The 118241-nt window shown below is 40.7% G+C and overlaps 2 protein-coding genes across 12 annotated transcripts; both read right to left on the reverse strand.

Annotated features, from left to right (window-relative positions):
- Positions 1–21984: 21984 nt before the first annotated feature.
- Positions 21985–28986, reverse strand: SOCS2 (suppressor of cytokine signaling 2). Its single transcript, XM_045872855.3, has 2 exons — positions 28848–28986; positions 21985–27122 (listed from the first exon to the last, which is right to left on the reverse strand). Exons 1-2 carry the CDS (start codon positions 28984–28986, stop codon positions 26665–26667), a joined length of 597 nt encoding a protein of 198 aa, XP_045728811.1. The 3' UTR covers positions 21985–26664.
- Positions 28987–28996: 10 nt separating this feature from the next.
- Positions 28997–111201, reverse strand: MRPL42 (mitochondrial ribosomal protein L42). Of its 11 annotated transcripts, none has more exons than XM_064590787.1 (8): positions 111134–111201; positions 109391–109554; positions 104092–104155; positions 101920–102004; positions 95609–95772; positions 53200–53282; positions 45274–45365; positions 39076–43098 (listed from the first exon to the last, which is right to left on the reverse strand). In XM_064590787.1, exons 2-8 carry the CDS (start codon positions 109458–109460, stop codon positions 42985–42987), a joined length of 672 nt encoding a protein of 223 aa, XP_064446857.1. In that variant the 5' UTR covers positions 109461–109554; positions 111134–111201; the 3' UTR covers positions 39076–42984. The 11 variants fall into 11 exon arrangements, 10 of the variants coding, with proteins under 10 accessions (XP_064446855.1, XP_064446856.1, XP_064446862.1 ...); XM_064590790.1 differs by having other exon boundaries at positions 43061–43098; positions 45285–45365; XM_064590785.1 differs by lacking the exons at positions 39076–43098; positions 45274–45365 and adding an exon at positions 28997–29205.
- Positions 111202–118241: the final 7040 nt, after the last annotated feature.

Raw genomic sequence — 118241 nt, forward strand, 5'->3', positions numbered from 1 at the left:
GATAGCATTTACCCTTCACACTCCCCCCCCCCCACTATTAGAGGACTTGCCGTGACAAAAAATCAACTTCTTTTTGAGAATCTGTGTGTTCAGAAGAATAGAACGAAAAGAACGTATTTAGAAACTGGTCCCTCTCACACAGGCGGAGCCCCTCTAAGGCCACGTTTGAGCCCAGCTGTTTCACCTGCCAGGCGAGAGCTGACAACGGGGGGTTGCTGACCTGACCTGGGCTGGGTCCTCTACGTTCTCTCACCCAGAATTGGGCCTTGAAGTACGGAGTCAGGGCCTGTTGGTTACTTCAGCCAAGGACAGAGAACATTGTGAGTTGTGAGACAGTCGTGCACAGAGAAGCAGATGGAGCTGACCCCAGAGAAGGAAAAGAGAAAAGAGAAGGTGCAGAAGCAGGGACAAGGAGCCGCGGGTCCCAGAGAGGAGGTGCCTGAGAGGACAGCTGCCTTGGGACCAAAGGCATTCTGGTCTCTCCCAAAGCCCCCAACAGTCGATCCTTGGAGTCCATGAGATAACCTTGTATCCTCAGAGCAAAATTCTTATCCTATTTCTGTTATCTCATGTATGGATGGATATATGTATACATATATGTAATATATACATACCTAATGTATATACATCATGTGTATGCAAATATGATTATTATTCACTTATTTTTGCTTAAGCTAGTTGGAAGTAGGTTTCTGTTACTTGCAAGCAAAAGAGGCTTGGCTCTTACAACTCCCAGAGCAGGCGTTCTGTGAGGCCACCACCCGCTATCCGACCTCGCCACATAATTAGTGGAGATTTTATACACGCGTCCACCCGGTGAGGACTGACCAGGAAACGGCCAGCACCACAGTGTTGGCCCTCTGAGAGCTGTCAAATCAGAAACAAGTAGACCGTCTCCACGTGGGTGTTCCCTGAACTTTCATTTGGTAACCAAACCAACACATTGTTTTCCATATGCCACTTACATAAGATCAGTTGATGTAAGTCAGAAACTTTCCCTGTGCAGCTACTCTGCGAATGCACGACAATCATCTCAGTAAACACAAGATCCTGAATGTGATTTTTCTATTAAACCGGTCAAGAAGGCACAGGGAGCTACATTTCGGGTTCCGCCCTTGGAGCTTGCTCAGACTCAGATGGTTTCATTGGCCATTTTAAGACTCTGCTCTCCACAGCTTCTGGGTGCCCTTTAAACTGTCAAGCAATTACCCCAAATAACAGTGTGCTGGAAAAATACTTAGGTTTCTCTGTAAAAAGAGAACATGACGAGAATAAGGTAACTTTGTAAATCCAATAGCTTTTTTTAAAAAAAAGTAATAAAACCATAAGAAAAATGGTATTTAATATCTCCCATAGAGATGGATATAATTTCTTGATTATTTCACTTGAATCCAATTATCAACTAAAGTTCTTTGAAGAACCTGGACCGGATCCCACCTAATAAACATGCCACCACAGATGCTGTTACGGAATGTGGGAAGGCAGCAAGAAGACGTGGTCAGAAACATCGATCATGGCGTCCTGCTGGCCTGACCCGGGTTCAGCACCAGGCCCTGCAGCTCAAGGGCTGTGTGACTTGGGGCAGATGGCCTAACTTTTCTGAATCTTGGTTTTCTCACCTGAAAACCAGGGATAGTAACAATGACTACTCTGTGCGAGGATGAAACAAGCTAGCACGTGTGGAGGAAACACTCCCTGCACGCAGCCGCTCCCTGTGAACGTTAGTGGCGGCCGCATCGTCGTTGTTGAGGTGCTTGTGACCACGGGATGGTCTGCGAAGCTGAAGGCTGTCGAGACTCAAAGGTCTGGATTTTGAGCTATTTTTGCAAGCAGTGAACTACTAAAAATAGGACGCAGTGTTTACTCTCATAGTTTCGGGGAACAGCTATGACTTGGTCTCTGACCAAGTAGATTCGGTGGCAGCGTAAGCAGACTGGTAACTGCCTCTCAGTTCAGACCACATCCTGACTGGTCTTCAGTCCAGGGACGTTTGGACAACCCAGAAAAGCAGGCCCAGCAAACTTCTATGGGCCAATCCCTGCGGAAGGCTTTCCAAGAGGAGCGGACCTGTTGCCCTTCCTGTTTCACGCAGGAAACTGCAAACATGGCAGAAGACCCAGGTGACAACCTGGTTGCCAGTTGGAGGAGTTCACTGACTTTCTGGGGTCCTTATCTTACCACCACCATCCCATGTAATGCCAGGGCCGTGACTTAGTGAATTAGAGAATCCAGGGCTCTGAGGTGGAAAAGAGCCTCTTCTTTTCCTAAGAGCTGAGCAGTGGAGGGGAGTTGTGCTACAACCCACCCTGTGGACGATCCTGACTATTATCCTAAGAGTTGAGGGCCATCCACACTCGAACTACTCCTGGTCCCAGGGACCCAGCCAAGATTAGGGATTCATCTCCAGAAATAACACCTCCCAAAGTCTCCTAAAGACTTACCATATGACCTTTGAATCTTAATTGGAAACTGGAGCCATTTCCTGGATTTGATGTTTCCGACTGTAGAAAATATGTTCTCATTCCAAGATGTTGTATAGCTCACATGACTTTAGACACACACACACACACACACACACACTGTCTGAACACACAGATTCACCATGAGTGTGTGTGTGTTCTACTAATACCTAAAATTGATACAATTTTCTTTTTCTCTTTTCTTCTTGACCCACATCTTGCAATCTGTGATATATGTAGCGTTTGTCTTAGTCTATAGTGGTTACCAGCAAGTGATGAATGACGTCTAAACTCATAAAGATTTTTTGTTATATTCTATTTGTGTTATCAAAATTTTGCTGAAAATTTCCTAATAAACTCAGTAGAGAAGAGAATAGGAGGCAAGAATAAAGAAAGATTGCTGTACAGTATATCAAGATATTATATAATGCAGAAAGAATGAGTACCCGTGCTTTATTTTCACCCACACATAAATACAAAAGCACTGAATGGAATCACAGAACCTACAGTTTGGAAGGGACTTAAGGAAATTATCTAAAATGCTAGCTAATTGAAAAACTAATAAGATAATTATTTACAGACAATATGACTGTCCCCCCCCCCAAAAAAAAAACTAAAAGAGTCTTCAGACAAACTACTAGAATCAAAAAGGTTGCTGGATACAAAGGAATGAATATTAAAAAATCAATAGCAGAAAAAATCAATAATAACACCATATCCCAACAGAAAACTAACAAAGGTATAATTAAGAAACAAAAACAAGATTCCATTAACAATAGCAACAAAAACTTGGGGAACTTATAAACATATCTAACAAAGGAAATACAAGGTCATTACGGAGTAAAGCTTGATTGATGCACATAAAAGACTTAAATAAATGAAAGGATACACTATGTTCATGTATGGGATGGGAAGACTCAAAGATGGCAATTCTCTCCAAAGTAGTCTGCAAATTCACTGCAATTACATTAAAATCCATATGTTTTTCCCCTATGGCATTTGACAAGTTGATCCACAAATTAATATCAGAATAAAGAACCTAAGATGCCCAAGATAACTTAGAAGAGCAAAGAAAAACAGCTCAACACACTAGACAGCAAGGCTTATTATAAAGCTACAGTTATTTCAAAAGAATGGCATTGGTGCAGAGACAGGCAAATAGAACAACAAAACAGAATAGAGAGCCCACAAAGAGACTCACACTTATGGGAAAACCTGATATCTGACAGAGATAACATTACAAATCAGTGGGGAAAGAATGAGACTATTCAATAGACGGTGCTAGATCAGTTCAATTCCCATTCGGAAAAAATTTTTTTTAGAAATCCATATTTCCCCTGATTTACAAACTTAATCTGCATGTCAACCCAGTGATTAAAATAGAAAGCTAGGGGCGCCTAGGTGGCTCAGTCGTTAAGCGTCTGCCTTCGGCTCAGGTCATGATCCCAGAGTCCTGGGATCGAGCCCCGCATCGGGCTCCCTGCTCTGCGGGAAGCCTGCTTCTCCCTCTCCCACTCCCCCTGCTTGTGTTCCCTCTCTCGCTGTGTCTCTCTGTCAAATAAATAAAATCTTAAAAAAAAAAAAATAATAATAAAATAAAATAGAAAGCTAAACTTTAATATTTTTATGGCCTCAGGGTGGGAAAACATAAAACATAAAGAACAATTTTGGTAAATCTGACTGTGGAAAATTTTAAATGTAAACCATCATTTTAAAAAGTAAACAGAAGGGTGCCTGGGGTGGCTCAGTTGGGTAATTTTGGCTCAGATCATGATCTCAGGGTTGTAAGATTGCGCCCCATGTTGGGCTCTGCACTCAGCATAGAGTGTGCTTGAGATTCTCTCTCTCCCTCTCCCTCTGCCCCTCCCCCCACCGTGCACGCTCTCTCTCAAATAAATAAAATTGTTTAAAAAAATTAAAAATTAAACAGATGAGCTAATGATTGGAAGAAAATATTTTAATGCATAAAACCCAAGAGGGGCGCCTGAGTGGTTCTGTTGGTTGGGCAGCTGACTCTTAATTTCAGCTCAGGTCATAATTTCAGGGTTGTGGGATCGAGCCCCAGGCCAGGCTCCATGCTTAGCGGGGAGTCTGCTTCTCTCTCCCTCCCTCTCCCTCTGCTCCTCACCCCGCTCTCACACTCTCTCTCTCAAATAAATAAATCTTTAAAAACAAAAACAAAACAAAAAACGCAAGAAAGGTGTTTTCAATGCATAAAATCGAACAAGGGATTATTATCCAAAATATATAAAGAACTCCTATACATCAATAAGAAGAACACCAAACAGCCCACTGGGAAAGTAGGCATAGAATAGGAAGAAGGAATTCCCAGAAAAGAAACAAAGGGCCAAAAAACATAGTAGCTAGTGATCAGGAAACGCACATTATGACAACAATGGTCCTCCATTTCCTATCCCATCAGATTGGCAATTGTTAAAAGCACAATACCAAATGTTGAGGATGTGGGGAAGTGGAAATTCTCGTACACAGGTAGTGACTATAAACTGATATAACCTCTTTGGAGAACGATTTTGTACAAAGTTGATAATGGGCATACCCACAGAGCCCAGCAATTCTATCGCCATTTGTGTATCCCAGAGAAAGTCTGATATCCTATCCATAAGAACCCATACGTGGATGGCAGAACTGTGTATAGGAGAAACAGATATACCTTTAATGTCTATTAACAAGAGAATAAACAGAGAAAATTTGGTATATTCATAGAATGGGATATACATAGCAGTTAAAATGAATTAACTTTATATAAAAGGATCAATGTAAGTAAATCTTGAAACACAATGTTGAATCCCAAAGGCAAATCGCAGAAGGATAAGGTGATACCAAGCCTTTTCAACTTATTAGAAGGCATCACCATCCTTCCAACTTATCTCTTCCCTGAAAAACTGCAACAGCCCAATTGCTTCCCATTTGTGTCCCTTCTTAAGTCATCTTCCACATGGCAACTAGGGCATATCCCTGCTTATACCTTTCAGTGGCTTCTCACAGCAGCCTTAATAAAATCCAAATTCCTTATCAAGGTCTCCTTGGCCTTTCCTAATCCCTTCCAGCCCCTCCCTACCTCCTGCCCTCCAATCCCCCACCTCCCCTCCTTCCATGCTCCCTGGTGTTCACATCACCCCAGCCTCTGTGCGAGTCTCGCTCTTCCATGTATATATGGAACTCACTCCTATGTGAGGGCATCAGCACTTGCTTGCTGTTCCTTCTGTTTGACTTACTGTTTCCTATCATTTAGGTTTTGAATTTAAATGCAGTATCTTCAGCAAGGCCTTTCCTCAATGCCCTACCAGCCCCTTCATTCCCCTAACCCCTGCTGATCTGAACCACAATATCCTATTTCATCATTTTCATACATTTACAGATACCTACAATTATTTCATTTATTCATAGTTATATATTTAGGACAGGGTTTTACCTTATTCACCGTCGTATTCCCAGAGGCTAGAACAGTGCCTAGCACATAGCAGGCGCTTGATAAATATTTGTTGATTTGTTTATATAAATGTTTAAAACACACAAAACTATGCTATATGCTGTTATGGGCACCTAGTTATATAGAAAAAGAGAAAAGCATGGACAATAACTGAGGTAGAGTTTATTTCTGGGAAGGGTAGGAGGTCAATAGGATTGGAGAGTGGGACAAAGAAGCTTTAAAATCAATCTGAGTTTGTTTTTTGAAGTTGTGAAAGAAATACAGTAACATTTGTCAAATCTGAATAATGTTAAATTTGAGTAGTGGTTATGTAAGTATCATGCTTTTCTAATCAAGATATTTCATAGTGAAAACACAATTACGTGCTTCAAAGAGATTCGAAATGACAAAATTACAGAGAACAAACTGTAGTTGTCAGGATTTAGGAAGGCGGTGTGGGGGTGGTGCCCATAAATGGGAGCTCTTGGTGGTAACCGAAAAGTTCTCTGTCCTGTTCCTGGTGGTACTTACAACCGACAGGTAATGAAATGGCACAGAATCATATAGACACTTCATAACAACATCAGTTTTGTGGTCTTTGTGTGCTAGTTACATAGGATGTAATCACTGGGGGGAACCGAGTGAAGGGTATGCAGGTCCTCTCTGTCCTTCTCTGTACAATCTTCACAACTTCCTGTGAATCTATAGTTCTCCTTTTAAAAGATTTTATTTAGTTATTTGACAGAGAGAGACAGCACAAGCAGGGGGAGCGGCAGGCAGAGGGAGAGGGAGAAGCAGCCTCCCTACTGAGCGAGGAGCCAGACGTGGGGCTCGATCCCAGGACCCTGGGATCATGACCTGAGCCGAAGGCAGACGCTTGACCGACTGAGCCACCCAGGTGCCCCCATAGTTATTTTCTATAAAAAGAGAACTATGCAGCCCACCTCACATAATATAATTCCTATTTGACAGATAAGACAAGTAAGGCCCTGAAAAAGAAGAGCCATTTTTGGTAGGTGGTGTATGGGACAGGGCAGGGAGGCCTACAGAACTTGCGGTTTTCTTTGAACAATCAAGTCATCAAATGCATGGGTCTAGATCCCTTGGTAGCCCTTCCTTAGGGCTCTGATCTAACACTGACTGCCCGGTGGGTGACTCAGGCTGCCTAGCATAGCTGCAGATCCCAGATATTAAAACTGGGTACGCTTGCCTCAAATCCCAACTCCACCACAGAGTGAAGGGATGGCCTTCTACTTCAAACTCTTTGAGCCTCAGTTTCCTCGTCTGCAAAATAGGGACAATGTGAATATATGCCACATACGGTGCTTAGATCAAATAACACATGCAAAGTGCTTGGCATAAAACTTGGCACATAGCATAGTAAGAGTGTAATTCAAAGTCAAGGAACACAGCCTATTAACTGTGAAATAAATCCAAATATGCTCACTATTTGTCCCAGGGCCCCTCCTTCGCATGATACTGTCCAACCATATAACCAGTTTTTGTGTTGGGTGAAGTGTGAAGGTTCTTCTTGAGAAATAGTGAACTGTGGCTAAGTGGGGGTCGGGGATGAAGGCGGCACTGAGGCAAATTACCTTCATTACCTATGCCCTCTCTTTGTTACTAGAAAGTAGTTGGGAGACCCAACCAGAAGAAAAGAATATAAAATAAAATGATTTATTTGGTCTGTGTAAACCCATTGACTACAGTAAGATACAATCACACATTCAATGCCAACAGAACATAGACTCTATTAGATTGACCAGACATAAAGCCCCAAACAGCCCTATGCTTCAAGTTCCCAAAGGCTAGATAGCGAGACTGTAGACTGGGGTTGTTTAAAATTAAAAAGAAAAATGAGGGCCCTTTTTTCCTTTTGGTCATGAACTAACTAAATGTAAAACTACTGAAAAGAGATGGAGTCTCTGAGAGGAGAAGCATCGGGCTCCGTTTTCAGTTGGCTGAAGAAAGGCATTCCAGCTCCAGAGGCGCGCGCGAGCATCACTCACTCACACACACACACACACGCACATGCACACACACACGCACGAAACTGGAGACTCAATTTATTCTCAAAAGGTACATTAAAGTTGACAACAAACCCACTTGAAATTCTGAACTCAAAACAACAAAGAATTGCCGAAAGAACTGGTCTTTCAGATGAATTTATAGTGACAGGGTCTGCGCCGTGGCTGCAGAAATACATAAATCAGCTGGCTAAAAAAGGGAATGATCTAAAATGCAACTCCTTTTTAGAGCTAAATCACAAAAATTAGTAAAAATATGTGAGGCTTTCCTAAAGTGACTTGGAATCAGTAAAATATGGGTCTATTATAGAAAGAAAAAAAATGGTGGAGCATATTTTATTTTCAGTCATGAGTGAGATTCCGAAAGCATAGCCACCCCCCTCACAAATTCTTTTAAATCAGTAATACTTATGACAAGAAGTGCTTGTTTCATTTTGACAAGATTTTAAGTACACTAGTAAATCTGAGTTTAATGCCCATCAAATATTTTGCAAAAGTAATGAAGTCAAGGTAACAAAAGAACTCTCAATAAATCTCTACTTTTAAAGTATTACTGACAAGAAGAATTGGTACTCTGTGTTTCTGGTTGGCTTATTCAATTTGACATAGTAGCAGAATGTAGTAAAAGTTGCTTAAAGTACTGGTTACATAACGGTGAGATTCTTTTTTAATTTTTATTTAAAACATAAAGATTAATGGCCCACAAGTACTAATTTTTCCCGTAACTCCCAGTGTTCGGGAGCTCATATTCCTCCACTAACTCTCTTACATAACATTCTTTCTAGCAATGGGAGCAAATATGAATTCATATTATCAGCCATCAGAGCAACAGAATTCTGTACAATGAATTAATTTCATATTAACTGCAAAATAAAAATAGAATTACATCTAAGGAAATAAGGCTAATAAAAGGAACCAGAAGAGTTCTTCTCATGGAGAAGAAAAATGGAAAAATCATAACCACTCCATTAGGAAATTGTTAATTAAAGGATAGATCCGGTAAAGAATACCTTCTAAAGTCTTAAAGGACTTAAAAAGTTACAAGAGTTGGACAGTAGAAATTATAATAGTTAAGAAACATCTTTGTTTCACTTCTAAGCTTTTTTTCAGAATATGTAAAGAGCTGTAAAAATGAAAGTACTGTAATACTGAAGGTCAATTTTAGTCAAAATGAGAAGAGATTCAGAGTTTAGCTAAAATTTCCTATCTCAATTTCCTATCTTAACAGTATCTTCATCTCTCCTTAAATTGAAATACATTATTAACTTGAATTCATTACCTTCAGAATTCATATTATAAAAATGTATGTATGTGAAAATGTTAACAAGCATCTGACCTTAGAAACCAATTTATTTTCCCCTTCTTATTTCAAAAACAATTTATTTCCAAATTTCCAAAGCAAATAATCTCCCAGGTGTTTCCTGCCAGTTGTAAAGAACATTCTATTTAGGGACAATATTGGAACGACACATTTCACCTCCTCTCTCTTCCTGCTGGCTTCCAATGTGTTGCTGGGAAATTAAGAGATTGAAATTAGAAGTTTTAATTAGGCAGGCTTTCTATGCCTGTTGGCTTATTTCCTTTATTTTAAGGCATAGTCTCTGTATGGTAGTGGAGTTGCTTACAGAGCCACAGGGGCTCAGACCTGAAATGGGAAAGTTATTTTAATTTAGTTCAGTTTGTTTGTTTTTCCTTTTTGCTGACACCTAGATCCTATTCTGATGTGACTGTGTCTTTGTTTAAGATGACTTTCAAGGGCAAGGGAGCAAGGTTTTAAAGGGGTCATTTTCCAAATAAGCAGATCGTTTGTGAAATAAAACACGTGTGTAAGTTCTGTGATTCCCAAAGAGTTGGCTATAATCGAAAAGGTATTTTGGGGTGCTACTATGATGACTTATACAGCAACTTAATAGCCACTCGGACGACAAGGGTTTTGAAATGTGACTTGTATCTTTTCATCTGTAATAGGTTTTAACTACAAAAACCTTAAATTAAAAATAAGAAATGAAGTGTTTCTGCATCGGTGGACCGCTCGAAGCATTTGAAGTCATAAGCAGATTAACTATCCCATGGGGGGTTAGAATCGAGATACAGAATCAAATCACTGTGGTCAGAACCACACACAAAATTATTTCCCTATCCAGAACCAGGAAAGCAATTAGCTGTCCGTAGGACTGGCCACCGCTCTGGTAGTAAGAGGGGCTGCAAGAGGGCAAGTGGTTGATAGGAAAAGAAACAAATACAAAAAGAGAAAGCAAAAAGAGAGAAAATTGAGATAAACAGAGAGTAGGGATGACAGGCTTCTTTCAGGAGGAACTTTGTACCATAGCTGTGCTTAATCAATGTCTTTTGAACAGAACTAATTGAAGATTATATTATTACACATTAAAAAAAAAAAAAAGGTTTTCTGATTCTGCCCTAAGATTTCTAAAGACAGGCTGTTGTTTTACCTGGAGCCTTGGTCGAAGCACGAAGCCATGTGCCTGCCTACTCCCTAGCTCCGGATGTCTCGGATCAGGCTGGGTCTGAGGTTCTCAAACTGGGTGCTGGGCCAGGCCTCTGGCTGGTTCTAAAGGCCCCAGGATAGGGCACTTAACATACCAGAGACATCATTTCTGGAATGGAAATTTAACTTCCAGGTCATTTAATTAGCAAATGAACAAACTCATTTGGTCTCAATACTAAATATGCTGTTTAAAAATTAACAGTATTTAAAGGAAAACCCTCAACTATGTTTACAACTTAGAGGACAGTAACTTATTCAAGCCTGAAATATTAATCAGTACAACCCTTTTGGAATATGATTTGGAAATATCATAAGATGTTAATGCGCATACGCTTTGACCCTAAAATTCTACTGCTAGAAATGCACTCAACATACATATTCCCATAAGCACACAGCAATGTTGACACAGAGGTTTTTTTCCTGCATCATTGTAATAGCAGAAAACTGGAAACAACCTAAATTTTGCCTTTTGGAAAGGGATCGATTCAATCAGCGACGGTGCATTCATAGGATAGAATATTGTAAATGTTGAAAAGAATGTGGTTGAGCTTTTTGTTCCATAAAGGTATCTAAGGCTATACAGATATGGAGAGATCCCAGATATTAAAGTAAAAATATTAAATTGCAGAGCAGAATGCATAGTATACTATTTGTGCTTTAAAAAAAAAAAAAAAACGATTTAAATATGTGCTTAGCTTGTGTTTTAAAATTCTGGAAGAACAAAAAAGAAACTTTTAACAATAGTGACCTCTGCAGAGGAGGTTGACAATTTTATTTTTCACTTCCTATGCTTCTGAACCGATTTGCTTTCTAATCGTGGTAATAATAGCCGCGTTGCTACTTTTAGAATAATTACAAACTAGCTAACCCTATAAGCTTATGTTAAACCCACATTAGCAAAATCAGAACGGATGCTCCCGTAGGAGACAATCCGAGGAAGCCACATTCTCGCGTGTATCAGGATAACTCAGGCTACGTGAACGGACGTTAACCCCTTAGATGCACAGCAAAATGTGAAACACAGCCGTTTCCTCTCAACTCCCCGCTCAGCTGGTGTATTTCCAATGCTAAACGCGTTGACATCGGGCCGGGGTCTAGCGCGCTCCTTTCTCCCGACGCTGCATCGCGGGGGGGGGGGGGGGGGCGCAGGATCCCGGGCGGCGCGGGACGCTGCCGGGCCAGAGCCACCACGGAGCTCGGCGCGCAAGCAGGGCTACACACAAAGCCCTTTTTCTGTTTGGCCCAGTGGCGCCGGGATCACGTCCCCGGCCACAGCCCGCGTGCACGCGTCGCAGGCATTGGAGTCACCTGAGCAGTGCCCTTCGAAAACTCTCAAGGGGACTGAAGGCAAACCATCACAAGTGAGCTTCCTCCTCACGCAGACAGACAGACAGACAGACACACGCAGGCTTTCTTCTCCTCGCTCTCATCCTTTTCTTGCTCCTCTAACTGGTTCCTAGAAATATCTCCAGGGCTGTTCCGTTTCTGGTCTTGTAGACAGAAATCAAAACCGGCTCGGGTCTAGTCTCTCGTAGCAAGTCTCGGTTTTTACCCCCGTTTATTAACCATGCAAGTTCTCTCTTCTGGCGCTGCATTGACCTGCTCAGTCAATGTCTTGGGAAAATTTGGGTTTGAAGGTCTGTAGCTTAAATACGTTCTTCCAAATATAAAATTTTCCTCCACTATAATGACATTTCAATAATGCATTAAAAACAACAACAACAAACCAGTCACTTTGCTCGCAGAGTATTCTGAGGCTTAACTGCAGGGCCAACAAGTAAAAACTTGCTATCCAGCCAGTCCGTGTTAACGGAGAAGCCAGTAAGTTTAAAGAAAAGTTAACTCGTTGTCTTCTCAGGTCATATCTCTCACTTCTTCACTAATAGTCTCTAACTTGCCCTTCGAATATTTATAATATAAATGAAGAAAAGGACTGTGATTTTCATGTACAAATTGGGAAGCTAACTTTTCTGAAAGTACTGTTTCTCCCAAACCCTGCTCTCCCTCCCTCCAAAAAACAGTAACAGGAAACAAATCTCAAGGTTAACCCCAAAGTAGTCTCTCTGGTTACTGGGTTGAGAAATATTATGTAGAAAATAAGGGAGAAATGTACCTTTTTCTAAAAATTTGGGGGCTAATCTAGTGTCAGTAGCTAAAACTGTATTTTATTGCATCAGTAACTCTAAAAGTCCAGATAGTTGCTTATTTTTGCCATAAATCCATATTAGCAACCTAGTACTTTGTCAACCTTCTCAGCTTTGGCCCTAATGGAAGGTGCTGTTAACAGCCCTCAAAACTAAAGTTCCTTTATTTCTTCTGCCACTTGAGAAAAAGTTCTGCCACAAAATTCTAATAACACTAAGTTCCTACAAATCAACTTGGAAACGTCTAAGTGTGTTTTTCCTAGAAAAAGTGCCAGACATCAGTTTTATCTGGCAACCATCAAAATACAGCAGACCACAGAACTATACATTCCTGGACCTCACAAGAAGCACGACAAGGAATTTCAGCCAGCCAACCAAGTGCTCAGCTGCAACTCTCTCTGCAATCTATGGGCAACAACCGAAATTAACCTCTGCTACCAAGCCAAGTAACAACACTCCCCCCCTACCCCCTCGGTCCCCCACAAAGGAACGGGTGGAAATTTCAAATCCACCTTTTCAATTTCTGGTTTGCGATTACATAGGATTATTCAACTCACCATCACACTAAACTCACTTTCACAGAAACAACCAGAAAGCCCAAGTAATGGAATTTTTATTTGCACATTCTGTGTTATTTTATATGAAGATAAATGACAGAAAACATGGGAATTTAGGTAAAACACCAATTTCCTACAATGTCACAGTTGGTAGAATGTGTGTAACTAGAGTATGCATAATTGATGCACACGCTGACCTCAAAAGAGGAAATGCCTTTGGAATCTATCAGTCATTTATTCAACACCTAAAATGAGAAACAGAGTGGGGATTACAAGGCACCTTCCTGTACAGAATTTGCCATCTAGCTAGGGGAGAGAACACTGCAAGAGTTCAAAACAGTGTAAGATCGGCAGGTGGAGAGGAGGCGGACCAAGGGATCCGTATTTTTCATTATGCCTTTCCATACTGCTTTATTTTTTTAAAACCTCACTACATGAATGACATTAATAAAGGTTTAAGAGCTGAACTTTAGCAATGGGAAGGAAGGGACAGATGTGAAAAGCAACAGGAAAAATTCTGCTCTAGCCAGAAACCTAATGGGGGAGTAGGAGATACATGCATATCTCTCACTCTGCCTTATGTCCCAGATCTATCAACAAGTTCCCCACTATCTCTAGAATCTCCCATAAATTCTTCCTCCTCACCCTCCTCCCTACCACACTGCTTCAGGCTGGACCACCTGCTCACAATCTCCTTCCTCAGGTACTTGAGTTCTGACCTTTTTGACCCGGTGGGCAGCCCAGCAAAGACTATGGACCCCTTCTCGGAAATACTCCTTTTAAATCATAAAATTAACTATGCAGATCACCAAAGATGAATTCTATTAAAATGCACATATCATTTTTTTTAAGTTGTGACATAATAATATATGTTCTTTATCACTTCATTAAACGATAAGATGTCCTGTGGGTCTAGATGGCTACAGAAATTTCAGTTTAGGGGTGCCTGGGTGGCTCAGTCGTTAAGTGTCTGCCTTCAGCTCGGGTCATGATTCCCAGGTCCTGGGATCGAGCCCCATGTCCAGCTCCCAGCTCAGCAGGGAGTCTGCTTCTCCCTCTCCCTCTCCCTCTCCCCCTGCTTGTGCTCTCTCTGTCTCTGTCTGTCTCTCTCTCAAATGAATAAATAAAATCTTAAAAAAAAAAAAAAAAAGAAATTTCAGTTTAGTGAAAAATGTAAAGGTTATTTTGAGACATCTGCAACAACTGTGATACGATATTTTTATGATATGTAATATGAAAATACCTGATTTCTATTGGTGACAAACTTATGTCTTCTGCTAATTCTACTGTGACCTGTTGCCTAGATTTATATTTGAAGGAAAAGCTTGATTTCAGTTAGACATTAGTGACAGAAACAATGTAATTTTTTTTTCCTATCCAAATTCTCAGATCCCAAGCATTCTATCCAGGGATCTCTTGCAAGCCCAGCAGCTGGATTAAGGAGCCCTGATCTGGGGTCACGCCCCTCCAGACCAGCATCCATATTGCCATCAAATCTGATGCTATCATTCTCCAGGTCAAAATCTTCCATAGCTTCCTCACTTCCTGGAGACAATGTGAACATTTCTGAAAGGCAAACCAAACCCTCGGTGCTCTGTTCTCTGCTCACCAACTTGGGCTTATCCCCCAACTCCTGGAATTTCCTCGCCCTGCTTCTGGCTCAGGCCAACTCAAGCTGTGAATGAATGCCAGGTCGAAAGCTGTCCCATTTCTGTTGCCTTCCCTGATGTCTTCAAGCAGACCCAGGCGTTTCTTCTCTGCTTCCACTGCCCATTGTACATACCTCACTATAGGGATTCTCTTACTGTACTCTAGTTGATGGCATGTGTCTTACCACCACCCAGACTCCCTTTGAGGCAGAGATTGTGTTTTTGAACTTTCTGCTGGATTGCCTCGTGCCTGTCACAAGCAGATGCTCAGTAAATATCTGATGAAGGACTGAGTGAATGAAGGACTAGATAAATGAGATAAACATAAAGAGGGAGAAGTCAAAGATGTTACAGTTTCTGATCTGGGTTAATGTAGGAAAAAAATGGAGAATGAACAAAAAATAGTGTTCATAACGTTTTAAATTAAGTACATGTACAGATTCTAATTTTTTCAAAGATATGAACTCATGAATGCAGTAGAGCATAATCATCCATGAAAACCAGCATTTATTCTAGTGTTCTTCCTATACATAAATATGCTACAGAAAAAGACCCAAACCAGAAATAGGTTGCATTCTAAAACAAAGTTTGCAAACCCATTGTTCGAAATTTAGAATACAGTTTCCCTCAGGAGCGAAATTAAAATTAGTAAGAAGGTGTTCTGTTTATCTCACCAAGTCCACTTGAGTTGTCGTATGCCTGACTGCCTCCATGTTCCAGGGAAAATTGGGAGCAAGTAATACTGTTCCATGCTATTACCATATAGCCAGTTAAACAGAACAGTAAGCAGAAGTGAATGGGAACATCATTTATCCTGAATATTGGCATTGGAGAAAAGACAGGTATAATTTTAGCAGAGAGAGGAAGCCCGGAGAGATATTTATGAAGATCAGAAGGAACTTCTGGTTATTTCAGAAGCTTTTGAGGTAAATAGCCCTAACTCTTGAATATGTATAATTTCACTTCAAGACTTAAGACTGTTTGGCTCACACAAAGGAAAGAGAGAAGCTATTTTGCAGTACTTGAAAAAAGTTTTGGAAGACAAAGGGGAAGGAAGAATGGAATTCAAGAGGCTATGTGTGTCCTATAAAGGTTATCCGAGGTCGAATTAGCCAAAATAGAAAAAAGAGAAGGAAGCTAGCTTTATGTGGCACGGTGTAAGTGGTGATTATTACTGCTGTTCACCAGTATTTCTGTTTTTCTCCCCCTTCCTCGGCCCAGGGCAGGGCCTGACTGCCTGGCCCCCTCATGTCTCGGTGGCATCGTTTTGCAGAGTCCTGGCCAATGAGTGGAGAGAAGTGACAGGGCAGCTAAATGCCAACGAGAGATCCTTGGATTTCTCCTTTCCCACTGGCTAGGCACCTTGGTCACGTTTTAGGAGGTGACTGCTTTGGCAGCCTGGGTTCTAAAATGACTTAGGAGAAGCCCCACCCCCACTTGTGACATCTGGCAGATACGTATGGGCAGAGAGATCTGGCCAAGTCCCCCAGCATGCCCAGTGTGGAAGCCAACCTTCCAAGGGAGGCATCCATGTGCGGGACCCAAAGCCCCAGACTCCAGGGCAAATGTGAGCCTGCAGACAGGGAAGGGGGTCAACCTCTGCACCCCTCCCCATCTTCTCCCAGTCTTGTCTCCTCCTTTCCCCCCCAGATAGAAGCTGTTGCTGTTTTTCTGCCACCAAGAGTGTGGGCAGTTTGTTTGGTAGCATAACCTAGTTTATTATGACCGACACCTTATTCATCTCGTTTACCTCCAGAGAAAAGAAAAAGATGACAGGGACAAGACAGTGTGTTATGGCTGCCCCGGATAGAGAGCTAAAGGAGAACAGAAGGGAGAAGAGGTGTAAATCAGATGGATCTTCCCCAGTGGGTGCTCAGGGCTTGGGCACATCTCATTTCACTTCCATAATGAAAGACCCAATAATGCCCTAGTTACCCATCGGGCAGACAGGGTTCTAGCCTTCTTGCTATTAACTACATGTGACTAGAAGGTACGTGGCCTCACATATGTCATCATGGTACATGCTAGCTGGGGCCCTCGGAGCTTAAGGGCATTTGTAAGCTTGAGAAAAAGGACACAAGAGTGAATAAAAGCTTGGATTTAGGAGTCATACTGGCTTGAGTTCAAACCTCAGCTCTCCCTCTTAAATCACTAAATCCCTCTGTGGAGATAAAAGCAGAATCTACTTCACAGGTTTGTTGGGCGCGCTAAATGAGGTCCTATTTGTAAAGTGTCAAGAGCCGCGCCTGGCATTACTAAACGTTCTAGCTTTTCCCAGTTCCCCGGAAGCCCAAGAGTTGGCTTGTTACTGAAGGGCCGGCCACCTCACGGGCATGCCCTGGGCGTAACCAATCCCATGGCCTACCAAGTGCAGGTTCAAGCTGGATCTCGTGGGAGCGCTCGATCATGGCTGAACTCCCCCCCGGAGTTCAGCCGGCGACAGCTGCACACCCCCATAAGCTCAAAGGTGTGCCCTGCTTTAAAACAGATCCAGGAAAGTCCAAATATGCAAGGTGGATAGACTGGGGCAGGATCAATCATGCTCCAAGATTCTTTTCATTTTACCAAAGAATCCAAGATTCCAATAGTCTTTTGCAGGTTTTTTTTCTTCTTTTTTTTTTCTTTTGAATGAACTGCTTGACAAAGAAAAGGAAAACAATAAAGCTCTGTGGTTTTCTTGTCCACTAAGGATCAATCAGAAATGAGAATAATCTATGTAGGTGGGAAAAATGACTCGTAAAAACACGGCTGGTGCCCACGATTTTCTAGGAGCCCATCTCTGACCTTGGTCAGGGAGCAAAGACAGCCCTCCAGGTCCCTCGAAAAAGAAAATGTATCCAAAGAATTGGTGTGAGAATAGATGACACACATCAGGGATTTCTGTTTCTCCATCACAACCAAGATCTAAAGCCCCAAACTCAGACTCTTCGATTCGCGGTCGCCTTTGAAGAGCCCCAGCCAGGTGAAAACACACAATTCTTCTAACTAACCAGGATGACAACGGAAGCAATGGCCTCCAGCTGTGCAAAAGTCCACAGTTAGAAGGAAGTTATTTTTTTCAAAATAAATGATAATATATTGGGGCATAGAGGTAAAATCTACACTATAATTTATGTTGAAACTGAGACTCCAGAAAAATGTGCAGCCTGCCTCTCCTGGGGCCCCTCCCATCCCAGTGGGCCCACATCTGCGCACATGGGGTACGTCACTGGAAGGGGTCAAAAAAGCAGGAAGGTGCCAAGCTTCTCCTTTCACAGATGAGATAACAGAGGCCCTAAGAGATTCAGTGCCTGGCCCCATGTCAAACGACCAGAAATGGACCCCAAGTTTTCCCAGTCCTGAAAGACGATGTCAGCTACCTGCATTTTGACCTCAGCCCATACTTTCTAACTGATTAAATTCTTTCCAGCTTATCTCTGAACTCAGGCAAAAGACCCTGCAGGCAAATCACCCCGTGATGAGAACCAAGACTACCCCCTCAGGCAATCAGGACTGCCCTGACGCCAGCAAGACTCCACGTGGTTGACCCCAAGACAATGACCAGCCTTTTACTGCTCACAGGCCTGTACCTACCGACCTTTCTCCCACTTCTCCTTACAGAAACCTTCGAGTGTTCTCAGCACTTGGGAGGCTGTCTTTGAGATGTTAGTCTGACATCCTCCCGCTGTGGGCCTCACTGAAGTAAATCCCTTCCTCATTTCACCACCCCCTCCTCTCCGTGCCTTTGGATTTTGTCAGTGGTGAGTGGCTGAACCTGGTGTGTTTGGGACCCCCTGAGCCAGGTGATCCCACACCCCTACACCCCAATTACAGTCATAGTCCAAGATTCTGCTCCTCACCACCACGTCCTCCTTTCCTGAGAATGGAATCGGCCAAGTCCCCCAGCATGGCCAGTGTGGAAGCCAACCTTCCAAGGGAGGCATCCATGTACAGGACCCAAAGCCCCAGACTCCAGGGCAAATGTGAGCCTGCAGACAGGGAAGGGGGTCAACCTCTGCACCCCTCCCCATCTTCTCCCAATCTTGTCTCCTCCTTTCCCTGTGCTTAGCAGCTCACACCGACCCAGTCTCCTTAACTCCACTCTTGCTTTGTCCAGGACATTTTCCAGAGGGGCTCCAGACGGATGATATAAATCACAAACCTAGTTTAGTTACTCCCGCCTTTAAGAAGTTTTTATCCACAGCCCTCCGGATAAATTCCAAGCTATTAAGATCTACAAGATCTACCCCAGCTCACCCCTACCCTCCTCTCCAACCTCTCAGAGAAACACCTTCCTCACTGAGGAAGTCTAAAGACTCCTTGCGACCACCCTTCCATGAGCCGACATAAGGCACCTTCCTTTGAGCTCTTCTCTAACCCCTCAAGGCAGGGTGATGGCACCTTGCCCACAGGTAACTATTACTGCCTTTAGCCCGGCATTTTACAATAAACCATTCAGAGAATTTAAGCTCCTATGCAACGTGGGATCCTGAGACACAGACCTTGGGCTTCAGAGCCCAACAAAACCTGGGTTCAAACCATGATTTCACCAGTTTCTAGTCAAGCTATTTTCTTTCTCCAAGCCTCAGTTTCATTTTAAATAAATGGGGAAATACCTACCTTACCAGTCTGTTGCAAGGATTAAACGGAATGATAATGCAAGCCATAGAACCCACGAGATTGTTCCCATGAGATTGTTTACTAAGTGTTCTTTCCTCTCCTCTCCATCTCTTCCCCTGGGCTATCAAAGCTCAGTCATGCAAGAACAGATTTTTACTCTTTTGTATTCCTCATGAATAATACAGTGGGCATGCAATAAATGTTGGCAGAATAAAGGGGAGAGGGAAGAAAGCAGGTTGAGAAGGGCAGGAGGGAAGAAAGGAGGAAGGAAATTAAATAATGAAATGAATCAACGAATGAATGAAGCCAGAAGCAAAAAAGAGACACTGATCTGTTAGAGCTAAAGAGGTATTTTATATATGAGTCATAGGACTTTGAGAATGTCCTGTTCTTCCCTACTCTCTCCTATCCCAACTCTGCAAGGATATCTGCAGACACTACTGTGTCACTAAGAAAAGATACTGAATCAAGAGACAGGCCGATCGACCACGAAGCAGTGTAGTTCAATATAGGATTGGCACATGTATTTTTTTTTTTTCAGATTTTTCTTTTTTTTTTTTTAATTTGACAGAGAGAACACAAGAGGAGTAGAAGGTAGAGGGAGAGGGAGAAGCAGGCTCCGCGCTGAACAGGGAGCCCGAGACGGGGCTCGATCCCAGGACCCCGGGATCATGACCTGAGCTGAAGGCAGACGCTTAACTGACTGAGCCACCCAGGCGCCCCACATATATATATTTTTTTAATGCATTCCTCCATTTGTTCATTCCTATTCTGCTCTGAACACTGGACTTGTTACAAAGAAGGATACAAATAAACTGATCTTACTCTAGTGAGGTCTCAGTTACAGAGGACATATAATACCTAGGTCAGTGGTGGTGTTAAACCAGTCATCCAGGGAGGAAAAAAAAGGCGAATTTGTTGTTTCTGCCGATTTCTGTGGCGTAACTATTCCCACTGTGGCTGATTTCAATCTGCCAATGATTTACTCATAATGATTGAGCTCACAAAATCCCTAAGTACAGTGGACCCCCCTTCTCCACGGGGGATGCATTCCAAGACCCCCAGTGGACGCCTGAAACACGGGTAATACCAAACCCCACGTATACTCTGTTTTTTCCTATACATACATATCTACAATAAAGTTTAACTATAAGTTAGGCACAGTAAGAGATGAACAACAGGGTAACATAGAACAATGACAACAGTATACCGTAAGAAAAGTTTATGTGAATGTGGTCCCTCTCTCTCTCAAAATACCTTACCGCACTCACCCTCCTTGTGATGAGATGGGAGATGATAAAATGCCTATGTGAGCAGAGGAGGCAAAGTGAACGAGGCAGGCATTGCGAGGTCGCGTTTGGCTACCGGGGACTTCTGACCCTACGTCAGGATGAGGATCATCTGCCTTGGGGACCGCGACGGGTCATGGGTAACGAACAGAGCCGACAGCGAAGCGCTGGATGAATGACCAGGCGCCACTCCATCTACCGTCCGGCTCTCAGGAGCCCTGGGCGAGCCACTGATCCTCCACCCCCGGACTTCCTTCACTCGGCCATCTTTTTAGCCACTCTGCTGTTTATTAAGAGCCTCGCTGCCTGACGGATGAGAATAAAATGAGATCAGAGAAGCAGCTGATTTTTCTGTCAGTGGTTCGAGCAAAGGAGACTGAATGGGGAGGAAGTTGAAACTATTAGCTAGAACGTGTTTATGGGCTTCTATTATCCCCATTCTCTCTGCCCCGTATTACTGCAGATAAGTGAAAGCAGATGCCCTCATCAGATGTGCAAAATACAAACACGCTTTCTGACCAAATACCGACCTGATGGCCACAACCTGGAAACAGAAAGAGGGAGAAAGCAGCTATGGTGGAAACCTCAGAAAGGCCAAATTCATCAAGATGGCGGAGGGGATGTTAAAATGGGACTTTCTCTGGGTAGGAACAACATGGAAAGTATTTTTTCTGAATGTTAAAGATCACAGCAGCTTTCTGGACCCAAATCTAAACAGGAAAAAGCATACCAAACTAACAAGGGAAAACCGTTTGGCAAAACAAATTTTTATCTTAATGTGGCTGGAAAGCGGGGAGATTTAGGAAAGTTTTCGGAAGTTCTGCGATGGAGTCTCACCCTCTCTGCCACAGGAAAGGGGCTCGCTGGGTGGTTATTTATGCTTCGACAGAAGAGGAAGGTGGCTGGCACCATCTCGTTCCCTCTCACTAGGACTCTGGCTTGCCTTCCCCTTCCCTGAGTTTCTAACGGAGGCAGCACCACATGAGTAATACTTGACACAATGTGCTCCCCATCTCTCCAGCAAGGCAGAGTTCCTCCACGTGAAGGATGTAGTTCAGAGTTCAGAGTTGTCTATACAAGCGCTTTTCTTTTTACGGCTCAGTACATGTTTGTTGATGTGAACCCCATTCCCGGTGACCACACTTGTCCATCCAGTCTGATCCAAAGCTCCTGAAGGCGTAGGAAGGACTATCTTGCTCTGCTCCATGATTTCAGCTTCCTTACTATCTCGGCATTTGGGATCCCGGGGCTCTTCGCCGCCTACGGTAGCGACAGCTGTTACTTTACTTTAGTAGTGAAGTGAAGGAACCCGAACTCAAGCCACAGAGAGGAAAAAGCAGAAAAATCAAAAATATGTGGTGAGAATCTGAGGACAAAAGAGGCCTACGCGGGAGGACAGAAACAAAATGATCACAGATTCATGCTTACAGAGGTGAGAAAGGAGGGGTGGAGGGCATTTCCCTTCCATTCAAATGGAGTGCAATTTAACAGTGAAGAAGGGGCGTCCGGTACTTTACATCAAACACACACACACACATACACATAAAAACATGCCCATAAGCAAAGTGTGGCATTTGGGGCCACCGCCTTGTTTCACAACCTGAAAGGAATCAAAGAGAGATTGGGGACAGATTTAATCTTTAGATATTTTAAATCACTGGGTTACCCAACTCAAGGAGAAGATAATTACTCTCTTTCACTGCAGTAAATAAGGCTGAGCAGGGCTGTGTCAGATGAGCTAAAAGGCCCATTTATGACACAACGGGGAGAAAGGCAGGCAGGAATTCACTGTGCCATTATGCCCAGGAACGGGCAAAACACAGAAGGGGCTCCACTGGTGAGGACGGGAGGGTGGGGGGTCACCCAGGCACCCATGGCTGGGTGTGAGTCCCCTCTGGCAGAGATAGAAAGGAGATCACAAAACACACATGGATGGCAGGTTTCAGATTTTAAAGCAGCAGATAGGTTAGAAACGTAGAGGAGTTAAAATTAATGCCACACTCTAATGTGGATTCAGGACATCATGAACCCCAGCAGAAACTCTCCCCAGGGTTGGGGTGGAAGGAGCCAAGAACTGGTATTATCCCACATAGCATTCCAAAGGCCCGCTCTAAATTTTCAGAGGCAAAAAAATGTGATGTTAAAAGCACTGTAGGGGGGCGCCTGGGTGGTGCAGTTGGTTAAGCGGCTGCCTTCAGCTCAGGTCATGATCTGGGGATCCTGGGATTGAGTCCTGCATCGGGCCCCCTGCTCAGCGGGGAGACTGCTTCTCCCTCTGCCTCCTCCCCCCTGCTCATGCTGTCTCTCTCTCAAATAAATAAAGTCTTAAAAAAAACCAACACTGTAGGGCTTGCAGGATAGCAAAGAGGAACACGGACCATTCACACACAGGGTAGAAGGGTGCAGCTTTTGCAAATACGAAACCCGAGGTTAGACTACCTGGGCTCAAACACCAACCCTGCCATGGAGTTGCTGAACCGGGTGTGTGTGTGAGCATGTACACACAAATCTCCTGGGTCTGAAAAACCTTCTTCAGGAAAGTGTCAAGAGCTAAAATACATGATCTGAAAAGTGATTTCAAGCTTTAAAATTCTAGGAAATAAAAAACTGGGAGAGGTGACAGGCCTCTTAGTAAATGAAAGGCCTAGAATGAATGACAACCCGTAGAAGCATTAGAACCGAGCCCCTGACCACAGAGACAAGACAGGCCTCAGCTCAGCTGTTTAAATGGAACCGGTCACTCAACCCCCACTACCCTGTGCCTAAACCGACAGCCGAGAAGGGCACGGCCTGGTCTCAGGACATTCCATCCCTCGGATTATTTGATGACGTCTCTGTCTCCTACCCTCCTACCAGGGTACAATTTTCTAAAAGCAGAAAAAATCCTTCCCAAGAAAATAAACACTCCAAACAACTGTCCCATTCTGTTACCTATTTGGATTACATAATTACTATGAAGTCAAGACTTTCTTACTGACATGCCAAAAAAGAACTCTCAGCTCATAAGCTAAACTGCCTTTTCTTCACTGTCCAAAGCTCTAAAAAAACCCCAAGTACCTAAAAAGCAGTCCCTAGAGCCCACTACGATGGAATAAAAAACTCCACTGCCACAAATCCGCTCAAAGTGGAAACTCACATCAAAATATTTTAAGTCCGTGGAGATATAGGTTAGTTCTGTGTACTCTATTCTTTTAACAGTAACAACCATAAGACAGACATACCCTCACTGATGTCCCAAAGTGCCCTCTGTAGGGAAAGAATACTGGTGATTTTTCCTAGCTCTGTTGAGGATAATTTAGTCAAGTGCACATCCTAACTTGGTGGTTCGACGATCTGTAAAATGGGGCTAGCAACAATCGGCAGCATTTACCAGCAACCAAGTAAGACAGTTAACCCTCTCCTGACTTACATCCACACCAGGAAAAAAACCCACCGGGCCAAGGTGACGCGAATCCCACAGAGTACATTAATGAAGGTACCCACACTTTTCCCATTGAGGCAGCAGTAAAAAGGCTGAGGCTTCCTTTTACAGCCTGTTCTAACTTGTTCGTCTGGATCAATGTAGAAATAGCAGCAATTTGCTCTTCATAATTCCTCTCCAGGAATAAAAAGGGCTAGGACGTTCCTGGAATGCCTCCTCAGGTGTACCTCCTGGGATCACTGAACTTTGCTCATTCGGTCGGGGTGAAGATTAAATGACATAATGCATGTAAAGTGCTGAGCGAGAACTTGACACGCAATAAACTCAGTAAGGAAACGATGTTTGTAAACAACAACAACAACACAGCAAAACAACCCCCACACCCGCGCCCTGAAAAAGACTGTCTCCTGATGCTTATCAACTTACTCGGAACAGGGAAGACCGACACATAAGGTGATGGTTCTAGCGCACATCCCAGAGATCTTCGCTATCCTCTGCTTTTCTCCTAACTAGCCACCTGCTAAATGCTAACGCAGACCTTGCCACAGTCCCGTGAGTACTCATACCCCACCTGTCTGTCCAACCCTCAGCAGTGACAAGTATCAGAGTCTGAATCAATGAGAACAGAAATGCAGAAGACCTTAAAGAAATTCCAAAGCCCCTGGCCCCGATCCTGTGGAGGTTTTGCCAGAAAAATCAGACACCCCACACTAAACAACTGTTGTCAGTGGGGAAAGGGGGCAAATTAAGCACAGAATCTGAAGACCCTAATGAAAAGGTCCCCATTATAGACCAGACCCCCAAAAGTATCGCTCTTCTTTAAATTTTAGGCTACAAATAAATTTCTTTCTAAGGCACACCTAGCAATCTTTTGTGTTTGGCTCTGCTGTTTGGACATGCATGCTTAGGTTTTCCTTCCAGGCACAAAACCATTTTTCAAGAGCTTCATGAAAATGTGAATATTTTCATGACATGGAGATAAGCAGATTTTACTATAATTTATAACTGAATTTTCTAATTCACTTTGGGGCACACACATGATCTCCAACGTTCGCTTTCCCAATGACACACCAGAGTACGTAACTATGCAAGGTATTTTTTAAGGCGGCAAAACAAATACTGTCTGGACTGTAAAATTTAAAGAGGTTCATCCGCAACAGTCATGAGACTGTGTGACAAAAAATAAATAGCCATAAAACTTTTAATTTTTATTTTGAATTATGCCTACTCAACCCATAGAAGACCAGGATGTGTCACAATCTTTGTAAGTTTCTAAACCATGTTTTTGGAAGCACCCAGGGCTTTAGTGTGATGCCTATTCAATGTGTAAAAGACCAGGCCACTGGACAACACTTGTCCTTTCGAAACCATGCTTTCCAAAACGCAAAGGGCTAACGCGGCCCATAACTTTAGAGAAGGGTAAGTCATGTTCTACCACTTGCCGAATATTTGGCTGATTTCACGTGATGTGAGTTTTTATGGCAACTATTACCATGAACGTGTCCGTTCTCTACAATTCCAAAGTAATAAGTGCAACTTGTAAAAGTTTTTTTTTTATTTAATACATTCTAATCGAAGAGTAACAGCAGTAAATAAACACTTTGAAAAAACAGGCAGGTATCCCCCTATATCTGGAAGAGAATTAAGTCAAAGTATTCTACATGGTAGAAGGGAGACAACTGCTGATGTCTGTGGTTAGACAATTCAAGGACAACTTGTTAATTTCTACAGCCATTTCCAAAAAGTCAATGGCAACAGGGTGGGACACAGCTACTTGAAAGGATCAAATGTCTGTATCTACATGGTTTTATTAACAGGGGTTGAGCTGCACCTGTAGAGTATGACATTCTTGTCTTTAGCCTTAAAGGAAAAGACAAAGTCTTTTCTGTGTGCACCAGTTTGAAATAGTTCTGAGATAAGGCTCCCTTAAAACGGATTACTACAGTACTCATTCACATGAGAGAGTTCATAGGTGTAGTAAAAAGTCAAATACAGGATTTCATGGTCACCTTTTTGGTTGATTTGGTTAATTGCATAAATGAAGGATAAATACTCACAAGCTTATCTGTTTAACAAAACTCCTAGGTACATCAAGAATGCAAAAAGAGAAAATGGCCTACAGGGGACTCTGACCACCAGGCATCTAAAATTGAAGCTAAGCCTGGTGTCAGTTGGTTTCCTTCCACTCCTTCTGTACTCCTGCATCCAGTTCTCTCCCTACTACCGGGGCGTGGACCTTTGACCTAATAAGGAAGAACCTCAGAAAGGCATTCAGACTACCTACTACTAAGGCATTCTGATAACACGTTCCTTCCAGCCTTTCCTTGGGACATTTTGTTTTTAACTTGAGAGGATTAACGGGTCTTGGTCAGCCTCAGGAAGGTAAGCATCACTCTCAGGTGAAAATATTTGGGGGAACTTTAAATACCTAGCTACCTCGGCACAGGTTTAAATTAGATTGACTTCAGCTGTTTTTAGAATCCCGAGTAGTTATCCAGAGCAGTCACTCAAGTTTTGGTTCTCTTTGACATAGCTGCATTCGGAGAGACTCTATATGAGGCATGGTTAGAAAAAGAGAAGCACTTATACCTGGAATTTATATTCTTCCAAGTAATCTTTTAGTCTCGTTGGTAAAGGCAGCCCCCAGATGGTCCCGGTACATTTGTTAATGGTGAGTCTACAGAGATGCTGCAGAGGTGGTGCTGATGTGTAGAGTGGTCTGGTCAGGTAAAGGTGAACGGTGCCGTTCCGGGGGGCTTCTGGCCCCGTCCGCTTATCCTTGCACATCTGAACATAGTAGTCGATCAGATGAACCACACTGTCAAATTGTTTAAGCTTGGACTTGACACATATGATAGAGTCCAATCTGAACTTCCCATCTTGGTATTCGATTCGCAGATTAGTTGGTCCAGCTGATGTCTTAACAGATATTGTTAGCAGGTAGTCTGAATGCGAGCTGTCTCTAATCAAGAAAGTTCCTTCTGGTGCCTCTTTTAATTTCTCTTTGGCTTCATTAACAGTCATACTTCCCCAGTACCAACCTGGGGTTTTTGGTCAAAAAGAAAAAGAAAAGAGGGTAAAATAGTTATTATAAGGAATTTTAAAAATAGGGCAAATACCTGGCAACAGTTTTTCTAGCTCTAAGTAGAAACGTGTGAGTGAATGTTTACCAGAGACTACCACAAATACTTTCGGTAGAAATTTAATGAAACTGTGGGCCCATTATACTTTATGAACCCAAACTGAGAGTCAGCTTTTGGCTTTAAAAAGTAGCTTTCTGTAGCTGTTCTTTAAATTATCCGAAGATTTTTCTCCTAATGAAACAAAAGAGTATTTGCAATATGACACACTGGCTGACAAAGCATGATGCGTCTAGCACTATTCAAGTGAAATCAAAGCAACTTAAGAGATAAATCAGAAGTTAGAACTAAAAGTCATGCCCTTACAAAAGTGGAGAGGCCAACTCCAGTAATTCCAACAGGGTAAAAACCAAAAGAACTTTTGGGAAGGTTGGTGTCCACCCTACTCCCCCCCCCCCCCAAATCTGTTCAGGGCTGCATCTGTTCAAAGCCCTTGGAAAGCACTGCTATTTACGTCTTCTCCAAGTGCAGACCCAGTCTAACAGCTTCTGTTTGTTGCTTTGATTACAACTACCTTATCAGTCATTGAGAAATGAGGGAAACCCCAACTGGTAATTAGCACTTCAAGCTTACAACCTGCAACTCTTTCGGATTTTGCCCTAATCCAAATCCGATCACAACCGTCGGTCTCCCCAGCATTCTCGATTTGATCGGCTTGCGTCATCCCAGGGTCCATCCTGTTTTCAGCAATGACTTCGAGACCTTTTGCATAAGAAGTCTGACAGTGTGCTCTCTTCCCCCCCACCACCACCCAAAAAAACAGCTCCGATACCTGCAATCTACCGGCCCGCCCCGCTGAGGGGAGAGCCTGTGGTTGGCACTCAAAGACCGGAACTGAGAGTGACTTTTCCCTCTCCCTAGTGCCACCAAAACTTCAACTTAGCCCCAAACGTAAGCTTTTAGGATTCCAGATTTTGAAAGCTTGCGTAGTTTGCCAGATTTTTTTTTTTTCCCAATCTGTTCTTTTTTCAGACGCCGAGAGACGACAGCGGGCCACGCAAAGCGCAAGATTGCCCTCGAAACCAGCAACACCCTGGGCGCGCAGCCCCTGAAGGCCGCGCTCTGCGGGGGCTCCGCCGGCCGCTTTCCGCCCGGCTCTGCGGCAGCCGCCTGCGCCCTAATCCGTCGGTCCTTGGAATTTGGCCGCCAAGATCCCGGGCTGCCGCGGCTGCTCCGCTCGGGAGCCGGATGCAGCTGGAGCCGCGGGCAGCGCAGCGCCCACTCGCCGCGCCGGTTCCCCGCGGAAAGGGAGGCGCCTGGCACTTTCTCCCGCCGGGGTTCAAGCCCGTGTACCAACTCCCGAGCGGCCGCGGCAAACAAAGGTTCCAGCGCCCTACGAGGCTATTTTCAAGAAGCCCTTCTCGCGCTCTGCCCTCCCCTAGGCCTCAGAGTCCCTCGAGAACCACTTTCCTTTCGCATTCCCAAGGACCCAGGGCCGCGCGGGCATCCTCTCCGCGGTCCCCCGCCCCGAGGCGGAACGGGAACCGAGGGGCCCTAGTTCCATCCCATTCTTTGCTCCCCACCGCGGCCCCGTTTCCTAGCCGCGCTCCCCGCCAGCAAAGCCTGCAACCGCGTCTTTGGGGAAGCTACCCCTGTCGCCCGCGTCGCGGCGGATCGGCTCCTTACCTGTTTGACTGAGCTCCCGTAGGGCCTTCGCCAAACGCGCCGCCTCCGGGGACGGCTCCTCCGCGGATCCCGCGGCCCCCCACTGGCTCTGCGTCCCTTCCGCGCCATTCCCGGAGGGCTCGAGGCACCGCAGGGTCATGGGAGAGAGGTCACCGCGGCAAAGACAGGTGGCCACCCGCGATGGGGTCAGAGCCGGGCACGCGTCCTTCTTGGAAGTCAGTGGGAACCCAAAAACGAGTCCCTGCGGGGTATCCGAAATGGTGGAGGGGGAGGGGATGGGGTGCTTCTGGTTCTTCCTCCCCAGGTTCCAGTGGACGAATGGCAAAGTCCCCTGCAGGCGCGGTCACCCACAGTTTGCCTGCAAAAAGAAAGTATGGGTTTGGGTCAGTCCAAGCTGGACCCCTGAGGCTGGGGTGTGGGTGGGGAGACAGAGACGTGGAAAATCCCGGGGACTCCTCCACGTCTATACTCCTGCACCATTTAATCCCAAGCATCCAGGGACTGCCCCGGCCCAGCTGTAGAGAAAGGATAGAGAGAGAGCAGGGCTCCAAGACGCAGGAGTTGCCGAGGGGGAGGGGGTGGGGAGGGACAGGATGAGGGTGGGGAACAGGGTGTCTTCCCGCCCAGGGCTACTGGCTGAAATCGCAGACTAGCAGAGCAGTCACCTGCGGGTAGGGTGGCAAATAGGCCCTAGTCAAGGACAAGCAGAAAAACTGTAAAGGAAAGAACAGGAGAGATCCCCAAATTGGCACTCCTGTATCTCACACTCTGCACAGCCCGGGGGCTCCGGGACGAAGCACCCTGAGTCGCCAGCCCGGGGCGCCAAGGTGCGGAAGCTGCCGCACCCTCCCCTCCGCCCGTTTCCCAGCGCCCGCGTGGGGCAGAGGTGGGGGGCGCCGCCGTGCGCAGTGGCAGCCGCCGCGGGCGCTGTCGAGGAATCGGCCCAAGCGCGCAGCCCTCGCGGGGGCTCGGACCTGAAACCCCGCCGGGGCAGAACAGGCGGCAGCTAGCGCCGCTGGACGTGTAAGACAACGATCGCGGAGCCCTTACCTCGGCCTCGGCCGCCGCCTCCACACCAGGCAGCCTCCCCAGTGGACATGGGGCGGGGGAACCGGGAGGGGCCCGGGAGAGGAGGGGTGTCTGCCCGAGTTTCCCCTGTTGACTTTTAATTTGGGAACGAGATGCCTTGGGGATGCGCTCTGCGGCAGCCAGAATTCTTGCGCAGAGGGCAAACAAAAGAGCCGGGGACCATCGCCTAGAACCCCCGGGCTCCGAAATCCCCCACCCTGGCCAGCTGCTGGCTTTTCCTCCGGCTGCGACCAAGGAGGTGGGAAGAAGAGAGGGAGGAGAAAGGAGCTAGGGCGGGAGGCAGGCGGGTGGGGAGGAGCGGCAGATCAGGTTATTAGGAGGATTATTAATTTGGATGGCAGTTTGCGGCGGGGGAGAAAACTCCGCGGAGACTTCCCGACGCCTAGAAGGAGCGGAAGAAAGCAGGCTGCAGCGCCCGGCCGCGGGACAGAGCCGCGGCTCCGACTCTGTCTCCGGCGGTTCTGAACTGCGGAAGCCAAGGCCGCCCCGCGCTCGCGGCCGCGCCCCGGTACCCTCCCCGGCGACCCCCCTGGAGAAGAGCCTTCGGGCTCCCCGGACCAGTACCTGCCGCCAGCGCCCGGCCGAGCTCCTCCGGCGCCCCGGCTGTGGGCGCACGGGATCCTGAGGCTGTGCGCACGGGTCCCCGGGGCGCACTGTCCGCAGCCCGCGCAGCGCCGGTAGCGGCGGGCGAGGAGGCTCATGCTTCAAGGGAAGCCCAAGGCCCGCGAGCCGCTGGGGCGGCGGCGAGACATGGCAAGAGTTAAACGTCTGTCCCCGGAGCCGGGTGTGCGCGCGACTCCCCAGCCCCGCGCGCCTCTCTCGCCCCCGCCTCCCTCCCCTGTCCGCGCTCCCCTTGCGCCCCGCCCGGCTGCGGCGGAGGCCGCTTTCCAGGAACTTTCCAGGAATCCACCTCACGTGACCGCGGCCCCCGCTTCTGCTTTAAAGAGGCTCCGGCGCGAATGCGCAGGCTTCAGGGGAGGCGGGCTGAGAGCGCTTGGTGCGGGGCTGGGCGGAGGGCCTGCCTGGGAATCCGCCCGCCTCCGACCCGGTCGCTCCGAGTGCTCGGAGGCGCGCAGGAGAGGCGCCCCTGCCACCGCCGTCCCCGCTGCGGCGGCTGGAGCCTGCCCCCCGCCGTGCCCGCCGTGCGCTGGGGTCTGAGGACTGAGACTTCCACGGCCAGCCGCGGGGCTCTGTCTCTCCCACCCTCTCCGCGCCTTCTCGACGCGACCCTCCCGGCTGCACATTTTGTGAGCGGGGTGTGGGAGGGACGGGGGGGGGGGCGATAACGGCCCCTCTCGCTTTACAGCACAGTAACGGAGTGGGAGAGGCCCCTTTCCAGGCGCCCGCGCTCCCGACCGAGAGCCGGAGATGAGGGCCGAGGGGAGCGGGCCGGAGGCGGTGCTCTCGCCCAGGTCCTAGAAGGCAGCCCACGGGTGCAGAGCGGCGCCTCCTTAAGCAGCGTTAGCGGCTCTCAGTCTCCTCCCCCAGGCGCTCCAGCTCGCAGTCTCCCGCACCGGCCCCACCGGGCTCCTCCTCTCCTCCTCCTGCTCCCCCACTCCGCTCCACCGTCTCCTTCCGGCTGACAGCCCGGCTCACCTGCACTGACTGCTGAGGGGAGCGCCCTTACCTGCGCGCCTCGGTGGTGCTGGGCGGTCGGCCTCGGTGCCTGCAGTCCCGAGAGCTTTTGTCTCGGCGATTTCCCGCAGGGCTGGCGCCCAGGGACTGGGAATTCGGAAAGATCCCGTCACTTCCCTGCGCGGAGACCCTCACCTCCTCCCACCCGGTTGGAGGCCACCTGGCCTTAGTTGGAACTCAGCTCCTTGCCTGCATGCCCGTCTCCAAAATGTGACCTACTTTAAATGTGACCTACTTTTTTTGAAAACCATTAACACTCATGGGAAAACCGGATCCAAATTTTCGATAACTATTTTTCTTTGAAATACTATTCTATTGCATCACTTGTCAAAAGCTTGAAAGGTCAATGGCCACTTGCAGTTGAAGCAGCGGCTAAGGGGAAGTTGGGCGCGGAAGGGGGAGGAGGCGTGGGGGCGGCGCGGCTCGCAAACCTTGCCTGGTGCCCCCCCTGCTGGCCCTAGGAGGAAACAAACCAGCTTCCTGCCTTCCGTGCCAGGAGTCAGGGAGGAATGGTTTTCTCAACAATTTTCCGGCTTTTGAGTAAATAACTCTGCAAATGATAGGCAGGTGAGCCAAGAAGTGAGGGGACATTTCCCAGCTAACAAAGGGCTTTGTCAATGATAGAGTCGTGTGCATGGAATCATGTTTTGTTTTTTAGAGTCTTCCATGTGGAGGGCAGAGCTAATTCAACCCTGGTTAAAACTCCCTATAAAGTAGCTGAATAATTTTGCCCAAGTCATTTAACTTGTCTCTGGACTCTCGGCCTTTTCTATAAAATTGAGGGACCGGACTCCAGTCCTGGCTCAGGGACTGGGATGAATGAACAAATCAAATTCCATGCAGAGTTTGTGTATAGTCTGAGGCCCAGAACCTTTAAGAACTGGTAATCATACTAGGGTTCACTATGTTCTAAATTATTCCATATGGCTTCTGTTCCTTTCTAGAGAATCCCAGATGAAGGGTGTACCCACTGTTCTGGGTAGTTTAAATAAAAAGATTTTAAACATTTTACAAAGATAAATTTCTGTTAGTCAGTTGAAATGAATCTGCCAGCAACCCTCCTTATAATGTGCTTTCCTGTTGCCTCCTAACATGTGCCATTTCCTCTTTCTCGCACACACGGTTCCCTCTTCCTGGGTTGCCCTTCCCCAGATTGGGTATGTGGCCAGCTCTCATCATTCGAGTCTGCGCTCAAAGTCATCTCCACAGACAGTCATTGTCCACAAAAATTACAATGAGCACAATGTCAGCTGTAGGGGCACCAAACTTTGTAGCAAAGTAAGATTCCGACTTGTTTCTGAAATGTTTCCCAGCGATACCCAGCATTTTGTTGGCCTTTTTAATCACCAAGAAACACATATGGGAGCCTCTTAGGAAAATATTTATGGGATCATGTTAAGTGAAAAAAGGTAGAATATGGAATTGTATCTATGCTATGATTACAACATAAAATTATGTATGCCTGTGGGCAAAAACAAGGAAATGTGGAGAAATGAAAGCAGCTGTTTTTAAGGTGGCAGGATATAGGTGAATTTTTAAATTTGACTTCCCTAATGCTTTTCCAGTATATTTTTTAAAAGATTTTATTTATTTATTTAGCAGGGGGTGTTGGAGAGAGAGAAGCAGGCTCCCCACTGAGCAGGGAGCCAGATGTGGGGCTTGATCCCAGGACCCCAGGATCATGACCTGAGCTGAAGGCAGACACAACCCACAGAGCCACCCAGGTGCCCCTTTTTCCAGTATTTTGGGTACAGTTACCATTTTCCAAAACTGCATGTGGATCAGTGTCTTCAGTGACTCGAAGGGAGTAGAGTGTAGTTTGTAGAGCTTATGACCCCAGTCCAGATGGATCTCTCTCCTGAACTCCCAGACCTGCCACTCAGCATTGCCTTTCAGATGTCTAATAGACATCCCCAGTTTAACATGTCCCAAACTGAGACCCGATAATTTCTTTTTTTTTTTTAAAGATTTTATTTATTTATTTGAGAGAGAGAGAATGAGATAGAGAGCACGAGAGGGAGGAGGGTCAGAGGGAGAAGCAGACTCCCTGCCGAGCAGGGAGCCCGATGCGGGACTCGATCCCGGGACTCCAGGATCATGACCTGAGCCGAAGGCAGTCGCTTAACCAACTGAGCCACCCAGGCGCCCCCCGATAATTTCTTAAAACAACCCCCTTTAAGACAAAAACAAAAGCGATTCCTCCATTTTCCCCCATCTCTGAAAAATGTCATTTCTAGTCTTCAGTGGCTCTGGTTAAAAGCCTTAAAGTCATCCTTGACTGCTCTTTTTCACACACCCCACATCCCACGTGTTGGCCAATCCTTTGACTCTGATTTCACAAAGAACTCAGAATTGAAGCCCTTGCCACATTTCCAGCACATACCAGTCCAAGCCTGGCTTACCAGTCTCGCCTGGCTGACTGCTGCAGCCTCTTGCTGCCACCCTTGTCCCTCTGATAGACTCTTCCTGACAGAGCAGTGGGAGGGATCCTGTTTCAAATGACAGATGTTGGCGAGGATGTGGAGAAAGGGGAACCCTCTTAACACTGTTGGTGGGAATGCAAGCTGGTGCAGCCACTCTGGAAAACAGTATGGAGGTTCCTCAAAAAGTTGAAAATAGATCTATCCTATGACCCAGCAATCGCACTACTGGGTATTTACCCCAAAGATACAAAGGTAGTGATCTGAAGGGGCACGTGCACCCCGATGTTTATAGCAGCAATGTCCACAATTGCCAAATGATGGAAAGAGCCCAGATGTCCATCGACAGATGAATGGATAAAGAACTTGTGGTATATATATACAATGGAATATTATGCAGCCATCAGAAAGATGAAATCTTGGGGCACCTGAGTGGCTCAGTCGGTTAAGCGTCTGCCTTCGGGTCAGGTCATGATCTCAGGGTCCTGGGAACGAGCCCCACATCGGGCTCCTACTCGGCGGGGAGCCTGCTTCTCCCTCTCCCTGCCTCTTTGCCTACTTGTGATCTCTCTGTCAAATAACTTTAAAAAAAAACGAAATCTTACCATTTGCAACGATGTGGATGGAAATAGAGGGTATTATGCTAAGCGAAATAAGTCAATTAGAGAAAGACAATTATCATATCTCACTGATATTAGGAATTTGAGAAACAAAGCAGAGGATCATAGGGGAAGGGAGGAAAAAATGAAATAAGACAAAACCAGAGAGGGAGACAAACCGTAAGAGACTCTTAATCTCAGGAAACAAACTAAGGGTTGCTGGAGTGGAGGGAGGTGGGAGGGATGGGGTGGCTGGTGATGGACATTGGGGAGGGTATGTGCTATGGTGAGTGCTGTGTATTGTGTAAGACTGATGAATCACAGACCTGTAGCCCTGAAACAATACATGTTAATTAAAAAAAAAAAAAAAAAAAGAGCCTCTTTAAACCAAGCAATGGCATGTCCCTCCTCTGCTACAATCCAAATGGCTGCATCACACCAGAGTGAATGACAAAATCCAAGTAGCCACTCACAACATCCTACAAGATCTGGTTCTATTTACCTCCCTGATCCCTCCTGCTCTGTTCCTTGATCGCTGCCTAAGACACATTGGACTTCTTGCTGTTTCCAAGACCGACTGTCCTTGCTCCTTCCTCAGAAACTTCTATGCTGTCTCCTTGACCCACCATGCTCTTCCTTTAGATATCTGCATGGTTTGCTCCCTCACTTCCTCAGACCTTTATTCAGTGCCACCTTCTTAGTGAGACCATGCCCGACCACCCTATTCAGAATCGACCCCCCACACACACATTTCTCTCTTCCCTGCTCCAGTTTTCTCCTTAATGCTGATCACTGTCTAACCTAGTTTATATTTTATTTCCTGTCTTTCTCCTTCATTAGAATGTAAGCTTCATGAGGACATATATTTGGATTTGCATTGTTCCCAGCTATGGCTCAGCACCTCGAATAGTCGCCGGCATGTAGCAGCCATTCCACGGGACTGCTGAAGGAGTGAACGGATGGGTGGGTGGTGCTTAAGCAGTAGGCTTTAAAGTTAAACTGCCCGGCAGGGTCCTCACTCTGCTACCATTTGCTACATGACTGAACTTTGGCAAATTAGTTAGCCTTTTACAGAGATAATACTGGAACTTATATCTCATCTCTCTATCTCTATAGCTCTCTAAATATCTATCTCATCTCTGTTCTGTTCAGTGGGGCAGGTGCCTGGCTGCAGTGGGGAACTGTCACTCTGCTTGAAGAGGGAAGGGAGAGTGATTTTCACAAAGCGGGAGAGTTTCTTCTGTTGCCCGCACTGAGGAATTGCCAAGGCCTGAAAATCTCTGTGTGCCAAAGTCAAACTGGATGTTCTTGATTTGCAAGACAGATGTTCTAGCACCAGAATTGACAAGTGCTCCACACTGAGCTTTTGCCTAGCTGCAGAGAGTTCTTTAGTTTTTGTTTTAGGGGTGGGGGAGATACAGGATGGTCTTTGGCTCTTATGTTGGAAGTGCCTGGGAGCAGAAGGTCCACTTTTAATTGGCCACCGTCTCTTCCTTTTAAACTTTGCCAGGTCACCATCACCACCACAACCACCATCACACATACCCCACCCGCAGGAATCCCCGTGATTCTGGAACCCACTCCTCTGGAGAACATGCGACCTAGGTTAATCAATAGAAGTATCTTATTCCCCTGGACAGGGGGTTTTTCCAAAATCACAGCCCAAGCAGATTATTTTTTTTAGGATTTGATGTAAGTGCTGCAAGAGGACTGATCCCTCCCCATCTGAGATGATGAGCAATAATGACCATGTAAGCCAACTTTCCTACCACATAGGAGTCCATCAAAGAAGAAGAGCAACAGAGAGGAAAGCAGGGCTCAGGTTTGAGTGAGAGGAAGAGGTTCCCAAGTACTTGACTCCAATATGCCTGAGGCTGCACTACCCTTGGACTTCTCAGATACCGGAGCCAACGAGTTAATTTTTTCCTACCTCGTTTGGTTTGGGTTTCTGTAACTTGTAATCAAAAATGCTCTTGTGGGGTGTGGTGAGTTGGATAGGGAGGAATCCAAGGGGAGGAATGGAATAGAGAATTGAGAAGATGAAGAACAGAGCTGTCTTCTGTATGATGAGCATCTCTTACTTCTCCTCTGGTGCTTCTCAATACCAATTCCCTTTTACAATGTCCTGCTTGCTCCATCTCCATAATGGAGGACACTCCCTGGTGTCCTGGCTGGCTTCAGTGCTCTGGGTCAGGGACTGCAGGAGGGAAAAGCCAGGCAGATGGCTTTCCTCTAGACTTCTAGGACCCGGGAACTTGGGATATGGCCATGCCCCTGGTCTTTGTATGCACAGAAGTTGAGGGGAATCGTATTCTACAACAGTAGTTGTTAATATAAAGTCACAAATCTTTCAGAAATTCTGGTAAAATCTATGGACCAGAGTTACAAACCACCTGCCTATGGGCCATATTTGATCCTTCAGGCTGTTATGGCTGGTGTGCCAAGATTCTTTTTTTTTTTTATTTATTTTTTAAAAGATTTTATTTATTTGACAGAGAGAGAGAGAGCGAGAGCAAGGAACACAAGCAGGGTGAGTGGGAGAGGGAGAAGCAGACTTCCCGCTGAGCAGGCAGCCCAATGCGGGACTCGATCCCAGGACCCTGAGATCATGACCTGTGCCGAAGGCAGACGCTTAATGACTGAGCCACCCAGGTGCCCCCCAAGATTTTAAAAAAATATATATGAATCACTGGAGCGACAGTGATGGGTATTAAGGAGGGCACGTATTGCATGGAGCACTGGGTGTTATACGCAAACAATGAATCATGGAACACTACATCAAAAACTAATGATGTAATGTATGGTGATTAATATAAGATAATAATAATAATAAAACATTTTAAAAATATGAATCAAATTAAAATTCTGGAGATTTGGGGCACCTGGGTGGCTCAGTCGTTAAGTGTCTGCCTTCGGCTCAGGGCACGATCTCAGCGTCCTGGGATCGGGCCCAGCATTGGGCTCCCTGCTCGGCGGGAAGCCCGCTTCTCCCTCTCCCACTCCCCCTGCTTGTGTTCCCTCTCTCGCTATGTCTCTCTCTGCCAAATACATAAATAAAATCTTAAAAAAAATTTTTTTTTAAATTCTGGAGGTTTCACCCCCAAAATGATCCAGATTTCTGCTTTCTCTTAACCAACCCTGAACTCTGTCAACACCGGATCCCATTCCCTCAAGGCAGGGATCAGCTGAAGAAGGGTAATGGCTGCCCGTATGGAAGGCACATTCACCACAGCCCTCACCATCCCTTACGGTCTCCCCAACACTGAATATCATTTGCCATTGGTCATCACCCTTGCACTGTTGTTTCTCTTATGGTGAAGAAGTATTTCTCTGGACCCAAGTCTCTACCAGAAGCAGGGAAATGAAAGATCCAAAAGACTGGATATTTCAAGACAAATCGGAGAGACCTTATTTCTCTGTGAAAGTGAAACATACTCCTCTGTGTATAATGAGCCAAGGGTGGCAAGTTCTTAGACCTGACCTATTTCATTCTTCTATATTCCTACATGGCCCAGGCATTTCTATACAGGCTCCATCTAAGACTTTCTCTGAGGAAAAATGTCCTGGAAGCAGAGATTCGGGGGATCAATTGAGAATCTGAAGGCTGACTATGACTCCTGAGGGTCCTCTTGACCCCAGGTGAGAACCCTGTGCTAAGGGTGATAGCCTCCATTGAAGTACACTCCGGAGATAAAAGTCTGCCTTCAGCATCGTATGGGACTCTCTTTATTGCAATTGGTCTATATAGTCGGAGGATCATCAATCCTAAGACTTTGGTGTTAGAAAGGACATTATTGCACTAGTGCAGAATAATTTTCTTTGTCTCTTTTCTTCTCCCACATGATGTTCTAATCCTCTGGCCTCCTTGTTTCTCAAACACACCAAGTCTAACTCAGGGCCTTTGTACTTGTTCTCTCTGAAATATCTTTCCACAGTATTCTCATGGAATCACTCTCTCACTTTGTTCGGGTCTTTGCTCAGAGAGGCTTCCCCTTTCTTATCAGTGACCATTTCTTTCTCCCGCTTTATTTTTCATTTCAGCACTTACTACTACCTGACATGATAATGGTTTTTATTTGTCATTTGTTTCATGTCTCTCTCCTCTTGGAACATAGGCAGGGACTTTGTCTATATAATCATTACTGTGTTCCCAGTGCCTAAAGAAGCTCCTGGCCCCTAGTAGATACCCAGTAAAAAGTTATTGAATGAATGAATGAATGGAGTGCTTCTACAAGTAAGGAAGCTGAAACGCTTTTACTCCCTTCTTTCTGGCCTGGGTGCCTTGAATTCTCATCTTCCCCAGCTAGATGTGCTTCTCACCCTAGCTTGTGGTTTAGCTTTCAGACTCTGGTCTGCTACCAAGAGGAACTTGGCTGGTTTAGAACTTCTCCTTAATCTCTTGGAGCCTGACCTCACAACTATGGTACTTAGTAGACAGCATGCGAGGGACTCACCCGCTTAAGAAACATTCATGAGGACTTAAATGTTCCAGGCCTTGTAGACAAATATAATTCAGCCCACTCTTTTTTTTTTTTTTTAAGATTTTATTTATTTATTTGACAGAGAGAGACACAGTGAGAGAGGAGCACAGGCAGAGGGAGTGGAGGGGCGAGAGGCAGGCTTCCCGCCGAGCGGGGAGCCTGATGCGGGGCTCGATCCCAGAACGCTGGGATCATGACCTGAGCCGAAGGCAGGCGCTTAACGACTGAGCCCCCCAAGCGCCCCGATTCAGTCCACTCTTAAGGGGGTCTCAGTTTAGGGAGAGAGATGCCACTGACAATTCATTCTAACAAAGGGTTAAAAGTCATGGAGAAATGCACAGACTGGTTTTGCAAACAGCTGGGAAGCACCTCTCCAAACCACCTTGGGAAGTCCCAAAAGGCTTCACAGGAGGGGGGGATCTTGATCAAGCCCCTTAACTTCTCTGGATTCTTGTTTTCTCTTGAAAAATTTGGATTCAATGAACAGTTAGGTTTCCTTCTCATTCAAATCACCCTCCAAGCCCTGTTCCAGGACCTCCCAAAGAGCAATTGATGGTGTTATTAGACCTAAGCCTGGGCGGCTTAGGTATGTTTGATTTTCCAGAGATGTTCACAAAGGTCAAGGCCTGGAATGATGATGTGGTAAGCAGAGCAGTCAGAAGAAATACCTGTTAGTAAATAACAAACACCGCTCCTGGCTTAGTCATGGAATTCTGAGAAGCACCAGCACCCAGTGAACCAATCTGGAGATTGGCAGTCATGGATGAAACTAACTTTAACCTGAGGCATGTGGCAGAGCTACAAGAGGCTGCTCTGAATAACACAATCAGCACCTCCACGAGCCACAGGACAACCTCTGTATATGCTCCACATGGAAAGACCAGCGGATCACACATACGGGCCTTTTCTGCTAACCTAGCGCATTTACACTACAGCAGTCATGCCCCGACATAATGGAAAGCAATACAATATCTTCAGTTCTCCTGTATATGATGGCTTAAATCTCTCTTCACCAATATATTATAGCCTATACCTGATTTTATTCTTATAACACTTTGACAGTGGTAAAAAAAAAAAAATGCCAGTTTGCATGGGAATAAATAAAGCCAAAGTAGATTAGGTTGGTTGTTCTGTACTTGTAAATAAATCGTCCTTAGGAAAACGGTATAAGGTTTAATATGAACAAAGAAAACATTTTAAGTGGGAAAGTAGCTTGGAGGGTAAGTTACTTTTTAAATAGGTCATTCAAATCACTGAAAGTGTTATTCCAACAAATGTGGCTGTAATATTTTCAAAGGTTATTTACAATATTTGAACCAAAGCAAGTGATAAAGAGTTGAGGGGGAAAGTGAGTTTCCTTTGTTTTGTTTTAAAACACTCCCAATCAAGAAATTGTTACATTTCAGTATATGCCAACAATTCTAAAATAAACACAAAAGTGAAGTTTTATTTCTCATAAAATTAAAAAAAAAAATCTATTTAGAAAAACTCTGTGAACATCGTGCTGGTAAGTCCTATCATTTTTCCCTTTGGCTTTTCCAGTGTTGCTGAAAAGACTTTTATTTCAAGTTCTCCCTTTTTTCCCCTCCCATTTTTAAAACCAATACTTAAAAGAGGCAGATTTGTCTCACAACATCATCAGGCAAATCCTTGTCTTTCGTGACACAATATTTGTAGCCCAAAGTCTACCATGCCTTCTGTTTTGCCACTAGCATCTAGTTTCCCCTGCTCCATGCTCATTGCCAACAGATCAGTTATATTGTAATATAACAGCCATTTAATGGACAAAAATAAAGATGGCATAGTAACGATGGTATAGTAAATAAAGATGGTATGAATAAATCTCACTGATAGCAACTGGGAAATCAGAAGACAGTTATAATATGACAGTGTCTCACACAAAGACAGCTGCTACAAAAGAATAAAACACTAAATCCTTCTCAAAAGAAATGGATAATCTGGATAGCCCTATCTCCATTTAAGAAATAGATTTCGGATTCAGAAGCTTCACAGGTAAATTTTACCAAACACCGAAGAGATAACACCTATTCTTCATAAACTTTTTCCAAAAAATAGAAGTGGGAACATTTCACAGTTCCTTCCAGGAGGCCAGCATCTTTCTAGATACCAAAGATAGATAAGACAGAAAAGAAAATTATAAACTAATATCTCTCAAAAGAACACTCACAAAACATTAGCAAACTGAATCCAGAATGTATAAAGAAGATAATATATGAATGACCCATTTGGATATATTCCAGGAAGGCAAGGCTGGTTCAATATTCAAAATCAGTCAATAATTCGCAATCTCAACAGACTAAAACAGTAAAATCATAGAATTATCTTAATATATGTAAAAAAAATTTGTAAAATTCAACATCCATCCATCATAAAAAAATTTCAGCGAACTAGGAATAGAAGGAAACTTCCTCAATCTGACAAACCTTATCTACAAAAAAACCCCCAGCTAACACCATTCTTAATGATGAAAGATTGAACGCTTTCCCCCTAAGATTGGGAACAAAGTAAGAATGTCCATTTTGACAACTTCTTTTCACCACTGTGATGGAGATCCCAGCCTGTGCATTAAGACAAGAAAATAAATAAAAGTATATAGATTGTAAAGGAAAAAGTAAAATGTCTTCAATTGCAAACAGCATAATCACCTCTGTAGGAAATTCTAAGGAATCAGAAATACAAATAGTTACTACAATAAATATGTGAGTTTAGCTAGGTTTCAGGACATAAGGTCAGTACAAAAAATAAGTTGTTTTTCTATTTACTAGCAACAAATTATTAGAAATGTTAGAAATATCATCTACGATAGGTTTAAAAGCATGGAATAGTTAGAGAGTAATCAAATACGTGCAAGACCCATACATGAAAAAGAAAAATTTAATGCTGAGAAAAATTAAGGAAAATTAAACAAATGAAAAGAGAGACCATGCTCATGGATGGGAAAGGTCAATATTGTGAAGATGTCATTCTCCCTAAATTGATCTATAGATACAACACAATTTTTTTGTGTTTTTGTTGTGTTGTAGAAATCAACAAACTGATTCTAAAATGTATTTGGAAATGCAAAGGACCTAGAAATCATTTTTGAAAAAGAATAACAAAGGTAGAAGATTCACTCTATCTGATTTGAAGATTTATTCTTCTTTTTTAAAGATTTTATTTATTTATTTGAGAAAGAGAGAGAGAGTACACATGCAGGGGGAACAGTAAAGGAATAGTCAGAAGCAGGCTCCCTGCTGAGCAGGGAGCCCAATGTGGGGCTTAATCCCAGGATTCTGGGATCATGACCTGAGCTGAAGGCAGATGCTTAACTGACAGAGCCACCCAGGAGCCCCTTGAAGATTTATTCTAAAGCTATAGTAATCAAGACAGAGTAGTACTGATCTAAAGATGGACATACAGATCAGGGGAACAGACTAGAGAGTCCAGAAATAGATCCACCAAAATATAGTCAACGCATTTTGAACAAAACTGCCTAGGTAATTCAATGAAGAAAGGATAGTTTTTCAACAACTGGTACTGAAACAATTGGACATCCATACACCAAGAAAATGAACCTTGACCCTTACTTCATACCATACACAAACATTAATTTTAAATGGATCATAGACCTAAATGTAAGAGACAAAACAATAAAACTTCTGAGAAACATAGGAGAAAATCTTGTTACCTTGGATCAGGCAAAGTTTTCTTAGGACACAAACATCACAAATGGTAAGAAAAAATTGATACATTGGACTCATCAAAATGAAAAATTTCTGCTCTTCAAAAGATAATGTGAATATATCTCAATAAAGCTGTTACAAAAAAGATAATGTTAAGAAAAATTTTAGGGCACCTGGGTGGCTCAGTTGGTTAAGCATCTGCTTTTGGCTCAGGTCATGATCCCAGGGTCTTAGGATGAAGTCCTACATCCAGCTCCCGGCTCAGTGGGGAGTCTGCTTCTCCTTCTGCCTCCCCTTGGTTGTGTGCATGTGCTCTCTCTCTCAAATAAATAAATAAATAAGATCTTTAAAAAAAGAAAAAAGAAAAAATTTAAAAACCACAGACTTGGAAAATTATTAGAAATTTCTGTATCTGATAATAGATATTCTAGATACAAGAATACTCATAAAGAACCTTTACAACTCAATAAGAAAAATATAAAAATCCAACTAAAAAGTGGTCAAAATATTTAAACAGACACTTTCATCACAGAATATATATAAATGACAAATTAGTTCATTAAAAGATGCTAATTTGAATTTAGGGAAATCTAAATTAAAACATGACAAAATACCATTACACACCCACTAGAACATCTAAAATTTAAAAGATTGACATTACCAAACATTGGCAGGCATATGAGGCAACTGAAACTCTCAGACTGCTGGTGAGAATGGGAAATGGTAAAACCACTTTAAAATAGCTTAGTGGTTTCTTATAAAATCAAACATACACTGATTATGTTTAACAGCAATACCACCCCCAGGTATTTATGCAAGAGAAATGATTTCGTATGTCTACACAAAGGCCTGTACATGAATGTTTATAACAATCTTAGTCATAATAGCTAAAGACTGGAAACAACCCAAACGTTCAGCAACACGTAAATAGGTTAAAAAATTGTACTACATCCAGAACATAGAATAATACTCAGCAATTAAAAAAAAAATTAAAAAAAGCAAACTACTGACACATGCGACAATATGAACTAGTCTCAAGAGCAGTATGTTAAGTATGAGAAGCCAGGCACAAAATGCTATATATTATAGGATTCCATTTACATGATTTTCTGGAAAACAGATTAGATGTTGCCAGGAAATGGGAGTGGGTGAGGGAGACTGACTGCAAGGGACATGAGGGGACTTTTGGAGCTGGTAGAAAGATTTTACATCTTGAATAAGGCAGCAATTACATGACTATATACAATTGACAAAACTCATTGAACGATACACTCTAAAGGGGTAAATTTTATTTTATGTAAATTATTCCCCAATAAACCTGACTCTTGAAAAGATAAAACTGAAAAATAACTAACTTGGAGAGGAACAACTTAAAGGTCTAGACACACACACCCCCGCCACCTCCACCTTAATTCAAGTGATTCAAGAAAGAGAATAGTTCATGGTCAGTGAAATTACAGATAAGAAAAGATACTGATTTACCTTTAGCATAAAAAGAGATTTAAAAATAGCACTCTTACTAGATGCTATAACCACAAAAAAGAAATAATATTACGGGACAAGAGTGATAATCATGTTGCAATATATAAATGTATCAAATCGACATGTGGTATACCCTAAACTTACACAATGTTATATGTCAATTATATCTCAATTTTAAAAAATAAAAATAAAAAACAAAAATATCACTCTTACATGCTCCCATTGCTAGGGCCTTTTCTTATCTGTAATTTTACTGGCCTCTTCATTCTTCAGGTCTCAACTAAGCCATTGTTTCCCTTGGGAAACCTTCAATAACCACCAAAGCCTGGGGGCCCCTCCTGAATGTTCCCACAGCATCTCTACTTCTGGGTACGTGAACACCCGCCACTTCATTGCAATTGCTTGTTTTCCCCACTAGCCTTACATTCCATAACCCAAAGACCATATCTTATCTGTCTTATTCACTGTGGTAGCTGTAGTAGTAATATCAGTAATAGTAGTAATAATATTATGAGCTAATGTTTATTAGAAGAATGCCTGTTATATATAAAGCACCTAAATGTTCTAATCTATTAACTCATTTTTAAAAAAATTTTTTAAAGATTTTATTTTTAACTCATCTCTACACCCAACATGGGGCTCAAACCCACAACCCTGAGATCAAGAGTTGCACGCTCCACCGACTAAGCCAGCTAGGTGTCCCTGATATATTAACTCAATTTAGACTTCACAGTTACAGGTAGAGCCTATTATTCAAGGTAAATCCTATTATTATCATACTTCACAGATTAGGAAACTAAAATATAGAGAGCCAGGTAACTTGCTTGAGGTCAACATTCTAAGCAGAGTGTTAATAAACAACAACAGCTATTTACTGTGTGCTCCCTAGTTCCTAGCCTGGTGCCCAGCAGAGAGAAGATGTTCCATAAATGTTTGCAGAATTGATCTGAGGTGAGGAGGTTGTACTTGAGCTGGCAGCTCCTATCTGGCAGAGAAGAGAGGGCAGGCAGGCAAACTCACAAACATCGTGGACCTACGCCAGGCTTACGTGCAGGGACACGGTGGTAAAAACACTCTCCAGCAAAGCTGCCCGAAGGCCTGAAGAAGGAGCTCCGGCTTCTCGGAACAGCTGCAGAAAGATTTCTATGTATTATTCATTCTTATTTCCAGGAGCCACACTCTGGACACAACCTTAGAATCCCCCTGACTGGTTTATCTCACCCTGCGCTGACTGGTGACCCGGTAACTCTCCCACTTACCCCTGAAATGATTCCACACCCCGTCTCACCTCTTCTTCTAGGGGCTTTCTCTGGTGTGCATGTTATGTGACTTTCCTGGACAGCTACTGAGGTGAGGACACACCACTGTGACTAAGAAGGGTGCCCTGGATGGGGCTGTTCACTCTGCACGGGAGTGTCTTTTGTGTCTTGTGCTTCTGGAAGTCGTAATTTGGTCTTGATGAAAGAAAGTGGCATGTTTCCACTCACTCCTGATGGAATAGGACAGGGTGACGGTGAGAATTGGATCTCCTATTTGTCCTTCTCTGAATAAATAACTCCTGGAATCCAAACCCCACTCATTTGCTGAGTGACCATAAGCAAGTTACTTAACTCTCTGAATCTCAGTGTCCTTTTTTCTAAAAGTAGGGATAATGCTCCCTCATAAGAATGTTGCGGGAGGTAAATAAGATGGTCCATGTGAAGGTGATAATACAATTTATAAATAATACAATACAATTTATTTCGTCATAAATTGCAAAGCTTGAGCCAAAAAGTCACAGCACCTGACAAATAGTAAGTGCTCAATAAATGGTTGTTGTTTTTGTCTTAGTTTTCTATAAAGGATGTTAGTCTCACCCCCTAAACCAGGACTTCATTTTAAACTTCATTTTTGGCTTTATTTTTCATTCCAGGAGCCCTCCGGATGTTCTCCCTCAGATACTCCTAGGTGTTACATTTAAATACCCATCACGTCGATTCTGCCCTAACCACATTTCCATTGCATCACTGTGATCGTTGATCTTACACAGTCGACGTGACCGGGCAGAGAAACACCCAGATACCGGATAAAACATTCTTTCTTGGTGTGTCTGTGAGGGTGTTTCCTGAAGAGATTAATATGGGTAGACTGAGTGAAGATCACTCTCCTCCTCCCCCATGTGGGTGGGCATTGTCTAATCTGTTGAGGGTCCGAATAGAACAAAAAAGCAGAGGAAGGGAGAATTTGTTCTCTGCCTCAGCTGGGATGTTCATCTTCTCCCGCCCTCAGGCATCACACTCCTCATTCTCAACTCAGCCTGGGACTTAGAACCATCAAGTATCCCAACCCCCTTCCTTGGGCCTTTGGGCTTGGATTGAATTATACCACTGGCTTTCCTGGTTCTCCAGCTTATAGACAGCAGAGGGTGAGACTTCTCGGCCTCCATAATCATATCAGCATATATATATATATATATCTTCTACTGGTATTGTTTCTCTGGGCAACGCTGGCTAATACAATCACCTATGTCTTACTGGAATCTTCAGGCAGGAGCTTCTTGGATGATTGTTTCGAGGAATCTCCTCACCTCCTACTGACGTCAGTGGATCAGTTCGCATCTCATGGGAACTTCCACCCACAGTTTCCTATCTTCCTTGGAATGCAACTTTGTAATCAGTGCTGTTGTGTCCTGTCCAGACCCCCTTTTCCCCAGCAGGTCTAGTCAGCCCATGACTGCTGCAAGGATTAGCTGCTACAGGCTTACCGCTGTACCCTTCCCTGCACAGTTGCCCTTGACCCGTGGGAGCCACCTTGCCCAGAAATATTTGGGAGGTAATTCTACCCGGGGGGCAGCCTATAGCCAATGGCTAGCTGATACAGAGCATAAAAGCTCATCTCCCTTACCTCAAGCTGGAGCAATTTTGTGAGACTGACTGGTGTTTCCTGACTCCACTCGTGACACTGAATACATGGTTTTTCCTAACACCAACCAATTCTCCAGCACCTACTGGGTGTCCACAATTCAATTCAATCCTAATACTATCTACACCTGGAGTTCGTTAGCATGAGCTCCTACAAGTTAAAGGGCTCAGTCCCACAAGACTGCCCCCACTTCAGATGCCAGTGGCAAGTGGGGCCCCCAGGTGACCAGCACTTCTGCTTAACTGACTACAAAATTCGGGGGTCCCCACGATGCCCCCCACCTGGGTTCAATTATTTACTAGAACAATTCACAGAACTTCGGAAAGTGCTCCACTTACTATTCAAGCTTATTATAGAGGATACAAATGAACAGCCAGATGAAGAGGTACATAGGGTGAGATGTGAAAGGCTCCCAAGAGCAGGAGCCTCGACGGTTAAGGGTAGGCCACCCTTCCGGCATGTAGATGTGTTCACCACCCCATTTCTAAGGGTTTTAGGAGCGCTGTGCCAGGTATAGAACTTTTTATTGTATCACAGGCAGCAAGCATCTTTGTGAGATCCTGGCTCCAACCTAGAACACACCTGTAGCTTTCGGCCCCTCACAGGTATTCGTGTGTCTATCATGTGAACTTTGGGCGTTCCTTGGGATTTAATCCAGATCTAATTTATCTTCGCCTTCCTGTAATACCTTCGCCATGCCTTACACACACACAATTGTCAGAAAATGTTGTGGAAGGACAAAATATTTCGTATTTTGAAATCACTTACATGGCGGGGCAGAACTGTGAAATTACTGGCTTGTTTTCTCTAATTCCCATTCTGCACCCACCCACCCCCCAAACTGGGCACACGAACGGCGCAATTCTCCCCCATGAAGACAAGGGCAAAAGACTTCTAGATGTGGCTGGAGAATAGGCCGGTGTGGAAGGACCCCCAGCCGTTCCACCCGGTGCCGGAGAGACACAGGGCTGCTCAGTGCCTCGAGTGGTTCCGTTCTTTCCGGCTTCTCTGCCCGATCAAGTTAAATAGTCCCTAAGAGTAAATAAATGTAGCAAAGATAAAACAAATATTTTTTTCTAATCGGATTGGTTCAGTCCTTGTGTGGGTTCAGATGAGGGAGAACCAGAATGTTTTGATTAAATCAGCTGCTGCCATGAAATGATCTGCTTGTTTACTAGCGGGCTGTCTTAACTTCTTGTCATTATCTACTAGAGTGGGAATTCTTGGTATTATTGAGTGGACAGCTTTGAATAGGAAAATGACAAGGTTCCTTAACCTAATGTTCTGACTATGTTACAAAGTGTAAAAGCACTGAATCCAAGGCAATAGGCAAGTCCAATGCTGCACAATCACAGAGTAGAGAAGAAAGAGAGGCAGGCGTGTGTCCTTTGTCCCATTTACGAGTCTCTCCTGACTGTGTGTTTCTGACAACTAAGTTTTTCACTTTCCTTTCTTTTTATATATCATATGTGCATCTCCCCCATGATTTGACCTCCTGGAGGAGGAGGGGTGGTGTTGCTCTGGTGATTCCCCCAGTATGGAGACCACGGTTCTTCCCAACCGAAAAGGTCTTCATGGTCCCATGAGGAGCCACTGACTCAATGATGGTGGTTGTTTCGTTATTCATCATTCAGAGCAATGGTGACCCTGGACAACTGCGAACGGTGATGATTATAGAGAATATTTATCGGACCTGTCTGTCATTGTTCTAGGACTTTAGGCCTGTTAATTGATTAATGCCTCATCACAACTCTATGAAGGAGGTAACTTTAATATCATCATTTTACACAAGAAAAAATTGGGCCTGATAACTTGCCTAAGCAGAGAAGTTCTAAGTGACAGAGCCAACTTTGACCTCCCATATTGTGGCTCTAGACCCAAGGCTTACAAATTACTACACAGACTACCTAGTAGTGTTAGCCCTAATAGCAACCAGTACTATTCGAGTGTTAATCATATGCCAGCCATGATGCTTAGTTACATGTACTAACATCAATCCTCATAAAAACTCCATCAGCTAGATAGGTATCATCCTCTTTTCACTGAGGCACAGAGAGGTTAAGTAACCTGCCTAGGGTTGCCCAGCCAGTAAGTGAAGGAGCCAGGTTTCAAGTCTGTGTAGAATGCCTTTGGAGGTAACACCCTCAGGCTTGTCTGCTCTTACTCACAGGTGCGATGAGCTTTGGCTTTGTGGAACAGGTGCAAGTTCCTATCCACAACACTTTGGAAAGTATATGCTATTCTGTCCCCCCTGGGGAAATATCCAGAGAGCCACAGAACAAGACATACTAGAGACCCAGGCTACAGTACACATCTGCTCTGGTCTCTCTGTTCGCCTGCCCGGCATTTCCCCTCATTTTGGGAAGAGCACTCTCGTTCCCTGTTGGGAATGTATTCGTTTTCTGTTGTTGCCATAATACATGACCACTAACTCGGTGCCTTAAAACGACACAAATTTATTATCTTACGGTTCTGGAGGTCACAGGTGTCCAAAACAGGTCTCACGGAACTGAAGTCAGTTCCTCCATCTTCAAACCCAGCAGCGTCCGGCCAAGTCCTTCTCTCACTACCATCTCTCTGGTTGCTCGTCTTCTGCCTCCTTCTCCCACTTACAACCCTATTGCTTGTATCGGGTTTACCTGGATCATCTCCCTAGTTGAAGGAGCTGACTGGCAACCTTAATTCCCCCGTGCCATGTAGCCTATTCATAGTTTCTCAGCGTTAGGATATAGACCCCTGGAGCGTTCTTCTACCTGTCACTGGAAACCTCCCCTTTTCATTCTTGGATCACACATTCTGGGGGAGTCCAACTCAACAACCCTGGCTCAAAGGATGGGTTTGGGACTTCACTGGAATTCTTGGAAAAGAGGGGCCCTCCCCCGCCAAATTGCCGATCATAGCTCATCTGCTCTGAAGATGGCTCAGGAGCGGGGCCTCTCCTTGAGCAGTTGGAGCCCTTTCTGTATGGGCTGTTAGATATTGTGACAATCCTCCGGGCTGCTGGGGTTGATGAGCCAGTAGCTTCAATGTTCACCTGCGCCAAAACATGGGATGAGCATTCCTAAAAATGAGGCCTCTTCCTCCTGCTGCTTCTTCAGGGAGCTACTATCTGGTACTTACGACCTCTAAAAAACCAGAGATAACTAGAATAAGATCTCTTTAATGCTATCCAGCTTAGCACTGTTTAGTACTTTGTTTAGTCCTTGCTGGCTTGATTTGAGCATTAGGACTGAACACCAATGTTCAGCATCTTAACTCCTCTCTAGCCTCTTGTCATCCTCAGCACCCCAAAAGTTTTTAAAAATGCAGTAAAATATCTGTTTGCTAGGATCCACCTGAAGGACATGTTATTTGTTGGGCTTCTGCTGTGTGAATGCTGTATAACAAATGACTCCAAAATCTCTATGGCATATCAGAAGCATTTCTTTTTCTTCCTCCCAGGTGTGTGGGACTGCTGGGACAGCTCTGTGCTGGGCTGCAGATTGGGATCAGGTCCACTCCACATTTCTCTCATTTTCCTTGGACCGGAAGATGCCCAGGTCAGTTCTCATGGTGGAGGACAGGACAAGAGGCCAAGCCAACTACAGGAGCACATTTAAAGTCTCTGTTCGTCTCATGTCTACTAGTAAATTCCACTGGCCAAAATAAGTCATGCCAAGTCCAACATCAGTGGATGGGGAAATATAGTCTGATCCCTCCGGTAGGGGGCACTATAGAGCAACGTGGCAAAGACGGGATACATTCCAAGGGGGAGGGGGAAGAGAAGAATTGGAGTAACCCAATCCTATCACCAACACCCTCCATTTTGATATTGTCCTCTTCTTTCGTGAAAAAAGAGAAAACTACATAAAAAGGTAATTTTAAGGATTTCTGCAAAATTTTTCTGAAAGCTTTTTCCAGAAGTTACCAGGATTAGTAAGATTAGTAAGTTTATGGTCCCAGATAGTGAGGATTAATGCTCAGAATGGCAACCCTTAGACCCATAGATTCTAAGATGATCCCAAATCCAATTATAATAACCACGTTCTTTCATTCATTCATTCAACAATGTTTACTGGGTGCTGTTGTAGTTCTAGGTTTTAGAGGTAAAACCGTGAACTAACCAGCCCTGCCTTCATTGTGTTTACACTGTGCCATACTTCCTGTTATCTGCCCACTGGACAGATGACATGCATGTACAGCCATTAAGGGGAAATCAGATGCAGACACACGTAACAGAGTGTGCCATCGATAATGTGGGGTGGGGATCACACGCAAATCCCAGCAGTCAGCAGCAACTCCATGCAACCCAATCTCTCCCTTTCAAGGAAACAAATCAGAATGCAAGAGGGTAAGAGCAATAATATTGGAGAGCTCATCTTAAACCCACTCTGCAGTGTAAAGATAATAAATATTTCACAACTTGGCTACTTTAGATTTTGTTCTAGTCTCTAAAGTGGTAAAAAGACAGATCCACTTTGGAAGGGTTTTCAACCATAAAGACTGAAGTCAAAGAGCAAACCGAGTTTCTGGTTAACATCTCCCAGGGGCTCTGCAAATATTGTGAGAAATGCCACTTGGTGACAGCTTCAGCTGATCCCCAGCCCCATCCTTCAAGAGAGCTCCTTCCTCTGGTATTGCTCAGAGGAGTGGAAAGATGTCAGACTGCTGATCTGCTTGAAAGATCAGAACAGGTGTAGTTCATCCTTACGCAGCAGGGATCCTGCCCCGGAAGGGAACCGGTCCCTTTTCTCATTGGCTTGCTTTACAAAAATTCATGCCCTTGGGCCCAACACCCTGACTCACCCCCACCCCAAACCAGACTCTCTGCTTCCAAGCAAGCCCAGCTGGAGTAAACATGCTAACACCACACACAGATGCCTCCCTGAGACAGAGGGCCCCAGTGGCTCTGTCAGGCTTGTTCTCCCAGGCTCCTGAGACGTAGCCTGCATCAGGATCACCTTGAGCGCTTCTTAAACACAGACTCGAGGGCTCCACCCTAAAGTTTGTGATTCATTAGGTCTTGGGCGGGTCCGCAAATTTCGCTTCTCCAGTAAGTTCCCAGATGCTGGATGCTGCTGGTCTGGGTACCAGCCTTTGAGAAGTACCGCTTTAGGGCATTGCCTCTGGTCCTGAAAAGCTGCCTGAGCAACACTGTCCTCAGAGCTGAGAATGTTCCCGAACAGACCCTAATTCTCTGGCTTCTGATCGGCCCCGCTTCAACTTTCCTCACTTCCCAATCACTCCTCAACTCCCTTTGATAGTCCTTGTGCCCCATACTCCACAGAAAGTGTTCTTGCTAAAGTTAAAAACGATACACCTGCTGCCAAATTTGATGGACAGGGGACATCACACTTGGGCGTCTCACTAGCTGCATCACAACTCAGCACGTCCAAGTGGAACTCAGCGCCTTCCTCCCCACAGTGTTTGTCCGGTGTTTGAGCCTGCTCAGCTGCCTCTGTTCCCCTCCTTCTGATGAGTATTGCTCTTCTTTGCAGCAGCTGCCCCTCCCAGTTAGCACAGTTCAGATGTGACTTCAAGCCAATCCTCCTGACACCTTGATTTGGAACTTCTGGCCTCCAGAACTGTGAGACAATAAATTTCTGTTGTTTGAATCCCCCTCCCCCCACCCAGCTTGTGGTAATTTGTTATAGAAGCCATAGGAAACTAATATATCCTGCTTCCACTCTAACAGGGCAATAGAGGTGGGGGAACCCCGCTTAGGAGATTTGACCTAAGACAGAGTAAGTCTTAGTAAGTAAGAAATTCTAAAGCTTTCTCAGGGCAGGTCTGGTCTTGAAAAATAGTCCAGGCACCAGCCTATCCAATATGAAGATAGTCGCCATTTTGGCACAGATACTTAACCCACGGAAGTAGGACTATCTGTCTCTTACACCAGTCCTATTTATTGGGTACCTTGAAGTTGTAGAGCATTCTCTCTCCGGTTGATCAGAGACAGGCTTTCTCTGTATAATGAATTAAGAAAAATTTCTAGTTTCACTGAACATCTCCTTTCCTAGAAAGTTTAAAATTAATTTTCTTTGTAATTTCTGATAGTAAGTACTGATTGCAAATTTCCTTACCAGCATTTGTAATCCCAATGCCATCACAGAACTTCCATTGCTGTGGGAAATTGTTCTCTACGTGGCTGTGATGACATCGGCCTCTACGAGGGGAAAAAGAAACAACAGGAAATTCAGCTGTTAACTGATAGATGAAGGAGGAACTGGTTTTCAAGTAAGTTCCCTTAACTAAGCAGCATTCTCAATTACTTGGCTTTATTCAATCTATTTATTTATTTATTTATTTATTTATTTATTTATTTATTTATTTTTTAAGATTTTATTTATTTGACAGCGAGAGAGGGAACACAAGCAGCGGGAGTGGGAGAGGGAGAAGCAGGCTTCCCGCGGAGCAGGGAGCCCGATGCGGGGCTCGATCCCAGGACCCCGGGATCATGACCCGAGCCGAAGGCAGACGCTTAACGACTGAGCCACCCAGGCACCCCTCAATCTATTTATTTACATTAAATCACTTGAAGTATAATTCCCTAGTCAGAAAATCAGGGTGTATACTGCAGAAACCATCACTTTGGGGCCCTAGGTCATAGTTCATGTCAGGCATGAGCAGAGGGGCTAAGAAAGACCCAGGCACAGGGCAAGGAGATAATTTTAAGAGAGAAGAGAGAGAGAGAAGAAAGAAGGAAGAAAGAAGAAAGAAAGAAAGAAAGAGAAGGAGGGAGGGGAGAGAGAATGAAAAGGAAAGAAGGAAGAGAAGAGTAAAGAAATACAGGTGGCTAATGAACAGCTGAATGGGGTAACTTCACTAGTTGTAGCTGTCAGGGTTCTCCAGAAAAACAAAACCAATAGGATATGTGTATATTTAGAAACTGGAACTTTATTTTAAGGAATTGGCTCATGTGGGGATAGGCAAGTTCAAAACATGCAGGGCAGGAGAGCAGGCTGGAGACCCAGGAAAAAGTTGACCGGAGTCTTTTCTCTAAAGGCCGTCAACTGATTGGATGAGGCCCACCCATATCGTGAAGGGTAGTCAGCTTAACTCAAAATCTACTGATTTAAATGTTGATCTCTAAAATATGCATTCACAGCAGCATCTAGATTGGTGTTTGACAAAAAACAAAACAAAACAAAACAAAACTGGGCACCATAGCCTAGCCAAGTTGACACATAAAATTAACCATTACATTAATAACAAAAAAGCAAATATAATTGACAATAAGCTATTTTTCACCCAGCGGGTATCCAGAGACTGAAAAGAACTGCACCTTTTGTTGAGAGATAACAAAGTATCCGTACCCCATTGCTGGAGGCACAGACACCAAAACTTTTCTGTAGGGCAGTTTGGCGGTATTGAAATGTCAAATGTGCATACCTTTTGACACCACAATTCCACTCTAAGAGAATCTTCAAACAAATATAAAGTGGTAGGTATATGCAGATGGGCCAGCAATGTTACATATAATGATAAAAAAAAACTGGAAGCAGGGACGCCTGGGTGGCTCAGTTGGCTAAGCGTCTGCCTTCAGCTCAGGTCATGATTCCAGGGTCCTGGGATTAAGCCCCGCATCGGGCTCCTTGCTCAGCAAGGAGCCTGCTTCTCCCTCTGCCTGCAGCTCCCCCTGCTTGTGTGCTCTCTCTCTGACAAATGAATAAATAAAATCTTTTTTAAAAAGTAATAAAAATAAAAAACTGGAAGCAGCTTCAATGTCCACCGATTGTGAGCAGGTTAAGTAAATTATAGAACATTTATACAATGTACACCCTAGACTTTAGAAAGGGTGAAGATAGTCTATATTCCTGACATGAAATGATCGCCATAGTATGATGTTGTGTAAAAACCCAGGTTTCAGAACATCACATAGAGTTTGATTTCATTTATGTGCAAATAAGTAAATTGATATATTTCCTAGAAAAGATATTTACCAAAATCTTAATTGTGCTAATCTCTGGGTGGAGAAATTTCAGGTTATTTTTTAACATTTATTGAGGGCTTATTATGTGTCAGTACTTCACATGGATTCAATTCATTTAATAATCTGTATTATTTGCATGTTTTAAAAACAAAAGTATGTATCATTTTTCCCCCAAAACTACGAAGCAGTTTTTAAAAATATCTCTTCTGTTCTCCTACATGAGAGGGAGCCCTTGTTTCCTAAAGCCCCACAATCTTGGAACCACTGAGAGTCTGAAACTGCCCTATGCAGATCCCACCAAGTGTTATTATTGGGACTCTCCCCATTTTTGCAAAAAAAAATGGACTTTCTTTCCTTGCTGTTGGAGTGTTTTGTTGTTTTCATGGTCCTTCTCTTGTTTATTATAGATTGAGTGAGTGAGTAATGTGTTCCCTTTTAACCCTCTTTCTTACTTCTAACCCTCTCCCATAGGCAGTCCTTCTGATGTACTGAATTTGCATCCTTTGGTGTGTGCTTCCAAAGTATGCATTGTTTAATAAGCTTGTATTTTTAATTTACCCAAATGCCTAAATGGTCTGATTTTATTTCTCATTCCTGGGTCCCCCCTGCCCCCATCCCCCACATCCTTCCTCCCATCCAGCACCAATACTCTGCGCTCACTGTTTCGGCTGTTGCTGCCTCAGGGATTCCTGGAGCTGCAAGGGTGTCCTTCATCAACCCTCCATCAACCACTGACCCCCAACCCCGCGGCTGGCCGCAGCACTTACAGTTAACCCCAAAGTCAATCTTGGTTTATTTTGTTTTGGTTTGTCTTTTCATATGCACGGCCCTCTCTGCTGAGAAACTTGGTACAAGTTCCCCCATTTGCCAGCCTGGAGAGAACTGCCAAGCTAGCAATGAGTGCCCAGTCCAGAGCATTCAAGGCATCTGGATGAGGCACTATCTCTCAGCTCTCTTACCTCCAAGTTACCCCCCTGCCCTCCTAAGTCACTTTCTCTTCTCCACTGGGTTGAAACAGCCTTGCTTTCCAATTTGTGCTAATGCTTACATCTGGAGGCCTGATAGCCCCAAGACTCCTTTATGTATCTTCCAGAAGACCTAACGTGTCCTGCGTCATCTTCCAGCCTGAGAGCTCAATATTTGCAAGAGGAATAAGAATGTATATGTTGGGGTGCCTGGGTGGCTCAGTCGGTTAAGCGTTTGCCTGTGGCTTGGGTCATGATCCCAGGGTCCTGGGATCGAGTCCCCCATCGGGCTCCGTGCTCAGCGGGGAGTCTGCCTCTCCCTCTCCCGTTCCTCCTGCTTGTGCTTGCTCACTCTCTCTCTGTGTCAAATAAATAAATAAAATCTTAAAAAAAAAAAGGATGTATGTGATGAGTCCCCACTGTGACCTTTCTATAATTTCTGCCTTCTACTCATCCCTTTGGCTGCCTTTAACTTTAGTCTGATTTAATCTGCAGAAAAATGCTAGGGGTGGGGTACGGTCAGAGGAGGATTTATCTCAAAGTTAATGATGCTTGAGTTTCAAGGCCCCTAACTTGTAAAGGCCCTAGAAGGAGCCCTAATAATGTATTCACAAGGGGCACGTGTTTTTGTTAAACTTGCAGAATTAAGGTATTTTAACCACAATCAGTTAAGACCTCTGTCTTTGCTCTCTGATTTTCCTTTCTTCACAATCACCCTCCTGTCAGAGAGCTTCGGAGAGGGGCCTTGGACATTATGAGATCTAGCTAAAGGAAAAGTTGGCTTGGGGATACACATAATAGGGTTTGGTGGATATATTTAAATGTTTCTTAAGCACTGCTGGGTCTCTTTGTTACAGTATTTGTATCCTAAAATTGTATTCTTTTCTTTTTTTAAAAGATTTATTTCAGAGAGAGAGCGAGCACAAGCATGGGGGTGGGGGTGCAGAGAGAGAAGCAAACTCCCTGCTGAGCACGGAGCCCGATGTGGGGCTCGATCCCAGGACCCTGAGATGATGACCTGAGCCAAAGGCAGACGCTTAACCAACTGAGCCACCCAGGCACCCTAAAACTGTATTCTTTTCTTAAAGAGGGTTTCTAAAATTATAATGCTTTCTTCCACTTCCCAGAGCTGAGTCTTCCCACACAGTGAAGCACAGTGTGATTCGCTTCAGAGCTCACATACCCCTAGGGGTGACCTTGGATGATGGTTTTGTCCCAATCTTAGTTTTGAAACATCCCTGTTGTAGGTGGACCCCTAATTTCCACTTAACAAGTGCAGCCCTTGGCTCAGAGTATGGCTTCCAACTCACATATCTTTGTTGGTTTTCTTTCTGGGGCCTCTCCCCATCATCGCACTACACACACACACACACACACACACACACTTTTATATCTGCTTCATTTGAATCTCCTATTTAAGTATCACAAGCTGGAGTGCAGAATGGCAATGAGCCAGTTTTTGAAGATGAACTAAAATGTACAAGGCAAACACTTTCAAGAATGCACCCTGCCAGTCTTAACCTTAGAGGGCGAGCGTAGGAAACAGGCTTATGCAGCAGGTGCTCTGTCTGGGTCTTTGGAAACGAGGCTGTTTAATGAGGTAAAAATATTTCCACCTCTTCACCTAACAAAACGGTAAAAGGATGAAACTCTTTTGAATTAGAAAAGTTCCTCAAACTAACATCTCAGCAAAATTTTTAGCACACAGAAAAGGTGCTCAAGAACTATTAAGTTAACAGAATCTCATTTTAGAGGAAAGCACCTCCAGTATTGCAAATGGACTCCATTTCCACCTACAATGTCTTGGAAGAAAGTTTTTTCCATTGGCCTACATTCAAGATCAAGTTTTTTTGTGTGCTTTCTTTTCCGTTCTTTTTTTTTTTTTTTTTTTTTTTTTTTTTAGGGGAGAGAACCGTTTTTATCTTCTTTTCTCCCTCTAAAATGCCGTTGCAGACGTGTTAACCCTACCTATAGTTTTAAAAAATGTTAACCTTCATTTCTCTGGCAGTTCATTCATGTATTGATTGAACAAATATTTATTGAGTGCCTACAATATTTCAGGCCCTATTCTAGGAGAATTTCACTAGGAGAATTTTCCTATGTTTTTAAATCTCTTTGCAAACATGATTTAATATCATAACATTTTATAATAAGCAGGGCCCAGAGTTTATTTAGCCATTCTCTTTTTGTTAAACATTTAGATCTCTAATTTCTCCCTATTGTAAGTAATGCATCAGTGATCTTCCTTGTAATAGATGCTTGTCCATATCTATGATTAATTCTACAGGACATATATCTACAAGTGGAATTACTAGATCAGAGTGTATGAACACTTAAGTTTCTTGATAAATACTCTGGCAGACTTTCCAAAGCATCTCATCACCTTTGACTTCCCCAAATCCTCTTCAACTGAAAAACCGCCCACCACTATTTAAAGACAGGAAAGCATATTCTATTCCTTCTATACAGGCTTGCTGATTCCTAAAATAATTTTATTTCCAGGTGGCAATAAAAGTAATCAGGTTGTTTCCTTGAACACCTCTAGTCCTTTCTGTACCACATTCATTTTTTAAGGATCATAATTCTGCATTCTTTTCATAAAGAAAAAAACACTTAAAGAAGAGCGAGTATCCATATACTTGTCTGTTCATTATTATCACTCCAGACAGACAAGAGGTCAACCTGGGGAGGAAATCATCCATGAGAAATACAGAATCATGCAAAGGTATGTAAGATTATAGTAATCATCTTCATTACTGTTCATATGGGGCTTTTGGGGAGGGACAATGTGTAGCTAAACACATCTCTGAATAGCCTTGTTCACAATAACAGCACAGTGAGTAAATGAGCCTTCCTAGCTCATCAGCATCTCTGCTCTGGCAAGTCAAATGGTAAAAATACCTCACAGAGGTGTTTTTCAATGTAAAAGTAAATTTCATTGCATAGCACTTTGTCCTCTAGTATTTTCTGGAATAACTTTATTCCTTCTCAAGAAAAATTTCTGCTTTCCAAGAAAACCAGTGCCACCTTGAGAATGCCCCCAGTACATGGTGCTCAAGGAGAAACACTAGGGTAAATAAACAGAACCAGGAGCAAGTCCCCTTTGGTCTAGTCAAGGTGGAATATTTGTTAACTGCATTGCCTTGTTGTCTTACTTGTATCAGAAGCCCCTTTGAGCAGGAATTTTATTTTTATAATGGTCTGCTTAGGACAAGAGCTATGAAGATTGAAATTCAAGCTTTTCTCTTTCCTGGAAGCCAGGCAGCCTAAAAGTAACTGACTGCCTGGGATTTTTCCCCCCTCTGACTGAGTCCAGGCTGCAGGAAAACTTCTGACAAGGGCAGACTTTCCTCTCTGGTTGACCAAAAGGTGTTTTACCAAAGTGGAGAACAGAATCTGTGGTGGGTGAAGAATGACCATCCTTTGTTCACCTGTCAATGAGGTACTGAATGTTTAGTACATGCTAGAAACCAGGCTGGGGGGCACTGTGCGAGTAAAATGGGCAGATAACCTGCTCTCATGGAGCTTGCTCCTGAATGAGAAGCACATTAAACAAATGATCATGCCCATAAATATAAAACTGCAATCTTGGTAAGTGCCAGGGCATCAAGAATACAGACCATGAATGCCTATGATAAGGAATAACCTTAATGGGGAAGGTAGGCAGTTGTGGGAAGGAAGTGTGTTTCTGGCAGAGGGAAGAGCAGAGGGACTGAAGTTCAGAGAGTGAGAAGAAGGGGGAGCAGGCAGACTCCAGAGATGTGATCAGGGCCATGCAGGGGGTTTGGTCTTCATTATAAATGGGTCTTTAGATTATTGAAGCCCATATTTCTTGACAATTCCACTCTTATTTACCAAAGAGAAATGAAAACTTAATGTCCTCAAAAGACCTGGATATTTATAGCAGTCTTAAAATAGTCTAAAACTGGAAACAATCCAAATCAACATCAACAAAAGAATGGATAAAGAAATTGTGGCAATATTCATACTTAATGTAAAGGAATGAACACAACAACATGGAACACTCTCAAAAAATTTACATTGAGGGGGCTCCTGGGTGGCTCAATCAGTTAAGCATCTGCCTTCGCCTCAGGTCATGATCCCGGGGTCCTCGAATCGAGTCCCTGAGTCGGGCTCCCTGCTCAGTGGGGAGCCTGCTTCTCCCTCTCTCCCCTGCTTGTGCTCTCTCTCTCTCTCTCTCTCTCAAATAAATAAAATCTTTAAAAAAAAGATTTTACTTACATTAAGTAAAAATAATCAGACATAAAAAAGTCTACACTCTGTGATTATATTTGTACCAAATCCAAAACAAGCAAAACTAATCCACAGTGATAAAAATCAGAAAGTGGTTGCCTCTGGGTGTGGAGGCCAGGCAGGGGCCAATGACGGAAAAGGGAGCAAGGGAACTTTCTGAGGTAAAAAGAAATGAAAAAGAAATGTTTTATATCTTGTTTGGGGTGGTGATTTCACAGGCACCTTCAATTACCAAAACTCCTCAAACTGTACTGAACATCTGTGCATTGTGTTATTATATAATATATATATAATATAATAACACATATAATATATATTTGTATAATATATATCAAAGTTGGGTGTTTTTTTTTTTTAAAGTACAATACATACAATAAAGTGTTTTAAGCACAGCAATGACATGAGATTTGTAATGTGACAAGAGCCCCCTCGCTGTGGTCTGGAGAAGGATAAGAAGGGGCCAGAATACTGAACATCAATGCATATTAGCCTCTCATCAGCCTTTAAATAGGAGAATTCAGACCGCCCCTTGTTGACATCCCCCAGGAATTGTGCAAAGCAGTTGTCAATGGACCGCAAAGGGAATTCAGCTGGAGAAAAAAAAAGCTGGGAAACTGTGCTAAGAGCACTAAGGAAACCACAGACAAAGGAAATAGGTCGAACCAGATTTCTATTACATAGCATCTTTCAAGACAGGATTAAAGTAATCATGTTTGTTTTAAATATTTCAAATCTGTCAAATGCTTTCTTAGGTTTTCTTCCCCACATCTACAGTTTTTCTTCTGAGATTAAGAAATCTAGCAGGCTAGAATCAAAAATTATGTTTTATCTCCAGTTAGAATGAACAGAATTAAAATGAGATGAGAATCAGGTTGTCTCCACAAGAACATGGGCAATACTAAGCAATGGAAGAGGGTTTGGGGGCAGGAGGACTGGGTTGTAGCATCATGTGTGGAATCCTAAGGCACCAGTACAAAGTCAGAGGGTCACCTGCTTGATAAAGGTTTAAAAGAACCACAGAATCTAATAATTTCAGAGCTGGAAAGGATTCTCAGAAAGCATATCAGCCTACACATTTTACAGATGAAATGCAGAGGTAAAGGGAACAAAATTACCCAGGAATATTCATAACACTTGATTAGCACTTCACCAAGCATTTACACATTTATTGCCCCATTAAATCCTCATAAAGTGCTGGTAAATAGCAATTATTAATTTTTCTTTTCAGAAGAAACATCGGGGCTCAGCGCGTGGGGCAGAGAAAGCTAGTTCTCACCAGTGCTCACATTTCTCCTCTTGCAGGACATGCCACAAGCTCACAGTTCTCAGCTCTCTGGCAGTTGGTGGAGTGGGCTGGCAGAGAACTGAGTTTTGGCTAATGGAATGTGGCAAGAGCCCCCCTCCCCTTTCTGGGCTGACTAAAACCTAGTATACAATCCTCTCTTCCACACATTCACTCTTCTCTTTTGCCTGCCATTAGATCATTAGATGTACGGGATCCAGTAGAGGATCTGAGGCCCCAGGGGATGAGGAAACCACCGCTTGGCAGGAGCCTGGGTTCCCTGAATGACTCTGTGGAGCAGAGATGTTTTTTTCCATTCACTGACCCAAGTTAGACTGCAACAGGAGTGAGAAATAAACCTTTATTGTGTCCAGGCACTGAAGTTTTGGTGGTGGTTGTACCGGTTAGACTAACTAACATAGAAAGGCTAAGGGACTCATGCAAAATCTAGATATTAATTTAACAAAAATCTGCTGAGCACTTATTATACATGCCAGACATTGTGGCACAGTATGGCACTGTGTGTCCATCAGTGAATTTGAGAGAGATCTGGGCCATGACCTCATGGGGCTTAATCTAGTAGCTCACACAGTTATGGACAGGGCTAGGATGCAAATGAAAATCTGCTAACTCTAAATTTCTTCTATTTTCTACTTCACATCTTTCCTCCCAAATAATATGAATCAAAATGTATGACATTCCTCAAAGATTGCTTTGGGAAAAATAGAAGATTCATCCCACCATATGAATTATAGGATGGAGAAAAAGAGGTAGAGATTCTTTGTTAAACTTCTATGTCCTTTCAGACCTGAGGAGGCTCAGCCATGAAAAAATTCCCCTGTACTGGATGGCTCAGTCAGTGAAGCATCTGACTTCAACTCAGGTTATGATCTTGGCATCCTGCATCCTGGACGTCTGCATCCTGGGATGGAGCCCTACAATGAGGACCTCCATCGTCGTCATCATAGTCATGGTTGGGCTCTGTGCTCAGCGTGGAGTCTGCCCCTCCCCTTCCCCCTGCTCGGTCTCTCTCTCTCTGAAATAAATAAATAAAACCTTTAAAAAAAAAATTAGCCTGTACTGTAGAGCTTCAGTCAGTAGAAGAGACTGGAAAACCATTGTTTTCATTTATTTAAATTTTCAGTTATTTAAGGATTAACTTAAACCATGTATTTCAACTTACATTGTGAAAAGGCATGAGTCCATTCCCCTTTATTACTAAGTAGTAGGTGATTTTAACTCCTCCAGATCTAAAATTCTATGAGCCAATGGCTTTTTAAAAATTTTTTATTTAAACTCAATTAACATATAGTGTATTACTACTTTCATAGGTAGCATTTAGTGATTCATCAGTTGCATACAACACGCAGTGCTCATTCCTTCAAGTGCCTTCCTTAATGCCCATCACCCAATTACCCCATCCCCCCACCCACCTCCCCTCCAGCAACCCTCAGTTTGCTTCCTAGAGTTAAGAGTCTCTTATGGTTTGCCTCCCTGTTTTCATCTTACTTTATTTTTAATAAAAATATGTTAATGTTTTGCTAAAATATGTTACATTAATGTTTTGCTTCTTAAATTCCACATATGAGTGAAATTGTATGGTATTTGTCTTTTCTCTGACTGACTTATTTTGCTGAGCATAATACCCTCTAGTTCCATCCGCGGAGCCTATGACTCTTTCTGATAACTGTGGATTTCTGGTACCTCATGATCACTACTCAGAACTTTTCTCATTATAATGTATTGTTACAGGACTGGGCTGTATCCCAAGCAATTGGTTGGATTTTTTTTTAGAATACTCAGAGCCTAGTTTCTTATGCTTTACTCTCTTTTCTAGATGATTAATTTTGGCAAGTGTGTAGGACAAGCTGACATGGCCAATAGACTCTGAGTTTTCATTTGTTTCTCGGATATTGCTCAAAAAAATTCAGATATATATGTACTTATCTAATTTTTCCTCTTATCCAAGTGAATTTTACATGATCCTTATTATATCGGTTAAGAGTCATTTGTTTATAAGTAACAGAAATATTCATTCAAATGGGCTTGAGCAGAAAGTTAATTTTTGATTCAAGTAATTAGGCCTGGGTTTCTCTTTCTCCATCTTTTGGCTCCATGTCTTTTAGGTTGACTCCATTCTCAGACAATCCCTTCATGTTCATGAGACGGATGCAGAAATGCCAACCTCATAAACCCTTAAGTTCATATCCCGAGGAGCGGAAAAACATACCTGCTGGTGGCATTCATAGAAATCTTGAAATGTCCTCAGACTGCACCGGTTTGGGTCATGCACCTACCTCAGGAACACATGTGCATGTTATCTTGGGCCTTTGTCATGGCTCCATTCTTGATATGGAGAATGCATTGAGACCTCACAGACTCAGAGTGGGGAAAAGGTAAATCCCTAGAAGAAAACTAGAGGCTAATTCCATTGAGGCAGGCAAATAAGAACTACGGAATGCAATGACTTAACACTGCATTAAATACATTAATGATTATAAGCATTGAACCAAAATCAGATTCTTTTTAAAGAACAAAGCCATTAACCAACTTGGATAGCTGTCCTTGAACTCAGCAAATGTCTCAGTAACACAAGGATTAAGGGTTCTACTTAGCCTTAAGGACTAGAAAAGCTGGAAGAGTAGACAGTAAAACCTGTCAAAATAACTCTTTGTTAGAGAAAGTGCAAGCTTGAGTAAACACTTGGTAGGTTATTTATAACTAAGGGGGAGAAAGATAAGAAAGTAAACATACTTTCTCTTACAAATCATTTATTTCTTGTTCCCTTAGAAATGGACAATTTAATAAAGCAACAAGATAATATACATTCAGTGCAATAATGTGATGGGGAAATATGCAAGGAAGGGAAATACAATTTAAATTGAGGTTGTTAATAAGAAAAAGATCCTTGGGAGATTAACTGTGATAGATATTCTAATATTAGGTGTAAGTAGGGAAAAAATCAGTTTGAACAACTGCTGTTTTTTTTTTTTTTTAAAGATTTTATTTATTTGACAGAGAGAGACACAGCGAGAGAGGGAACACAAGCAGGGGGAGTGGGAGAGGGAGAAGCAGACTCCCCGCTGAGCAGGAAGCCCAATGCAGGGCTCGATCCTAGGACCCTGGGATCATGACCTGAGCCGAAGGCAGACGCTTAACGACTGAGCCACCCAGGCGCCCCAACAACTGCTGTTTTTATTAGGAAAAACATAATAGCCATTTGTGGTCACTTTATTTCCTACCATTTGGGTTCAATGTTTGAGATGCTTATCAAAATGAAGTTAACTTCATCTTAAAGGATTTAAAGGATAAAGGATTGAAGACCTAAATGTGAGACCTGAAACCATAAAACTCCCAGAAGAAAACATAGGCAATAATTTCTTTGACATTAGTCATATAAACATTTTTCTAGGTTTGTCTCCTGAGACAAGGGAAACAAAAGCAAAAATAAATCATTGGGACTATACCACAGAATAAAAGGCTTTTGCACAGCAAAGGAAACCATCAACAAAACAAAAAAGCAACCTACTGAATGAGAGAAGATATTTGCAAATGACCTATCCAATAATGGGTTCATATTGAAAATATATAAAGAACTTATACAACACCAAAAAAACAAATGATCCAATTAAAAAATGGGCAGAGGACCTGAACATTTTCCCAAAGATATACAGATGACTAACAGATGCATGAAAAGATGCTTAACATCACTCATCACCAGGGAAATGCAAATCAAAACCACAATGAGATATCACTTCATACCTGTCAGAATGACTAAAATAAAAAACACAAGAAATAAAAATGTTGATAAGGATATGGAGAAAAAGGAACCCTCATGCACTTTGATGGGAATGCAAACTGGTGCAGCCACTGTAGAAAACAGTATGAAGGTTCCTCAAAAAGTTAAAAATAGAACTATCCTATGATCCAGTAGTTCTACTACTGGGTATTTACTTGAAGAAAACAAAAACACTAATTTGAAAAGATACATGCACCCCTATGTTTATTGCAGCATTATTTATAATAGCCAACATATGGAAGTAACCCAAGTATCCATTGATAGATGAAAGGATAGGGCGCCTGGGTGGCTCAGTCAGTTAAGCGACTGCCTTCAGCTCAGGTCATGATCCCAGGGTCCTGGGATCGAGTCCCGCATCAGGCTCCTTGCTCCGCGGGGAGCCTGCTTCTCCCTCTCCAACTCCCCCTGCTTGTGTTCCCTCTCTTGCTGTCTCTCTCTCTGTCAAATAAATAAATAAAATCTTTAAAAAAAAAAAAAGCTTTAAAAAAAGAAAGGATAAAGCTGTGAGTTTTATATATATATAATGGGATATTAGCCATAAAAAATTAAAAAGCCATAAAAAAAATGAGCTCTTGCCATTTGTAACAACATGGAAGGATATAAAGGGTATAATACTAAGTGAAATTAGTCAGGCAGACAAAGACAAATACCACGTACAATATGATTTCACTCATATGTGGAATTTAAGGAACAAAACAAATTAAAAAAAGAGATAAACCAAAAAACAGACTCTTAAATACAAAGAACTGGTGGATGCCAGAGGGAAGGTGGGTAGGGAGAGGAGTGAAATAAATAAAGGGGATCAAAAGTGCACTTACCTTGATGAGCACTAAGAAATGGATAGAACTGTTGAATCACTTTATTGTACACGTGAAACCAATATAACACTGTATGTTAATATGCTTCAATTTAAAAAGGGGGGAATGAAGTTAACCTTTGACAATATAAATGAAATAAGCTTTGACAATATAAATTCAAATAAGACTTATTTGAAGTCATTGTATGAGTGAGGTCTCTCTCCTTTGGTGAAAAGTGACTGAAACCCAAGTCAAAACTAGCTTAGGCAAAAAGGAATCTGTGTTGGAAGGCTCATGGGTTCTGAGATGGCAAGAGCACACCTGGGCCTCAGACAAGGGATCAGAGATTCAAATGCCACCTGGAGTCTTCTTTCATCTCTCATCTCTGTTTCTCTTGTACTGGCTTCTTCCTAAAAACCAATGCCACAAACACATCTATGCTTCATCTCTCTGTCTTAGAGAGGGAGTAAGCCTCTTTCCCAGCATCAGTTTTTCAAGTCCCAAGGAAGGACTCTCACTGGCCTGGTTTAGGTCATCTGCTCACTGAAGACCAAAACACAGTATTTTTGATCAGCCCTACTTGATGTGGTTACTCATCTTTAGTCCAATAAACTTTAGTCAGGAGTTTGGACTCCCTACAGATGTTTGTAGGAGGGAAATGGACATTTTCTAGAAGAAAGAGGGTTGGAATACTTGGTCAACAAAATCAGAGATATTTACAGCAGACACCCAATTCTTTTCTTAATGATAAAGAATATTAAAGTCAATAAACATAATTATCATTTTAGTAAGTAGAGACTTAACAATTCCAACACTAAAGCCCACATGCCAGGATAAAATGCTTGACACAGGAGATAACCCAAATATTTCACAAGTGGCTTCAGTCTTTGCTTTGGTGCCCAGCCTTTGCAGATGGCCTCACTTAATGCATATTTAAAGACAGAGCTTCACCCAGATTCCTAAAATGAATCCTAACCTTTGGAGTTCTATGTGCCACTCTGGGACTCAAGGTCACAGCATCCTTATCTTGCTTCTGACCTTAAGCTTCAGGTCTGATAATTAGACCTCTACTTTGCTTATCTTCACTTATGCCAAGTTTCTCCTTCTCTCTGACCTTCCATTCCCTCAAGTGATCACCATATAGCCATAGGCCTTCACAGGCAAGCTTCTTTAAAGGAATAGTACCCCCAGATCATGGTTTCTAAATATCATTTTCCATTCAAAGGAAACAGGAGTCCTTAGACAAATGGCTGATGCTAGGGCTAGGGCAGGGAAGAATAAGAGGAGCCTAAAACATCTTACTATGCAAGAAAGTAGAGGTAGTCAAAAAATGATGGGACATGTCAAATGGCTTGAAGGTCTCCTTATGTCACTTGACTTCTTAGGGGCATATAAAACTACTAATATTCTCCTTCTTGAAACTTTTTCCTTCTCTAACTTCTGGTCTTTTTCTACTTCTGATTCTCTTCTCTTCTTTTTTCAATGGCAGCTTCTTCTAAGAGTCTTTTCTGGGTATCTCACTTTCTGCTCACCTCATAAATACAGGTGTTCCTTGGGGTCCTGTCCTCAGCCCTTTTCTCTTCTCATTCTATTCCCTCCCTGATGATCTTAGTTAACCCCACAGCTTCAATTATTATATAAATAATGGCTCTCAAATATATATATATATATTTTTAAGATTTTATTTATTTATTTGAGAGAGAGAGAATGAGAGACAGAGAGCACGAGAGGGAAGAGGGTCAGAGGGAGAAGCAGACCCCTGCTGAGCAGGGAGCCCGATGCGGGACTCGATTCCGGGACTCCAGGATCATGACCTGAGCCGAAGGCAGTCACTTAACCAACTGAGCCACCCAGGCGCCCTCAAATATATATTTCTGAGTATACTTATGTATGGGTAGAGATAAGAGATAGATACACTCAGCACAGACATCTCTCTTAAGCCCCAGAGCCATATAGCCAACCAAAAGCCTCCTGGATAGCTCCACGAAGTTTAAACCACTACTATCTCAAAGAAAACCTGTTAAAAATTGAAGACATTATCTTCCTCTCATCTAGTATTCTTTATTTCTATTACTAGTACTACTAACACCTGATTGTCCAAGCAAGAAACTCTGGGATTATTCTTAATGTCTTTCAGTCAGAGACAACCAGGAACACATCTCTAGTTGGAGGTGAGTTTATAACTCACTTTAGGAAGAATGCACAGCATAGGGAACCATGGAACTCAGTACAAGAGCATTATAAAGAACCCATATAGGATTTGCTATTTGCGTGAGAGATTTGAGAGAGGGTCTAAGGAAGCAGAGGCCTATTCTAGATTGGATGCTGTCAGAAAGAGGGGGAATTTTATGATTGAGATCTCAACACATCTTACATGCAGGATGCACCATCCAGAGCAAGGATAATGCTATAATTGGTAAGAAGTAGCTGTTGCTCATTTCAACCGAAAGAAGGGGGTGTGTGGAATTTGGTGGATGGCACAGTGACCGCTTTTGTTTGTGCTTAGACAAAATTATGGAATGAACCTGTTTTGTCTCATGTTACTATGGCCTCAGAATAATCTTATGCCCGACAGGAAATAACATGGCCTACCTGTAAATGCCAGGCCAGCTTCTGAATGTCAGGAGCTGTCATTTCCCCCTTCCTCATTCATTACATTCATTACTAATATTCCCATATAAATTAGTTACCAAGTCCTATTAATTTTCTCACATATCTCTGGGCTCTGTCCTCTTCTCTCCATCTTCTTTGCTTCCTCTCTAACCCAGGTCATTGTCATTTGTCATCTGAATGACTACATCAGTCGCTGAACAGTTCACCCAACATTTCATCTCCCTCCTATTCCAGTCCATCAGCTCCCCTCCATCCTTTACCCACCATGATGTGGGTAAATACAGCACCCCTGCTTAAACTCTCCTTTGGTTACATTACGAGCTGTGTTGCTAATATTTAAGTGGTAAAATTAAAAATCAGTAAGGTTAGCAATGAAAATTAATTTTTTTCTTTTCTCCCTAAAATGAATCAAAAAAGATGGATGGGTGTATTTACATAAGGAATCAACTGAATATGGAGACTATTTTGATATTCTGATTCCCTATTAAGAAATTATGACTCGGGCGCCTGGGTGGCTCAGTTGGTTAAGCGACTGCCTTCGGCTCAGGTCATGATCCTGGAGTCCCGGGATCGAGTCCCGCATCGGGCTCCCTGCTCGGCAGGGAGTCTGCTTCTCCCTCTCCCACTCCCCGTTTGTGTTCCCTCTCTCGCTGTGTCTTTCTCTGTCAAAAAAATAAATAAAATCTTAAAAAAAAAAAAATTATGACTCAATGTGAATCAACAGAGTGACAGGACTGCTAAAAAACTTACTGCATTATTGGCACCATTAGCAGAAGTGTATTTATTGTCCAGAACAAGAAATTTATGTGCAATTCAGTTCTGGGTAATACATTTTAAGAAAGACATTATTAAAAGAATATGTCCAGGGGCGCCTGGGTGGCTCAGTCGTTAAGCGTCTAACTTCGGCTCGGGTCATGATCCTGGGGTCCCGGGATCGAGTCCCACATCGGGTTCCCTGCTCGGCGGGAGGCCTGCTTCTCCCTCTCCCACTTCCCCTGCTTGTGTTCCTGCTCTCGCTGTCTCTCTCTGTCAAATAAATAAAATCTTTAAAAAAAAAAAAAGAATATGTCCAGAAGAGGGCAACCAGGACAAGGAGGTTCTGGAAACCATGTCATATCCAATTAGAACAAGTGAGGCTTACAGAAAAATAACGGGGGATATGACAAGTGTTTGCAAATATCCAAAGAGCTGTCATATGCAGAAGGGAGTAGATTTATTTTGTACAGTTCCAGAAGTAGGATCAAGTCTGAAGACTACGAATCAGAGGAAGATTGATTTCTACTCAATCTAAGAAAACATCTTCTAATAATCAGAACAGTCCAATAATGAGTTGGCTTCCTGGAAAGGTAATGAACTCCTAGTTACTAGAAGAGTTCAAGCCAAGCCAAAGCTGAATAATGGTCTGGAAAGTATATGGTAAAACAGGAGTTGTCAAATCTTCTGTTGAAGGGGATAGTTCTATAATCTGGTGTGGTGTGATACTCTTATAAATTACAAAAACAAAAACAAAAACAAACAAACCCTAAATTAGTAGAAATGAAAAAAGTTAAAAGTACAGGCTTATATTTTTTACTATCTGATTCAATGAACATTAAATTTCAGCAACTAGAATTTGAACAAACATAAAAGGGAAAAAGTGATAAAACTTGCTCACTGAAAATGCGCATTTAAGATTAGAGAATTTCTAGAATTTCTAGAACTGAAGAAAATTATGAGTGTATTGTAATTCTCTAGACTAGACCATTACGTACACACTTTGAATAAATATCTTGCGTATTAATATTTTTAAGTTTTTAACATGACAGATTAGCTAGTTTCTTATTAAAATATCTAATCCAGGGCGCCTGCATGGCTCAGTTGTTAAGCATCTGCTTTCGGCTCAGGTCATGATCCCAGGGTCCTGGGATTGAGCCCCCCCTGCTCTGCAGGAAGCCTGCTTTTTCCTCTTCTACCCCCCCACCCCGCCCCTGCTTGTGTTCCCTCCCTTGCTGTGTCTCTCTCTGTCAAATAAATAAATAAAATCTTAAAAAAATAATAATAAAATATCTAATCCAGGTTGGACTGACAATACTACTTTCAGGGAATGATGCATATCTAAACTGCTTCTGTGTGTTGCTTTAATATTATTCATAAGAAATAACTATATTTACAAAGGGATGATGATGATGAAAATGGAAAAAAGAGATTTTAAAATAATTTCCACATGCTCGGACTATTCATTTTTAACTTTGTCCAAAATGAAGCGAGTGATGCTGTATTTTCAAAATTCATTTTCAATTCTTCACTAGTTGCCAGTTTATAATTAAATTCAAATCATTTTTTTATGAAATAAATGGATTCCAGATCCATGAATTGGCTGTATCTGGACATTCTTTTAGTGGAAAATAAAATTCAAAGCATCCTATCAAATTCATAATGGTTTGATAACTTTTTTGCAGATGTGCAACATCAAGATAATCACCTTCACTGGGAATTGTTGTTAAATTATGGAACATGTAAGTCTATAGAAACCCTATTCTTTCAAGCTTCTACCTTTTGTTGTGCCCTTCAATTTGATCTGCCATTGAAAAACATGTTGCGGGGCGTCTGGGTGGCTCAGTTGTTGAGCGTCTGCCTTCAGCTCAGGTCATGATCCCAGGGTCCTGGGATTGAGCCCCACATCGGGCTCCCTTCTCCGCGGGAAGCCTGCTTCTCCCTCCCACTCCCCCTGCTTGTATTCCCTCTCTCGCTGTGTCTCTGTCAAATAAATAAATAAAATCTTAAAAAAAAAATTAATAAAACAACCTGAATGTTTAAAGAAGACATTGGTTGGTTCTGCCATGAGGTGATCTTGGGCAAATTTACTGAATCTCTGTTCCCCTCTCTGTAAAATCAAAGTATGTACCCAAAAATCATCTTGAAGGTGTCTTTCGGGTCTACTATTCTATCTTCCACAATCCTACTGATGGTAGTTATAGCTGGGTGGCAATGATGAAAAGGGCCAATGGGATTAATTAAAATTGCCATACTGACCACGTTATTAACCACAAACTATGCTCTAATTCAAGACAAGTTAAAGAAAGTGATTCATTAGTAATTCAATGTGCTTTGGATTATGGAGAAGGAAGAAGTGAATTCTGACTAGAAGGGAAAGGAGAAAAGGTCTGGGCAAGATATTTTGTCAATCAGGAATGAGGTCTCATCTTTGAATACACTGTGGCTTGAACTCTAGGTGCTTAATAAAATTTGCTGAAATAATTAAATGCCTGGAGAGAACATTAGAAAATATAATATTGCTGAATTAAAGACTGACTCAAGATTCTACTTGCAATATCCAGATGTAATTGTGGAACTCTGCCTCAGTTTCTCCATCTAAAAATGTACTAATTTACAAGCAATATTGTAAGAATTTAGGCAATCACAACTGCGAAGCATTTTAGGTTCCTACAGGAAGATGCTATATAAATATGAGGTGATGTTACTAAATCAAAGCAGATGCCTTTGTACAAAACTAGAAAGCACATTACATATTCTTCCTGAGCATTTCTTCCTGATGTGTTAAAATATCTTTTCTTTCAAAAGGTTACACAGCACATTAGAAAATAGTTGGGGGTAGTGGCCGAATTGTAATTGGGACAATACTTACAAATTATTTTGCTAAGAATATTAGCAAGTCATTTTGAACTTCTGAGAAAAAAAATCTAAGAAATCATTCCCTTTGACTATAAGCCATGGAGACATTTATTTATGCCTCCAGCAAATAAAATAATTTGCTAACCTCTTGTGTTTATGTGCTGATATTCAAGTTAACTCATTTCTGGAAATTGAAAAATACACATCTGAAACTGGAAAAATATTCCTTAAGTCAGGGTTTGTTCACATTGCTAGAGCCTTCCAAAATGAAGGCATATGATGTCTTGTTTTCTTCTGTTCTTAAAAAAATGTTTGGAATCTAACTAAGGTTGCTTTCTTAGAATATGTGGAAACCACACTTTCTATCTTGTATATCAATACCAGTACTAATATTATTATGTACTTAGCTGCACGCAAGTAAGAACTAAGGTATGATGTATTTTGAAATAGCCTTTAATGAACTGAAAAACCACAGATTCTATTCCCAGGAAAACACACAAGATACATATTCTCAAAAATTCTACACAACTTCAGGAGTTTCATAGATACCCCGCAACCCCTAATCCCATTCATGAAATGAGAGGGCTTTAATCCTCTGCATTATAGCAATTCTTTTATAAAATCATATGTCTGTGGTACAATGAATGTACCAGCCCATATTAAGCACTGGGGACACAGTGGTATACATAGCCAGTCAGGGACCTTGCAAGTTAGAGTTTACAGTCCAGTAGATAAGATGGATATTTATCAAATAATCATACACACACAAATGCTTAATTAAAAACTTTGATTAAGTGCTCTGGAGTTAAGAACTATATCTAACTTCCTTCAGATACCATGGGGGCAAGAAGAGAATGGAAAGAAATATTTAAAGCATTGAGAGCAAAAAAAACCCTACCAACCTAGAATTCTCTACCCTGCAATATTATCCTTCAAAAGTGAGGGAGAAATAAAAACTTTCTCAAACAAAAATTTAAAGAATTTGTTGTCACTAGACCTGTCTTGCAAAAAAATATTAAAAGTAGTTCTTTAGAGGAAAAGAAAATGATACAGGTCAGAAACTCAGATCTACACAGAGAAAAAGCAATGAAGAAGAAACAAGTGCAGGTAAAACACAAACTTTAACTTTTCTTATTCTTCACTGATCTAACATTAACAGTTTGTTTAAAAAATAGCAACAGGGGCACTGGGCTGCTCAGTTGGTGGAGCCTGCAATTCTTGATCTTGGCATTGTGAGTTCGAGCCCCATGTTGGGTGTAGAGATTACTTAAAAATAAAAAATTATTTTTAAAAAATAGCAGCAGTGTATCTGATTATATGTATATATGCTTATGTATGAGAAATGAATGACAGGAATGATACAAGAGACAGGAGGGAGGAATTAGGATTATTTTGTTATTATAAAGTACTTGTACTGCCCATGATACAATATAGTGTTACTTGAAAGTGGACTTGGCTTAGTTGCAAATGTATATATGCAACCACTCTAGGGCAACCACTAAAAAAGATTAAAAAAAAATAAGTGTATTACAACAGGGCCTGGCATGTAGGGAAGGCCTTAAGGAAAAAAAAAAAAAAAAGAATAACAGATGTGCTAAGAAAGGAGAGGAAACAGAATCATATAATCAAAACCACAAAAGGCAGAAAAAGAGTAAAACACAAAAATAGAAACAAAGAACAAGGGCAACAAACAGAAAACAGTAGCAAATATAGTGGATAATAACCCAACTATATCAATAATCACTTTGAATGTCAATGGTCCCAATGCATCAATTAGAAGACAGAGATTGTTAGAGTAGATTAAAAACAAGACTTAATTCTTTGTTGTCTGTAAGAAACCCACTTAAAATGGAAAAACACACATAGATTAAAAATAAAGGGAGAGAGAGGGGCACCTGGGTGGCTCAGTCGTTAAGCATCTGCCTTCGGCTCAGGTCATGATCCCAGGGTCCTGGGATAGAGCCCCACATCGGACTCTCTGATCAGGGGGAAGCCTGCTTCTCCCTCTCCCACTCCCCCTGCTTGTGTTCCCTCACTCGCTATCTGTCAAAATAAATAAATAAAATCTTTTTAAAAATAAGTAAAGGGAGAGAGAGAAAGATATACTATACTAATACTACTCAAAAGAAAGCAGGAGTAGCTATATTAATTTCAGACAGAGCAAGCTTCAGAGCAAGGAACCCTATCAGGGAAAAGAAGGGCATTACATAATGATAAAAGGGTAATTTTTCTAGAAGACATAACAACCGTTAATGTGTATGCACCTAACAACAGAATGTCAAAATATGTGAGGCAAAAACTGATAAAACTGCAAGGAGAAATAGATGAATGCAGTACTGTAATTGCAAACTTTAATCCGCTCTATCAGAAATGGACAGATCCAGCAGGCAGGAAATCAGTAAGGACATAGCTAAACTCAACAACACCATCAGTCAACTAGATATAACGGACATCTAGAGATTACCTCAACCAACAACAGTAGAATATATATTCTTCTCAAGTTCACATGGAACATTCACTAATATAGACCACATTCCTGGCCATATAAGACAACTTACCAAACTTAAAATAGAAATCACACAATGTCTGCTCTCAGACCACAATGGGATTAAACTAGAAATCATTTACAGAAAGACAGCTGGAAAATCCCAAATACCTGAAGATTAAATAACACACTGCTAAATAACACGAGTCAAAGAAGAAATATCAAGAGAAATTAAACAGTATTTTGCACTAAATGAAAATAAAATAAAACTTATCAAAATTTGTGGGATGCAGTGCAAGCCATGCTTAAAGGGAAGATTTTTTTTTTTTAAAGGTTTTATTTATTCATTTGAGACACAGAGATACAGAGAGAGAGAGAGCATGAGCAGTGGGAGAGGCAGAGGGAGAAGCAGCAGACTCCCCGCGGAGTCAGGAGCCCGATGTGGGGCTGAATCCCAAGACCCTGGGATCATGACCTGAGCCGAAGGCAGACGCATAACCATCTGAGCCACCCAGGCGACTATATGGGTTAGATCCAGAGAAATATCTAAAATTAACCATCTAAGTTTCCACCTTAGGGAACTAGAAAAAGAAGAGCAAATTAAATCCAAAGTAAGCAGAAAAAAAGAAATAATAAGAATTAGAGTAGAAATCAATGAAAATGAAAACAGGAAATCAACAGAAAAAATTGATAAAACCGAAAGCTGGTTCTTTGTAAAGATAAATAAAAAATAATAAGCCACTAGCCAGGCTAAGAAAAAAAGAGACACAAATTGCTGATACTACAATTCCCATGGATAACTCTATACCACAGATAATTTAGATGAAGTGGACCAATTCTATGAAAGACACAATCTGGCAAAATTCACACAAGATATAGACTACTTAAATAAGCCTGTATCTATTAAAGAAATTGCATTGGGACAACTGGGTGGTTTAGTCAGTTAAGCATCTGCCTTTGGCTCAGGTCATGATCCCAGGGTCCCACATCAGGCTCTTTGCTAGCCTGCATCAGGATCCTTCTCCCTCTGCCTGCCGCTCCCCCTGCTTGTGCTTGCGCGCTCTCTCTCTCTGTCAAATAAAGTCAGTCAGTCAGTCAGTCAGTCAGTCAATAAATAAATAAATAAATAAATAAATAAATAAATAAATAAATAAATAAGGAAATTGTATCAGTAATAACCTTCCACAGAACATAAAGCACCAAGCCCAGATGTGAATTCTACCAAACATTTAAGGGAGCAATAATACCAATTCTCTACTATCTTTTACAGAACACAGAGCAGAGGGAATACTTCCTAACTCATTTCATGAGGCCAACATTACCCTAATACCAAAACCAAAGACATTACCAGAAGAGAAAACTACAAGCCAATACCTAAGTAAAATGAATATAGATGCAAAAATCCTCAACAAAGTATTAGCAAATCAAATTTAAAAAAAGTATAAAAGAGAATTATGCACCATGATCAAATGGGATTTATGCCAGGTATGTAAGGCTTGTTCAACTTTCAAAAATCAATTAATATAATCCTCCAGTATTGAAGAAGACTGACACTATCTTATTTCAACTCTTACTATAAAGCTACAATTTTCAAGAGATTGTGGTACTACTGAACTAATAGACAAAATATTTCAAAAGAATAGAACAGGGGAGCCTAAAAAATAGAGCCACACAAAAATAGTCAATGTATTTTTGATGAAGGAGTAAATGCAATACAATGAAGCAAAGACAGTCTTTTCAACAAATGGAGCTGGAACAACCACACATCCACGTGCAAAAAAAAAGAATCTAGGCACAGACCTTATATCCTTCCTAAAAATTAACTCAAAATGGACCACACACACACACAAAGATCACAGACCTAAATGTAAAATGCAAAACTATAAAATATAAAACTTTCAGAACATAGGAGAAAATTTAGATGATCTTGGGTTTGGTGATAACTTTTTAGATACAATATCAAAGGCATGATCCGTGAAAGAAAAAACTGATAAACTAGACTTAAGGAAAATTAAAAATTTCTTCTCTGTGAAAAGACACTGTGAAGAGAATGAAAAGGCAAGCCACAGAGTGGGAGAAAATATATGTAAGACACCTATCTAATAAAAGACTGATATATAAAATATACAAAAAGACTCTTAAAACTCAACAATAAGAAAACAACTAACCCAATTAAAAAATGGACCAAAGACCTTAACAACAGACACTTCACCAAAGAAGATATACAGATGGCAAATAAGCATATGAAAAGATGCTCTACAGGCAATATATCAAAGAAATGCAAATTAAAACAATTAAGATACCACTACACACCTATTAGAATGGCCAACATCTAAAAACACTGACATCACCAAATGCTGGTGAAGATATGGAGCAATGGAAACTCTTATTCACTGTTGGAGGGAATGTAGAATGCTCCAGCCATTTTGGAAGCAACCTGGGCAGTTTCTTACAAAACTAAACATATTCTTACCTTACAATCCAGTAATCATGCTCCTTGGCATTTACTCAAAGGAGCTGAAAACTTATGTCCACATACCTGTGCACAGATGTTTATAGCAGCTTTATTTACAATTCCCAAATTTGGGAGGAACCAATATACCCTTCAATATATGAATATATACCCTTCAGTAGGTGAATGGATAAAGTGTGGTATATCCAGACAATGGAATATTTTTCAGCACTAAAAAGAAATTAGCTATCAAGATATGAAAAGACATACTAGTAAGTGAAAGAAACCAATCTAAAAATGCTACATTCTGTATGATTCTAACATATAACATTATGGAAAAGGCAAAACTATGAAGACAAGAAAGATCAGAAACCTCTGATCTGGAATTAGGAAGGAAAAGAAAATGAATAGGCAGACACCAGTTTTAGGGGTTTTTAAGGCAATGAAACTATGCTATAGATACTGTAATGGTAGACATATGCCATTCTGTATTTGTCAAAACCCAAAGAATGCACAACACCAAGAGTGAACCCTAATGTGAACTATGAACTCTGGGTGATGATGTGTCAATATAGGTACATCAACTGTAACGAATGTATTATCCTGGTGGGTGATATTGATAAGGGGGAAGCTATGCATGTGTGGGGATATGGGAAATATCTGTACCTTCCATTTAATTTTGCTGTGAACCTAAAACTGTTCTAAAAAATAAAGTCTTTTACTTTTTTTTTTTTTAAGATGTATTTGTTTGGGGGGGGGCGGGCAGAAGGAGAGGGAGAGAATCTGCACTGAGCACAGACCCTGAGATTATGACCTGAGCTGAAAGCAAGTCAGACATTTAACCAACTGCACCATTCAGGTGCCCCTAAAAATAAAGTCTCTTAGAAAAAAGGAAAAGTATCCAGCAGGATGTTAATAACAGCATTATTTATAATAGGGGACAAACAGAAAAAATGATTATGTCTAAAAGTAGGGAATTAATTATAACAATCAGATTATACAATACTATGCATTTGTTACATGAGAGTATTTAATGATATGGCAAAAAAATCAATTATATTAAATGAAAAAAAGCAAGTTATAAAATAGCATGCATAATTAATACTACTTTTATTTTCTGAAATATAGTTATGCAGTGAAGTAAAATGGAAGAAGGAAAGCAAAAATTTTAGTGTTATCTTTACAAGGGACAATTATGGGTAATTTCTATTTTCTATTTATCTATTTTTTAATTAAAAAATAATGCATTATGTTCATGGTTAAGAAAAATCATTATAAAAATTAAGTACCTCAGTAGATCCTAGTAAAGTAGACACAATCATCCTTAGAAGGGACCATTTTTTTGCTATTGGGTTAGCAAAAAGTATAATGCCTCTTCGTATGTTTTACGGGTTTGGTAAATGCTTTACAACTAGATCAACAGAATAAATAATGAGTTCACTACTGCCATTTTTTCTACTAGTCATTCTTACCTAAAGAACATCCAAATATTCTTTGGTAATTAAGCACTTTAAGTTACTACCTTTGGGTGAGCAACGTTTGAATTGAACACTATGTGAGAGTGCCCTCTGGTGGTTTCACTGATAGTGCTTTTTATCAGCCTAACCTGTTGATCCACCTCACCAATGGACACATGAGAACTGGGTAGTTAAAAAAAAAAAACTGGGTAGTGAATTTTTCATGAAGCTAAATTAATTCCATTTAAAGGACCGTCCCACCTTATGTAGTTTTTAAGTTTCAGGGAAAAAGGAGACAAAAAAGTGGACATTTAATAAAATGTTAGTGATAGCAGATAAGTACCCCTGGGGTAGTAGGGAATGGAAGGAGCAGAAAGGAGGTGATGGTGGTGATAGAATATGTACTTACTTAGCAAAACTAAATAACAGCAATCCATGAAAACCAAAATTCCAGCAACTACAGTATTGATCTGTATTTCTAATACAGTAAGATTGAAGTTAATTCTCCAAAGCTTTGACATGCGGATGTGTGGTTTAAGAATCCTACAGTTGAACAATCTCCATTTAGTTCATCTTTGTACTTAGAAAAAAATTTTTTATTTAATTCAATTCTTTATTCTCCCTACTTTTAAAATGTGGCATATCTTAATCTTTATAAAAATTAGGATATAAATCAACCTGAAAAAAATTTAACCATTTTTCAATGTCATTAAACATGTCTGGTAAAACTTTCTGATTACTAAGTTCTATCAACTTGTTTTTCTTTAATCTTTCCCCCCCAATATATTAATGAAAAAGTAAGCCACTAAAAGACATTTCGTTTTGATAACAGAGGGTGGCCATTATTAATTATTTCCCTTACTCTTCCCTATTTATTATTCCATAGATTCTACTAAAAAACCTTCAGCTAGAGTTCCTTTATTAAAAGAACTAGATTCAACAACAGACTTTAAATGAAGTTTCATTTCAGTGAATTTCATTTCAATTTCCCTTCACTGAAATCATCTTTCACATCAAATTTTAAAATACCACAAATATTTTACAAGTTTGAATAAAACATTTCTCCACCTTCTTAAGAGATTCCTCACCTCCTAAATAGAAATCACAGGGGCAGTAATGCCATCAAGGATCACATATAAAGTGGTAGTGACAATCAACAGCAGAATAATCTATTAACGTTCTCATAACACTAGTTTAGTGATATTAACATTTTAACCAGAGCTGCATGTGTTCTGAAGCTAGCATAATTTTTTAAAGAGCCAGTAAAAAAAAAATCTCAAAACAAATTTATAATTTGTAAGCAAAATGTACTTTCTTTCTAGGAAAGTATATTCTTGGGTGAAAGAGAATACCCCTTTGTCACTGTAATGCACTGTAAAAAAGCTTTGGGGCCTGACCATTTGGATTTTTGGCTCTCCCACTTGCTAAGTAGATAGGGTTCAAGTCACTTGGCCCTACCCATAAAATGGGGATGATGCTCTATCTTTAAAGGATTATTGTGAGAATTTAATAATGATGTATATAAAGGACCCAGCAGACGGAACTAATTAAAATGTACCTACAGTTGACCCTTGATCAACAAGGGAGTTAGAGATACCAACCTGCCATGCAGTCAAAAGTCCATCTATAACTTTGACTCCCCCAAAACTTAATTACTAATGGCCTACTGTTGACTGGTAGCCTTACTAATAACATAGTCAGTTAACATATATTTTACATGTTATATGTATTTTATATTGTATTCTTACAATAAAGCTAGGGAGAAGAAAATGTTACTAAGAAAATCATAAGAAAGAGAAAATACATTTACAGTACTGGACTATATTTATTTAAAAAAAAAAATCTGTGTATAAATGGACCCACACGATTCAAACTGGAGTTGTTCAAGGGTCAACCGTAATTTAATTATTTCCTAGAAGCCACAAGAAAGAATTGTAACGTTTATTTTCTGGGTGGACCTCATGAGTTTCTTTTCAAAAGCAATTTAAAAATCTCCTTGAGAAGGAGAGCCATGCATATTTCTATTAATACTAACAATATTTGGCTGATAATGTAAAAATAATCACACTAGACACATAAAAATAAATGGTAGATCTTAATATCTCAAAAGCAAAGTAAGATGAAGTAGGTTTCTGTAAGTAAGAATGTCAAATCCACAATTCCCTAATTTATATAAAGAAATATACATGCTAATACATGAAGACATTTTATTATTTTGCTATATAACATATTAGTAAATATACTCAATTGCATTTTCTCAAATGGCAAATGAGACACAAGATAACATCTTTTTAATTCCTGAAAACCTCAGTATCATCTGTCTTTTGGAGGATCCAGTTTCCTACGACGTCTATGATACCTTGAAAAGAAGAAAATATTTAAGATATTATTTTATTAAATATTAACTGTTCCTGAAATATCAAATTTCTGTTAGTTTGTTGTTCATTAGTACTCAATGAAATCAATGAAACCTAATATAATGTTAGATATATCCAAGATAAATATTTAAATTTTTCTTAATAAGAAGCCATATTTCCCCACTGTGAAAATTGTTTTCTACTAAATAAGCATTTTGGAAAGGTTTTTTTGCCACTCTTGAGGTTAATTTCAATATGGTAACCTGGATAATTCATCCTTAATTAAAAATTAGTAATTGTCTTGGGGTGTCTGGGTGGCTCAGTTAAGTGTCTGCCTTCGGCTCCGGTCATGATCCCAGGGTCCTGGGATCGAGCTCCACATCGGGCTCCCTGCTCAGGGGGGAGCCTGCTTCTCCCTCTTCATCTGCCCCTCCTCCCACCTCATATTTGCTCTCTCTCAAATAAATAAAAAATAAAATCTTTAAAAAAACAAAAAAGCAAACTAATAATTGTCTTTTGAACATGCTCTAAGTTTTATTTATAAGGGGATGTTCCCCCCTAAATGGAGGTCTCTTAAGCTGCAAAATCATGTTCTAATATACAATAGGATACGATTAATGTTTATAGAAAATGTATGTCACAAAAATGTTAAGAAGTGCAAATTAAAACAGTGACGAACTTTTGTTTTTGCAATCACAAATATTTTAAAAATCATAAGGCCCAACCCAAGCACAGGTGTGATGAAATAAGCAACATCAGACCCAACCTGTTAAAGTATTAACTGGTACAATACTTATGAAAAGCAGTGTGGCAATATATATAAAAAAATTTTTTAAATAGTCATAGCTTTTGATCTAGTAATTCCTCTTCTGGAAATCTAGTCTAAAGCATATAGAAAAACAGTTAAAATACTATTTTAATACCAAAATATTAAATATTAATCAGGGAGGGGCAGATGCAGGATGCAAATTTATATATACAGTATGATTAAAGCCATGTAAAAATACACAAGCTAACAAAACTTATGAAATATATAAAAAGAGAAATGAAATGCATTGTTAGCAGTGATTGACTTTGAGTGATTTCACCAGGGAGAATTTTTCTTTTTGCTTCTTTGCATTTCCTTATCCACAGAAAGTACATGTGTTTATGGTAATGAGTTCTCTTCAAAAATTCCCTTAAGACCAGATTTTGGCAAGTTGGTCTTTTATCTACTTTTTTGCTAATATGGAAATCCAATGTAAGGATTTCTACACCATAAATGGTAAGACACGTATCTTATGCTCTTTACTTGTGATTAAGATATTGAAAGCATTCTTTTTTGCTTATCTTATGGTTTCATACAGGCAACTCTCCTATACATTGTTTTTTGATACCGATTTTTTGAAAATTACAAAACTAAGTTGAAATAATGAAGTACATCTATATACAATAACACAGAACATTAAGTTGTAGAATAATACATATAGCATAATATAATTTATGTAAACTTTTCTACAAGTACTTATACTGGCATAGAAAAATTATGGAAAATTATCATTTTCTTAAGGGTTCCAGTTACGTGCCAGATAATCAAGGTTTTACTAGTACAACCCTGAAAGGTGTCCTCTTAAAGCAACTAATCACCAGAATAGGGGTTTGGGAAGTCACACTCTCTTTTTTTTTCAAGATTTTATTTATTTATGGGGAGAGAGAGAGCGAGCACATGCACATGAGTGGAGGGGAGCGGCAGGCAGAGTGAGAGGGAAAGCAGACACCCTGTGGAGCAGGGAGCCGGACAAAGGGCTCTATCCCAGCACCCTGAGATCATGACCCGAGCCAAAGGCAGACACTTAACAGACTGTGCCACTCAGGCGCCCTGGGGAAGTCACACTTTCTTACGATGCACAAATTTCAATATCTGCTACAATCACTAGCCAGGGGCAAGCACCTTAATTATAGGGTGCCCTTAAAACTTATCAGACTCGGACCCTTGAGAGAATTAAAAACCCACTCTATTAATAATTAACAAGAGAGTTAAACCAAGACTATTCCTGGAAAACCAAGACACACTGTTACCCTTCTTAAATAACACAATGACTCAGTGACATCTAAGTCCACAGTTCTTAACCCAGAGCAGAACTTTTATCTCCTGGTTCACACTGCAGCCTGATGTTCAGATCTGTTTCCTACTGATGGGAGTAACTAATTTTTGTGGCCTCCATGGAAAAATAATAAATAGTTATTTAAATAAAAGAGTACTGCTATTCATACATTTATAGGATCGCTCTACATTTTAAGAAATTTAAAATTATTTTCCAAATCCTTCTTACTTTCCATCAGGCCTTCTTTCAATCCCTTCCATCCTTCTTTCCTTCAACATAACTTTGTATGTAGTAGAGCTATGTTAGCTTACTATCTTCTTTTTAAAGAGGTATTATGACAATCAGGATCATTTACCCATTCATTTATTAATTTTTAGACGTATGAGCATCTACTACATGCCAGCGATGACTACTGGGTGCTAAGAATTCTGTAGTACACAAAACAAGACAAAATCTCCACCCTCATGAAGCTTACATTCCAGTGCAGGAAACAGGAAAGCAAGTAAGTTGGCCAGGGAAGGTTTCAGGGAGTAAAAATCCAAAGGAAGTGAGAAAGCTAGGTTTGCTGATACTAGCAGGAAGAGAATTCTATGTAGTGTGAACAGCAAGTAAAAGGGCTCTGAAGGAAAGGCATGTTCAAGGAATGGCCAAGAGGCCATGTGGCTGGAACAGAGTAAACAAGGAAGAGAACAATAGGAAATGAGAGTGGAGAGGTAATGGAGGATCAGATCACACAGGTTCTTATAGGTAACAGTTAAGGCCTTTAGCTTTTTTCTGAGTAAGACGGGAAACTATTAGAAGGTTTTCAACAGAACAATTATAAGAACTAAGGGAAGTTTTAACAATGTTACTCTGGCAACTTGCTAAGAACAGACTATAGAGAAGTAAAGCAGAAGGAGGGAGACCAGTTAGGAAGTAACTTCAATAAATCAGGCAAAAGATGGTGGCATGGACCAGGATGGTGGCAAAAGCAATGGTGATAACTGGTCAAATGTGGATATATTTTGGGAGACAGAGCTAATAGGATTTGCTGACAGATCAGATGTTGGGTGTAAGACAAAGAGAAGAGTCAAGAATGGCACCAAAGTTTCTGGCCCAAGCCACCAGAAGAATGGAGCTAGCATTAACTGAGATAGGGAAGGCTATAGGAGAAGCTGGTTTGTGGGAGACCATCAGAAGCTCAGTTAGAGACAATATTAAGTTAGGGATGCCTATTAGACATGTCAAGTAGGCAGCTGGAAGGATATACAGTTCTGGAGGTCAGGGGACAGGTCTTGACCAGAGACAGAATTGGGAGCCATTAGCATGCAGAAGGTATTTAAAGCCATGAGACTGGATGAAATCACTGTCTTAGAAAACGGGACAGGAAGGAGCAGACAACCGAAGACTGATCCTTGAGCACTCCAAAACTTAGAGGTAAAAAAGATGAAAAGGAATCAGTAGAAGAAACCAAGATAGTATATGAACTATGGATATGTAAAAAGGGTTTCAATGGTTATTAAGGTTGAATTAAGGAGAAAAATAACAGAAAACCCACACACAACCATTAGGGACTGTAATATTGCTAAAATGACGTGTTCTGGAAAGAATTATAATGGAAAGAATGCACCATCACTTTTGATTTTTTTCATGCCAACTGAGGAAGACTGAAGAAAGGAAAAACAGCTTGTACATAAATACTAGCAACTAAGGGCACTGACATACTTGCTTTCTGAGTACTGGCGACCCTAAAGGCCAACAGGAAGATACCTCAGGGGCTGCTGGGGAGGGCAAAACTCATAATCATGTCCTCAGCAACTATTTACAAAGGGGCTATCTAACACAAACTGCTGTTGGGAATATGAAAAAAATGGATTTGCATAAGGGGCACCTTTCAAAGAGTATGCTCCAGGTTCCATGACTTCCGGTAAATATAATGTAATGGCTAAGCTAGTTTAATTTGTTTTCATACCCATAATATCAAAACAGGAAGTAGCAGGAGCTGCATGGTTACATATGTTATCTTTTGAAATCAACCTCTGCACAAATGAATGTAAAAATAGTCATTAGGGCAAAGGCAGAGAGTAAGGAACTAAAAGTTCAATTTAACCCCAAACCCAATGTCCTGGATTTCCTCATCACCCACCTCCCATATTAAAAATTCAAAACAGCCCTAGCACCCACTCTCAGCATAAAGCCCAAAACTAAGAATCTCTGAACTGCCATCCCAAAGTAAATAAAATCACCAGGGTTAGGAAAAGGCAAAAGGCAATTCACAAATTTAGTAGTAACAATATTAACTTTAGACTTCCAGACTTGAGATTATCTAATCACCAATGTTTATTGGCCACTGGGCTATTTCATAGCATCAGTTTTGTACAGTCATGCTACCTACCCTTCCAGCCCACCCACTCTGGGCGAAGTCAATAATTAAATGCATGTAGGTTCAGGACTGAATGAAGTGAGGCAACACCTTGGGATCATGAAACTCACTTTGCTGACCTTGATTAAGAATTTGATAATAAGGAACATCCTACTCTACCTGAGACTCTCCTAAATAAAATGGGAATTGAATAAACCCACATAATTTGATAGCTAAACTCTGGGAATAAAACTTCTAAGAATCACTGAGAAATTTACCAGTGGACCACCCCCAAAACTAGCATAAATAAAGTACCATTTCAAAGAAAAACTGAGAGGCACTTGGGTGGCTCAGTTGGTTAAGCGTCTGCCTTCGGCTCAGGTCATGATCCCAGGGTCCTGGGATCAAGCCCCGCATCGGGCTCCCTGCTCTGCAGGAAGCCTGCTTCTCCCTCTCCCACTCCCCCTGCTTGTGTTCCCTCTCTCACTATCAAATAAATAATAAATAAAATCTTAAAAAAAAAAAAAAAGAAAAACTGAACACCTTCAAGAAGCTGTGAATATGGGCGCCTGGGTGGCTCAGTTGGTTGAGCAACTGCCTTCGGCTCAGGTCGTGATCCTGGAGTCCCTGGATCGAGTCCCACATCGGGCTTCCTGCTCGGCAGGGAGTGTGCTTCTCCCTCTGACCCTCCCCCCTCTCATGTGCTCTCTCTCAAATAAATAAAACCTTTAAAAAAAAAAAAAAGAAAAGAAGCTGTGAAGATAATTAGGTAAGATAATATTTCATCAGACAGCAACTGAGCAAGCACTCACACACTGTATTAAGAATACTGTATTAGAGATCACGTGGAAAAGTACAAAACAAAAGATGCATTCCTGATGAAGAGAGAATAATCTAGAGCAGGAGATGTAAACAAAAATTTACCCACAAATATAAATATAACATTAACAGATATCTAGCCACCTATAGTTATATATAGTTGGGCTAACAGGGGTAACAGCTATTCAAAATGACTATAATCAAATTAAATTTCATGAAGAAAAGTGAGCTAAAGGCAAATGACAGAAAAATGAAAGTACTGAAAATCAAAGGAAACAGCATTTAAGACGGCTTAATACTGAAATGAAAAGTAAAACTGGACAAAAAAGCAAAATCCAACTATATTCTACTTCTAAGAAACCCACCTGAAATATAAAGACACAGATAAGTTAAAAGTAACAGAAACAGAAAGATCATGTAAACACTAGTCAAAAGAAGCCTGGAGGGGCTATATAAATACTAGACAAATTATGTTTCAGGATATGAAATATTAGCAGCAATAAAAAGAAGACTTCAGGGGCGCCTGGGTGGCTCAGTCGTTAAGCGTCTGCCTTCGGCTCAGGTCATGATCCCAAGGGTCCTGGGATCGAGCCCTGCATCGGGCTCCCTGCTCAGTGGGAAGCCTGCTTCTCCCTCTCCCACTGCCCCTGCTTGTGTTCCCTCTCTCGCTGTGTCTCTCTCTGTCATTGGTGGGAAGCCCGCTTCGCCCTCTCCCACTCCCCCATTGCTTGTGTTCCCTCTCTCACTGTGTCTCTCTCTGTCAAATAAATAAATAAAATCTTAAAAAAAAAAAAAGAAGAAGACTTCATAAAGATAAAGGTGTCAATTCACCAAGAAAATATAAATAATAAACATATGTACAGCTAGTAACAGAATTTCAAAATATATAAACACAGAATTAGGAGGAGAAATAGAAAAATCCGTAAGTACAGATGTAGATTTCAATGTTCCTCTAATAATAATCAATTAGATAAACAGAAAATTAGTGAGGGTATAGAAAACCTGAATAACACTATCAGCCAAGTAGACCTAATTGATATTTTTAGAACACTACTAGCAATAATGGCAGAATATACACCTACTTTTCAAATGTATGTGAAACATTCACCAAGAGAGACTACAATCTGGGCCATAAAACAAATCTTAATCAATTTAAAGACTGAAATCATACAAAGTATGCTTTGTGATCACAACAGAATTAAACTAGAAATCAGTAACAGAAAGGTATCTGAAAATTTTCCAAATATTTTGAAATTAACTCACTGCTAAATAACCTATGGGTCAAAGAAGAAATCACAAGAGAAATAAAACATTTTGAACTGAATGAAAATGAAAAGATATCAAAATTTGTGGGATGCGCTAATGCAGTGCTTAATGGGAAATTTATAGCATTAAAAACTTAAAAAAGACAGGTTTCTAAACAATAAGCCTTAAGAAACTAGAAAAGGAACAAATTAAACCCAGAGTAAGCAGAAGGAAGGAAATAACAAGGAGCAAAAATAGAAAACTGGGGCGCCTGGGTGGCTCAGTCGGTTATGCATCCAACTCTTGATCTCAGCTCAGGTCTTGATCCCAGGGTTGTGAGTTCAAGCCCCAGTGTAAAGCCTACTTAGAAAGAAGGAAAGAAAGGGAGGAAAGGGAAGGAAGGAAGGGAGGAAGAAAGGGAGAGGGAGAGGGAGGGAGGGAGGGAGGAAGGAAGGAAACAGAAAGACAACAGAATCAATTAAACCAAAAGCTGGTTCTCAAAAAAATCAACAAAATAACAATACCAGGAATGAGAGAGATGACATCACTACAGATTATGAAAATACTAAAAGGATAATAAAGGAATATTATAAATTATGTACAAATAAATTCAACAATCTACATAAAATGGGCAAATCCCAAAGGGATTTGATACAAACTACCAAAGCTCCCTCAAGAAGAGATAAACTGAATAGTCCTTTCTATTGAGTACAGAAGTTGAATTTGCAGTTAAAAATCTTTCCACAAAGAAAATTCAAGACCCAGATGGCTTCACTGGTCAATTCCAACATTAAGAAATAATACCCATTCTACACATATTCTTCCCAAACACTGAAAAGGAGGAAATAGTACCAAACCTACTCTATGTTGCAAGTGTTACTATGAAACCAAAACCAGACAAAGATATTATAAATCTATAGACCAATATCCCTAATAAACAAAGATGTAAAAATTCTACAACAAAATTTTAGCAAATAGAATCCAAACAATACATAAAAAAAAATAGTAATAATAGATCATCGCCAAGTGAAGTTTAGCCCAGGAATGAAAGGTTGGTACAACATTTTAAGTCATTCAATATAATTCATCAAATGACTAAAAAAGAAAAATGTTATGATCATTTTAATAAATATAGAGAAAAGCATCCAACAAAATTCAACATCCATTCATGATAAAAACTCTCCATACCAGGAATAGAAGGGATTTTCTCAACCTGATAAAGGGCATCTATAAGAAGACCCATATTGAAACATCACACAATGTTTAAAGACTCAATGCTTTCCCTCGCTAAAACTGGAAAAAAAGCAATGATGTCCATTCTCAACACTTTATGCAACATTTTACTTAAGACTCTAAGCTGTGCTATAAGGCAAGAAAAATAAATAAAAAGCACAGATTGTAAAAGAAGAAGTAAAATTACCTTTATTCAATGATACCATGATCATCTACACAGAAAATCCTAAGGAATATATTTAAAAAACTACTAGAACTACTCTCAAGATCACAGGAGACAACATCAATAAACAAAAATCAATCACATTTCTACAATAAATAAAATTGTATTACAAACAACAAATCTTTGGAAACTGAAATTAAAAACCCAATACTAGTTATAACAGCATAAAAATTATGAAATATTTGAAATAAATTTAACAAAAAAGTACCATATCCATACACTGCAAGTTATAAAAAACACTGTTAAGTGAAAAATTTTTAAAGACTTAAATAAATGGAGAAATATACCATTTTAATGGTCAGAAAGATTCAATACCATTAAGACAGCAATTCTGAAATTGATCTAGAGACTGAATGCAATCTCCTTCAAATCCCAGCAGGCTTTTTATAGAAATTGATAAGCTGATTCTAAAATTTATATGGAAATGCAAAAGACCTAAGACTGCTGAGACTTTGAAAAAAAGAACAAAATTAGAGGACTTTACCTGATTTCAAGGCTTAAAGTTATTTAGCCAAAACAGAATGGTATGGCATCCAGCACCCACATATATGGGTCAACTGAGTTTTAACAAAGTTGGTAGGGCAATTCAGTGGTAAAAGATAATATATTCAGCTAATAGTGTTGGAACAACTGGAGATATATATATATATATATATGCCAAAAAAATGAACAACTTATGCCCCACACCATATATACAGATTAACCATAAATGGATCAGAGACCTGGGCGCCTGGGTGCCTCAGATGGTTAAGCGTCTGCCTTTGGCTCAGGTCATGATCCCAGGGTCCTGGGATCGAGTCCCACATCGGGCTCCCTGCTCCTTGGGAGCCTGCTTCTCCCTCTGCCTCTCTCTCTCTCTCTGTCTCTCATGAATAAATTAAAAAAAAAAAAAATGGATCAGAGACCTAAATGTTAGAGCTTAAATTAATAAAACTTCTCGAAGAAAACACAGAAGAAAGTCTTAGTGACCTTGGATTAGGCAAAGATTTTTAAAGTAGAATGTAAAGGAAAAATTTGTAAATTGGACTTTATGAAAATTATAAAAATTTTTGATCTTCAAAAGACACTATTAAGTGAAAAAGCAAGCCACAGAGAGAAAATATTTGCAAGACATCTGTCTCACAAAGGGCTTTGATCCACAAGTTTTACACCATAAGACAACTAATCTGCTTTTTAAAAATAGTCAAAAGCTTTTTACAGATATCTCACCAAAATAACCCCAAAAAAACCCCAAACAAAAAAACCCCTCCCAACGTACAAAGGCCAAAAAGCACATAAAAAGATGCTCATAAGTATTAGCAATTAGGGAAACATAAATTTAAACCACAAGGATACTACTACTCACTCAACAGAATGACTAAAATTAAAAAGACTGATAATAGCAAGTGTTGGGAAGGATGTGGAACAACTGGAACTGTCACACACTGCTGGTGGGAATGAAAAATGGTTCAGCCCCTTTGATAATTTCTTATGAATTTAAACATGTCCTTATCATCTGACCAATTAATCCTACCCCTAGGTATTTACCCAAGAGAAATGAAAATATGTCAATAATGACTTGTACTTGAATATTTATGCAGCTTTAGTCATAACAGGCCCAAACTGGAAAGAATCCAAGATGTCCAACAACTGGTGACTAGATAAACAAATTGTGGTCTATCCATACAAGAGAATATTACTCAGAAATAAAAAGGGATAAACTACTGGTAAACACAACAACAAAGATGAATCTCAAAAGCATTATACTAAGTTAAACAAGCCAGACACAAAAGGCTCTAGACTATGTAATTCCATTTACATTAAATTCTAGAAAGGGAAAAACATGAAATTCTAAAAATTCATGAAATTCTAAAAAGTGATAGGAAGGAGATCAGTGACTGCCAAGGGTGGGGTTAAAGGGAAGAAACTCACTGCAAAAGAGAGAACTTTTTAGAGTGATGAACCAGTCTTTATTCTGACTGTGGTAGTATGATTGTATGATTATACAATTGTATACATGTTTGTCAAAACTCATCACAGTGAATATTTAAAACTGGTGAATTTTTCTGTATGTAAATTATACTTCAAAACAATCTAAGAAAAGATACTTCAAAAAGTGCTTAACTTACACGGTTATATATATATTTTAAAGATTTTAATTTATGGGGTGCCTGGGTGGCTCAGTCATTAAGTGTCTGCCTTCGGCCCAGGTCATGATCCCAGGGTCCTGGGACCGAGCCCCGCGTCGGGCTTCCTGCGCGGTGGGAAGCCTGCTTCTCCCTCTCCCACTCCCCCTGCTTGTGTTCCCTCTCTCACTGTGTCTCTCTCTGTCAAATAAATAAAATCTTTAAAAAAAAAAGATTTTAATTTATTTATTTGACAGAGAAAGCGAGCACAAGCAGGGGGAACAGCAGAGAGAGAGGGAGAAGCAGGCTCCCTAAGAGCAGGAAGCCTGACACGGGACTCGATCCCAGGACCCTGGGATCATGACCTGGGCTGAAGGCAGATGCTTAACCGACTGAGCCACCCAGGCGCCCCTTACATGATTATATTTTATCTCAAAACCATCATGCAGAATTTTCCCGAAGAATATGAAAACACAATTTGAAAAGATATGCACACCCCTACGTTTATTGCAACATTATTTGCAATAGCCAAGACATGAAACAATCCAAGTGTCCATCTACAGATGAATAAAGAAGTAAATAAAGATGAAACATATATATACATATATATATGGAATATTACTTAACCATAAAAAAGAATGAAATGTTGCCATTTGCAACAACATGGATGGATCTAGAGGATGTACATTGCTAAGTGAAATAGAGAAAGACAAATACCATATGATTTCACTCATATGTGTAAACAAAGATAAAAAGAGACAAACCAAAAAACACTTAACTACAGAGAACAAATGGGCAGTTACCAGAGGGGAGGTAGGTGGGGAGACAGATGAAATAGGTAAAGGGGATTAAGAGTACACTTATCATGATGAGCACTGAGTAATGTATAGAATTGGTGAATCACTATATTGTACACCTGAAACTAATATAACACTAGAATTAATTAATCAATTACATTTTAAAAACCACCAGGCAAATTAGGCATTATTATTTCTATTTTCTTTAAAAAATAACAAGATTAAATAAATAGCTAGTAACTAGCAGAGGGAAGATGATCTGAGTAAGCCCAGGCCCCTTTAAAACAAAATTGTACACTCAGAAAAGAATTTTGCTTTAATGGAGTTTAAAAAGCACAAGATTGAGTATAATATGAGATAGGTCTATTCATATAGGAAGAGTTTAACAGTGTTTAACTATGGGGCATAAGGAATGAGTAAGTATAAAGAAAATTTCTACTTTACACTTCACTGCATTGTTTAAAAATACTTTAAACGAGTGTTTTGTATCGGTTAATAAAAGCTTATTTAAAAAGATATTATATACCCGCAATTATTGAATTCATAATGGGTCCCAGTCTTTTGATTGCCCTAATTTAAAAATGGTGAAATATTTAATAAAACATCCTTCTATACACTGCTTGATGTTTAAGAAGAGCTCAATGACATCTAGAAATCAACACTTGATAATGGCTTACATTAATCCAAAATAAATATTTAGATAGCAAACAAATACTTGTTGAGTGATTAGTGATCACAACTTAGCTTATTTAAAATTCTGAAAGATGATGCATCACAAGGACAATGCCTATTGGTAAAAATTTTCTTTATATACATAAGCTAGTATCTGGAGTTTTTCTGCTAAACCCTTTATTAGGAGAGATACTGGGATAATCAACTGCATCTAATTAAAGTCTGCTTAAAATTGCAGGTGCCTAGTAATCCTGATGGGACAAGACATACCAGAAGATTAAATTAATTAGCGGTCAAAAGCTAGTAAGCAGTAATAAGATTAAATAAGTAAGATTAAACATAGGTGGGACACTAGACATAAAAGTCTGAGGATAACACACATGATTTTAAGACTTGCTAATGGTCTTCTTGCCTTCAATTTTGTTCCCTTCAAGTCCCCTTTACAGGACTTTTATAACTACAGTGATTTGGTTATACACAAAAGACGGCAGAAGATTGCAGCGATATGGAACACACAGGAAGAAAACAGGTACTGAAAGTCATCACAGAAGAATTTCAAGATAGGGCTTGAACTAAAATATCTGGATAATGAGACAAAATAAAATATAAACATGAGTGATGTTATGAATCATGGAAAGAAATCTCAGAATACAGTAATGACACAGATCTGGGGCTAAGAAATGGTTTGCTGATTTGTTTCCACATACCCTAAATTATGAAAAACCCAGAGAGCATGTATAAACAAAGTGGGTACTAAATACGAAAGAAAAATCAAAGAAGAGGAGAGAAAACAGAAGCAGGAATTGAAAGACACCATGGTGGCCAAAAAATTGCAGATTTTTATCCTGGGAAATTGATACAGAAATATCACTTTTATTATAGAAAGATTATTAAGGGAGGAACTTTTTTAAGACAGAAATAGAAGAGCTATGTTTTTGTTATATGAATTTAAAACTTTGGACAGATACCTATTTTGAAATTTCTAAGGACATGATACTGGGAATAAGAGCAAGGAAATAAAAAAATGTATAATGGAGCAAGTTGCATGTCATCTATATAATGAATGTAGTTAAAGCTCTTAGAATGAATTTCAGCAAGACATGGAGTATGAGACTTGAGGAATCTCTATTTTACCTAAGGAATCTCTACTTTACCTAAGGATAAGGGAATCTATTTTACTTAAGGATAAGGGAGGAAGTACCTTCTGAATAAATAAGTAAACCAAGCTCCAGATCCATACATCCATTTGCTTTCAGAAATGCTCCCCACCAGATTGATCCATTGACCCATCAGACTCAACATGACCAACAACGGGTTCATCTTCCTGTTTCCCCACATGTATGAATGGCACCACCATCACCCAAACACCTCTGTCAGAAACTTGAGAGGCTGCCTGTCTCTTCCCACACCTAGTCAGTGACGTACTGCTGTTAATTAAAATTCTTTTTTCCTCCTTCCTCCTTTTATTTCCTCCTTTTATCAAAGTCCTTTCTTTTATTTTCCCCCTTTCTATTCCCATTTCTGGCCCTTTCATTAAGATTTTCAATAAACTTCACCTAGACTATTATAATCGTTTCCAAACAGGTCTCCCTGACTCCAAACTTTCCATATATCACCTTTCCATATACACCTTCCATGTATCCCAAGTACAGAACCCACTTTATGATTTTCTAATGCATTAACTTTTTTTCTTAAAATTTGGCAATGAAAATAAAATCTAACCTCAGCACAATACAAAATCCTTCATAAGACCTACACTCCTTCCTCATATTCTGGGTCCCATCCAAGCTGAACTACTTGCAATTTCCCCAGCATACTCTATGACATCCTGTTCTCTCTGCCCATGGCTAGCTCCTAACCATTCTTCAAGGCTCAATCACTTGCCTTTACTTACTATATTATCCTCTCTCTTTGACTATAAACAACTTGTAAACAAGGACTGTATTTTTTATCTCCCAGCACTTAGTAGAGTAGGTGGATGAATGTATATTCATTAATTCCATAAGCATGTCCTGCCATGAAATGTGCCAGCCTAGTGCTTAGTTATTGGTTGACTAAGTGAGCAAGAACAAAGTTTGCTCAAACATAAACCATTAAAAATAGTCACTTCTCCACAAACAATGAATCATGGAACACTACATCTAAAACTAATGATGTAATGTATGGGGATTAACATAAGAATAAAAAAAAAAGTCACCTCTCAGTTTTAGTAGGGAATAAGATAGATATAAAAGAAAGAAAAATTAAAAGAAGAAAAATATTTAAAGCCAGAGTCAGATAGGAGGTAAGAATCCATGTAATAAAATGTGAGTACTAGCAAACAGGGGCAACTAGTTTCTAAAGGAACTGAGAACTATATACACTGCCCAATCATTTGCTATACCCTATTTTTTTAAACAATAACTTGAAATCTGTTAAATAAATGGATAGGTGGGCTGAGAACAAGGTCAATTATTTGGCAGGAGGATGAATAAAAACAGTAAATGACTATATCACAAAATAGAAAAATTTTCAAGAATTCTTGCAAAATTCACTGAAAGCTTTGGTTAAATTCCCCGATTAAAATAAAAGAAAAAAGAAGTACTATTTCATTTTAGCTACACTATTTGTACATCTAAAAATACCATTTAAGGGGCGCCTGGGTGGCTCAGATGGTTAAGTGTCTGCCTTTGGTTCAGGTCATGATCCCAGGGTCCTGGGATCGAGCCCCACATCGGGCTCCCTGCTAGGCGGAGAGCCTGCTTTTCCCTCTGCCTCTGCCTCTGCCTCTCTCTCTGACTCTCATGAATAAATAAATAAAACATTTAAAATATATATATATATTAAAAGTAATAAAAATACCATTTAATAGGTGATCATACTGGGTGTTAATTTCCCCATGCAGAATACAACCTTGGAAGTTTGTTAATGTAAGAAAAGTTACACATTCTTTTAGTTGTCAAGTGGGAGTTAAAGAAAAGAACTTACTGTCCACGAGGATACCAACGGTGCTTAGTAGTAAAGAACATTTTGCTAAGTTGTTCTATCATGGGTCCTTGCTCAAATTGCTCATTTTTTTCTTCTAATCTGGTTTTCAGCACTTGGTCATGTGTTTCTTCATTATTATGCACAGGATCTGGCCGAGGTATAGGCTACAAAATAATCAGAAATCAACAGCATCAAAATATAGGAATGATGGGCGCCTGGGTGGCTCAGTTGGTTAAGCGACTGCCTTCGGCTCAGGTCATGATCCTGGAGTCCCTGGATCGAGTTCCGCATTGGGCTCCCTGCTCGGCAGGGAGTCTGCTTCGTCCTCTGACCCTATCCCCTCTCATGTGTTCTCTCTCATTCTCTCTCTCTCAAATAAATAAATAAAATCTTTAAAAATATATATATATAGGAATGTTAGCCAGCATTTGACTGAGTTTACAACACAACAATTAACACACTCCGGAATTCATTATAGTACCTCAAGGTAGGTAAGTAAGTTTTCAGAACAGAATTTTACTTAGTTGCATTATTCATTAAAGAATCAGAAATAGGGGCACCTCGGGTGGTTAAACATCCAACTCTTGATCTTGGCTCAGGTCATGATCTCAGGATTGTGAGATCGAGCCTCTTGTCAGGCTCTGCACTGGGCATGGAGCCTGCTTAAGATTCTCTCTCCCTACCTCTTACACTGTTGGTGGGAATGCAAGCTGGTGAAGCCACTCTGGAAAACAGTATGGAGGTTCCTCAAAAAGTTGAAAATAGAGCTACCCTACGACCCAGCAATTGCACTACTGGGTATTTATCCCAAAGATACAAATGCAGTGATCCGAAGGGGCACCTACACCCCAATGTTTATAGCAGCAATATCCACAATAGCCAAACTATGGAAAAAGCCCAGATGTCCATCAACAGATGAATGGATAAAGATGATGTGGTATTTATATACAATGGAATATTACTCAGCCATCAAAAAATTGAAATCTTGCCATTTGCCATGACATGGATGGAACTAGAGGGTATTAAGTGAAGTATGTCAATCAGAGAAAAATAATTATCATATGATCTCACTGATATGTGGAATTTAAGAAACAAAACAGAGAGGGCGCCTGGGTGGCTCAGTCGTTAAGCGTCTGCCTTTGGCTCAGGTCATGATCCCAGGGTCCTGGGATCGAGCCTCACGTCGGGCTCCCTCCTCGGGGGGGAGGCCTGCTTCTCCCTCTCCCACTCCCGCTGCTTGTGTTCCTGCTCTCGCTCTCTCTGTCTCTGTCAAATAAATAAATAAGATCTTTTTTAAAAAAAAAAGAAACAAAACAGAGGATCATAGGGGAAAAGAGGAAAAAATAAAATAAGACAAAACCAGAGAGGGAGACAAACCATAAGAGACTCTTAATCATAGGAAACAAACTAAGGGTTGCTGGAGGGGAGAAGGGTTGCGGGATGGGGTAAGTGGGTGGTGGACATTAAGGAGGGCACATGATGTAATGAGCACTGGGTATTATATAAGACTGATGAATCACTGACCTCTACCTCTGAAACCAGTAATACATTATATGGTAATTAAATTTAAATAAAAATAAATTAAAAAAAAAGATTCTCTCTCCCTCTTCCTCTGCCCCTCCCATACCTCTCTCTCCTCCCCCTCTTAAAAAAAAAAAGTCAAATATTTTTTCTCTCATATCAAGTTTTGGGTTTCTTTTCCAATAATAAAGTTCTTATTTAATGTTATTGTTCCCCCAATAATAAAGCACTTATTACTTTAATTTTTATTTCCCAAAACTATAAATTGTGCCCATTATTTTTTAACTTGAAAGTTTACAGTCTCGGGTGCCTGGCTGGCTCAGTTAGTTAACTGTATGCCTTCGGCTCAGGTCGTGATCCCGGGGTCCTGGGATTGAGTCCTGCATTGGGCTCCCTGCTCCGTGGGAAGCCTGCTTCTCCTTCTGCCTCTGCCCCTCTCTCTCTCTCTCTCGCTCTGTGTCTCTCAAGAATAAATAAATAAAATCTTAGGGGAGGAAAAAAGTTTACAATCTTTAACCTTGCTTATCATTAAAGTGAGATACAATGAAAATGGTATTTCTTACATCCAAAGGAAACAAAAAAATTTCAGTGCATTCATTTCAAGTGACTGAAATGTCATCAAATGATGCTTTATGATAACTTGAGTACTTTTTCACCTAAAGACATCAACTACTAAAAATCTCATCTCCTCCCCAACACATTTGAATGATATAACATATTCCCATCAATAACACTAACTCATTAAAGCCTTTAAGAATCACTGTTTTGGAAAGTCAAGTCATGTATATTTTAAATATTACATGATGAGGTATGTAACACAAGGTGGTAACATTGTCTTGCTTTACAAATACCATATATACGTATTACAATACAATGAAAATCTGAATTTTTAACCAGAAAGAAAATAATTCAAACATAAATGTCTTTACATTCATACACTATTAATGACAACTACTACATTCTCCCATTGTATTAAATGCTATAGCATATAATTATATTTGTTAGGCATATGTACATAAAAAATAAGACTTCTTTAAAAAGCAGTATCTAAGCGCATGAAGGTGGCACAACTGACTCAATACTACAGAAATGCAAAGTAACAAAAAGATATTAGTGAGAGGTAAAATAGGAGCCAAGTCAGAGCCTTGTTACAGAGGGCAGAATGCATTCTACAAGGAATAACAAATATTAAAAGTAGGAAAGAACACACAATAAAGAGATAAACTTTAAAATGGATCTTGAGGGCACCTGGGTGGCTCAGTCGATTAAGCACCTGCCTTCGGCTCAGGTCATGCATGATCCCAGAGTCCTGGGATCTCCTGCTCAGCAGAGTCTGCTTCTCTCTCTCCCTCTGCCCCTCCCCCCTGCTCATGCGCTTCCTCTCTCTCGCTCGCTCAAATAAATAAAATCTTTAAAAAAATAAAAATGGATCTTGAGAAATCAGATTATGAAAGGCCTGCAAAGTAAGACTTGTAACAATTTGAGATAAGTAGAAATAAGGAACTACTTAGTGTGGGAGGGAATGAGCAGGTAGTAAAGAGGTTAAGAACTTGAGCTCTGGTTTCTAATTCTACCACTTAATAGCTCTGTGACCTTGGACAAGTTATTTAAGCTCTTAATTTCCCTTTCTGTAAAGTCAGAGAAATAATACCTACCCAAAAGGGCTTGGTGAGGATTAAATGAAATAATAATATATGGTATGCTTAGCTGTCCCTTGTACTCTTAAGAGTTCAATACTGGTAGGCAGCTACTAAGATTTCTTTAAGGCCTCAAACAGGAGAGAATTTACTTTAAAGAAAAAGTCCTCCTTAGACATTTAAAGTAATTTTAAAAGATCATTACTTGTATGTAAAGCGAAATATTAGTAAGTGTCTTTGCAAGTTACTATGAGACCCTCAGAGGTCTAGCAAACACAGGATTAGAACCTATAATAGTTTTCTCTCTTTTAGGTGACTATACTTGTTGCTAAAGATCAAATGTTTTTAGTATTATCAAAAGTTAAGTTGTTTCCAAGTATTCATGAATGTTCCATTGTCTCTCTTCCTATTCCCAAGCAGGCTCAATTCTAATATATCACAAATTCTCTCTGCTTTGTATGATTAAACACACTTCTTTTCCAGGCACATAGATAAAAGACATCGGAATTAATGGATTCTTCAAAGTCTATACCAAGAGCCTCTGGCAGCGTTGGTGGTATAGTGGTGAGCATAGCTGCCTTCCAAGAGCCTCTGGCTGATTCAGAATTGATTTTTAGGTAGCATTTGATCTCCTTGATCAAACTTCAAAGAAAGGACACATGACTATTTCAAAAAAGGAAAAACTAAAATAAAACTGTCAACTTTAAAAAACATTCAGAACTGTCATCCTGACTTTTCCTTGTTTCTCTTAAGAATTTTCAAAATTTGACTTTTGAAATTTTCCACCAAATCAGCCACTAAAAGAACTGCCTAGTGCTTACATTTTAGTATTTCCAAGTCATTCTTTTTGCCCCTTGTGTAATATCTTTATTTTCCTAAACTAGAAATCCTAAATTCTAGAAAAACATTTTTAGAATATTAGTACTTTTAATAAAAAATATACTCGGCAAAAGAAGAAGGAAGGATCTTTCTTCACAGATCTGGATCTGTGGAAAACAATCAACATGTTTTAAATTCAAATTACCAGAAAACCAAACATGCAAATCATCCTAATTTTCTTAAAGCCAGTCTCAGTAGGTATTTCTACATATGACCAGGATCTTTGCATGCAGTTGCTTTCCAGGGCCTAGAGAATCAAAGGGCACCCTGGAGTTGCAGCAGCCCTACCTCCTTGAGGAAAGAAAAAAAATCAAGACTAAACTTCAAGTCATGTTGGAGGGTATTTATTTATTATCATGTACTATCTGCATGAGATTTGTAAATCTAGATTCAAAAAGAACATACTGTATTCTAAATTCTAACAGTAATGTGTTTTCAAGAATGTTTCTTATTGTGCAGCCCAATCTATAATTTATTACTTGAGAAACAAAAAAATTCCATGCTTCCCCATGTGAATGTCTCTTAGCCCTAAAACAGAAAACCCATAAGCATGAAGAGAGAGGAACAAATTTATTCATTTAATCAACACATATTTAGTGTTCACTTACCAAGTACAGGTGTTATTCCAGATGCTAAGGATATACCAGAGAACAACACAGAGCCCTGTCCTCATGGAGGTTACATTTTAGTGATGGGAGATAGACAGAAATACAAGAAAGTATCTATTGTGCCAGAAATGATACAAGCCATTGAGAAAAGACAATAGGAAGGGGCCCAGCAGTACGGGTACTACATTTAGCCCAGAGGTAGGAGCCTGCCTAATGTACCTGAAGAACAGCAGGGAGGCCAGTGTGGTGAGCAGTGGAATGATTACATGTAAAGTGATAAGAGTAATCTTCTAGACAAGAGAGAGAGAAAGACAGAGAGAGGGAGGGAGAGAAAGAGGGAGGAAGGAATACTGATGATGTGGGAGAGGAGACAACAGCTACAATGGGAGTGCAACAGAAAAAAAGGAACCAGGGAGTTGGACATGTATGCAAGGGAGTGATTATAATGATGGACCATGGAATCTATGCCAGGCAAGGAGAGAAGTGAGAATGTGTGAGATGCATGAGGGCTAAGAAAAAGTGCTTTGATCAATGGATGTAGGTCTCAATGAGGAGATGAAGAATTCTTGGAGGTGGGAGACTGGGGGAACTGGTAGGAAGCTAGTGGAATTCTTGAAATCTAGACTGGCAGGAAGGAGGAGCAGGTATTTGTGATTAGAACATCTCTAAAATACAGCAGTGGGAATGGAGGCTGAGGTAGGGGAAAAAGATGAAGTGAGAGGTCAGGGCACAATACAGCGAGAGCTGTAGTGTTTACAAGCCAAAAGTCAGTGATTTATGCCTATTTTCTACACACTGCCCCAAGAAATGAAATGAAAGAGGTACTGGATTACTGCCTATGATATGTGACTAGAATACAAAGCAGGCAGACAAAACGGTGAGATTAAAGGGAATAAAAACTAGCAAAATACAATTAAGCTATTTTCTCAAATCAACCATTATTCTGACCCTAATGATGATTTTTAAAAAACAGGTACCACTAGATGCATCATGTGACGATTTGAATTATCTAATTCTTTTCTCCTCAAAGAGCAAATCAAACATTACTAAATATAGTAAACTAAGGCTTAAAAGACATAGAAGGAAGCATTTCAAATATAAAATAAGAAAAAGACTTGGGTCAAGCTAAAATAAATCGTACTGAAGACAAAAACAAAACTTCCTCTACCTAGTGCTTGGCTTTTGAAGAAATATGGAAAAAATTAAACTAGTCCTTAAAATATATGCCCATGTTGACCCATTAGAAAAAAACTGGAAAAAAAAATTCACCAAACATGCAACGGATTATCAGAACCAATATAATATAAAGGGTATAAAACAGCATACCAAAATACAAGTTTTTCATGATTTATTAGATTACAATATAAGGTAGTATGGGACAATGTGTTTTATAAATCTGTACTAGCCAAAAATCACCTACCAGATTTTAGACCAGAAAACTGATGCCATAATTGTGTTTAAATGGTTCACTCTGTATACTGAAAAAGTCTTTAAAGAAAGAAGATGAAAAAGATATGAGAAAAACTGAAATAGTAAAATAAAAACCAAAAAAAGATATAAACCAAATAAAGGAAATCAAACAATTCCATTCTCTTTGGATACTGTAAGGAAATGTGAATATTTCTAACAGCAAATTATAAATTACAAGAGATTTTCTCATACATACTTTTGTATGTTCATATGGAATGTCCACAGAAGGGTGGTAGCATACTATTGTCCTGCCATCCGATGTCAAAGCAAGCTCCACTTTGCTAAAAAACAATGTTTTAGAAACAGAGTTATACTGTATTCAAGACAGAATGATTTTCTTAGAGATAAAATTAATTAACCAACCATAAATCCCTGAAGAATAGATGCTATGACACTAGACTGGCAGACCTGGTACCTGTATCAGAGGGGACAACTCAGACCATCCCACAAAATATGTCAGCTTAACTACCACAACAAACCATTAATGCATAACCCACTCTTTTACCTATTTGTTTTTAGACTATCCAAATCTTTGGGAGGGATCTTCATGTTTACTCATCACTATTATCAGAACTTTTTTCCTTATCTAAAAACTACCCTCAGGGTGCCTAGGTGGCTTAAGTCAGTTAAGCGGCTGCCTTCAGCTCAGGTCATGATCTCGGGGTCCTGGGACGGAGCCCCCTGTCAGGCTCCCTGCTCAGATGGGAGTCTGCTTCTCCCTTTCCCTCTGCCCCTGACCCTGCTTGTGCTCTCTCTCTCTAATAAATAAAATCTTAAAAAATAAAAACTACCTTCAAAAAGCTGTAAGAAGTATATTACTTTGTTAAATTATTAAAATTAAATATCAGCAAAGTACATAATCTTTCGAGCAAAGGATCACCTGAATTTCCAATCATAAAGATTGCAGCTGAGCCCTTTTCTAGATCAAGTGCCTTCTCCAAGTGCCTTTCGCGGAACAATACAGCTGTAAGAAGTCTCCCGTAAAAAGAGTTCTGCAGTCAAATAAATTTGGCAATTACTGAATACTATCCCTTCCCTCCACTGATATCCCTCAGAAAAACATATTTTGGGCAATACTCCTCTAAATATTTTTTCCAGCAATATTCTGGCTGGATCTCACCCAGGTACCAACTGACCAAGACTATTTTTCAAAGATCCTATCAACTATTATACTCAAATCCACATACATTCTAAGGAGCACAACTTTCAGCTTTCATTAACCTTATGTGTTCTCTAGATACCTACAAATTTAAGTTTCTAGGGTTTCAATACTAACCAGATTTGAACTAGATTGGCAATTAAACACTACAGTGTATTTTAGCTAACGTAAGATACAGTATTAGGTTGTTTCACCACGATTTTAAGATCAAATAGCATAACACAGCTATAATGAACATTTAATCTATCAAGTGATTTTTGATGAAGAATGGAGTTTTATATAATACACAACACTTATAAGATTCAATCTTTTCAGGTTTAAAGTGTTACCTATTACCTAGTCTAATTTCATCACTATCTTAGTACTTACTAAGTATACACTTAAAATTCAAATTAAAACTAGTGTCAAGAGGGAAAAAAATATTTTTTTACCAAAATTTGCAATAAAAACATCATAGCTTAAGAAAATATGTTGAGTTTCTGTACATCAGACTACTACAGAGAAGAAAACAACATCTTATTCATATATTATTCCTTGTTCTTAGCATAGTGACTAGAATTGAGTAAGTACCAAATAAATTGTGACTGAATTAAATTATTTGTAATTTAGGGTTATTCAACATCAACCAAAAGATAAGATAAATAAATGCTTAAGCTAAAAGATATGAACCCCAAGAGAAAAAACTAAAAAAACTAATTAACTTTTCCAAAAAGCTAAAGAATGCTTTAGAATAAAAGATAGCATTTCTTTCTTTTTTTTTTAAATTTTTTTTTTTTTTTTTTAAGATTTTATTTATTTATTTGACACAGAGAGAGAAAGCACAAGTAAGCAGAGAGAGAGGGAGAAGCAGGCTCTCCACTGAGCAGGGAGCCGGACGTGGGGCTCAATCCCAGGACCCTGGGATCATGACCTGAACCGAAGGCAGCCGCTTAACTGACTGAGCCACCCAGGCGCCCAAAAGATAGCATTTCTAACAGCATGTCTGTCTTACAACAAATTAAGGATTCACTGAAACACAATGATAATGATTTTTATTTAAAACATTTATGAGCCCAGATACTGTGTAAATAAGGCCGCTGAAATAATTTTTAAATACAAAATTAAAGAATCAGAAAAGAAAGCAGAAAATACCAAAATGAGAAATAAAATTAAAACACTTCAGATACAACTAACAAACTGTTATTTTTTCAACTGAATTTAAATACATACCAATTATAGTCATCTGGTAGAGAAGAATACGTAGATTTATGACAAACACAATATAAAGCTCCGTCTGCAAAAACCCCAAGCAGTAAAATGGATTTAGTTCATTTGAGCATATGTTCTCACATAAATGTAAAGCTAGTTTCATTCATTCAACCAATATTTACTGTTTACTATGAAACAGGGGTGTACTAGAGATCGGGGATTCAACAAGATCTAGTCCCTGCTCTCAAAAAAGGTACAAGTCTGGTGAGAGACAATTCCAATATAAATGACAAGCCTTGTTAGGATGGGTAGGCACTGGGAGAGGGCACACAGGTTACAAAATAGGACTGTGCAGTTTTAAGAATGCCTTTCCAGTGAAGATGATGTCTAAGGTGCTCTGAAGGATGGAAGGATAAGCAGGAGTTGGCAGGGGTGAGTACAATGTTCCTTGTAGGGAGTTACAAGTGCTAAGGATCAGAGGAATACAGGAAGGATTTAGGTATTCTAAAAACTTGTAAAAATAAATAAATAAATAAAAACTTTGTGAGACCAAGTGCATGGTACAAAGGGAGTATGTTAAGTGATGAAATACAAAATAAACTGTTCAAATTTAACTTTTCTTAATCAAAATGCTCAGATTTCAAAGCATATTTTCCTTTTTTAGAATATCTGCAAATTCAAGAGCCATAATTACTTTGTTTCTCCTATGTTCAGAGAAACAGTGTTCCTTTAAATACAAAGAAAAAATGTAAACGTAGCTCAGTATAGTTAAAAACAGTTCTGAATAGGGTAGTCCTCCCCCATCCATGTTTTTGTTTTTTGCAGTTTCAGTTACCCAAGGTCAACCACAGTCCAGAAGCAGATGATCCTCCTCCTGACACAGTGTCAGGTCAGGAGTAGCCTAATGCTATATCACAATGCTATGTCGTTCACCTTGCTTCATCTTAATACATAGACATTTTATCTCACATTATCATAAGAAGAAGGGTGAGTACAGGACAATAAAGACCACATTCACATAATTTTTATTACAGTACCTTATTAGAATTGTCCTATTTTGTTATTAATTATGGTTGTTAATCTCTACTGTGCCTAACTGGTAAATTTATCACAGGTATGTATGTATAGGAAAAAGCATAGCATATAGAGGGTTCAGTACTATCCAGTGTCAGGCATCCACTGGGAGTCTTGGAATGTATCCTCCACAGATAAGGGAGAAATACTTTATATGCTGGCTAAAGCCAAGGATCAACTTCTCTCAACTGAGCCTCTTGCTCCTCAGTATGAAATGCAATCCCCATTTTGTTCAAATACCATTCATCCTTCAAAGTCTAATGCTACTCTTCCATGAAATCCTTTTTCTCCTCCCTGCCCCACAATTCCCATCACAGAGAAAGGAGTGGTCTATTGTACATGTCCCAAAACCTATGCTTCACTTGACATTGCTATATCTTCTTTGTGGTCTTTTTTTTTTTTTTCTGCATCAGTTATTTATATGTATCAAAGATGTATAAATAAGATATATTTTCCAACTTTGTATATTCCTCCTTTCCCCAAGGGCTGCATATAGAGGTCTAAACATAAATTCTTACTCCAAAGCATAAAAAGTGCCTTAACAAAACTCACTTCTATCATAAAAGATTGCTCAGCAAAATGTCAATCCCAAAATTCTATTGATGTAAGATTATAAAATACAAAGAATTAGAAATTTAACCTCATCTCTCAAAAGATTTGGTTTTCGATTATCTGTGCTAATATGAAGCAACATTCAGCATGACAAGTCAGAGGATGACATAAACATCATTTACACTTATTTTATTTTCTTCACACTGTCGGGAATCTTCTTAATTATATATGAATTAATACTAAAAGAAGTTTGTAGTCTCTGAATATATACCAGCTAGGTGATATACACATTCACTGAAAGAAACAGGGTTGGGCTGGGTGGCAGAGGCAGGACAGACAGAATTAAATGTTTTTAAAATAGGCAGGAGGGAAAACTCAAGACAACAGTATTTCAGTTCAAGAAGAAACTGTTAAATTTCTACCCTGTACTTAAACACAGACATTTGTTTGTACCCTCATGACATACATGACATTTTATATCATATTCAGGTATTTCTTATTTCCATAGATGTCTGCTTCACCTACAAGTGTAGATAAGTTCCTTAAGGCCAGGAACCACACCTCAATCATGACTCTGTCCCCTCCAGTGGCTACTAACAGAGAAGTGACTGCTGAACTGTGTCTAAAATGCTAACTTCTTCACAGTTAGTACATAATTAGAGATATTCACCTGACACTTTATCAAGAGAAAAACTCTAAATATGGTAAATATCAGAGGTTTTAAATATATAATTAGAATTGGGGCGCCTAGGTGACTCAGACGGTTAAGCGTCTGACTCTTGATTTCAGCTCACGTCATGATCTCCAGGGTCCTGAGATTGAGCCCCGCATCAGGCTCTGTGCTCAGTGGTCTGCTTGGGATTCTCTCTCTCTCTCCCTCTGCCCCTCCCCACACCCCGCACACGAGCGCATGTTCTCTCGCTCTCAAATAAATAAACCTTTAAAAAAAAAGAATTAATGCCAAAGTTAACATCAATCAACTCAATTTACCAAAAAGAATTTCAATGAGTCAGCTCTCCATAATTTACAGGCTATTCTTGTTATGTATACATATGTTTAACTGCTTTTTGATAAGATCTATAAAAACTGACAGTCCCACTTAACCTTCAAATGCTCCATATTTTAAGTTACTACAGGAAAGAAGATATAGTAGAAAGTGTTTTAGACTAAATAAGATGGGAAGACCCAAGTCTCGATCACAGCTCTCATCTATCTGATATACAACCGTGGTAAGTTTCTGAGGGGTCAGAGAACTCAAGTTCCTTCATCTTCATAGAACACCTACCATGTAGTATTATTCAAAGTTGTAAAATTCAAAGTTGTAAAGATCAATGACTTAGTATGCTTAAAAACCCTTAAAATATTCTACATTCCCATTGTTGATTGTATATTTTGGAAGGTTTTAAATGTTCCTTTTGGCAAATGGGAGGCCTTTTTATTTCTGCTCACTGAACTTTCTCCCTTAATCATGGTTTTGCTTTGCCTCTAATCTTAATGTTCTTCCTTTTCATATAAGATATCAATAATAGTAATAATACTTTACCTTCAATAATAGTAATTATAGGACTTGTGGAGAATAAGGGGCTTCAGGATGCAAGAAGTTAGGCAGTCACTGAATATTAGGATGACTGAGTAATAATGAAATAATTTCCTGGGGTAACTTAAATTAATTCTTAGTTAACTAGATATTTTGACAACTCCAGTCCATTCAAATCAGCTCACAAATATTTATCACCTACCAGGTATGAGAGGTACTAAGGAAACCAAAATAAATTAGACACTACAAATTTATAATCTAGTAGGTAAAGTATACATAGATAATTTTCACTTATCCAGGGGCAGATTAACTGGTTTTCAGATTAACCTCAGTGAGGGCTAATTGCTGTTTCAGGAAATGGACTAGGAAAAAATGATTAGGTCTGATTTACCATCAGCCTTGAGGCTGGGTTCAAGTCAGGGCAAAGGTTTAAGCAAGCAGAAGTCTCTTTCCCAATTCTCAACAACAAAAATGCTCCTAAGTGATCAAGAACCGACTACTGTTTTGTTTTGTTCTCATTGATTTTTATTCTTTTTAAGGGAGGGATGAGAGAGAGAGAGAAAGGAGGGGGAGAGGGAGAAAGAGAATATAAAGTAGGCTCCACACTCAGCACAGAGCCCAATGCGGGACTTGCTCTCACAACCCCGAGATCATGACCTGAGCCAAAATCAAGAGTTGGACGAGGGGCCCCTGGGTGGCTCAGTCAGTTAAGTGTCTGCCTTCAGCTCAGGTCATGATCCCAGCGTCGAGCCACTATTGGGCTCCCTACTCAGTGGGGAGTCTGCTTCTCCCTCTCCCTCTGCCCCTCCCCCTCCACTTGTGTTCTGTCTCTTGCTTTCTCTCTCAAATAAATCAGTAAAATCTAAAAAAAAAAAAAAAAAAGTTGGACACTTAACCAACTAAGCCACCCAGGGACCCCCTGATTTTAGTTTATATCTAAAGTCTCTTAACAATCTCCTCCTAATTTACTTGATTAAATCTACTTTTTACCTTAGTTTTCAACTCTTTTCCCCTAACTCAATAAACAAACATTCAATTACAAATGGCAATAAATAGAAAACATGAAGGAAGAGATTAAGGTCAGCCAGAGATGTGTAAAAAAGTTGGCTTGCATAGGTAAAGAAGAAAAAGCAAACTGATTATTACACTCTAACCATTATCTGCTTTAGAAATGGAAGAAGAGAGTTCACAGAGGAAAGGGAGAGTGAAAGCAAGACTGGTTGGGAAATAAGATTTTAATAATAGTCTATTTATTTATATGGGCCAATGTTTTGACTATCAAAGATGTATCAAGAGGCTTTGAAGAAAATATTAGACCATGCACATTTCTTTTAAAAAGAAAGGTACAAATTATATATTAAATTATAAATTCCTTTTCTTTAAAACTAGGTGTCATGCCCAACATGGGGCTTGAACTCATGACCCTGAGACTGAGAGTTGCATGCTCTGCTAACTGACCCAGCCAGGTGCCCATATAAATTATAAATATTTTACATACTATGACATATAAAATGCATCTTTATATTAAACATACATATTTTTAAATGGCTAAGTACACAGAAAACACATACCGAAATCCTAAATATTAGCAATGATTTTTATAAGATGAAATTGTAAATTTGCCTTTTACTTGCTAATTTTAAGAACTACTAAAAAAGTGATATGTGAAAACATAGTGAACATAAGTGATTCAAACCAGAGAAAGTTCCTCTTTGTCAATCCCTCACTTGCCCTCAGCTAAATCCCACTAGTGGTCTATACAGATAACCTTTTTGGTCCACACTTTTTACTCTGTATTTATGCATATACCTATACAGGTATACGGTAGATCATCTTTTAAATGCACAAATGGGATCATACAATAAATACTGTTCCGTGACATACTTTTCCCCCCTTCTATTTAGAGATCTTTTCATATTGGTAACAGCTGTTGATATTCATAAAGATGTGCCAAAATTTATCCACCCCCTTTGATGGCCATTTAGACTTTCTCCCCTTTTCCATTATTGCAAACACTCCTATTAAGAGGCATATACAATAACTAAACACTTCTTTTTTTGCCTAATAACTAAAGACTTTAAATCTTCTACAGCGAACATGGATTTCTTAATATATGAAAAATTTTACATCTCTTTTTAAACATGAAAAAAATCTCACTTTGAATTGGAAATAAATGTTTCCAGATAGCTCTGTTTGATATCGCCCATTTTACTGCTGCTAACGCCATGGTGAATCAAGATGCTTATTAGGTGGTGAGAAAGAAGATGATTTGAAGAGAAACTGATTTTAAAATCTTCTTGCAGGTATACCTATTTTCATCCCTGCATAAAAGATAAAGAAAAATTAATGCCTATGATAAATTAAAGTGATACGATATATTGAACGCTACAAGAACAAGAGGAATCGCTAGCTAGAACTACAGTCACAAGAAAACCTTCTAAACAACTTTCCATTTCCATGTAATATATGACAAAGAACAACACCAAAATATAAGACCCAACGCCCTGGAACTATGTCCATTACTATTTTTCTTAAATGCACACTTCTCAGCACCTAGTATAGTTCTTTCCATTTAGTGAGCACTCAGCAAACGCGTAATTCCCCTTAGAAAACAGTCACTCACACATGCTACACAAAGCATCCTCCTTCATAAAGCTCATGTGTCTGTGTGCAGCCTCTCAGGTGCCATACACATGATCTTACTACATCACTTGAAGTAGGATTGTTTCTAATTAAATTAAGTATTAAACAAGGCCTATCCTTTACCCATTAAATACTGATTTAGAGGAACACATATAAACACTCTAAAGTCCCAAGTAAAATTTCACCCTCTTACATATGTACAAGGTTTTTAACTTTCCAAGGTGCTTTCACTACCATTTCATTTTACTCTATTAATCATGACAGGTATCTTTATTTCATTCATGAAAAAACTAAAGTACAAAATTTAAATGATTTGCTTCCAAGAACTTTAGAGCCAGTCACTTATAAACTGGGAAACTTTGGGCAAGTCATTAACTAAACGATCCTCTGTTTCTTCCACGGTAAAATGGGGAAAACAACCACAACCTCCATGGCTTTTGTCGGTAAATGACTTATAACCATTGCTACATCCCTTGTTTTTAATTAGCCTCAATGACTATTCGTTCCCTTCCCCCCAATAGTGATAAAATGGAATTGGGACATAGGCCTCACAGTCTTACTTGCTAGACTAAATTACGCAGGGTGATTCCCTGCACCGTCAGTACATTTGCACTACTTTCCTGAGTTCATACAGTGTGCTTTTTACAGTTTATAACCCCCTTTCCCTATACATTATATGCTCCTTCACAAGTCTGTGAGGTAGGCGTCTCCATTTTATACACTGAGAACCTGAGGTTCAGAGGTCAAACGAGTTACCTGCCCGCTATACCGCTGCTTTATAGGCGGCATGGGTTGGACGCAAACCCATGTCTTCTGACTACGAACCAAGAAACAAAGTATCTGGGGGGATCTAATGTCCCCCTCAATCAGGGCAACTGGAAAGTCAGATTACTCACTCCAGGGAGAGAAATTCAGACAGTAAATTCCTTGGCCCAGAATTCAACCCCGAAGGAAAAACTCCGGAGAGCTTCGAAGGACTCGCGGTCTGAGGAACATGCTAAGAGAAGCATCGGGACTAGCACCCAAGAACAAAATCGAAAGACCTGGACTGGAGGGGTCCCCGAGCGATCCGCCGAGGCACGAGGGGAGCCCACAGGAAGGGCACGGCCACACGCCAACCCTTCTGCAGGACGGACACCAGGGGCTTCACCCTGCCGCGAACGATAGGTAGACCACATCGACATCTCCCCATAAGGCTTCTGGACCTGCCTAGCTTTTAAAAACTCCTTAACCGGAGGAAGAGAGGGTAGCAGTTACCTGACAGCCGTTCACCACGAGCCCGCCATTTTACCTCAATCCGGGTCCTAGAAGACACCGCTTCACGCACCTCCCTGGTCCGCGGGGCACTCTGGGAAATGTAGTCTCCGCGGGAAGAGCTCCGGGTGGGCTGAGAGCCGGATCTATTGAACTTGTTCCCGTGTTTAGCTGAAGCTGTTTGCCTCAACTTGAGCTCATGAACCCCCCTCTCCCCAAAAAACAAAATCACTGACCCATGCACACATCCTTAGAAAGTAGCAAGCACTATCTTTTTAAAAACTTTGTACAAATAATTAGAGGCGTTCGAGATCGATTCTTGTTGAGTAAGCTAAGGTTTCCTGGGGGGAAGAAGTAATTTCAGAGAAGCCCTGAAGGCCGATGGGGTTGGATTTGACGTTTGACATAGGGAAGTGGGGAGGCCCTTCCACCTGAAAGCCCAAAACTGTTCTGAGAATTGTGCTGGCTATTCATTATGGAAGGAAGAAAATGTGCAGAATCCTGGACTTTGCCTTATATTTTTGTGAGGCGAGAAGGCCCCCGGGCCTTTGCACTTCCTGTTCTCATTGCCAGCAATGCTTTTCTCTCACCTCTTCTCATGACTACTGCCTTATTTTATACAGGTCTTGCTCAAATATCATCTCGGAGAAGACCATATCAAGAAAAGAGCTTCATCTGCCCTTATCCCATTGCTCTCCTTTATTATTCTTCATAACATTTACCATTATATAACATTCTGTTATCATTTGTTTCCTTGTTTAATGTCTGTCTCTTATGCTAGAATTCAAGCTCCATGAAGGCAGGAACAAGTATCTATCATGTTTTATACTCTATATAAACCCAACATGTAGAACTGCATTTGGCCTCATTGTAAGCCTCCAATATTTGTTGAATGAATGAAACAATAACACTGCAGATATCCAAAGCAGTAGATGATTGACTGCTGAAGCAGCAGTTTAGCCTGGGAATTCCTTTCCCAAATGATTTGCAAAATTTTGTATATATCTACATTTTTCTGAAAAGAATTCATAACTTTTATCGTGTATTCAAAGGGGACAATAAACTCCTCAAAAGTCAAGGGCCATATGATATGAGTGCCTGGATGGCTCAGTTGGTTAAGTGTCTGACTCTTGATCTCAGCTCAGGTCTTGATCTCAGGGTTGTGAGTTCAAGCCTTGTTTTGGGCTCCACGTTTTAAGCCTACTTAAAAAACAAAAACAAAAACTTAAGGCCATAGTCCTGAGTAGTTAATATTGAAAATAAGTGAACATAATATAAGTTCACAATAAAGAAAAATAAATGTGGGCTGTTTTGGTGTCTTTCCTTATTTTTACATAATACCAAGTTTGTTCTGCTACTAATCTTTGCTCCTGTAGAAGCCCACACTGAGGACCCATGTCTGTCCTTTCTAATCTTGCCCATCCTTCAAAGCTGTCTTGTAATGTCTTTCTGAACTATGTTGTAGGAAGAGACAGAGAGGAGAAACAGATTTGAATGAACAATCAACTGGACTTGTTAAGCATTTGCTATGCAATGCAGAAGATGGATGGAATGGTGACATGATAGATGATGGCAACCATGAGATGAAGAGAAGGGCAGTGTCCAGATATATGTTGGAAGTAGAAATGACGACTGAACTTACTGATGGATTGATTAGATGTGGGAGTTGAGAGAGAGGAAAGACCCCTCAGGAGATGCTTTGATGACTAGCTTGAAGGTGGTATGGTTCAGGAGATAGGGGAGACTGAAAGAGGAGCAGGTTGGGGGGTCTGACGAGGGTGGAAATGAGTAATTCCACTTGAGCGTTGTTGAGTTTGAGATATCTCTGAGACATAAATAGAGATATAATAGAAATATAAAATGAGACACGTGGTTAGATAGATGTGTCTGAAGAAGAGTTTAAGGTAGATGTAGATGTGTCTGAAGAAGAGTTTAAGGTAGATGTAGATGTTGAGTGCATGTAGGGAGAGAATGCAGAAAAAAAGAAAAAGAAAAAGGCCCTAGAATGTGGGCCCAGGGAATTCCAACATTTAGAGGTCATGTGGAGGAGGGCAAAGACCCCGCAAGGACCTCTCGGAGGTGGCAAGGAGACAGGCAGTATGAAAACCAAGAGACTGTGGTGTGAGAGCAGCTAAGAGAGGCATGTTGTAAAGTAGTTTGATACCCGCAAGTTTAAAACTGTAATTCCCCAAAATACAAACTGGGAACACCAGTGACAACTTACATTGGCTTACATAAAAGCAGTTTAAGTTCATGCTAGTAAAATGATGAAACAGACAAAACTGTAAAACTTTGGAGTTGGCTTCAAATGGCTTCTGCCGAGAAATGCCTTTTATCTTCCCTAACTTCACAAAATAAAGTCACTTTTTATATAAATCAGAGATCAAAGACTCCAGGGCAATAACTACCAAGCCATTAGGGATAATGTTTCTAAAAACTTTTATTTATTTTTTATTACATAAAATTGGCTACAGTTTTGAGTACTTACTATGTGTCGGACATTATTCTTCAAACACTTTATTTTTATTTTTATTTTTTTCAAGATTTTATTTATTTATTTGAGAGAGAGAATGACATAGAGAGCACATGAGAGGGGGGAGGGTCAGAGGGAGAAGCAGACTCCCTGCCGAGCAGGGAGCCCGGTGCGGGACTCGATCCCAGGACTCCAGGATCATGACCTGAGCCGAAGGCAGTCGCTTAACCAACTGAGCCACCCAGGCGCCCATTCTTCAAACACTTTAAATGTTTTTTTTTTCTATTCCTTCTGAGAGTCCTAGGAGGTGGGTATAATTATTGTGACTGTCATTATACAAATGATGTTCCAGAAACACAGAGAAGGAAAATAACTTGTTCAAAGTCATGCAAGGTACGAATGGTAGAACTGTGACTTGAGTCTGGGAACTACTCAGCACCCCTGAGCTTAACCTGTGCAATGCTCATTTCCAAATAGAAAATGTATACTAAAAAAAAATACTAATACAGATGTTGAAAAACAAAACCCAATAGATAATCACTGCTAACGCTTGGGTGTATAATCTGTCACTTTTCATCTCTTCTTATGTCCATATTATAATAGCTAACATTTATTGGACACATTATGTGTACTGTTTTAAAATCCTATGCCAGTAAATGGTGGAGCTGAGATACGAACCAGATGGCCTGGTTCTCCTTCAATCTCCCTCTCTTTCGCACAAACACATATTTAGGTTTTCTTTTATTCCTATAAATATGCATATATAAATAAATACACATATACTTGCACATATAGATTTTCTTTTTAAAAACTATATATATGTATAATATATGAATAACTTAAAAAATATATCATGAACATCTTTCCTGTGAATAGCCTAAATAGTGTCAGGTTTTTTGAAAGATTTTATTTATTTATTTGTCAGAGAGATAGAGAGAGACAGCAAGAGAGCGAACACAAGCAGGGGGAGCGGCAGAGGGAGAAGCAGGCTACCCGCTGAGGAAGGAGCTTGATGCAGGACTTGATCCCAGGACCCTGGGATCATGATCTGAGCTGAAGGCAGAGGCTTTTCTTAACATTTTTGAGTCTTAGTTTATTTTTTGTAAAAGGGGTACAAGAATGATCTTCCCTACTTTATCGAATTGTTGAGTGGATTAAATAAAAGAAGGTAAGTAAAATGCTTAGCAAATGTAATAAGCACTTAATCAATGCTAGCAATAATTATACCTTGTAGGTGCTTAGTAAATATTTGTATAATGAATTTTTATGAATATCTTGCCCAAGGAGATTACTTATTTCTTAGGCATTAAAATATAATCCTTCTCTTCTGACTGTCAGAAATAATCTAATGAATGTAATTAAAAATGAAAAATGTAGTCTAAAATGGACAATAATAATTTCTAGCTTTAAGTTGGTATATCACTTAGGGTCACAGCAGAAAACAGATGACATACTCAAACTGGTGTAATTCCAGAAGAGTTTATTTACAGTGGGATTCTTTACAGAAGTGTGAGTGGAATTCCAAGGAAGAGGAGGAGTATAACCCAGGCTTAGTGGCACTGGCTGTTCCTTCCAGACCAGAAGGAACATAGAGAGGGAGCAGTTACTGGACCCCAGAAGGAGAGAATCTTATAGTTGGCTACCTTGAGAGGAGCAGTAACCTTTTGTTGAAGGGCATAGTCAGCCTAAGGTGGCCTTGCCAAGACTAACCCAGGTTAATAATTACTCTGACCTTCCCATCTTTCCTCAAACCAGAGGGCAAGGAACCCCCTCCACACAGGGTGGTACATTCAGATCAACTTCCTGGGCAGAGAGCAGGGTGGACAAAATAAAGAGTGGATCTGGAGGAGCAAAAGGGAGATAAGTGGCACCATATCAGAATAAGTGGCACCATATCAGAATAAGTTATTAGCATACCTGTAGTGTTGTAACTATAAAGCCAGAGATTGGTGCAGAATCCAACTGGATGTCACTTAGGTATAAGCAATGTGACTCTCCCATATTGATAGAATGTGAAAAGAATTCTGAATAGTTTCAGGCAATAAGTAGCTTTATTGAATATGTTGGTAAATCAAATAGTGAAACAACCTAGGTAAAAGATTAGGGGCTCCAACCACACTAAGAATTAAGTAAATGTGTAACCTGAGTTCAAGTGACAGGGGTAGTGAGACGACCCTATTTGGTGGGCATGGACTTGGAATTCCTATTGGCACCACAACCGTAAAAGAGGGCTCTGCTTCTCCCTCCAGGTCATTCAGAAGATGATCCTGGAAGTCTGTCCTTCCAGACTTTACCCTCACAACCAATCTAGAAGGCACCCCCAAATTGCTTGTATCGGTAATCTCAGAGTACTTAGAGGTTCCTTAATTGTTCCCCTGGATGTGACTTTAGTTCCTCAAAGATTTAGAATTAAGTGTAGAAATGATTAAGTAAATCAAACCCACCTAGTCGTACTAGTTTCCAGTTAGATTTGAAAATATAACACATTTACAAACATGTGTATGCCATGTTTATAATGAAGTATTTAGGAGATATAATTTGTACTATCAGATTTGGTTTGTGGCCTGTTAGATGAGCTTTGTGATCCTAATCTTTTTTTTTTTAAGTAGGCTCCAAACCCAGCATGGAGCCCAACATGGGGCTTGAACTCACAACCCTGAGATCAAGAATCAAACGCTTAACCGACTGAGCCACCCAGGTACCCCTGTGATCCTAATTTGTAAAAACTTTTTTGCTAGTCTTACAAATAGAATAATAAGATTTGTAGTTGAACTTGAAAGCTTAAGGAAAAACTATACTTTATGGTTACTTCAATAAATTGAATATTTATTAAAAACTAATCTGTGAATAATCTTTTGTAGGAAAGTTGCCTCAAAGACACAAAAATACTCATTTCGTCATAAAGATGTTTTTGCCCTCTTTCTCAAAAATCAGCCCCAAACACAAATGAGAAGAAGGATGGAAGCCAGCCAATGCAGGAATGACACCTGACTTAGCAACGTTAAGACTGCAGGTTGTACCAAGGTTCAAATAATTGGTGGCACCAAGTATTTAGGAAGAGGGAGTGAGGAGGGAACTGAAAACCGTTGGAGTGGTTGAAAGTTTAGAAGCCAGACTCCCATGCCCATCAGCCCACCCTAGCCAGAAATGGCAATCAGAATCCAAGAGGCTCTGGACTCAGGAACACCATACGTGGAGGAGGTCAGGGGAGAAGTGTCCAACAGAAAACTGGCCAGGTGAGTCCTCTGGCTCCCTTCCTTGCCCAGTTCCAGAATGCCAACACCCTCTGTGTTTCTGAGTCTGGTCTGCAGCCTTCCCTGTGATCATATGAACCACCCAACGTCCTCCCAATGAGTTCCTTTTCTGTTAGTCTGCGTCAGTTTCTATGCCTGCAGCCGGGAACTCTGATTAAAAAACATTTCACGCTTATCTTGTATTAATTTCATTCATGTATGTCCACATCCATTCTCCATGAGGGCAATTCCATGTCTGATCTGGCTCATCATTTACCTGTAGAAACTAGTATGGTGCCTGGTACTTAATAGGCACTCACCAAACGTTTATTAAATAATTGAGTGAATGAAGCCTTCCCTGTATCTTATGTATACGCTTCACTGTATCTTCTATATCCTAATTACAGAACTTATCACATAAAATATATTAATTTGTTTTAATATCTGTTTCCCATATTAGAAAGTAAGTTCAAGATTGGAGATCCTACCCAGTTCATTTTAAAATACTGGTTGGCATTAAGGAGGGCACATGATGTGATGAGCACTGGGTGTTATATGCAACTAATGAATCATTGGACAGTATGTCAAAAACTAATGATGTACTATATGTTGGCTAATTGAATTTAAATTAAAAAAACATACCAGTTGCTAGGGAGGGTCTAGTACGTAACAGACAGAGAATGAAGGAAGGCAGAAAGGCAGGAAGGAGGAATATGTGTCAGACATTAGGTTACTGCTGAACACACAGAAAGAAGAATATGGTGCTCCCTGCCTTAGAAGGGTGCACAGCGTGGTGAGGGAGATTTGTAAACAGATGATCAGAGTGAGCATTTGTTAGAACATACTGTGAAGATGTTTTGGAGAGGAGGGTGAGACTAGTGGGCAGATGGGGTGGAGAACTGTGAGCAAAGAGGCACCCAGATGTGAAAATTAGGGTGTTAGAGAGATAGGTATGATGGATCACAGGATATTCAAAGCTTCGATGAATTTGTCCGAACTGAGGGCTGAGGTTGCCTCCAGGAAGTTGAGATGGAAAGTAAGCATTGGGTTAAGAAGATGGCAAGAGGTTTTGTAAATTGAAGCTGAAAGGAATAAATTCTCTGGTGAATTTAAAATGATGAGCTGGGTCTGCTCAGCCTTGTCTCCTTCTCTCTTTTCTTTCCCTCCCTCCCTTTCCCCTCTCTTTTCCTTTCTCCCTCTCCCTTTCTTCTTCCTTTATGTCCTTCTTCCTCTTTCTTCTTCTTTTTCTCCTCTTCCTCCCCCTCCATTTCCTCTTTCTCCTTTTCCTCCCCCTCCAATCCCTCCTCCTCTTTCTCTTTCTTCTTCAGCGGCCTGTCTTCTGCTCTCCAGCATTCCCAGTTCTGCTCTCGCTGGGGTTATGGGGCCCGCACTTGTCTGGCTGTGC

Source organism: Mirounga angustirostris, unplaced genomic scaffold (genome assembly GCF_029215605.1).
Source record: "Mirounga angustirostris isolate CCGP_5_RB_7025 unplaced genomic scaffold, mMirAng1.0.hap1 SCAF_5, whole genome shotgun sequence".
Lineage (NCBI taxonomy): Eukaryota > Metazoa > Chordata > Mammalia > Carnivora > Phocidae > Mirounga > Mirounga angustirostris.

Excerpts from the sequence above, each read along its gene's own strand:
- SOCS2 (XM_045872855.3), bottom strand. The coding sequence starts at position 28,986 with ATGACCCTGCGGTGCCTCGAGCCCTCCGGGAATGGCGCGGAAGGGACG. Across the intron at positions 27,123-28,847 it reads ACGGGAGCTCAGTCAAACAG|GTTGGTACTGGGGAAGTATG; the intron begins GTAAGGAGCCGA and ends CAAAAACCCCAG.
- MRPL42 (XM_064590785.1), bottom strand. The coding sequence starts at position 109,460 with ATGGCGTTAGCAGCAGTAAAATGGGCGATATCAAACAGAGCTATCTGG. Across the intron at positions 95,773-101,919 it reads TTCCATATGAACATACAAAA|CCTATACCTCGGCCAGATCC; the intron begins GTATGTATGAGA and ends ATTATTTTGTAG. Across the intron at positions 29,206-53,199 it reads CATTGGGATTACAAATGCTG|GCAAACTGTGGGTGACCGCG; the intron begins GTAAGGAAATTT and ends TTCTTTTTGCAG.